This window comes from Alosa pseudoharengus, unplaced genomic scaffold (genome assembly GCF_046254945.1).
Source record: "Alosa pseudoharengus isolate Yale_2024_CS ecotype anadromous, Long Island Sound unplaced genomic scaffold, YU_APseudo_1.1 YU_APseudo_1.1_scf_18, whole genome shotgun sequence".
Classification (NCBI taxonomy): domain Eukaryota; kingdom Metazoa; phylum Chordata; class Actinopteri; order Clupeiformes; family Clupeidae; genus Alosa; species Alosa pseudoharengus.
The window spans coordinates 24266446-24380861 of record NW_027468650.1 but is presented as its reverse complement, the minus strand read 5'-3'; the positions used below and the strand labels follow the sequence as shown (position 1 = coordinate 24380861).

At 43.1% G+C, this 114416-nt stretch overlaps 4 protein-coding genes across 6 annotated transcripts; 1 reads left to right on the top strand and 3 right to left on the bottom strand.

The window, feature by feature from the left end:
* Positions 1 to 15927: 15927 nt before the first annotated feature.
* abcf2b (ATP-binding cassette, sub-family F (GCN20), member 2b) lies at positions 15928 to 35342 on the bottom strand. Of its 2 annotated transcripts, none has more exons than XM_076290680.1 (15): positions 35266 to 35342; positions 34113 to 34270; positions 33584 to 33796; positions 32974 to 33156; positions 31834 to 32005; positions 31320 to 31415; positions 31009 to 31111; positions 30129 to 30224; positions 28311 to 28430; positions 18731 to 18820; positions 18521 to 18631; positions 18336 to 18398; positions 17127 to 17255; positions 16667 to 16870; positions 15928 to 16462 (listed from the first exon to the last, which is right to left on the bottom strand). In XM_076290680.1, the coding sequence occupies exons 2-15, from the start codon at positions 34246 to 34248 to the stop codon at positions 16346 to 16348; spliced, it is 1833 nt and encodes a 610-aa protein (XP_076146795.1). In that variant the 5' UTR covers positions 34249 to 34270; positions 35266 to 35342; the 3' UTR covers positions 15928 to 16345. The 2 variants fall into 2 exon arrangements, with proteins under 2 accessions (XP_076146795.1, XP_076146796.1); XM_076290681.1 differs by having other exon boundaries at positions 34113 to 34250; positions 35266 to 35318.
* Positions 35343 to 36002: 660 nt separating this feature from the next.
* Positions 36003 to 46646, top strand: chpf2 (chondroitin polymerizing factor 2). Its single transcript, XM_076290679.1, has 5 exons — positions 36003 to 37202; positions 38860 to 39424; positions 41670 to 41852; positions 44339 to 44797; positions 45146 to 46646. Exons 1-5 carry the CDS (start codon positions 36925 to 36927, stop codon positions 45962 to 45964), a joined length of 2304 nt encoding a protein of 767 aa, XP_076146794.1. The 5' UTR covers positions 36003 to 36924; the 3' UTR covers positions 45965 to 46646.
* A 2499-nt stretch (positions 46647 to 49145) lies between these two features.
* Positions 49146 to 75300, bottom strand: smarcd3b (SWI/SNF related BAF chromatin remodeling complex subunit D3b). 2 transcript variants are annotated; one of them, XM_076290677.1, is made up of 14 exons: positions 75153 to 75300; positions 66525 to 66715; positions 63998 to 64087; positions 61600 to 61642; positions 60127 to 60249; positions 59260 to 59382; positions 57735 to 57830; positions 54873 to 54974; positions 54417 to 54578; positions 53915 to 54012; positions 53561 to 53696; positions 53045 to 53167; positions 52651 to 52752; positions 49146 to 52290 (listed from the first exon to the last, which is right to left on the bottom strand). In XM_076290677.1, the coding sequence occupies exons 1-14, from the start codon at positions 75228 to 75230 to the stop codon at positions 52237 to 52239; spliced, it is 1521 nt and encodes a 506-aa protein (XP_076146792.1). In that variant the 5' UTR covers positions 75231 to 75300; the 3' UTR covers positions 49146 to 52236. The 2 variants fall into 2 exon arrangements, with proteins under 2 accessions (XP_076146792.1, XP_076146793.1); XM_076290678.1 differs by lacking the exon at positions 63998 to 64087.
* Positions 75301 to 91843: 16543 nt separating this feature from the next.
* nfx1 (nuclear transcription factor, X-box binding 1) lies at positions 91844 to 108086 on the bottom strand. The gene is made up of 24 exons (XM_076290676.1): positions 107939 to 108086; positions 106213 to 107274; positions 105606 to 105767; positions 104823 to 104900; positions 103657 to 103762; positions 102921 to 102992; positions 101897 to 102036; positions 101508 to 101607; positions 100229 to 100446; positions 98670 to 98767; positions 98434 to 98464; positions 98227 to 98309; positions 96786 to 96894; positions 96550 to 96669; positions 96166 to 96245; positions 95418 to 95651; positions 94676 to 94749; positions 94437 to 94538; positions 94149 to 94190; positions 93894 to 93989; positions 93674 to 93740; positions 93231 to 93376; positions 92846 to 92950; positions 91844 to 92623 (listed from the first exon to the last, which is right to left on the bottom strand). Exons 1-24 carry the CDS (start codon positions 107958 to 107960, stop codon positions 92548 to 92550), a joined length of 3423 nt encoding a protein of 1140 aa, XP_076146791.1. The 5' UTR covers positions 107961 to 108086; the 3' UTR covers positions 91844 to 92547.
* Positions 108087 to 114416: the final 6330 nt, after the last annotated feature.

Below are 114416 nucleotides of genomic sequence, written 5' to 3'. Positions count from 1 at the left end.
AATTTTTTTTTTTTGTTAGAAATTCTGTATTTGGTTGGCCTTTCCCCTTATTTGTTTTGTCTCTTCAGGCCCTGGACTCCCAACTTGGATGGACATGTAGACTTTTTAGTTAAAACAATAAAAAAGCTTTTCTGTAATTTTCTGCATCTGCTTGCTTAATTTTTAGCTCAAGTCTCTTCTAGTACTTGAAGCATATATGTGTTGTCTTGGTGATAATCCAAATGGAAGAGAAGTGAGCCCAAACTCCCTCAAAATCAAACTTGTCATATTAAAATAAAATGGGTAAATAAAAAATGCACCTGTTCTGAACTAAAAATATTAGTAGAACTATTAGTTAATAGTTGCACAAATGAACATTAACAAATTGCATCAGTAAAACCTGGTCAGCAGCATGCCTTTTTAGTTATCTCTGCATTACACTCTGATTAAACTGAGACACAACTGTCTGTACAAGGGGAAAACCATAAAATATTTGGATCGTCATATCGATTTTTTTTTTTTGTGTGTGTGTGCGTCATTGTTCCCCTATATTGTCATATTGGCTAATGAAATCCTTGACCGTGGTATCCCACATGTGGCTACTCGCTACTGACCACATTTGTACATACCATATTCGAAAGCTAGATACCGCATTGGCCTCCCGAATGTACGTTAATGGCGCCGCCATCTTGGTGGGGGCAATCAATAACTGGAGGACAATGAAGAAGCATGTGACTAACTGGAAATCGGCAAGTGTTGCCCAGACGGTAAAGGTGTTGCCCACAGCAATATTGCGGCCGCGTTTGCCACCTCGAGCCCAATGCGGTATCTAGCTTTCTAATATCTGTTTCATACAAGCTGATCTGACGCTGATGGCCAAAAATGTCATCCATGTGCGTTGGCTGATCCTCCCTACTTGGAAAGTGCTAGAAACATCAACCAATCCACAGAACATTTAATTATGTTATGTGCCAGTTATGTGAATTGACTTGTGGAAATGTGTCCAGAAATGGGAACCTTTTGGATGTCATTGCATTGCATGTAAATGCAATGGACTATTATCGCTGTTCTTCTTAATTATAGTGCATGAAAATGCACTATACTGTTATTCCAAGGCTTCTTCTTATTACAGTGCATGAAAATGCACTGTACTGTTCTTCCTAGGCTTCTTCTTATTAGAGTGCATGAAAATGCACTCTACTGTTCTTCCTAGGCTTCTTCTTCTTATTATTATAGTGCATGAAAATGCACTATATTGTTCTTCCAAGTCTTCTTATTACAGTGCATGAAAATGCACTGTACTGTTCTTCCTAGGCTTCTTCTTCTTCTTCTAACGCAGTTAATGCAGCTTCAACCGTTTAACGTAGAAACTTCATTCAAACTGCGTTGCGTAGGTCTTACTTACGACATGTGGGCTTTGTATTTTTCATCTTTTTAACTTTTATACTTTTTAAACTATTAATTAAAAACTGTTCAAAATTTCCCCATAGACTTAACATGGGCTGATGACATCACAATAGAGCCGTTAAGCAATTAGAATCCTATGGCAGGTGTTCGGGCCACCTGGATCTCAACTGCCAGTCTCAGGCTTTAAGCATACAAACTGGCCCTATTAAGACTACACATCCTGTCCAACTGCTTCCTCTGCCAAAAACTGTTTCAAAATAAAAGTCCTCACTACAATATTTCACTGTTAAACAATTTAACCCTTTAAACTACTGAACTTTTTAACTGTTCAGCCATTGTAACTGTTACTTGTCATCAACTATGACTCTTACCCACTGTAGCTAGTTAGCATGGTTAGCATAGTTAGCATGCTAGCATGTTAGCATACTAGCATGTTGGCATGCTAGTTAGCATTTTTAGCAAAACTGCTAAAAATGATTAGCTAAGTTAGCTAAGTCACATGGTTAGCATAGTTAGCATGCTAGCATGTTAACATGCTAGTTAGCATTTTTAGCAAAACTGCTAAAAATGATTAGCTAAGTTAACTAAGTCACATGGTTAGCATAGTTAGCATGCTAACATGTTAGCATGCTAGTTAGCATTTTTAACAAAACTGCTAAAAATGATTAGCTAAGTTAGCTAAGTCACATGGTTAGCATAGTTAGCATGTTAGCATGCTAGTTAGCATAGTTAGCATAACTGTTAAAATGTTTAGCGAAGTTAACTAAGTCACATGGTTAACATAATTAGCATGTTAGCATGCTAATTAGCATAGTTATCATAACTAATAACAATGATTAGCTAGGTTAGCTAAGTAATATGGTTAGCATAGTTAACATTTTAACATTGTTAGCATGCTAAATAGCATGGTTACTTGGTTAACATTATTATCTTTGTTAACATAGTTAGCATAACTGCTAGCAAACATTGGAGCCATTCCAACTGTTAGTTATTGTCAACTATCTGCCTAAATAATTTAACCATTTCAATTATCAACCTATTTAACTGTTCAGTCATTCCAACTATAGTAAACCTTATCTACCAAGCAAATAATTTAACCATATGAACTCATCATATTTTTGCATTTTCATGCACTGTATTTCCTTCAGGAAATGCTTTTCTAGTTATTCTTCTTCTAACGCAGTTAATGCAGCTTCAACCGTTTAACGTAGAAACTTCATTCAAACTGCGTTGCGTAGGTCTTACTTATGACATGTGGGCTTTGTATTTTTCATCTTTGTAACTTTTATACTTTTTAAACTATTAATTAAAAACTGCTCAAAATTTCCCCATAGACTTAACATGGGCTGATGACATCACAATGGACTAATTAACTTGATTTGCACCTGGTATCATCTTCCAGCTGCTCATCTAAGCCCCATCAAAGAATCAGTTCAACTGATTGCACCTGTATCAACTGCTTTCTACTGAACTAGACCAACTCTCTCTGTCTCTCCATTCTACAAGGAAATAAGACACATTTCCTCCAACTTTCTATCCATTTATCCTCTTCAAACCATTCACTCATCCACCCATTAAACTATCCATCAACATCCATTAAACAATCTGCCTATCAACATCCATTCAACTTTCTGTCTATCAACATCCATTACACTATCTACATTTAACTTTTAAACTATATACTCTGTCTCAGGCTTTAAGCATACAATATGGCTCTATTAAGACTGCCGTTAAGCAATTAGAATCCTAGGCCAGGTGGCCAGGCCACCTGCACCCTATCAGTTTCTCAGGCTAACCGTTTAAACTATCCACCTATTTGACTGTTCAGTCAGTCCAACTATATTAAACCTCATCTACCTAGTTCAGTCATTCCTATATTAAACCTCATCTACCTAGTTCAGTCATTCCAACTATATTAAACCTCATCTACCTAGCAAATAATTTAACCTTTTACACTATCCACCTATTTAACCGTTCAGTCATTCCAACTATATTAAACCTCATCTACCTAGTTCAGTCATTCCTATATTAAACCTCATCTACCTAGTTCAGTCATTCCAACTATATTAAACCTCATCTACCTAGCAAATAATTTAACCATTTGAATCCTATGGCAGGTGTTCGGGCCACCTGCATCAACTGCCAGTCTCAGGCTTTAAGCATACAAACTGGCCCTATTAAGACTACACATCCTGTTCAACTGCTTCCTCTGCCAAAAACTGTTTCAAAATAAAAGTCCTCACTACAATATTTCACTGTTAAACAATTTAACCCTTTAAACTACTGAACTTTTTAACTGTTCAGCCATTGTAACTGTTACTTGTCATCAACTATGACTCCTACCCACTGTAGCTAGTTAGCTAAGTTAGCTAAGTAACTTGGTTAGCAAAGTTAGCATGCTAGCATGTTAGCATGCTAGTTAGCATGCTAGTTAGCATTTTTAGCAAAACTGCTAAAAATAATTAGCTAAGTTAGCTAAGGTACATGGTTAGCATAGTTAGCATGCTAGCATGTTAGCATGCTAGTTAGCATGCTAGTTAACATTTTTAGCAAAACTGCTAAAAATGATTAGCTAAGTTAGCTAAGTCACATGGTTAGCATAGTTAGCATGCTAACATGTTAGCATGCTAGTTAGCATTTTTAGCAAAACTATTAAAAATGATTAGCTAAGTTAGCTAAGTAACATGGTTAACATAGTTAGCATGTTAGCATTGCTAACATGCTAGTTAGCATAACTACTAAAAATGAAAACATTAGCTAAGTTAACTAAGTTAAGTATTATCCACCTATTTAACCGTTCTATCGTTCCAACTATATTAAACCTTATCTACTAAGCAAATCATTTAACCATATAAACTATCCACCTATTTAACTGTTCAGTCACTCCAACTATATTAAACCTCATCTACCTAGCAACCAATATAGTTTGTTTTTACTCTGTATGATATTTTACATCATATTTTTTGCATTTTCATGCACTGTATTTCCTTCAGGAAATGCTTTTCTAGTTCTTCTTCTAACACGTTTAATGCAGCTTCAACCGTTTAACGTAGAAACTTCATTCAAACTATGTTACGTAGGTCTTACTTAGGACATGGGTGCTTTGTATTTTTCAGCTTTGTAGCTTTTATACTTTTTAAACTATTAATTAAAAACTGTTCAAAATTTCCCCATAGACTTAACATGGGCTGATGACATCACAATAGAGCCGTTAAGCAATTAGAATCCTATGGCAGGTGTTCGGGCCACCTGCATCAACTGCCAGTCTCAGGCTTTAAGCATACAAACTGGCCCTATTAAGACTACACATCCTGTTCAACTGCTTCCTCTGCCAAACACTGTTTCAAAATAAAAGTCCTCACTACAATATTTCACTGTTAAACAATTTAACCCTTTAAACCACTGAACTTTTTAACTGTTCAGCCATTGTAACTGTTACTTGTCATCAACTATGACTCCTACCCACTGTAGCTAGTTAGCATGGTTAGCATAGTTAGCATGCTAACATGTTAGCATGCTAGCATGTTAGCATGCTAGTTAGCTTTTTTAGCAAAACTGCTAAAAATGATTAGCTAAGTTAGCTAAGTCACATGGTTAGCATAGTTAGCATGCTAACATGTTAGCATGCTAGTTAGCATTTTTTACAAAACTGCTAAAAATGATTAGCTAAGTTAGCTAAGTCACATGGTTAGCATAGTTAGCATGCTAACATGTTAACATGTTAGTTAGCATTTTTTGCAAAACTACTAAAAATTATTAGCTAAGTCACATGGTTAGCATAGTTAGCATGCTAGCATGTTAGCATGCTAGTTAGCATTATTAGCAAAACTGCTAAAAATGATTAGCTAAGTTAGCTAAGTCACATGGTTAGTAGAGTTAGCATGTTAGCATGCTAATTAGCATAGTTATCATAACTAATAAAAATGATTAGCTAGGTTAGCTAAGTCATATGATTAGCATAGTTAACATTTTAACATTGGTAACATGCTAGTTAGCATAGTAACTTGGTTAACATTATTATCTTTGTTAACATAGTTAGCATAACTACTAGAAAACATTGGAGCCATTCCAACTGTTAGTTATCATCAACTATCTGCCTAAATAATTTAACCATTTCAATTATCAACCTATTTAACTGTTTAGTCATTCCAACTATATTAAACCTTATCTACCAAGCAAATAATTTAACCATATGAACTCATCATATTTTTGCATTTTCATGCACTGTATTTCCTTCAGGAAATGCTTTTCTAGTTCTTCTTCTTCTTCTAACGCATTTAATGCAGCTTCAACCGTTTAACGTAGAAACTTCATTCAAACTTTGTTACGTAGGTCTTACTTGGGATAAGAGTGCTATGTATTTTTCATCTTTGTAACTTTTATACTTTTTAAACTATTAATTAAAAACTATCAAAATTTCCCCATTGACTTAACATTGCCCTTTATGACATCACAGCAATTAGAATCCTGTGGCAGGTGTTCGGGCCACCTGGATCAACTGCCACTTTCAGGCTTTAAGCATACAAACTGGCCCTATTAAGACTACACATCCTGTTCAACTGCTTCCTCTGCCAAAAACTGTTTCAAAATAAAAGTCCTCACTACAATATTTCACTGTTAAACAATTTAAGCCTTTAAACTACTGAACTTTTTAACTGTTCAGCCATTGTAACTGTTACTTGCCATCAACTATGACTCCTACCCACTGTAGCTAGTTAGCTAAGTTAGCTAAGTAACTTGGTTAGCATAGTTAGCATGCTAGCATGCTAGTTAGCATGCTAGTTAGCATTTTTAGCAAAACTGCTAAAAATGATTAGCTAAGTTAGCTAAGTAACTTGGTTAGCATGCTAACATGTTAGCATGCTAGTTATCATTTTTTACAAAACTGCTAAAAATGATTAGCTAAGTTAGCTAAGTCACATGGTTAGCATAGTTAGCATGCTAGCATGTTAGCATGCTAGTTAACATTTTTTGCAAAACTGCTAAAAATGATTAGCTAAGTTAGCTAAGTCACATGGTTAGCATAGTTAGCATGCTAGCATGTTAGCATGCTAGTTAGCATTTTTTGCAAAACTGCTAAAAATGATTAGCTAAGTTAGCTAAGTCACATGGTTAGCATAGTTAGCATGCTAGCATGTTAGCATGCTAGTTAGCATTTTTTGCAAAACTGCTAAAAATGATTAGCTAAGTTAGCTAAGTCACATGGTTAGCATAGTTAGCATGCTAGCATGTAAACATGTTAGTTAGCATAGTTAGCATTACTGTTAAGAATGATTAGCGAAGTTAGCTAAGTCACATGGTTAACATAATTAGCATGTTAGCATGCTAATTAGCATAGTTATCATAACTAATAAAAATGATTAGCTAGGTTAGCTTAGTCATATGGTTAACATAGTTAACATTTTAACATTGTTAGCATGCTAGTTAGCATAGTTACTTGGTTAGCATTATTATCTTTAACATAGTTATCATAACTACTAGCAAACATTGGAGCCATTCCAACTGTTAGTTATCGTCAACTATCTAAATAATTTAATTTATCGTCGCCTAAATAATTTAACCATTTCAATTATCAACCTATTTAACTGTTCAGTCATTCCAACTATAGTAAACCTTATCTACCAAGCAAATAATTTAACCATATGAACTCATCATATTTTTGCATTTTCATGCACTGTATTTCCTTCAGGAAATGCTTTTCTAGTTCTTATTATTTTTCTTCTTCTAACGCAGTTAATGCAGCTTCAACCGTTTAACGTAGAAACTTCATTCAAACTGCGTTGCGTAGGTCTTACTTATGACATGTGGGCTTTGTATTTTTCATCTTTGTAACTTTTATACTTTTTAAACTATTAATTAAAAACTACTCAAAATTTCCCCATAGACTTAACATGGGTTGATGACATCACAATGGACTAATTAACTTGATTTGCACCTGGTATCATCTTCCAGCTGCTCATCTAGGCCCCATCAAAGAATCAGTTCAACTGATTGCACCTGTATCAACTGCTTTCTACTGAACTAGACCAACTCTCTCTCTGTCTCTCCATTCTACAAGGATATAAGACACATTTCCTCCAACTTTCTATCCATTCATCCTCTTCAAACCATTCACTCATCCACCCATTAAACTATCCATCAACATCCATTAAACAATCTGCCTATCAACATCCATTCAACTTTCTGTCTATCAACATCCATTACACTATCTACATTTAACTTTTAAACTATATACTCTGTCTCAGGCTTTAAGCATACAATATGGCTCTATTAAGACTGCCGTTAAGCAATTAGAATCCTATGGCAGGTGTTCGGGCCAGCTGCATCAACTGCCAGTCTCAGGCTTTAAGCATACAAACTGGCCCTATTAAGACTACACATCCTGTCCAACTGCTTCCTCTGCCAAAAACTGTTAAAATAAAAGTCCTCACTACACTATTTCACTGTTAAACAATTTAACCCTTTAAACTACTGAACTTTTTAACTGTTCAGCCATTGTAACTGTTACTTGTCATCAACTAGGACTCCTACCCACTGTAGCTAGTTAGCATGGTTAGCATAGTTTACCATACTAGCATGTTAGCATGCTAACATGTTAGCATGCTAGTTAGCATTTTTAGTAAAACTGCTAAAAATGATTAGCTAAGTTAGCTAAGTCACATGGTTAGCATAGTTAGCATGCTAACATGTTAGCATGCTAGTTAGCATTTTTTGCAAAACTGCTAAACATGATTAGCTAAGTAACGTGGTTAGCATAGTTAGCATGCTAACGTGTTAGCATGCTAGTTAGCATTTTTAGCAAAACTGCTAAAAATTATTAGCTAAGTTAGCTAAGTAACATGGTTAACATAGTTAGCATGTTAGCATTGCTAACATGCTAGTTAGCATAACTACTAAAAATGAAAACATTAGCTAAGTTAACTAAGTTAAGTATTATCCACCTATTTAACCGTTCAATCATTCCAACTATATTAAACCTTATCTACCAAGCAAATCATTTAACCATATAAACTATCCACCTATTTAACTGTTCAGTCACTCCAACTATATTAAACGTCATCTACCTAGCAACCAATATAGTGTTTTTACTCTGTATGATATTTTACATCATATTTTTTGCATTTTCATGCACTGTATTTCCTTCAGGAAATGCTTTTCTAGTTATTGTTATTCTTCTTCCGACCAAATTTGACGTTCAAAGACTCTAAAACCACTGAACCATTCGACGTCATTCAACCACTCCTACAAAGGTCTTGTAACGGAGATTTGTTCTATGTTTTTTCACATTTGTGAACTTTATACTTTTTTAGATATTTATGATAAAAGAGCAAGAAATTCTCATAGAGTTAACATTGACCGCCGTGGCGGCAACTTTTAGCATTATGACGTGACCTGCAGCTGCAGACAATCAACAGCTGAACGCGAGCTACTAGGCCTACTACCACTGGAGCTGTGAATCTTATGAACGTCCTCTCTTCGCCTGCTGTGCCGTGGTCACTTTATTTGCTCGTAAAACTCTCATTCAGAGGCACATTTCTCTAATTACAGACAAGGTAAGTGTTGTGGTTTTTGGTATTGGAGTCATTCATGTCGTCAAATATTATGTTATGTAACGTTAAGTTGTATGAAATGATGGGTCTCAAATAGCTAAACTAACGTTATAATGTTAGGTCACGTTAACATTCACTTTAGTGAAATAGTTAACGTTAGCACCTTGCTACGTTGATGTTATTTAAGGAAACCCACTGTTAATCAACGTAAATATGTCGTCAACTTTACAGTGACCGGTTAGCTGTAGGTTTCAAAAGCTAACGACAATCAAACGTAACGCACTAACGTTACATTTGTTATTAGGCTAACCAGCAGCGTTTTAACTATAACCAGAGCCCATCTGTCTTCTCTGCTAGAACATTAACATAGGCCTACAGATAGGCCTACATGGCTCTGGTTCTATTCAACATCAGGTCACTTTCCACAGGTTTATAGAATCAAGCACCTAGAATAGATTATGAATGCAGACTACATGGTGCTTGATTAGGCTATACTGTGTGAAGGGACCTGATGAAACCCATCATCTGTTTCATTCATGGCATGAATAACGTTACTCATTGTTGATGGTCATAACGTTATAGCTTCTACCGTTCACATTTAGTTAAAGCTAAGAAATATGTTACTGTTTTTATTTTACCAAATTTCTAACGTTGTACACCGCTTGTTTGTGTATCAAATAGGCCATGACTACGTTTTCATTCTATGCTCCTGATTCTTACGTAGCCTAAGTAAACACTATCACGGTATGCTATCATAGTTCGTCTATTGATGGGTTTCATCAGGTCCCTTTCCACAGGTGTATACAATCAAGCACCTAGATTATGAATGCATTTGGTGCTTGATTATACTCCTGTGGAAAGGGACCTTATGAAAGCCATGAATAGGCTACTGTTAGGACAATTGCAGACATTCCTTGTATTGTTTTGGCATAACTGTTAAACTTGTTTGCTTTTGTCTTTTAGGTTCCAGACCAGACCAGTGGTGATGACCATGTATGACATTACGTGTGTGCCTGTCTGTGTGCACACCTGTCAACCATACATCTCTGACAATGTTGCTAGCAACATACTAACATACATTCTTACAAACATGTAACCATATCTGTGCACATACCATTTAACCATACTGAGACTTATCTGAGATCTACACTGAGACATTCTGAGAACTATATTGTGTGAGGACTATACTCACTAACTATATGTTATATATATATATATATATATATATATATATATATATATATATATATATATATATATATATATATATACACACACACAACTGTGATTTTTACTTCAAGCTTACATTGGTAAGTGTTCATTAGTGTATTCTGAGTATCATTCTGCTGTATTAAAACAAAGAATGTTGATCAATATTGAATTGACCATTTATTTTTACTGACTGTCATATACTCTAAGCTAACATCTAACCAAGTAAGTGGTTTTCAAGAATACTGTAGGACTGTGTAATCTGAATCATACTGTAAGTAATATAATGTTATACACAGCAGTTTTTTTGCATTTACATGCAATGGTAATTCCCTGGAATTGCATTTTCTAGTTTTTAAATATGGGGGGTTAACTTGGATGGCACCAACAGCCCTCAGCTGAAGCCAGTTGGTTAAATAAGCACTGAATCAATGAGAGAATAAAAAACACAGCTCTGGTTAATTAAGCAGTGAACCCATGAGCCAATAAAAGTACAATGCTTTAATTTGGCCCTTCAACCCACAGAACCGGTTTCGCTCTGCTGTATTGTCCAGCTTCCTTTTGGTTGGGGTTGGAGGTAAGATGTTTAGTCCGTGAGCCAGGCCCTCAAAATATGGAAACCGTTACCGATAAAGTGGCAAAGGCTACCAAACCTTTTCTGAAAGCCTGGAATCTCAGCTTTTCAATTATGTATGATTGCCATCTAACAAGAGTAGCTGTTTTGAGTTATCACACATAATGTAAACTAAGGTTGAGAAAATAATGCGTATAAATCAAGCAGAACACTGACATAGCTGAAAATCTATATTGGACATATATATTGGAGGGGGACTCTGAGCTTTCATTAAAATCCTTTTGTGAACATTTTAGATAAGTACAGTCAGTCAGTTGAGCTTCCTGCATGGGAGCTTGGTCTAAGGGAGCGCCAAAGATTCTATAGTTAACTTAACTTCTATAGTTAAGTTCTATAGTTAAGCTTTATCAACCGTCTCTGGGAGTGCTGTAGTATCCCCGTGGCTGAAGTATCCCTTTTGGACTTGGGTGGGGCTCATCCTCATCATAATCATCTTCAGGTGCGTAATTACTTGGAGGTTCTTCATTTTGGGTTGAGAGGTCTTTCATAGAAGAATGTGGTGCTCCATACGATCTTCCTAAAACTAATGAAGTCCAATATGTAGGCAAATACCGGCGACCTAGAAAATGAGAAGCTCTACTTTACTTTTTTTATTTAATCAAACTCTTACTTTAAAAGATTACATACCAAACAGATACATACAAAATGGAAAAGACTGACAGCAAACAGCAACCATCAACAAAATGCAAAGAGAAAGCCTGCAGGAACAAAGAAGCTCACATGGATGTATCCTGAATTTAACACACCAGCACTTACCTAAGCATCTTTCCAAATACCACAACAACTTACCTGAACTAGTCCGTGAGCCAGAGGGGTTGGTCGTTACCAAAAAAGTGGCAAAGGCTACCATACCTTTTCTGAAAGCCTGGAATCTCAGATTTTCAATGATGTATGATGGCCATCTGACAATAGTAGCTGTTTTGAGTTATCACACATCATGTAAACTAAGGTTGAGAAAATAATGCGTATAAATCATGCAGAACACTGACATAGCTGAAAATCTATATTGGAATATTTTATTTTGTTATGTTTGGTATCATTTTAAAGGGGACTCTGAGCTTTCATTTTCGTTCCTGATGGGTGTAATTGGTGTCTCTCTTGCTTTTTCAGGCTCCTCTGGATCAGGATTATGTCTCTTTCACAGTATATATTAAATAAAGACTACTTTTTTTAAACATACTTTACTGTTGTGAATTTATCACCTATATTTGGACAACTTCAAATGTGGGCATTGGATCATTGGGAGATGTACTGTGGTAGTTGTGCTCGGCATCTGATGTCTTTCTGAGGTGCTCTGGAGTTGTGGGGTAGGTGCCAGCTAGGTTCTGGAATATTAAAGCTGGTTTAAGTAGTGCATGCTTTCTGGTGTTTTCAATATAAATACTAGTTTAAACATGTGTGTCCAGTATTTATCTGAACTGGATTTGCGTTAACATGCCATTCAAAATTGTAAAAAGACAATGTACTTTTGAGCAAGTGATATGGCTTGAGCCAAGTTGACTGGCCGTGGTTTTTCATAGCTATAGTATTTTCACATTACTATGAATGATTCTTTCTATGGTAAGCTCAAGCCTATCACAATTTAGACAGTAAGAACTCGGTCAAATTTCTATCATGGTCTTTATACTGAGCACTTCAAACACTGTATTGGTTTAGCCCTTTGCATTGTGTGTTCACATATCACAAGTCCTCCGCAAATGCAAACTGAAGTATTGGCATACATACATCAGCATACATACATCAGGGCCCCTAATTTAATAGAGCTAACAGTCTACCTGTAGCAAATTTAATAACTTGACAAAATCTATTTGTCAATTTATTACCGTGAACAAGCCACTGCACTTTTATATTGGGGCCCAAGGACACAATTTACAATTCTTCAGACCTTTATGATTAGATCTAGAAACATTCAGCAAAATGAGTGCACCTAATTACTTATATCAGGCTTTTCCTGGAAGCCTTTTCAGCCAGCTTGTATATTTCCAATCATCAGCAGTGTTGCAGCGGCTATTGTTTTAGTGTACCTGTTTACACGGACCTGATTGGGTGTTGCACCGTGTGAATGAGAATGATGAAGGATTTATGCCTGTGTCAAAGTTGAATAAAGAGTTGCCTTGTTGGTCATGAACAAAATATTTAGTTGTCCCAGTGAACACAAAAGGAGCAGAATATAACAGGTGCTGTTAAAACACAACTGACGCTCCACTGGAAATAATATGAGCTGGGTAGAGAGCTTTCTGTGTCTGTGACAACTGAAAATGATGTCCACTGTTGCAACATTAAAGGACTACATACACCTGCGACTACATGAGTGCGGTGCACTCCGTTTTCGACAACAAATGCCGAACTCTGCGCTGGTGTGCGGGGTTGTATTGAGAACAAATGTTGTCTTATGGCCTCCTTACACCAAACAACCTTGACAAGATTTTGGAAAGATTAATTCTTGAAAGATTGTAGTCTTTTGAGTAAAGCTTGAATGGGGGGCATTAGTTAAGGCTACAATCTTTCAAGAATCTTTCCCGAATCTTGTCAAAGTTGTTTGGTGTAAGGTGGCCATAAGTAATCAAATGTCGAAAGCGGAGTGCGCCATACTCAGGTCAGCGCTGGTGTTTACAGTGCCTAATTCACCGAAGATTACATCAGTTGTAAGTGCAAACAGCCGCCCTCTGGCAATCAACCTACAATTGGTAGCAGCAGTGCAAATGAAGAGGCAGGCCTGGTGCAAAATGCCAAATACAGAGATACAGAGAGGTTGAATGGTTCAGATTGATATGCGTGGGGTGGACGATGACATGAGGTAACCACTGTTTAAACCCTTTATCCTTCTAGTTCTATGTTTTGCATTTTAAAAGTGGCTCTAAAAGCTGTTTATATCATTTTAATATTTTCTTCTCAGGGTTTCACTGATTTGTCTGCTGCTGTTGTTTGGGAGATGGAATTTGCTTCTTTATGGTGAAATTGTCATTCAATTTCTTTGACATTTACACTTCATTTGTAGCTGTGAATGTAATTCAGATTGAATGTATTAATTCTACAAGTTGAGCTACAGCTTTGTTGTTAGTGTTACAAGTTAAGTTACAAAACTGTTTGTTTATTTTCAGGAGCACTTGCAAATCCATACCATCATGAATATGGAAAGTATGAGGATGGGTCTACAGTATATGGAAGTGGCCCTGAACTACATAACCCTGAAAGGTACTCTGGACTTGACCAAAAATTCAAAATCCAGCAATCCAATCTGGCTAGCAACAAACAACACTCCACAAAATTATCCAGTAAAGTAAAGTTCAGGATTTCTCCAAGTCATTATGAGTTAGGACTCCCTGAGCACCATCAAAACCCTGTTAGCAAATCTACAAGCTTAGATGGCCCCTCAATGTTTCAACATCCTTCCAGAAATACTGAAATTGCACAAATCGGCCTGGCCTCTTCCGTGGGAGAGAGAATTCCCCAGGATTCTATTCAAGGTATGAACAATATCTATACCCCTGAACGTTCTCAGAATGCTCGGTTTAGAAGTGCAGCAGGTGGCTTTACCCAAAATGCACCAGGCAGTCTGTATCACGGCAATCCTTCAGAGACCATTGTGCATACCGTCCCTTACTTTTCCATTAGTAGAAAATATCCTACACATGAGCAACTTCAAAATAATAATTTGGCTCAACGGTCAACACATTTCACTGAGCCAGGAAGGTCATATCCTGTCAGTCCCATCAGTAACCTTGGATATCCATCACATTTTGTTGGACGTAAAGACAATACACAGAGCATGACCTATGACCCCTCTTTGCAGGACATCAACATTGACACAAAGTATGTTCCCCCTTCAAGTGTTAAGAGAAGTCTTGCTCCCACATCTTCAAATGCAGGATATAATGAGCGTAATGCTTCAAAGTTGATTCAAGACCAAGATGCCCCTGTCAATGGTAAATGGGCTTTTCAAAGACTTGTGTCCAGTAACGGTGTGCCTATTCAGAGTGTAAGTTCTGATGTTTGGCTCAAGTCACAGATGTTTGGCTCAAGTCACAGACTACCTGCTCACCCTGGTGGAAGTGACTTTGACATGTCTTACCTTCCCCAGAGGGACGAAGCACCAAACCAAAAGATATTCACACAACCTGCTAAAATTAGACCTGCTTCCCACATTAATTCTCCCAGTCAAGTTGATGGCTCAATTGACTTTTTGAAAAACTGGGCAACAACTGATGAAGACCAAGTCAGTGAACTTCATCCATTCACAGAAGATCCAACATCACAGAACTCCCCAGAAGAACCACCTCGAGTTGGCAAGTCTCCCACTGTTGAAACTGAAGATGCATCAAGTGGTAGTGCCAGAGGAGACGCTGACTTGCATCAGTCTTTTGAGGGAAGGCACAAAGCCTTGACTGACCGCAAGCGGTTAATCCAACTCCGACCCCAGACCAGGTATCTTGTGAGGGCCTTTAACCATTATGAGCAGGGCAGGCTCTACCAATCACGTGGTAGGAACAACCCAACAGAAATGGCCTTCCTTCCTGATGGTCCAACACTGCGTCTACGAGTCCAGAGCAATGAAAACCCTAGGAATGGTTACAGGAGGTAATGTGCAGTGTATTTAATGCTTCAACTGCTTCCTTTCTTTTGCTTCTTTTAACATCAGTTCTTATTTGTTTCCTTAACGGACAAATGTGACCAATGATGTACCTGATCTCCGCACCCTCTGGCTCTTTACTGGATATTATCCTATGATTCTGGTTATAATAAAACAAAGCTGACCTGAACTCTGCTTATTTATTGCATAACTGATTACTAAGTATTTCAAATGGCTGTATCCCTTAGGTGTCACTACTGACCATGGAGTTTCCATAAATTAAATGAAGTTTAAGCTTTCAAAGGCTTTCATTTTCAGGCATTTTAATTTCTTTTTCACATAATGTCATTGTCAGACTCATAATTGTGTGCTCTACTTTAGATGTAAAAGCAAGTATCTCCCTCAATTTCTAATATAGAATCTCTAGAAAGGAAATGAGTTGCACAACCCCTTCACCCCACCTTTTGGTTCTGTCACCCATTACTGGTCTTTTACAAATTTGACTAATATCCTGGCTAACTAAATTTCTTGATTCATTTTTAAAGAACATTTGGAACACTGGGCATTTTCACCAAAACTACTAGAAATGCACATATTTATTGTGACGTTACTATTGGCATAAAAATATTAAATAAGACATTCAAGACATCTCATGCCCCGAACGGCGCAAAAAAAGTAAAAATGCTGTGTTGAAGTGTTGCTTTGACATAATGCATGAGATGCTGTGCACATTCTATGACTGATATTGTGAATTATTTGCCGAGAACACCTGGTAATGACAATGGAATGCAGTCCACAATGCATTTTGAAACTTGTCAGGTACGTCCACTAGCACTGGCTCCCTCACTCATGCCTTATGTGCTTTTGTGGGGGAAAAAGATGCGTGTGGGGGTTGAAATGTGCGAGTCCACAAAAGGGGGGAAAGGGGGGGGACACTGAGCATCCTGCATCTGCTGTCTGTAATCCACTACTGTTCTTGTTCTGGACCCCAAAGCTTCAGACGTCATGTGTCTGTTTGTCAATTTTGGATTTTAGGTGCTCCTTGTATGCCAAGATGTCTCTGTTCCATTTGGTGATAGTCTGCTTCTCACACACCCAGATCTCATTAGCCACCTAGAAGAAAAGGATTGGAAGTCAATTAGCCAAAGCGGTTCTAGTTAGCAATACAGATACACATTGAGTCACAAATATCTTATGTGAATTCAGACTAGAACTTAGACTGACAAAGAGAACAGCAGTCATTGACAATTGAAATATGTTAGATAGCCTGTTTTAGTCTTTAACCAGCCAACAGACATCCGACCAAGGCAGCTGTACCTGCTGAATGAGTCGGAAGTCATGGCTGACTAGCATCATGCCGCCCTCAAATTCGTTGATGGCTTCTGCCAGTGCATCGATGGTCTCAATGTCCAGATGATTAGTAGGCTCGTCTAGAAACAGCATATGGGGGTTCTGCCAAGCCAGCCAGGCGAAGCACACACGGCACTTTTGCCCATCCGACAAGTTCCTGATGGGACTCACCTGAAGAGTACGAGGAAGAGAAGGAGGAGATGAAGCTCGAAAATAATAAACGTAAAATGTAGAGTTCCTATATAGACAACATGGATGCGGGTTTATTGGTTATATAATCCCCATTAGATGGGACATTAGTCCCAGCTATTCTTCCTGGGTTCCGACTGTATAACAATATGATATTTAGGTTAAAAGTTCATTACATTAGATTAACAAACATTAGGTTAACAAAAATACATACAGATGACAGGTTCCATCTGCTCACCTGCTGTTTTCCTGTCAGGCCGTAGCGACCGATGATCTTCCTCATCTCTTCCTTCTCTTTGATCTCGGGGTAGCACTTCATCATGTACTCCAGAGGAGTCAGGTCGAGCTCCAGCTGCTCTGTCAGGTGCTGCAGGGGAACACGAGGGTAGAACTATTAGGGCTGTAACGATTTACGATTCGAAACCGAAATCGCTACATTCATATCCACGATACTGTGTCGCGGTGTGAAAAGGCAGAATCGCGACACACCCTTTCTAGTGTTTCACGCAGTGCTTTGCAGCTTATGCGGCCGCAAAAGCAACCCACAACTCCCGCTTTACTTATCGGTAGCCTACGTTGTCCAAAAACAAATAAATAATAATTTCATACCTCTCCTTGCTTTCATTGTAGACTATGTGTGCAACTTTACCAAATAGTATAGAAGTAAACCCCCTCTCCTTGCCCCGCTCTCTCTCGCGCTCCCTCCCTCTCACTCTCCCTCCCTCTCCTGCTCAATGAACACGCGCGACTTAAATAAAACATTCACAATCGTGAAAGCAAGGACGCATAGACGACTAGCTAAATTACTATTAAATCCGCCTAGCATCATTAGCATGCTGCACATATTTGTTTAAAACTCTTGCATTGAAGTTGACTGATCATCTCAATACCAACGTTTCCCAAAAGGGCCTGTCCCAAGGAGAACAAGTATTACCTTGAAACTTAAACACACATGGGGAAACTGAACAGTCAATCAGTAGACTATGATAGGCTAAGCTATATGCTACTTTGTTTACAATATTTCCAGGCTTCAACCAGACAGCTGAATTAAAGAGGTAGAGTTGTAATAAAAAAATAGTAGGCCTAGGCTATAGGCTAATCTGCATAAAGTGTGCCGTCATAAATATCAGTCATTCAGAAAAATATTTTTATATCAGGATATAAAATAATAGATATATTATTGTAATCCTCTGGTGTTCTAAGGGAGGCTATTAAAATGTTATTTAATAAAATGTCTAGCCCCCCCCCCCCAAAAAAAAAAAAAAAAAAAGAAAAATCGAGATTCATATCGAACCGTGGGTCAAAAATCGTGATACAAACCGAATCGTGAGGTTGGTGTATCGTTACAGCCCTAAGAACTATCTCACCTGCCTGCTCAACGTCACTCAGCATTTAGGAGGTTTTTTTTGTTCCTGGAGGACTGTGAGACGCCACAGAAAGGTCTTACCTGGTGATATCTGCCAATCTTTACGTGTGAGTGTTTCCTGATCATACCATCTGTGGGGAGCAACTGGGGAGAAGGAAAAACACACATTAGAAATTAAAGTAAAAAAAGGACAAAGAGTGGTGGAAAAAATAACACCAAAAAGAGGGCTGGATTGGAGTAATCTAATAACATTAACTCAGACCTACCTCTCCCATCAGTAGTTTGAGCAGAGTGGATTTGCCAGCGCCATTTGGACCCACCAGAGCCACTCTGGTGTCCAGATCAATACCAAACTCCAGGGTTTTGTATATACATGGCTGAGAGAGCAATGGAAAAATAATCAGTATTAATTTGAATTAATTTCAAAGCAAAAATTGAAATTTCTGAAGGACGTGTGGATGAGGTAGTGAACTCACCGTGTCCTCTGAGTATCTGAAGCTGACATTCTGGACCATGATGACCGGAGGCGGGATCTTCCCACAGGGAGGAAAGTAGAATGACAGCGTCTGTGGGGTTGGGTGAGGGGACACAACCGGTGAAAATAAGAGAATTATGAGTTTATGAGATGATCTATCTATTAGGGCTGCACGATTATGGCCAAAATGATAATCACGATTATTCTGATCAATATTGAGATCACGATTATTTATCACGATTATTAATTAATTTTAGTGACAAAAATATTGTTTTCCTAAACATCTGGCTCACACAAATTCTTCCCCTCACATTTACTCCCCTAAATTACTGCAAATATAGACTTAACTGCGAATAATAACTAAGGGATAATGTATAGAATGGCGGTCATTATTGGTAAAATAAGTCCCGACAGGGCGAACCGGACCCCGACGCGCAGCGGAGGTCATTATTTTTTTCAGAGGTCCTTTCCCAAGAAATAATGACCGCTAGAACTTTAGGAAATCCCATTCAAGTCAATGGAGCGTTCTACTTGCCTTGTGAAGAGACGTGTAATAAACACAAATAATAATAATAATAATAACGTTTTTTAATTCATTTATAAATGGTGCACTGTCACTTTAATATTCTTTGCCAGCTCCACTCAAATATAGCCTATGGCTAGTGCTGTGCTTTAATGGCTGTTAGCTAGGATGCAATTCATGAAAATTGGGCACTTCTGGATAAGTTTTTGATTTTTGGCGGGGTGTTAGGTATAGGCCTAAGGTTTTCAAAAATCCATGGATACAAGTTGGGGTGGCCCCCCTAGTGGCAGTTATCCATAAAATCCAAAATGGCCCCCGCCGAAAAGAGAAAAGGTTATATCTCAGCTTTCTTTAGTCTTAAATTGTTGTATAATGTATTTTCTCTACTTTGTTTGATACAAGGAATCCAATTTTGATATGTTATTCTTATTTTAAGTCCATTTCCATGTAGTATCATAGTCATATTTAGCTCATAAACTGTCAAAAATTGACAGTGCTGTCACATTGAAATACTCCCCTAGATCCCCTCCCCTAGGTCCCTAGACCCATATTTTTACCTCCAAGGTATGCTTTTCTTTGTTGATTGGACAGGTCACTATCATTATAGTGTCAAAAATCACATGTTGTGACCAAAAGTACCATTGTTGAGGCCTTAAATAAACACAACTTCAGAACTATGCCACAGTGAAAAGTTATTAGGCTTTTCACCATGTTAAGGATCAATATTACATTTTAGTCAAATAACACAAAAAAACAATTCATACTTAAACATCATGTATTTATTCAAAGATTTTTGGTTTCACTCTTCATCATTATTAGTACAGCCTCCCTCACACTTGCACAATGTGTTACAGCAAAGTCCAGCTCGGTGGCAGTTGCCCATACAGGTAAGGTTGCCAACCGTCCTGAATTGTGCGGGACATCCCGTATTTTGGGTGATTTTGATTTTTCCCGTCAGGGACAGCACCACTCCCGATTTTCAATCACAGCTCATCGGCCTTGTTAACTTGTCAATAGTAGGCTACTGTAAACGCACCTGGAACAAAGTGTCCAGTGCCGCCGCAACCACGCGCATCTCGCACTGTGCGCACGGCACCAAGGGACAGAAGGGGCGCCACAATTTAGCCAGAGAAGCTTTACTGCAAACTGCTTTTCACTCTTCTTAGAGAACGATTACAATGTCAAAATGCAGCAACAGCATATTACATAAGGATGATACTTTTTGGGTCCTCTCAGTCTCTCTATTATGCAGTAGATCTAACTTGAACGTTATGCTACTGCAGTGTTTCCCCTACAATGTATTCATCAGCGGTGCAGCGCCGCCCCTGGAATTCAAACGCCACTGCAAAAAAAGTTGCCTAATAAAAAAAAAAATAGACGCAAGTGAACTTCAGGAACAGCTGCCGTTCGTTCAGGTTTCATGTCAACAAATAATAGTAGGCTAACGTTGAAGGCGCAGTCAGGGATTCCACAGGAGATCACGCTTGTTTGTGTTGATGTTTAAGTTTATTAGCAGACGCAATTTTGTGGAAAAAAACGTAGCATACCTTATGTTAACCAAGGAACCAAATTAAAACACGCCAGCGAGATAGCTCGCCCCTACCTTCAGTAACCTATTCCCAGATAAATTCCACGCATTGTTTCGTTTTTGTTTGTGATACAGGCAATGCTTTCAAGCCCTGTGTTGCTAACATACCTAGGCTGTGTAACTAAGGTCTAGCTAGCCTATTAATAATAATAATAATAATCCCAGATAGATTTTCTTCACATTTTTGACCATTTATTTTACCAAATGACATGGGAAACATAATTCATTTCATCCACATATTCTTATGCACCATGCACAACAACGCTACTAAGTTAGCTTAAAGGGACACCAGGCAAGCCTGATGCTTTTTCTCTACGAAACTCCCCCTCACTCGGTCTGAAGCTCTTTTCCTTTTCTTTGCGTCTTCCGTCAAGGGTTTTCGCTGCTTCTTCGCCGGCTCTGCCATTATACACACGTTTGCAACAATCTCTAGCGTTTCGTTAGCCTGCCTCTGTGCTGTAAACTGATCATGCTTCGGTCGGCGGGTAGGATACACCAAACTTGCAAGTGGGATATTCTTTCTACAGGCAGTAGGGGCGGGTGAGAGAGCCTTCATTCGCCCCGTAATGAGTCATTTAACCATATACCGGCTTACGAAGATGATTAATTAACACGAAAACGTTGCCTGGTGTCCCTTTAAAACCGTGATAATCAAGCCAGCGTCACGGGCCGTCACAGCATTAAAGTGACAGGCACTCAATTCGACTTGCACAGCACCAATACAGTGTAATGGCATGAAAGAGAAGTCTATATAGTTTATACAGTGCTGTGCAAAAGTTAAGACACCCATGCTGAAATTGGCTAAAGGGAGGAATAAAAAACATATTTTGCCTTTTGTCTTAATGCCTTAATTAAAAAAAAATAGGACATCAATTATTTTTTAATGCATCATGTATCGTAAATAAATAAATGTTATTATATATAAATGTCTTAACTTATGCACAGCACTGTATCTTCTAAATAGTAATAGTTTGTACAGTGGCCTACAGTGTACAGTTGCTAATACTAATTATTACTAGTGGCTAATGCTAATAATGTAAATGAAAAAGGTGAAAGAAAAACATGAATAATCCTGTTCAAGTACTGCAATAATCATGCTTTGTAAATGCTTGTGTTGATGGTTATGTCATAATTTGTAACTCAATTTTCTTTTCTTTCTTTCACAAAATCCACCAGAAGTCACCATTTAAGGAGTCATTTTTTCAAATTTTTCTCTTTTTTTTTTTTTTTTTTGGGGGGGGTGGGGGGGGGTCTTCCTACGATCAACAGCACCGCTGCTGGAAAAAATTCTAGGGGAAACACTGTACTCGTTTTAATTGGGAACGAGAGGGAGAGAGGGTAGAAGTTTCCAGCTGGCTTGTGATCAAAAGGAAATCATGAGAACAACAAAAACAACGCGAGGAGATTGCGGAATTATCCGGTTCACACTATGCTACTGACCATTTACGAAATGTGAGGGCACTTTGACATAGGCTGCACGCACTGTGATTTGGACTGATAGAATATGAAGAGTGGTCAATTGCCTTTGTGTAATGGAATTGGTGAGTCTAAAAGTCTTCAATAATCCGTTTCCCTTAACCCTTAGAACCCGATTGACGCAAAGTGCGTCAAAAAACACACCCTTTCTTCTCTGTTACATTGCTCCGGAACGGTTCATCGCAGCGAGATGAAACCTTTATTGCACGACAGAGCAGAAGTGGGGCTTTCCAACGAGACTACACACTTGTCTGTACGATCAAGTATGAAAATAAAAAAAAATCATGAAATTAAATCAAATTGCATCATATTTACAGTCTATACTTCTCTGCGTTCACCTGCACACACATTACTCTAGTTTGAATTACTCGCGAACCCGTGATCACATCGATATGGCAAGCATATCAGATGAAAGAGGGGGCACAGGGCTATCCATTGGTACCATGTTTATCAATCCTTCTGGCTTATAAAACCAGACGAAGTGACTGCAAAATAATAACGTCATGTACACAAACCAACGCTGAACACTCATTACTCTCGTTTGAATTACTCGCGGACCCGTGATCGCATAGATATGCCACGCATGTCAGATAAAAGAGGAGACTCAGAGCAATCATTTGATACCAAGTATATCCTTCTGGGTTATAAAACAGACGAAGTGACAGCAAAATAATAACTTCATATAGCTGGACTTACCCCACGTTTTTGTCTGTTCTTGTGGCAAAGCATGTTTATAATCCAATGCTATCATGTGTTTCTCTATGGAAAAGCATGTTCATATTCCGGTTTTGAGATCCTAGCAAATTCCTGCATGGCATCCAATTAAAGGCTCACATTGCATCCCAATTTGTTCAACAAATAAACACCTTTTTTGCCTTTACTTTGTTCATGGCAATGCAGTAAAAAGTTGAGAATTATTATGACTGCATACACACAGGCACGCAGGCTAACACGCAACCTCGGGTCAAGTCAGGTCAGATCAGTTCGTGTCACAGATATGGATCGCAGAAAGGTCATTTTTCATCACTAAATAAAAAAATGGCATTTATTTCCGTAAATCACACAGCAAATATTTCTGTAAATTGCTCAGCCCCAGAGTATCCCTCCAACATGGCAATTATATTGCCCGATTCAGGACAGTCTGCCCTACACACACATGAAATTCGTGTAGAGCTGTGAGCTTGCTGTGGTGAGATACATGTCGAAATATAAGAATTTTTATAATACACTTTTTATATTTAAATTCTTTAAAAATCAAAATAAAATCAATGCTAGTATTAATACATGAAATGATGGCAGATCTGAATAGCCTAGACTCCCCTGAAAAAAACAATATATAATATATGTGTGTGGCACTTACAATGACCAGAATAAATCATTATGAATAAACACTTTCCACTTAGATAGCTAGGTGGCTACCAGATTCATAATTCACTTTTAATTGCAAACAGAAAATATCTAGCTAGCATCATTACATGCTTCTATTTCCACAGGAATGAAGGTTGTTTACACCAACTTAATATACTTATCATTGTGCTATAGGCCTAAATGTGGCACAAACAATGTTAGAGTTTGTGGAATGACCATAGGCTATATTTCCTAGCATGATGCATTACATGATTGTAATGTTCGTAATTTTATGTAATGTCATGTTTATTTTTTGTATTGGTTTGTCTAGTTAAATGTTTTCCCTATTTATTTACGTTATTTTTTTTTTATAGTTTTCATGTTATTCTTAGTCCTTTTTACTGCTTCTAAGTCAGCTGATGTCGTTGACGTTTGTCCATTGGGAGCTTGCTATGGCTAGCTTTTGCCCTAGCTGGGCATCGGACATCCTTCCATCCATCCGTGAGCGGTGCTGCACTTCACTGTCTGGTCGAAGGGATCTCTCGTTCCAGCATTTTTTGTATTTGTTATTTTTTAAATGTATTTGTCATGTCTTGATGTCATGGGCACGCTGGCGACTACGCCGCTCCATCCGGCATCTTTTGTCTTGTTATGTGTCTTGTTTGTGGAGCGCTTTGGGTTGCACTCTGTGCATGTTTAAATGCGCTTTAAAAATAAAACTGACTTGACTTGACTATATTTGAATGGAGCTGGCAAAATATTATGAATACCGTGGAGACAATGCTCTTAAAGTGACAGTACACCATTTGTAATTTTTTTTTTTTTTTTTTTTGGGGGGGGGGGTCCCGCATTTGAAGTGAAGTGTCCCTCATTTGGGGTTGAGGAAGTTGGCAATCCTACATACAGGCAACCACACAGCCACAGTTGAGGAGGAGTGAGCATCACTTGCTGGCATCTTCCAGATCTGTCCAATATGGCACCCAGACTTTGGTTCTGTCATTCCATTCCCAACCCCACTCACTGGGGTCTGGAATCTCTGGAGTTTTGGAGAGGGACTGCTTCCAGACAAAAGCTGCAGTGTGCAGGGCACGCTTTCCATGCTGGAATAAGGCATGATGGGTCGGGGAGATTGAATCCAGGGATTTGATCCTGCACATGCAAGTTCTCAAATGATGGACTGTACTCATGTATAGTAAGAACTGCGGTGTCATGACAGTCAATGAAACCCGGAAGCTTCTTTTCACTCATGGCCTCAAATCCCTGGATTCAATCCCCCCGACCTCTTTGAATAAATACATGATGTTTAAGCAAAGTCCTTTTAGGCAAGTCCCTCCACTTGGCGGCCATATTGCAACGCTTTTTGGGCACTCAAAAGGCATCCATTTCGGCAAAAATGCGCGTGCGCAAGGCTTCACAACACCAATCTTGCTCCAGCGGTGAGATCACAACACATGATTGGCACGATGTATTCACAACACACTACATTATTGGCTCAATGTATTCACAACACAGCACATGATTGGCTCAATGGATTCACATGTCAACATTTTGCCGCGGAAGGGGTGTGATTTGCGTAGACAACTGCCATATTGCCGTTACAAACTAAGCTCATGCATTTCTATGGAGGATTTTTTGAGTAAGTGTCTCCTCATTAGAAAGTCTCTGGTTTAAGTATGAATTGTTTTTTTTGTGTTATTTGACTAAAATGTAATATTGATCCTTAACATGTTGAAAAGCCTAATGTACTGTAACTTTTCACTGTGGCATAGTTCTGAATTTGTGTTTATTTAAGGCCTCAACAATGGTCCTTTTGGTCACAACATGTGATTTTTGACACTATAGTGATAGTGACCTGTCCAATCAACAAAGAAAAAGCATACCTTGGAGGTAAAATATGGGTCTAGGGACCTGAGTAATATTTCAATGTGACTTTTTCAGAGATATTGACAGTTGAGCTAAATATGACCATGATACTAGATTTAACATGGAAATGGACTTAAAATAAGAAGAACATATCAAAATTGGATTCCTTGTATCAAACAAAGTAGAGAAAATACATTATACAACAATTTAAGACTAAAGGAAGCTGAGATATAACCTTTTTTCTTTTTGGCGGGGGCCATTTTGGATTTTATGGATAACTGCCACTAGGGGGGCCACCCCAACTTGTATCCATGGATTTTTGAAAACCTTAGGCCTATACCTAACACCCTGCCAAAAATCAAAAACTTATCCAGAAGTGCCCAATCTTTATGATTCATCGTGCTCTCTCCCTCTTGTGCACGCTCAAATGCGTTCCCAATTAAATGGAGTAACATAACGTAGTTAGATCTGCTGCAATGGAGATATGTATCTCGATGTAACAAGCCGTTTTGACATTGACATTGTAAACGTTCTCTAAGAAGAGTGTGAAGCAGTTTGCAGTAGGGTAGCCTAAAGTTAACCACGTCGTCGTCTATCGCTGGAAAAAAATAGCGATCGGCCTATGATAAACTAATAAATGCTCGGCGGGGACCGGATTAAAGTGCGTGGCGGGCCGCAGTTTGGACATGGTTTAGTCATTCGTTGATATGTAAAACACTGACGTATAGGCTACATTTTCATTATTGTTCACTCGTTTTAAGTAGGCTGTGTCTTGAAACGCTTATGTATTGTAGGTTGCACATGTAGCTTATAAAATACATGAATAAAATTCACGGATCCCGTTGTTAGCTCAACTCTTATTAATTGGCTATATCGAAGGAAGCCATGAGAAACCAAACAAGGACTAAAAGTTAACGTGATTAAAAAAGGCATGTGTGGTTTACGTCATGTGATGTGTTTCATGTAGGTATGAGTTGAGAGCCCTGCTTTGCTTATGTTTTTGGTTAACTTCACTTGCCTGAAATCCGAAGTATTTTCGAACAACGGATGATCCGTATCGAGGGACAAGCTCTGGCCTTCTGCTGTGCCACACATTTGATTTTTGATCGTCATTTTTTGTATAGTCTAACTGGCCTACTAATAGTTAACATAATGCTACTAGTCCACAGTGCATCCAAACTGATCAGTGCATCAGGCTGAGCAGATTGGTAGGCTGCATGCAGGCACATGGTCAGACAGGTTTAAGGAGCACTTGATTTGTTTTGTAGCGGAGCGCTCTATGGGTTGCCAGGTTGGTTCTATGGGTAGAGCACGCATTTTTAATATCGCTCGATCACGCAAATTTGATCGTGGGAAGCCAAAATCGTGATCGTGATTAAAATTCGATTAATTGTGCAGCCCTACTATCTATCTATTTCTTTGTCGATATCATCCCCTGCTTCATTCCTCTTCTTAATAAAAAGGAGACATCAATTATCATCAACAATGACAAGCCAGCTGGAACCTGCCAATCGTTTTCTCTCCCTCTCGTGCGCGCTCAGACGCGTTCATTGTATAGCCTACTTTCTCTAACAAGAGTGAAAAACAGTTTGCAGTACAGCTACTATTTATTGGCTGAATGTTGGTCCCTCCTCTGTCTCTCTTGCCCTATGCACAGTGCGTGATGCGTCTGGTGGTGGTGATCACTGATCAGGCAACTTCTTAAAACTGAAAATTTTCGCTACAAGCTCCTCACGTTCCATCTTCAGCTAACTCCATAGACAATAAAATAAACGATCTTGCTGCTTCAGGTTTTGCGGCCTCCTTACATGACATCAGCCCCCCACAAAGGAAATAGGTAAACAAAATGCGTTAATTGCGTTGCGATTTCGTAACACGTTATGTATTTGTGTTATGTACATGTGTTATGTACTTTTTACTTTACTTTACTGGCTAACTCCCTCCTCTTTCAGTCTATGCTCCCTGCTCTGGCTCCGTTCATTCTTCTAATTCCTTGTGTTTTCTGGTAGACGCTCCGTTCGTGTCCATGGTCTCTCGCGCTGGTTTCACTGCAAACTGCGTGCAGCCAATGGGTGTATGAAACGTCATCACGTAGCATTACGGCACAGTGGTCATGGGAAATGTAGGAAGTACTGCCAGGGGGATATATGACCAAGAACAGAGCCTTTATGTATCATGCATGTAATGCCTCATGCATCACCGGCCAAACTGGCTAGTAAGTTTTTATTAACACCCGCCAAAATGAATTTTAACCCGCATTTGGCGGGTGTTAATTTAGAACCCTGGACACAACATTGAGCATCCTGCAACTGCTATCTGTAATCCATTATGGTTATTGCTCTGGAGTCATATCTCTATAGTTATTTTAGTGAGAAACCACAAACATTTTTGAACTGCTGGTGCCATCTAGAGACAATATGAGAATCTAGTCAGAATGTTCCCTCAGGCTTAAATATATATATTAGGACCTACTGCTGTAAGAGGCTGAGAGCATGTGTACTGTGGCCATGTGCGTCACCATCTAAATGGCAAATATAACTTCATCACAAAACCACTTTTATGAGAGGAGGGCTAAGTCAGTCATGTGTCTCTACAGGACTTTAGCTGTAGTGATAATTCAATTATTATCACTGTTCGGACTTGCATGATATTCTGACGTTATACTCATCTGAAACAACTAGTGGTTAACCGAGCTCTAAGTTGCAGTGGAGGATAAGGAGGAGGAATGTGGAGACATTAGAGTTGTAGAATCACAAACATGCTTGAAAGTGGACAGAGCCTCACCTTGTCATTGACAACTCGCTCAGTCAGGCCAGAGGCGACCATCTTCTGCAGGGTCTTCTCCTTGCTCTGTGCCTGCCTGGCCAGCTTGGCAGAGCCGTGACCAAACCGTGCTATGTAGTTCTACTCAGGACACACAGAAAAAAGAAAATGACTGAAAATGACACTGCCACATGGCTAAAGGCAGAGGTGGGAGTAAGTCACACATGTGCAAGTCACAAGCAAGTCTCAAGTCTTAACCTTCAAGTCTCAAGCAAGTCCAAGTCATTTTTTGTGACAGTCAAGCAAGTCAAGTCAAGTCATAGCTTGGGTCAAGCAAGTCAAGTCAAGTCATAGCCAAATCATACAAATTCATGATGATTTACCCATTTTCCATTTTAAAATATGCTACAATAGGCTAGTTATGAACTGCTGGAGTTTTATTTGTAACAAACAAATAGACATTGCATTCATTCAAGCCACATAGCCTACATCTGAACGAATTATAGAATAAGATGAAATGTATACGAATAAAAATAAATGTATTTCAAGTAGACCTATTATAAAATAGCCAATTATTGTTTCAATATGCCTCAAATATTAGGTAAGCTACATCAAATCATGAAAATATATTCAAACAGTTCAAGTTACACCTGTCCTGACCTGTCACATCTCGAGGGACCCAATAATGTTGAAAAAGTGAACTAATCAATCAATCAAACGCCGCTGCCGCCGATGTCACTGCCAAACTTTGAAAAGCGCGACAGCGCAATGGGTTTTAGGAGGGTTTAGGACCGTCAATGCTATATCATATTATACATAAGCCTAACATGTGAAGTAAGCTACTTTTCTATGCTGATTTCTGGCAGTTAGCTAGGCCTACTTACTGTTGTTAGCCTACTACTAGGCTGTAACGTATGGAACAGGGACGTGTTTAAGAGGGAGGGAGAAAGAGAGGCGCTTACTTTAGGTTACATTGGCAACATTTTCGCTATATATCAAGATTAAACTTAGAATGTTTAGAAATGTTTCACTTTGATATTTCACACATTTTAACATAAGTCTGTCGCGTCACTTGGTAACAATGACAGGTTCGCTCGCGTGACGCATGCAACAGCACCTAAGGAGATTTTCTAAAATCGTAAAGTTAACTCCTTTATATCTATGAAAATTTTTTAAAATCAAGTCATTTCAAGTCATTTGTCTCAAGTCTAAGTCAAGTCTCAAGTCATGAATAGCAAGTCAAAGTCAAGTCGAGTCTTTTATACATGTTGATCAAGCAAGTCTCAAGTCCTAAAAAATGTGACTCGAGTCTGACTCGAGTCAAGTCATGTGACTCGAGTCCCCCTAAAGGTTGGAAGACATTAAAATGTTAAACAAGACTTATTTTTTTTATTTAATGTTTCTCCCACATTGTCTTACAATCTTTTGGCATGTGGCAATGTCATTTTCAGCCACAACAAACTTGGTCAAGAGAAAAAATAAATAAATCAATAAATCAAGAAAAAAACAATAAATCAATATTTGCCAGGGGTATGAATAATTTTTTTCCTAACTGTACAACACTAAATTCATGAAATCAGGTGTGTGACAGGTGTGCTTCTCAGTGTGTCAATGAGATATGGGGGGCAACACCTCGGTGCCTTGTCCAAACGGCTGTATAAGTTGACCAAGTGGTCTACTTGGCATACAGCATGCCGTGTGAATGCCTGCCGACGAGCCAAGGGCTAGTCTTAATCCGTGCCTGGGAACCAGGCCAGGGTGCCAAGTCGACGAGACACGTGTGAAAGGGAAGGGGAAAGGGAGGCTTCTCTGCAGGCGTGCAAGGCTGGGCCGCCTCACCTTCATATGTGAGATCTGGTCCTGCTCCCAGTTGAAGCGCTTCATCTGATTCTCCTCCAGCTCCTCTCTGGTCTTCACATACTGGTCGTAGTTGCCCTGCAATCAGTTAAACATAGGCATGCATGAGACGTCAGCTGACACTGACTGAACATAGCACAGAACTTAGTAACATGTACTTCCCATTTCTTTCCCTTTCTATAATAATCGATACCTAAAGTCTCCTCTGCTTTTTAGCTTGAATGTTATTCCTCATTTTTGTAAATTGCTTTGGTTAAAAGCATATGTCAAATGAATAAATGTAAATGTTAACAAAGTCCCCCAAGCTTGAAGCAGTGCATGTTTGTCTCCATATTCCTTTGTATAAAAGAAATAAGGAGTTAGCCATCATTTAAATTCTAAAGGTTGCCATTATAATCGCTGTTGGTGTTCTAACTCAGTTAATCTTAGACCTGTATCTAGCGCTCTGTCACTTCAAAGACACCAGCAAGGGGACATAATTAGAAACAGCCATAAAGACATCAGATCCTGCCTTCTATGGCTGTGATTAGTGTCCAGTTGGCTTTAGGCCCTAACATCCACTCCTGGTGTATGTCCAGGGGATCTGACAGGAGGGTGCTACCTCAGCTTGCATTAACCCAGCAAGCTTCTGACGCACCAAAACGCATCAGAGAAACTAGACTAGACTAGATACTTGTATGTGTCATGGTCTTAATTGCCTATACAGTGAGTGTTAAAATGAATGATTTTTTTAAGTGTTAATTCTTTTTCTACATGCGTGTCTATGAATGAGAATTTTTTCTCCATTTTATGGAGTATACTTTACTTTTTTTAACTGAGCTATGGTGACCCACATCAGTGAGAATTGGCTGCTCTTTATTACCGTGTAATACTTGAGTTTCCTTTGATGCAGGTGGATGATGTTAGTGCAGACACCGTTCAGGAAGTCTTGTGAGTGTGATATGAGGACCAGGATTCGCTTGAACCTGATAGTTGAAGAAGATGACTTAACACACACCTAACAAACTAAAATGTAAGTATTTTAGAACTATTTAAAAAAAGGTAATAGTTCCTGTTTCTATTTTTGACTACCAACCAAATACATTGGTAACTGCCTTTCAAGACCAGCAAAGAGTTATATGATCATGGAAGAAATGATTCACGTACTCCAAGCAATGAAAGGCAAGTACTCACGACTTGAGCTCTTCCTCAAGCCACACACAGGCATCCAAGTCTAAGTGGTTAGTGGGCTCATCGAGCAGCAACATGAAAGGCTTGATGAACAGAGCTCTAATAGAGACAAAGACAGGGGAGAAGAGAAAATTAACAGGGACAAGAATGCAAGGTTTCACAGCAAATGGTTAATTTAGCCACACACACTAACACACACACACACACACACACATAGCCATATGTAGCCTATCAGTGGTCCAGCATTCTTGGAGTGATAAAATGGCAAAAACATACCAGCTATTGCTACACAGAGAATGCAGGTGGTCCTACTTAGCCTACAGCAATGCACAATGTGGGATACATGAAAACTATGATCACTGTCTTTGCATTCTGTTATACCCTATTTCCAGCTCAAATGTATTTTCTTGCTTCAACTTTGGCAAAAAAAAGTAAATCTGAGGAAAACCGTAAACATATTTTCTGGGCTATATGCATACATCTTAGGCAATATTATAAATCTGGCACAGTCACTCACCGGGCCAGCGCCACGCGCATCCTCCAGCCTCCACTGAAGTCCTTGAGCTTCTTGCGCTGCATGGCCGGGGTGAAGCCCAGGCCGTGCAGGATGCGGGAGGCGCGCACCGCCGCCTTGTCTGCGTCCAGCTCCTCCAGGCGCTCGTACAGCTCCATCAGCTTCTCACACTCAGCTGAGTCACAAACAAGCAGAGGGTATACACAAATATAAGAAACATGATGGTGGGACACTGTTATATCATTGGAAACATGATGGTGGGACACTGTTATATCATTGGAAACATGATGGTGGGACACTGTTATATCATTGGAAACATGATGGTGGGACACTGTTATATCATTGGAAACATGATGGTGGGACACTGTTATATCATTGGAAAGCTTAGGCTCTTTCACGATACTTGCGTGTGAAGTATGGATGTATGTGAAGAATGGACTGGGTGTTTTATTAAAAGGAAACAGAGATGGTTTACTGCACTAAATTGTGCTTTAGTGCTAAGTTGTAAATTATAATGGAACACAGAGCGCCTTTGTGAGCTTAGCTTATACAGAGCTCCCTAGTCTTTACACTGTTCACTGTCTTTTCTTTGATACTCTCCAACATATCTGATTCATAACACATAACTACGATTTGAACGATTGAATGAATGGAACTGGGTTCATAAAAATATAATACAATCATTTCATGCAATTCAACTGCAGAAAATAACAGCAGGGCTAGTTCTTCAGAAACGTTTGTGTGTGTGTGTGTGTGTGTGACGGCCTGTTAGCCCTTCTGCTTGTTGTCTCTTTTGTCTACAGGTGTGTCAGGAGGCCCCAGGAGCTAATGAGCTGATGAGCAGCAACTGTGTGCAGGTGTCCAAATAAAAGGGCTGCTTTCCCTCTCCTTGAGAGGGCCTTTCTTGCTTTGGGTTTTGGACATGCAATACTGCACTCAGACACACTGCAAACATACTCACACTCTTTGTTTGTTTGTTTGTTATTTGGTTAATTTGATTTGGTTAATAAATCCGCAGGTTAGTTAAAATCTAACTTCTCGCTCTTATGTTGTGGCCTTACCCCTATGCCATAACAGTGTGTGTGTGTGTGTGTGTGTGAGAGAGGGAGATCCAGAGAGAAAGTGTGCAGGTGTCCCACTCACCGTCTTCGTGTGCTAGTCGTTCAGCTTCCTTCTCCAGCTTGAGCCTCTCCTCATCCACTTCCATAACACACTGCAGTGCTGTCTTCTCACTGGGCTCCATCTCACGTGTCAGGTGGTAGATGTCAATATGCTCAGGGATGGGGACCTCGCGATGACCAATAGCTGACAACAGCATGGACTTGCCTGTTGGTAAGAAGCCAGAGTGGATTAATGAATAGATGCTGAATAGAGCTGATACATTAAGAAATCATGGTATGTGATGGGAAAGCATTAAAAGAGTAAAATACATCATGCACAAATTCACATGGACTTCTACCATTACAGCTGCAAATGTAAAGGTCAATGGATTATACATTCCAAGTGCTCATTTGCTGAACACAAGCATGAATTGATCTGAAGACCGGCAGCTTCAGGGCTAGACCATTGAACTGTCTAATAACAACTATGTCCATCCATTTCCCCTCATAATAACCACATAAACGTCTATGCCACATACTTCCTGTTAACACTTGGTGTTAAAATGCTTCTTGGGTGGCTGGATCACAAGTGGACAATGCTATCGCTAAATACAAGTGAAGATGCTGTAAGCCACCCAGAGAGGTGTCTGTACCTGTGCCGTTGAGGCCGATGAGTCCATAGCGGCGGCCCGAGTTGAGTTCCAGGCTGGTGTCGCTCAGGAGCTCCTGGCCGTGGAAAGTGAGCGAGAGGCTGCTGATGTGCACATCCGTGCTGTTGGGGTGAGACGCCAGCACCCCAGTCACGGCTCGCGCCTCCATCTTCCGCAGCTCAAACTCATCCAGCTCCTTTGTGAGTGACGCCACGTCTGCAGGAATAAATAAATATAAAGAAAGATTGAAACTGGGGTTGAATGTCAGATGAGCAGCTTCAGGAGACTAAATCATGGGCTGGATTCAAGACAATGTTTGTAAAAGTTAGGTGTGCAGTTGTGGAAAAAATACAAAGTGTTTGTTTTGATTCGAAATTGTACTGCTAGTTTAAACACATATGCAGGCCATCTTACTAGGAAAAAGCTGTATCACAGAGTAATGAAAAAAACTATTCAACTGATTAAAACAAACCCATGTTTCTCAGTGTTTATGCTACAGCTGTATTCAGCATACCGCTGGCATTGTACCCACCTCCATTGACAGTTCCATTTTGCTGGTTCTCTTGATCTCCCTCGCCGTTCACCTCCTCTGTCTTTTTGACACGTTGGCGGGCCTTGGCTGCCTCCTTCTTTTTCGCAGCCTTCTTCTTGGCCAGGTCAGAGGGCATGGCTGCGGAAAAGGACAGCAACCTAAGACAAAATATTGCCCTGTCGGTGACCCCAGAAGTATTGGCTGCTGGCTGCATTATGCAACACTGACTTAGCTTGAATTTATCCTCACACATTTACAGCACGTTATGATGTACATGATTCGTATCAGTAGTAATACATGTGCTCAATTGTGTTCATGTAGGTGACTAAAATGATCACCAACTTTGTTTCAACGTTTCATATTCAACTTACAGATGTCAGGGAAAACTGCAGTTCCGAACAAACATTTGATGAACCAATATGCGATTCTGTCAGCTAAAACAAGACCGGCAAGATGTTATGTAACGCGCTGGGCGCATTGGGAGATTATTCGGAAAAACAGCGCATGGCAGCACTGCGCACTTAGCACAGTGCTTTCGGGACTGTATGCCAAGTCTTGCGACAACTAGGCCGCTAACGTTAGCTATCTGGAATTCGCAAGTTACCATAGGCATAGCGGATAGAGAGCAAGCTAACATTAAATATCATCTGACACTGACAGCCTTAGAGACATGATATGAGATGACTTTCAATTTTAAAAACGCAACTCGGTGACATCTAGCCTTCTGTTTAAGCATGATTACCTGTTCTAACCAAACACCGGTCATTTGCTAACATAGCTATTATTTGCTAATAAGCCAAAGGCAGGTTTAGAAGGTACTAAACAACCTGTAGTAACTTTAGCATTAGCTGACAGGCATAGCCTGCAATGTGTCAATTCTCAATCGCCATGAGTAACGCATTTTCCATTCTGTATTACTGCTGTCGTACTTCTAAGTATTATCACTGCATTAAAATATTAATCGGCTGACATCCACGTTGACTGACATCCACGTTGTGTCCAAGAGCTAGATAAGTTATCTTGTCTTCACACAACATATCCGACAATGTCAGTTTTCCCATGGTCAACATTTGTGGACGATAAATCATTTTAATAACAATGCTAATGCAATTATTTGTAATTATATATACACATGGCTTAGGAGATGTCTTACCTTGGTCACTGTGATCTGGGACACTCTGTACCAAATGTGGCGACAACAACGCGCGTTTCTCTCCTCCACACACCGAGCAGATGATGAGTCGTCATACCATATTTGGTCAAGGGCGGTAAAATTCAGGCTCCGCCCCTCTGGGAGGGCCTAGAAATAGGTCTTGCACCCGTTGGCTTCCCAAAATACTGTAATTTACTTTATTAATTTGTATTTATTTTATTACTTTATACATTTACTTTTTTTTAAATTTATTTTACAGAATAAACAGGCAACACAGAATCATTTAGCACATTTGAGGAGTCATGCAGTTATGCGTCATAATATGTCAAAAACTTTTTTTCAAGGGTCAAACATGATATTTCGAGAGCAAGTTAGTTTACTTGAGTTTACTTCTGATGAAATATGAGGAATTTTCCCTCGTCATCATTTCACAGACATGTCCCTGCTGCGTTGCCCCATTTTCAATCTAGATAACCTACATAAAAAGTCAAACAAATGTAGGCTAAATGATATTAGTTGTACAGTAATCAACTAGAAATACGCAACTATCTCAAAGAGTGTAGTCTAATTTAGGTATTTATATTATGTTTTATTGGTTTTTAACTACAGGGTATGCATCAACATGGGTTATACTAAAATAGGAGCATGCTGTCAACTGGATTTTCTTTACTCCCTTCACGGTTGATGACGTGTCTGCCTTGAGGATCACAGATTGAAAACATCACCAGTTCCAGGACCAGCATTACTGAGTGTGAGCTGTGGACAGGCCGGGCCAGATTGAGGAGTGGAACGTATTTGGTCGTATGTTGTTTCTACGGAGGGCTAGGGTAACAACACATTATTCTTCCTCTTCTCTTTCTGTGTCGTGCTCGGTACCGTTAGGAGCAGGTTAGGAGACTTGGATGGCAATGCGAGGACAATGGGGACCCATAACTTCAGTGTGGGATATATGTTTGGAACAAGACAATTTAACGTTACTTGTTATAACGATGTAACATTGTGTGATATATATCACAAAACTGACCGACGTTAAATGCGGAAAACATCGTCTTGAAAAGCGGGCGACGTTATAAGGAACTGATGGGAACTGTTCATAGCTAACGTTAACTTCACGTTAGCCTTATCAATTCGGTAATGTTCTTCTTAACTGTTAATTTCTGGAACTGCATTCAGGAGGTGATGTCTTCCAAAGAAACTATTTTCGTGGATCCAGCAAGCAAGTGTTTATGAGACTGAAACAAATCAACAAATCGTCTTGTCTTTATTGTTTTGACTGACCTCCCAACAGAGTCAACACATCATTCTGTGGTGTCCTAGCTAATGTTAATAGCGTTAAATATTTCTCCAGGATTTGTAGCAAGCTACGATTTGGCATAGACTAGGAAGATCGCTCCTTATAAGAGAACATTCGTTGTGCTTCGTAAATGTAATGTATGTTAGTGGTGAACACTGTAACGAATTTGATGCGGCAGATCATCTTGTTTTGGGGTGCCTCTGTCACCCCCATTGTTTACCTGGTCGTAGTCCAAATAATAACAAAGGTGAAGTTGGAGTGACGCTGGGAGCTTTGCGTATTTCCCCTCTCTTCAAAAAGGACTTCAAAGCGGTCTTTGATACAGTGCTTTTGACAGAGCGTTGCGAAGCTGACCCAGGTGTGCCATGCGTCTCTCATCTTTCCTCGCCGTATTCCGGCCTGCCCTCCCCCTCATCCTGGGGCTTTCTTTGGGCTGCAGCCTGAGTCTGCTGATGGTGTCATGGACTCAGGGGGACACGGAGGAGACCTGTGGTGATGAGCTTGGGAATGGAGGTTTGTTTGCCGGCGGTCATTTGGGAGAATCTCAGGATAACCTGGCGGGTGGAGCTGGAAACGAAGACTTCCAGCCACGTATTGTGCCCTATCACAAGGACCCCAACAAACCACACAAGAAAGTTCTCAGGTGAGTTATTTGCTAGTAGACTACATTAAACACTAGGCTATCAATTGAAAGGGCAGTGCACTATAGTAGTCCATGAGTGTTATAGATTATAGACTCAGCAAGATATCTTTCATAAAGTATTCTGAAGTTTCAGCACTTTATGAGAACGGAGATAGACCTAAGTGTGAAGGCCCACAGAGACACTACACTACAGTATTCATTGGGCTACACAATCTTATAGTGGATATAATATGCACTGCCTGCAATTGGATGCAGTTTCAGTAGACTTGAATGCCATTTCAACATTATCTCTACAGCTCTGCTGCAGGCTATTGAATATCCACAGTAGATCCTATCAAGAGCTGCTGGTTACTATATACATTTATGCCCACTTATCTAAATAATCTTCTTAAAATAATGTTAGACTGGCAGAATTCTTATGAACCTAATCATTTTATCAACTTAGCCATTCTTTCATTTACTCCCCACAGGTAAAGTTCTAGAATATGTGCAAACATGGACAATTTGGAAGAATTATGACTGGGGTTGACTGGGGTATTCATCATTTCTTTAGAAAGGATGTTTGTTTGGTCATACAGGCCATTCTGACATGTGTGTGTTTTATTATGCTTCCTTTCTGCTTTTATCAAAGTACGCCATCATCTCTTCAGTCTTATGTAGAACATGGCCCTCAGCAAAGCATAGTTAGAAATAAAGAAGCCTTTTCAGGGAAGACAGGAAACAGCCGTTAGGCTGTGTTGAAAATGTCTTGCAACATTAGCAAAACCCAGGAAGCTACAATTTCCCAACAAAAACGGTTGACATGGTCAAATTCTGAAGAGACTCCAGCCTAATGTCCTCTTTACTCTGTCTGGACCGTCTCATTTTAATCTGATTACCACCTCAAAACGGGATGAGCCCCTTTTAGTATGCCTATTGTTGTAATAGTCTTATAGAGTTAAAGAGGACATTATCAACTCCAGGACGAAAACATAAGCTTACATGAAAACTGCATCCCTTTGTCTTATATTTTTCAGTATCCAAAATTTGTAAAGACACCATCAACAAATATTGCACAAAATTGATATTTGTGAGTTTAGACATAAATGTTTAGCTGTTGCAGATGGTCTGTTAGGCACAGAGGTGGAACATCAAGCCCACTGATATGCTTTCAAATAGAACCATTTGGATGCCTGTGGATGAGAAGCCTTTTACAGTTAGGGTCTGCCGCATTGTTTTGAGACTGTCTGCTGCTGTGTTCATTTTCAGAAATTGTTTTTGTAAAAACACGCTTTTATGTGGACTCGAGGGATAAGAATTTTAATGTGTTCCAGGTCAAATGTATAGACTGGATACTAGACAGTAAGAGTAACCCCCAGGGTATTTTGTGTCAGCCATTATCTTTAGAAGAGGTTCTTCCGGCGCTGGATATTTGGGCCAGCTGCATTGTGTTGCTGATCCATTCACCATAAAAAAACACAAGCACATGAAAATGAATGAGAAAATCAATCCAGTGACTTATGAAGTCAAGGAGCACAAAGCAGGACTTAATAACATAATACAGTGTGACTCTGATGTGGAGCTCCCTCAGGCATGACATCAAAGTATTTGATCATAATCACATAAACATGGTTATTAATTCCCCTTGTTTGTATTTTTGCATTCCCTTCCGGATCAGGACGCGCTATATCCACACGGAGCTGGGCATCCGAGAGCGCCTCCTGGTGGGCATCCTGACGTCCCGCGCCACCCTGAACACGCTGGGCGTGGCGGTGAACCGCACAGTGGCGCACCACTTCCACCGCACCTTCTTCTTCACGGGCCTGCGTAGCGCCAAGGCGCCGCACGGCATGTCGGTGGTGACGCACGGCGACGACCGGCCTGTGTGGCTCATGTACGAGACGGTGCGCCACCTGCACCAGCACCACGGCAACGACTACGACTGGTTCTACCTGGCGCAGGACGACACGTACACGCAGGCTGAGCGCGTCATGGAGCTGGCGGGCCACCTGAGCGCCGGCCAGGACCTGTACATGGGCCGTGCCGAGGAGTTCATCGGCGGCGACGAGCGCGCGCGCTATTGTCACGGTGGCTACGGTTACCTGCTCTCGCGCAGCCTGCTGGCCCGCCTGCAGACGCACCTGGACTCCTGCCGCAATGACATCCTCAGCGTCAGGCCTGACGAGTGGCTGGGCCGCTGCATCATCGACTATCTGGGTCTGAGCTGCGTGGAGGTGCACCAGGTGAGGCTTTGGGGATTAGTGGCACTTTAATGTATCTAGTGATTATACAGAATTAGATCTTGTGAGGGTTGGTTCTGGTGTATTATAATTACGTCTAGAAAAAACAATCGAAATGTACTTCTGTCTTCTATCTCAAGACTCTCTTACTATAGCCTTTAGTTTTGATATCTGTGATAATACTTAAAAGTGCATGCAGCGTACTTTGAAGACCATTGTTCTCTCTTCTCAAATAGCTTATTGTCTTCTGGCATCATTTTGCAAAGTTGCCGTCTCTGAACAATTTACTCACCGTCACCGAGTGTGTGTTGGGTTTTTTCCATTTGTTAGACTGAAACTGAAACAGTTGGTCTGAGCCAGCTGGAAGCCCTTTAAGACATATACAAGGCTGTTTCACTGTACTTCACGTCATCTGGTGCTCTGCTCTCTGCTTCTTACTTTCACTTAATGAAAGGCCCTTATGTTGCTTTTGCCTAAAGTTATGAGTTCCTGTACATTCTGAGGTCTTCTGTACCTTGTGTTCTCTAAAGCTGGGATGAGACTTGAGGTTACCCTAATTAGAGAGTCCACTACAGTGACCTCCTGACTCAGACTGCCTCCCGACTTAACCACTACTGCTGTGCACCTGAGATTCATTACCAGATTTCTCTGACATTAAAAACCCAGGGGTGTTTGTTTCTACTTTTCCACCATGGTGGTGATGAAACGTCATAGACATTTTTTATAAGGCTCCCCTGTTAAGGCAGCATGCATATAAACCAGTCTCTGCATCAACCACGTCAGGGTTTGGGGCCGGAAATAAAGCAACACCCATGCTCTTGCATGAGGCACAAGGGTTGTTCCACCACTTCCACTTTCCAGTGTGTCACCAATCCAGGGCTATAGAGTCACACAGCCCTCGTTGTTTTCCCTGTGGATTACCGCTGTCTGGACTAGCCTGTAGTGGGACATTTAGAGAAGGGGTGAGGTAAGGAAGCAGAAAAGATAAATCCACATACGCCAATAATGTGGCTAATACTAATACTATTAATATTGTCTAGTGAGGCAAATAGTATGTATATGCCCTCTCGGAGCATGCATAGATACTGACACTGATGGATAAAGAAAGCCATAAACAACAGCAATGTATTGCTGTATACAGCACTTTGTAAAACTTTTAATGTGACATGAGTAATGTGAAATCTCTCTCAAAATGTACTGTACATTTCCCCAGCACTGCACATATTTTCTAATAAACGGCCCTCATCGGTAGAGACGTACCGAGTGTGTCATTATGGTGTTATAGCTGGTTTATGTGGTAGCTGTGTATTTCCCCTGAGCTCATGAAATGTCGGACTGACACTAGACTTTCCAGTGCTGGAGTGCTTGTTTCTGCGCAGTGCCAGCCAGTACGGCGAGGCTCCGCCGTGTTTACTCTGTCTGCATTCCGTCTGATTCATGGTCCCCTTCCCTCTGAAAGTGCCTGCCTCGCTTCCCTCGTCTGATGAGCCCACGCTGAGCTGGAGCGGTGCAGAACCCCAGGCAGGGCTGACACAGGCCATATTTCAAGCAGGGTTTGCCGTGAGCGGCACTCACCCATCACTGAGAACGCTTTCGCCTCGCCTCTTCTCCCGCTCACTCTCCCTTGTCCACGCTCCATTTGGAGCTGATATCTCTCTCTAGAAAGTCGGTGCGGTGGGGTGCAAGCGGATGTGTTGTCATTTATTTGAAAATATCTGCTCTGCTGCTACAGTTAACTGTCCCATTTTGCAATCATTGTGTTAGATTGATGAGTAGAAGATTAGATGTAGGGAAAAATGATAAAACAGTTTCACAGTGAAATATGCAAGTCAGACAAGATCTTTTGTTAATATAATATTAATATAATATAATATATACCGGTATATAATATTTGTTAATATTTGGAGAAACTGGCTGGGCTACTTCGAAGAGACTAAACCCAGGGATGACCGGAGCACTCAGAGAACTTATAAACTTGTTTTATTATGGTGCACAATCAACTGACGTTTCGACGCACTGCGCCTTCCTCAATATTTGTTAATATTTGTTAATATAAAATAATTTAGCACAAGTTGTATCAATGTAGTGTTAATACATGAGACTACACTTAACTTAGTCAGCAGCAGGATGGCTTGCTTGGGAAAAGTTGAGTGACCAAATATTTTTTACAGCATTGTAGGCTACAGTTGGTAGTCCTTTTGTTCCTAGAAAAGTTCCTTGAGCACTTCTCTTTCTTTTTTTTACACAGGAGATGACGTACCGTTACTTTGAGCTCCGTAAGAACGCCGACCCCGAGCGTGAGGACAGCCCACAGTTCAAGAACGCCTTCACCGTGCACCCAGTGTCCGAGCCAGGCCTGATGTACCGCCTGCACAAGCGTTTCAGCCAGATCGAGCTGGACTGGACCTACGCTCAGATCCAGCAGCTGCAGGTGAGTCACAAGAGTCTCAGGACCATCTCCTCAGTATCTGGACACAAGAGAGGTCTTCCTCAGATGTCAGTATTTTGCCCACATGGTCTATCTAAAGCAGCATTTCACAAAGTGTGGTCTGGGGACCACTGGTGGTCCGCAAGCTATCCCAAGTGGTTTGCGAGCAGACGTGGTAAAATATAATATAGATGAGTTGTTTGCAATATTGAACCAAGTTGTATGTAAATCCAAACAGTTCTGCAACACTGCCTATGTAAGGTATGCCAGTTTAAATTATATGAATCCTCTGACACAATAAGCAAGATGCAAAGACAATAAGCAAGGTGGTTTAGTGAGTAGGCCTGTTGTGTAATATACTGTTGAAGTAAGTCTACTCTTTTTTTTAATCTAGGTGGTCTGTGAGGTTTTTTTTAATTGGTTTAGTGGTCCTTGGTCTGAAAAAGTTTGAGAATTTGAGAGAGTTTGAGAACACTGATCTAAAGCCTCCTCCACTTGAAGTCAACCCCAGCCTCTTCGGTCTCATCTCATCAAGAATACATTGGATTAACTGGATAGAACAGCTGAAATTTGACAGTGTCACCGGTATTCAGGTCTATTCAATGCGGTCAACTCACTAGCTTAAAATTAAACATGAGACATTATATATAATAGGACCTGATCCAGGTATAGTCTTGTTGAAGATTGCTGAGGTTTGCTGAGATTATTGAAATGTGGGACAATCTTGCTGATAGCGGTTCACTTTTTTGTTCAGTCAGCCATGACATTCCATGAGCCTTTGGAATGTTTGCCCTAAGCTGAGATCCTTGAGGGTTTACTGGGGCGGCAGAGTTAGTCTGTGAAAAGCCAGCTCTTCCTCTTCTCCGCTTTCCTGAGCTATGTATGAACATGCTCTGCTGTTTAAATGGAATTAATGAAGGGAAGAAGTATAAGAGTGACTGCATGGGTTAGATAGTAGGTAGCTGTAAAAAGTCTATGTAGGTAAAGCCAATATAAAAAAAATGTCCTATGATGAACAGCAGTTGTTGATTGGATATCTTCATGCTGTGTACAAAGTTGTCCACAGAACTGCATCAGCCTCAATGCACTACCACAATGTTGTTGCAACGTTTACATATGGGTTACATTTAGATTTTGTCAAACCTTAGTCACCCATGAGGCGTCAGCCAAAGTAATGGCTGGCCAGTGGTCACGTTGTGGGACAACAGGGACTTGATTCAGTGTCTCAGTCGTATGCAACACTAAGCATAGTGAAAACATTCTCATGTGTAAAAAAAATAAAAAACATTCTCAACTATACTGTGAGCTTATTGGCTTTAGCAGACACTACGGTGTCCTCCCCTTCAACATGGGAGCCGTCCTGGAGGCCAGCAGTCAGTGGAGCTCCTGCCAGAGTTTATTGGCTGGGCTCGACCCACACAGAGGCTGACACACACACACACACACACACACACTCACACACTCCCTCACTCGGACGCCACTCTGGCTCTCGCGCCAGTGCTCGTTATGGTGTCACCGGGCGGCAGGAAATGAGGGGATGATGTCTCCAGAGGAACGAGTCGTGTTTAATGGTAGGGTCAGCCCCCATGACTGCACTGCGCCGGGCCAGGCGGCCAGCTGGCGTGTCAAACCGGCAGGAGCGGCCTAATAATGTCCCCTCAGTCAGTGCCGACGCCACTCACCAGCAAGGCCCTAAATGTGTGTGTGTGTGTTTGTGTGTGTGTGTATGTGAAAAACAACACATTTTGCTTGCTAATCAACAACACATGACTCAAGACCAACAAAATTATGGTTGTTAAAAAGGTCATAAAATGGGGTCGATTGTTCAAAGTTGTGTTAACGATTATGCAAGTCCACGAGAGCTCTTTCACTGACTGTTTTGCTTTAGTTACGCCTCCTGTTTTCCGTACCATTTTCTGTGCATCTTGATGACTGTACTTATGCAGTGACTATGCAAACAGCTGCAGATTTAAACAGGGCCACAGCACTCTCTTTCATCCTGTACTGTTTACAGACTTCACAGCTGCTCTGCTGCCATGGATTAGTCCTATCTGGCAGCCCACAAAGTACAGTATGTACCTACATAAAGGATACAGTATAGCGCTGTATTTACACATGTTAATGGTGGATAAAGCAGTGGCCCACAACATGTCCAAATTCAATGTGGCACAGTCTTCATTTGTGTTTCACTGGTATGATATTGTTCATACTATAACTAATTGATAAGTGAATTGAAAACCATGAAGCACTACCTCCCACAAAATCCCATGGCTTCTACAAACCGTTACAAAGCAGTACAATTACTTTTGGTACATTTAGTTTTGTTTATCAGTGATAATGATAGTTGTGATAGGATCTCCTTAATATGGGTGTTTTTTTTTGTAATTGGATGCTCAAGCAGGGGCGATGTGTATTTTAATACTTATAGTTACTATTTAGTTACGATATAGTTTAATAAATAGTTTCTGTCTTGTCTCCCTGCTGTCTAGGCTCAGATCAGTAACCTGAGTGAGCTGACCCCCGAGGGCAAGGCTGGTGCCACGTGGCCCGTGGGCATCAACCCGCCCTTCCACCCCAAGACCCGCTTTGAGGTCATCAACTGGGAGTACTTCACCGAGGACCACATCTACTCGTGCGCCGACAGCGCGCCCAAGTGCGAGCTGCGCGGTGCCGACCGCGCCGACGTGAGCGCCGTCCTCGAGACGGCCGTGGAGCGCCTCAACGAGCGCTACCAGCCGCAGCTGCGCTTCCGCAAGCGGCGACTGCTCAACGGCTACCGGCGCTTCGACCCCACGCGGGGCATGGAGTACCAGCTGGACCTGGCGCTCGAGGCCTACACGCAGAAGGGCCACAGCCAGGTGATCGCCAAGCGCGTGGGCCTCCTGCGTCCGCTCAGCGCTGTGGAGATCATCCCCATGCCCTACGTCACGGAGGCCACGCGCGTACAGGTCAGTTCGGGTGCAGGTCACTTCATTTGTAAATGAATTTCATTTGCAGCAAATGTGTCCTCATTCGTAGACACACATTTGGAACAACACAGGCACTTAACACACGTCATTCATCTTTACACGCATTTTACTGGCAAGTCAGTGACACATACTGAAACTACTCAATGGTCTAGTCATTTCTAAATGTTTTAAATAAGAGTAGATAAAATAATGAAATTAATAAATAAAACCACTCCGAACCACTACTTGTACAATGTTGCTATGACTTATTCATCTGTGTTATGTCTGGTGGAACAAAATGTTGTATTATTTTGTTCCATGTTTCATTCTTGTTTTTGTATCATTAAGGTCATCCTGCCGGTGACAGCGCGTGAGCAGGACTACGTGGGCAACTTCCTGGACGCGTACGTGATGAATGCGCTGGACACCCGCGACAACGTGCTACTCGCCTTCCTGTTTGTCTACGACCCGTTCGATGCGCAGCGCGTCAGCCAGACGGACGTGTTCGCCGGCGCCAAGGCCATGATCGGCGAAGTGGAGAAGCGTTACGCCGATGTGAAGATCCCCTGGATCAGCGTCAAGACCGAAGTGCCCTCGCAGGTCAAGCTCATGGACATCATCTCCAAGAAGCACCCGGTGGACACGCTCTTCTATCTGGCCAGCGTGTGGACCGAGGTCAACGCCGACTTCCTCAACCGCTGCCGCATGAACGCCATCAGCAACTGGCAGGTCTTCTTCCCCATCCACTTTCAGGAGTACAGTCCGGCGCTGGTCTACCGCGACCAGCAGCCCTCGGCCTCCTCCTCCTCGTCGCTGGGCTCGGACACGCTCCACGACGGCCACTTCGACCGGCACGTCTTCGAGGAGGCCTGCTTCTACAACGCCGACTACATGGCGGCGCGCACCAAGATGGCCGCCGACATCCTGGACAACGACGAGCTGCTGGAGAGCATGGACGTGTACGACGTCTTCGTGCGCTACTCGGGCCTGCACGTGTTCCGTGCCGTGGAGCCGGCGCTGGTGCAGAAGTACGTGCGGCGCACGTGCAACCCGCGCTTCAGCGAGGACATCTACCACCGCTGCATGCTCAGCAACCTGGAGGGGCTGGCCTCGCGCTCGCACCTGGCCATGGCGCTGTTCGAGCAGGAGCAGGCCAACAGCACCTAAGCTTACCTGGGACACACCTGACCCCCCCCTACCCCCCCTCCCCACTCTCAACTTGAGGGTCAAACTGACTTGCTTGGTGTTTTCCCAGACAATCTGACCTTATTCTGACCTTAACTGGAGAACTTAACTTTTTACGATGCTGGAAGGAGTCACGCGATGCCATGAACACAATTCCCTCCGGCAGACTTGTACGCCGGGGTGGGGATGCGGAACTTGCCAACAGTACAAGTTTTCTGCTGTACTTTAAGCACATATTTCAATGTTGGAATGACCAGGGACGGCCTAAACTAAGTTGTTTCAGGCCATGTCATGATAATGTATGCTCACTGTGCCAGTGAAGGAGCTGCCTTCTCCTGCTGTACTGTGGGGATGGGGGGGGGGTGATCGATGGCCAAGGTCAGCCATGTTTATCAGACCTTCCTTAATGCTGTGAGACAGCCCTGAGCCTTTGGATGTGTCTTTTATGTACCTGATTGTATGAAGTTTGAAATGAAGCCATGTCTTAAAAATGTAATAAAGAAGAACAATTAATCTGAATCTGTGCGATGTGTGACATAGTGAGTCACTAGAGACTTTCATTAGATATTGTTACCATAACTCTTCATATTTTCTGTTACCTCTGTATGGATTCTGTATAAGCTCAGCAGGATGTTTACTTCAGGCAATAATTAAATAATGAATAATTAATTACACTACTGCTACATTTACATTAATTCATTTATCAAAAATTTTCATTTAAATCAAATTAAAATATAGCTATTCATTTTCTTGGTGAAATTGTATGCATATTGGTAGAGTAGACATGAATGAGTCAATTGTACATATCGCAAAGCGCCATACCTTTGGGGATTGGGCCTGTAGGGAGTCACTCCGTCTTGACTGGGGTATGTAGGGAGGGCAGGAGTGACATGCGGGGCCAGGGGCTTTGATAAGTGGTTCTGGCCTCTCTGTTGTCAGACTGCTACTGGAGACGTGCCGTCTCCCTCCCCGGCCGTAATCCTCGGCTCGCGCCCAGGGCCAATTCAATTTCCTGTGTTTGCACAGATGGGGTTCAATGGAAGGGCCGCGTGAAATATTGCTCTCTGCAGCCCCCCCAGCCTCAGAGGTACAGACGCACAGCAACACATGCATTCAAGCTAAATTGAATTCAGCTCATAATTGAAAAAAACATTAGTTATCCGTTAAATGTCTCAGTTTTACTGCATGGAATAATTCACTGATAAGAGAACCATACCTGTGTAGGATAATGGTATGTCACTTCAACCCATAGTACCACTTTGTGACCTCATATAGGACAATCACTTGATAGTAATTCATTTCTCAGCTTGTCAGGTCATCCTTGACATCAAAACTAAGCTGCACATGAGAAGGTTTCATTGCATACCGCTGTGTTAAATTTCTATCACACCTCTGGCTGTGAGCTGTCGGCAGACGTTAGCTGATGGGAGCAGAGAGGAGTGAACTTGTGTGGTTTTCACAGAGTGCATTCCTCAGACTGAGTGCTTCTGCAGATCTGTGTGAGTGTGCAGAGCTGTGTGAGTGTGCCTTGGAAGCGCTGTCTGCACAGTATGCCGTACATAGAGTATCTTACCAGGCCTGCCAGTGACATGTTTACCACTTCTGTATCACACACAAAGTCCTTTTCACAAATGCACACACACACGGTCTATTCCTGGCTGTCTCTCCTATCATCTACTTTCTCTCTGTATTATTTATTGGTAGAACTCAACTCACACTCAAAGTATCTCTTGTAACTCCCTTTTGCCTGCTCAAGTCTCCCTTTCTCTTTCATTTTTCCTCCATCTCCCCCTCTCCTCACCAAGTTCACAGACTCCCTCCTCCCCCGGTCCCTTCATCTCTGTTGCTTGCTCTCACTCTCACTCCCTCTAGGGGAGCGGGGCCTCTCAGCGCCAGGCAGAAATTCAGTGCACATGTGTCTGTGGGGAGATTAGAGTGGAGGCTGCGCAGAACGTCTAGCATCTATAGCCCGAGCAGCCTGCCGGCGCGCTGGCTTGGTTCCAGTTGAGGGAAAAGTGAACCGTTCTCCTACTGCGGTTCTCAATGACTCCCTTCACACATCACCCCCTCTTCTTTCTTTCTCCTCTCTCTTTAAGAGTTTTGAGAGAATGAGTGATTAACAGCAGAGAGCCGAGAACTAGAGGAGAACAAACCCCTCTGTTAAAGACCTCATTCCTCGCCTCTCTGCTGTTATTTGTTGTTGTGGACGGTGGATTTGGACTCGAGTGAGTGTGGCCGGCAAAGCAGGGACAGGGAGCGAGGTGATTGAAAGGGTCTCTGTGTGCGAGGTAGACTGGGGGCGGTGCTGGGGTGTTGGACGGACATGTTTGCCCACCAGAGAGAAGACTTCCACCTGCCTCCTCACAGCAAGAGAGCGGCACACAATACAGAGCCTGTCTGAGCGCAAGGGTATGGCGTGTGTGTGGAGAGGCCTGCCAGAGAGAAGTGGAGCTTTCTCCAGTGGAGGTGCTGCTGTTTATACACATGGGGCAAAAATAAATGAGGGAACATTACGGCAGCCCAATGAGAGAGAATACATTACAGTCTGAATCAGTCAAATAGTCAACAAGTAAGTTTAGATCAATATAATCTCAATATTAGATGTGGATAAATACATATTTTGAATAATTAATTTAGATAATTTAAATATAAAATCAGTTTGTTCAAATACCTTATCTACCAACTTTATAGCAACACGTCAATGATCAGCCGTGGTGGTACTACTTTATCAGACATACTGGTTTATGTTTGTATGTTCAGTGTAGTTTATTAATTCACTTTCACTCTTTGTGAGGCTGGCTGTTTATTGTTAACCCACATAACTCCCTCCCCATCTGAACATGCTGACCTCATCAACCCATAGAGCATTTCAACTGTTGATCAGATGACTTGCCACAAGATGGCAGCACCACACTAAAAAACTGAATTGGGGATTTCAAGTGAAACCAAATTATGTTAAAGGATTGGTATGCTTAGACCGTCAGTTATTCCTATTCCAAGTACCCTGTAATATCACAGCAGTCTGTATTGATAATAAAGAAAAAAACTGTTTGACTTGAAATGTTGGACTATCACCGCAATACAGCACACAACACCCACATCTTTTCCATGATCCGTAGGCCACACACACACTCACAAATAAAGACATCAGACCATACTTATTTCCAGCTTTTTTGCATTTACAAACTTTGGCAAGCGCTTATTTATTGACATCCAAGCTGTCTGACAGTGACAAAAAGTCACAGCTGTTCCTTCACTTGGTTTTCTCTTTGCTGACAGTGGATGAAGGTGATGCTTGAAAGAAAAAAAAGTTTTCAGTGAGACATTCGACTCTGGTAAAAAATTAAGAAAGGCCTTTCTGACACTAGGTAAGGACTAGCGTTCTCCTTTAGCGTGGTAGAACCTCTGCATTTCTTCCCTCTGACAGTAAAATATAATTACACCTGTTTACTGTAGGTCTGGAGGGATCAGTGCACTCACACCTCTGTATTTCTCAAAGACCTGCTTTAACTCACCATGACATCAGGGACTAAGGGTCACTTGACGCTTGTAAAGGAGAAAAGGTTTCAAATGGTGGAGTGGAGTCCAACACGTTGTCAGTGTGTAGAACAGACCATGTGCATGGCAGCTGTTGCAGCTGTCTAGGAAAGCCACCTGAACAGCACCAGCTGAGCTGTGGCACCTGCACTCCAACAGTAGACTCTTGTGGTTTAATGTGTTCATTTGCAACGCTGATAACAATCTAGTGGTGGAGAGACTTCTCTCTGGAGCACTGGTGCCAGGCAGGCCACTATCCACTGTCCAATAGAAAGCTTTAGGGGCAGGTTGTCATAGCAACCACCTCAGAAGTTATCAAAATGGGCAGTGACATATTCTGGATAAATGGTGGGAATCTTTTTTCTTCTTCTTACTAATGAGTGGGATGGCAGGGGATGGTTTTGTTCATGCAGCATGCATTAGTTTTAAACAAATCTTTTAAAAACCTTCCATTTCAATCAGTTCAATCTTATCAGAAGTAAGATCAATGAATGATGAAAGTGCCAACATTAACAACTTAGGGGAATACTCAGGCAACAGTAGAGAATATGGGCACAACTGAAACATCCAATGAGATGCCAAGCTGCTGTCAAGTCATACCCCTTTTCTGCCAGATGAGTATGGAGGCGAGGGCTAGGACCAGGCATGCTAAAAAAAACAACCCAAAAGAAAACTCCACCAGATCAAGAGCGGGTTTAACACGGATGCTATCGTTGTATGTCAGCAAAGAGTGTCCTCTCTCCTCTACTCAACCCCAAACACAAAAAGCGTTCCTTTTAAACTTCAAACTACTTCCCACCCACCCCCTATACCTCCCACCCCTTCACACACAAAACTGTACAGTTGTCATCCTACAGTGTAAAATGTCTATATTTACATATTACATTAAAAAAGAGAAATAACATCCGTCGTGGTTTCATCCAACACTAGGTGTAACAGTGGCTCATGATTGTTCCGTAACTATGCCGGCTTCTGTTCGGATTCCACATCTGGAGTCCATTCCCTTTGGTGACTCCTCTATTTTAACAGAACGAGGAAATTCTGGTGCAGGCTGTTTCTGTTTCTGTGACACAAATCAATCCAATGTCAAGTACAACTAAAAGGCAAACACAAACTTTCTTTGAAAGAAAAAAAAGTCACAAATAGTCAGTCATTTCTAAATGGGGCCTCTGAAATTGGCCATGAAACCCATGTCCAACAACAGGACATATCTGTGGATACATTACATGACTTTTCCATTGTGTCGAGTCATTGACATAAAAGGAGCACATTTGCTTTTTCATGCAGTTGTGTAACTTGTTCTCTGACAAGGTTTTCACCCATGGGAGTGAACCTATGGAATATATACAACACACCCTGACAGTTGCTTATGCGTACATCTTCATTCCACCCTGTTTCACCTGATTGTTCCCCATCACAGTTCCATTCAAAGCATAACAACTATATCCCACTTCACACAACAATCATCCTTACTAGACCTTATAGTGTGCTCCACGCCTTACACGTAACAACAGCAGTGAAACACCATGTGAAGAACGTCTAAGGTAAAGAAAAACAGACTATTTACAGTAAGTAACTAACATTTGCTCCACATGTGGTTTGCATTTTGAGTGTACAATGTACCTTGACTGTAGTTTTACTCCAGAGAAGCAATGCTTAGTCATATCCTTCAGACACACAGCAAGGAGCTTTTGTGCACTAGTTCGGGCACAGCTTTTCTCTATATTTGGTTAGGTAACAAAGAATGGGCTGAAACAGAAGGTGACATGATGTGTCCTTCACCACCTCCATGCTAAATCTCTGGGTATTAATCAATACTGCATCTTATCTCAATATATTAAATATTAGTAACATGACTTCATGATTTTACATTACTTAAGTCAATTTTTTAAAATTACAATCAAATACAATAATACTATGGTTCCCATTTCTATCCCAAGAAGTATTGATACTTAAACAAGAAATTATGTCTACCCATTTTAACAGTTACAGGAGAACCAATGAATAATCCTTCCATTAAAGCTGCCTGATTTCAAATACTTAATTAAGAGATTTTAAATGACTTCATTTTTTTCATTTTTAAAGAACCATGACTATAGAATCATGCTTCTTGGTGTTAAAAAAATACTTGAATAAAAACACACAGAGCTTATGTAAAAAATAACACTCAAATGGCTGGAGCCCAAAACACTTGAAATGTGGGGGCCTCATTTGAACTCCCCACCGGCAATAAAAACAAAGAAGAGATGCTTTCTGGAAGATGAGGCTCCAGTATAGCCAACTGAACAGATGGCTCCATGTTCAGTTCCTTTGTAGGCATCTGCTTGGATCTGTCCTCAAGCATTTGAGACCAGGTGGCCAAAAGCATGCTGTTGGCTTGAGCCGCATCTAACGACTTGAACTAGAGACATGGCACTGGGACCAACTGGACTTAATTGGTTAGGGGTTGGGAGGAAAAGGATGCAGTGTTCTCTTGCAGGCCTGCTGTGGCAACAGTTACAACAGGCAGGCAGGCCTTGTGTGGGCACCAGCCACTGGTCAAAGGTGATCGCAGGTGTATGCACCAGCTGGTGATGTTCCCTCCCACACACGTTAGAACATCAGACAACAGATCCAGGCAGCAGAGGAAACAGATGGCAAACATGAGGGAGGCCTGTGTATTGCAAGGGGGAGGGATGAAAGGTGAAAGGTGGGGAGTTGAGGGTTGAGGGTCAGGCTTAGGTGTTCCTCAAGGCCAGTGCCTGTTCCAGCTCCTGTCTCCGCTGTTGAATCTGTTCATGAAGGAAGAGCAACACCACATTTTATATACATATAGCAGCTATTCTCTCTGGTCTGAGGATTTCTGCTTAAATACATAACAGTACATACATTTTGCAATGTTATTGAACATATACTGTACATCCGCAATATCCCCTATATTATAAAATATTACTACCAGGGCGTAATATTTTATCACAATTTATTGTCACCAATTTATTGTCATCAATAGATTTATTTCTGTTGGACTGTGCTACTCGGACTAAAAAAAGAACATCATATGTTTATTGTTTGAAAAGTTTATATCAGAGAATGAGGGTTCCATGGAAGTATCCCAGTGTGTAGTAACATCTGGGTGTTGGAGCACATCTCACCTTTGAGTAGAAATAGCGGCTAACAGCCTCCTGTGTCCAGGGCTCCTGGTAGAACTCTGCCCTCCTCTCCTCTTCCGGGTTACCCACAACATCAGTCATCAGCTGCAACCAAAGGCACACATTCAGTCAATACAACCCTTTACTCCCCCAGGGTCAATGACCATTCGGCAGTCTCATCCCAGCTCAATCAGGTGTAAGCATAATTAGTGTCTATGAAGAACCTTTTCATGACAAAGAACCTGTGAGTAGAACATTTTCTGGATACTCAGAAGAGAAACACATCTCCTAAATTCTAAACCAAGCCTGTCATGATAATGTTCCCCCATGGTAGGTATTTGCAAGTAGACAAACTGGGAAATACAGCCAGCATTTTGCTCTGTGGAGCCTAATGTACCTTAAGGTCTCTGCTCTGGGACTTGAGCCAGTCCTGGATGTAGCCTTTGGGGTCCCTGGAGAAACTGAGCATGAAGTCCCTCTGGATCTTCAGCTGGTTGATGGACTCAATGGTCTCATGGATCTGAAATATTAGACACATTACTCTCACTCTGTCTTCTGAAATATAGAGACTGAAATATGTTTGCATATAGGTCTGTACATAGTCATGAACAAGCACATTACTACAAGTCAACGGTATATTATTTTTACAGTTCTAAATGCACACGTAAAACAACAATATGATATTCCCTTAAATACGAATGTAGAAAATTGTAGAATCTAGCAAAAACAAACAAAAGTGGGCATGTTGGAGTACCCATGATCCTCCATAAATTTTTACAAAAGTGCTAGTGTGACTCTAATAGGATCATGTTCTGCATTACTGAGGGCGAACGGTATTGATCGCTCTATTGAACAGCCCAATTCTCTAGAGGGATGATTATTGGGTGTTTCCAGATGACCTGCTGACACCTACCTTGTTGTCCAGGGAGGCGATCTCCTGCTGATTAGCTGTGGAGAGGAGGAAGCTGCTCATCTGAGCTTTCAGGGGGTCCTCCACCTCAACATCAATATCGTAACACGCCGTCTTCTTCTGGTCATTAGGGTCCACACTGCAAAAAATATGAAATAATGAATGGTCCCAGACTTGTGCCAGGAATGTTCCAGACTTAATGCTTACACAGCGGTGTGTCTAAAAACTAATGAATACAAGTAACAACAAAACTAATGAATAAAAACTAATCTCTAACTAACTAACTAATTACTAATCGCTCCACAGTAAAACTCGCTGTCCATTCATTAACATTGTGAATGAAAGGATTTGACTGACCTGATGACGTGGTTGATGACTATGGGGTCAGGGGGCAGCAGCAGATTGGTGAGGCGCTGAGGAATCTCTGAGAACTTGAGCCGAGGGCAGTCAAATATCTGACCAGAGAGAACACAGGTTAGCATTGACTCACAAAGTCAGACAAGCAGTCAACCATCACTGTTTAATTACAGCATAGGAGTAGCGAATGCCCCACAGGGCGCAAGGTCATTCTGTCCATGAAGGGAATTGTTGTTTTGAGTCAGTAATACATGCTATCGATAGAGGATAAACCCTTGGTAAAAGTGAGTCACTCTACCTACCACACAACCTAACATAGATCCTGCTTAATAAGGCAACACATTTGACTTCATGTGCTAATACGTTTCAATTCTATTTAAATATCTGATCATTTTGCTGGTTGTAGGTTGAGAGTATACTCAGTTGAGAGCACAAAGTTGACTTATGAGAGCTAAGAACATATCATGGAATGCTACCAAACCCTCTACATGACTGTACACACCTGCTGGAAGTACTTGTCACAGTTGATGTACTCCTTATCGTGGGAGTCCTGGAGCTTGTTGGTCTTCACATACTGCCAGAGGGCCTGGATGATGCAGGACCGGGTCTGCGTGTGGATGCCCAGCAGACGAGCCAGCCGCGGGTCTAGTTTAAACTGGGGAGGCTATGGAGGACAGACACATCAAATGCTATCAATCACATAGCTGCCTGTCTACATGCCTCAATACAAATCAGACAGTGTTGTATTTTTAATATGCAGTGAATGACACACCAACAGACCAGGAATGTCTGTAGATGCCTTTTAGGCTGCATTATATAAAACGCATAGGATCTGCTGTTGCTTAGGACATGTTGCACTGAGGGCTTTTGAAACCCAATGGAGGACTGTTCTTTCTACTGAGTCTGCTGCACATGGGTAATGTCCATGCTGGCTAGCCCCCGGCTCTGGTGTCCTCACCTGGTAGTCCAGCATCAGCAGCAGGGTGCAGCGTACGCTCACGTCCCCCGGCCTCTTCACCTGGAAGCCGTCCGTCTCCTGGGTGGTGGGAGTGCGATGCCACTGTGGGCAAACACAGGTACGTGGTCAGTACCAGGCAGAGACACAGGAGCACAATCACAGACAAGGCTACATAATGCAAATGTGCATTTGGCCCTGAAAAACATTCTAAAACTTATCCTTTATCATCCTAAAACATATGTCTTATTGCTAGTATACTGCAGACATACTCTCTCTCTCTCTCTCTTTCTCTCTCTAACACACACACACACACACACACACACACACACACACAAACAGACACACACACACACACACACACACACACACACACACACACACACACAGGCAGGCGCACATACACACACACACAAACATAGGCAGGCGCGCACACACACACACACACACAGACACACACACACACACATACTTTAATACCATATTGTCACAAAGCCCAGTCTTTCCTGGCAACACTCACCATTCTCAACTAATTGGATGGGCCATAAGGATGGAAACATAGAACAAAAGAAGAGACCAGGATAAGGACTGTGGGGAAGGTGGGTTGATTTGACCTCTGACCTACACATGAAAGTGCTCAAACCCAGGGAGCATAGTGCTCATGGGCCAGTATGCTCCATAGCCAGTCATTAGCCCTGGGCATTGGCGGCAGGGGAATTGCACTTGCCTTCTGATGCTAACTGCTAGCTCATGTGAGCACGTAGGCAATGCAGTGCATGCCAGATTGTAAAGCGGTTGCTGCCTACAAATGAGATGACGAACCATAACTCTATGAAAAGGTGATGACTGAAAATCACGGGAAATGATATGGGTATTCAAATCAAATGGAAAATAAATTACAGAGAGCACCACAGTAGCGTAAACAAGCTCTTCAGAGGCAAGCGTGGCATCTGATTTGTATGCAGAAATGTTCTAAAGACGACACAAGAGGTTTAAATAAATGGTTTCAAAATGTGCCCCCCCCCCCTCCGCCCTCAACCCCACCCCTAGCCCCTCTATGCTCTAAGAACTTAATAGTGTGAAAATGGTATTGAAGCCTTAATCTTACCTGTGCATGGCTGCCCATTAGCTGTAAAGAGAAACACTTGAGGTTCTCCAGCTGAGCATATGAGCACTACGCATACAAACACCTACTGTCTCTACCAACACAGCATTTGAAGCAGCTCCGTGGGCTGAACACTGAACATCTCACAGGGCTACTTTACTGTAAATGCATTCACTCTGTTTCTGTTCCCATGTACATAGTCCTCTGTGGCTAAATCATTTACATCTCTCACCAACATTAAACTTCAATGGAAAAGTCATTATACTCGACTATACGGATCTCTTATCTGAACTGCTAATGTTTTTTTGTTGTTGTTTTTTTAATAAATTCCATTTATAAAATATAAATGGAATTCTACACTCTAAACAAACAAACCTAGACCCACTGAACCCCACACATACAACACAATGATATCAAGCTGAGAGTAACGGAAAGTAATGTCACAACTATACTCATAGTGCTGTGGTATTGTAACATTGCAAATAGACTGAACTTGAAACTTGTTTGCAACTTCCTTTACATCTTTAAATGCAGTCTGTCAATGCCCATTTGGAAACTGAGACAGTGCAAAGAAGAAACCTCAGTACATAAATGTGTGTGTGGGTGTGTGTGTGTGTGTGTGTGTGTGTGTGATAGAGAGAGAGAGAGAGAGAGAGAGAGAGAGAGAGAGAAAGAAAGAGAGAGAGAGAGAGAGAGAGCGAGAGACCAAAGAGAGTGTATATGTGTGGGTGGGTGTGTATTTATATGTCTGTCTGTGTGGGCTGCATACAGTATTTATGTTACTGCAGGTCATACTGTATATTTGTGTTTAAACATCTAAAAGGGATATTCTTGTCAAAGAATGCAATGTAAACCTCTAGTTTTAACAGTTATTTAACAGTTTGTGGTAGAACATTAATTTCACTGAAGTGCATTGTGAATTCAAACGAGTTTATTTAATCTGAAAAAGTGTTTTTCTCCTGAAAAACAACTCACAATAATTATTTTAGAGAAACATTTAACAATCGCATGCTGTGTTTGTACAGGAATCCTAGCTACCTCCTAACACAATGTCAACAGTTAGCAAGAACTCAAAGGCCCTTATGCCAAAACAAAGTGCGAGCAATGTGGCTCTCCTGAACAAACTGTGTCAATTGTACTCCATATTCGATCACACTTTAACAATTGTACTATTGACACACTCTTGTTGTGAGTTTTATGCACAAACACTTGTCATGTCCATGCTTTAAACACTTATGCTGACCTTGTCTCTTTACACTCTAAATGAGACGAAGGGTCAGCTCACACAGATGTTCACAAAGGACGGCACTGACTGAGAGACGCTGAGTCACGCCACGCCCAAGACATACTGGACTTAGCAGCAGAGGCGGCGTGTGAGTCCCCCACCCCCACACGCGTCACTGAGACGATGAGCGAGAGGGGTTGTGGGGAGGTCAGTGGGCTGTGCTGGGTCATGGGGCGAGGCGGCCACAGCGGAGGAGAACGACGAAACGAAGTGACAAGCACGGCCATCAGAAGACGTTTGGATTTATTTATTGCGGCTGCTGTGTTTTGCGGCTAGTAAGGGTCCAGCTGGCCTACATTAGTTCTGGCAAGTCAACTACTTTTAGACAGGTGACGTGCTGAGGGTTGTCTGGCCACAGTCATATAGAGACACTAGACATAGACTTCACTACAGAGATGACTTTGCCTACAGAGGAATACGAGGAAAGGGAGACGTGGGCAGTGTTTTTTTTTAGAGAAGAAGAACCTTTACTCACCTCCACCAGGTGGTTGTCTGGGCCATACAGGTCTTTGTCCAGCTCAATGACCAGGCTTTTAAAGAACGATGAGAACTTCCTCTTCTGTTTCCCAGGCTACGGTTTGAACAGAGATAAGGATGGTTAAACATAACATGCTAAATCATACGTTAATCTGAACTTATATAAATAAATATGCTCCATTTCTAAGCATAGATATTCTGTGGTCTTGGAAATTCATCTTTGCACAGGTTTGCTTACACAACTGCACTTAGCAAAGTCCACATAACTCTGGCATTCTGGAATGTTTCCATTCCAGACTTGACAAACATTCTGAAACCTCCAGCACTACTGTAAAAACACCCATTTCAGAATCAACGCAGAAAACAAAATAGTTGCAAACTTTTCACACATGATGGTGCTCTGTTGAATGATGGTTCTCTGTTGCTAGTAGGTTCTAACAAAGACAATTCTTTGCATTACGACAAGAGTGCCACCAAGAACCACAGGCCCACTTGTGTCTGGCTAGAGGAAACCACATGAGACGCTAATAACTCTCCCTCGCAGGGTCCACTTCCTCCAGAGGCGTCTCCTCACAGTGCCAGCTGCTATGGAAACCTCAACTAGCCGCTGAGCGCAATCTGAGCGGCGGTGGCCTAAACCGTCCGCGCAAGTTGAGTCAAATCGAGCGTAACAGGGAGCGACAATGCACTGCTGCCTCTTTCTGAAGTGCTCTTGGCTGCATGGGTCTATCAAAACAATCAATCACCCCCCTCCGCCACCTCTTCCCTTTTCCTCCTCGGTCCCGGCTAAGTAACTGTGGGCCAACTATAAACACACACTAGAACTAATCATTACCAATGTTTATGTCTCTGCTACGAAATGAGAGAAACAGAGAAAGAGAGGGAGAGACTCAGCTCGGGTCCAGCTGCACTGTGCAATCAAAGAGCTACCAATTTTCATATTTGAACGGTGGGGAAACAGAATGCAACCTCCCGAAGGGGAGGGAGGGGAGATGCAGAAGGGCTGTGGGCAAGAGCCACAAGGGGTATACTTAACTGAAAGCCACATATTTGTCATTGGCAGGATATAAGATCATATGTGTGAGTGGAATGCGTGTATGTGCACGCAGCAGAAGATCTGCAGTGCACGCACATCGCGCATATGAGGACGACACAAGGGTGTTTCAGTCAAGACTTGTTCCGCTGAGAGGGAGTTCAAGGTAGTAAGTATCTTTACGATGGCGGTCCCACGAGGCGGATGGATGTGGAAGGATCGATTTGTTCATAAATTACAAGGAAGGACGAACGTCCACAAATCTTGACTGTCACAGAGAACGAGAGGCTGTCTACGCTGCCCACTGCCATTAAGCAGGGATGAAATATGAGTTGCATCATGCGTACACTGCATCTCAATTCTGCAGTTCAGCCAAAGTCCCCCACCAAGTCCATAACATCTCTACCAAATCAAAGGAGACCAGAGCTAGTGCAATGCTGTCACTTAGAGTTAAGGAATTTGCAATATTTGTTGTAGTTGAGATACTTACGTCATCTAGCAGCTTGCCCTCCACCCTCAGCTCCCATGATGCAATGCTCCCGTCGGAATCTTCGGCATCAGGCTTGGCGGGGTTGAAGGTGTTTGAGATGTAAAGTCGCAGCTTTCTCTTTTGCTGCGTGGGAAAGCGAATCAAAGTGGTCAAAGCACATACCAGCACTTTCCAACAGTTCATTGCACCCCCCACTCTTAAACAGCCTATGCTTTGCTCTCATTCACCATAGGGGGCCCTAAAGGCAAAATCTTTCATATAATGATGCACTTGCACCATCCAATTACTGTGTTTATGTTGTAACATAATGGCTGGGGCAATTGCTTCAGCTCTTGATCACAGCTTAATCTCATAGCTTTCTGCATTACTCCTCGATACTGTCAAAGTAATGGTAATGGCTTCCTGGCAACTGCATAACAAAGTCTCCACAAATGTCTTTACGTTTCAATTAGATGGAGCCTCACATCAGCCTTGTGAGTCACTCTGAGACATGTCTGCCATATTAGTTGATGTGCAGTGCATGCAAATGGACATTCATACAAAGACTTTAGAAAGGGATTTGGGTGCCCACAGCTGCCTTGCTCTGTTCGAAACCACACCAAGTGTTGACCCTGTTCTGCATCTCTTTATTTTTAGCTAGCCTCATTTACCTGAGCGTTGTAGCCTGCGGAAACTTATCCTGCGCTTTTAGACAGGATGGATTTATCTCAGGGACTCGTGGTGTAGGTGTCAAACACTGTTCCCTGAGTGATGCTGCTGTCCTACAGCAGTGCAGTTAGACAATGGTGCCTTGGAGGCTGCTGGGCTGACCAGAATTTACTGGCCTCATAAAAACGCTAATTCAGATCAGCCCATCATTGAGGTTACCTTCATGGGTCTCTTCAGGGCCTCCTGGATATCCACCCTTTTGCGCATGATGGTTTGATCCAGTTTGCGTTCAAAGGCCAGCAGGTCCATATAAGCCTGGGACTCAGGCACCAGCTCCCGGATCTGTTAAAGGACAATCATACAGAAGGGAAGTCATGAGGAAGATATTCACTTTATCATCAGCGGGTAAACCCTGTATAACACCAATAATGAACACATGTTACACATGACTTTGAAATTCACATTCATATGACATGAAAAAAACACATGACAACATATTGATCACAAGCCCCTCTAGCCAGACTTGTTTGCCTTACACATTGTCCCTTAAACTGCCCTCACACTCTTCTATAGCAGCCAAGTTAGGTGTCAACCAGCAAAAGCGTCAAAAATGGCAGCACTGAGCGCAGACAATATGGCTACCCCAGCAGTGTTCCGCAGCGCCACCATCTCATGCCATTCGCGCCCATTCCCAGGGCCACATTTCCATTCCATCTGGCATGCCAACGGGCCAGCATCCAAACCCAGCCCTCGCCCACAGATTCCTCCACTGCACCAAACCCCAGACTCCTGTCCCTTCAGATGTCCATATCTCTCGCGCAATTCAATTCCAAATCAACTCATTCCCTCTCTTTCCGCCACTTTCTCCATCCCTCTCTTTCCGCCACTTTCTCCATCCTTCTTTTTGTGCCCGTTCTCCAGCTCCTATATCTCGTCTAGCGGGGCAGACGCAGACTCAGACGCGGCGCAGACGAGTGCGTGTTGCACCGCTGAGTAATCTGTCTGGCGCCAGGGCCTCGCTCCTATCACTGCCTCTGGCTCTCGCCACTCCGATAAAACGCTGTGAACTGTCTGCCTCACTCCGCAAACATGGCTTTTTGTCCTTTCTTTGTCTCACACTTGCTTTTCCATACACACACGCTCACACACACCACATACTAAACAGTCGTACTTTAAGTATTGTTGAGTTAAATGAAAAGACTAAATCTCAGACACGTGCCAAAGACACCGGTGGCTAACATCCCTGAATGCCTGCTAACACTAGCGCTGCTAGCTGACTCCCGGCAACGGCTGCGTCCCCCTGTGCCTTTCAGCCGATGCCTCCACACCCACCTGTGGCAGTGTAGTGCCCTGGCATGAATAACAAAAAAAGATTGAACTCTCAGAGGTGTATCCCCCCCTGATTTCAAAGGAGCCAATTCCAAGCTCAACTCTCGCCCGCTAGCTGCTCTGTTAGGGGAGGCTGAGTCATCTAACCATCACCCTCCCAAAAAAACACTCCAACCCCTCTACCTCTCCCTGCCTGTATAAACTGCTCTGTGCATAACCTTTAGCTAAACCTGGTTCTTTTCAGAAAAACCCTCACAACTGAAATACAACACTTCCATCTTCCCCCCACAGAGACATACACGTTAGGATCAAACAATATCAAGCGATGGGATATATAAGAGATTAATGCTTGCTCCTGCTTACCCTTTGTGGAAGGATCTTGTCAGCCATTTTCCTCCTCTTGGCGCTAAGACGGAGAGACAGAGATAGAAAGAGAAGGGGGGAGAGATGGAGAAAAACAGACAGAAAGAGGGAGAAAAGAGGTGTTACTATGGTGACTGATAGCGGCGTAGTATACGGGACATCTGCTAAAAATCTGGGAGCCATCCAGCATCCTGGCATCCCAGTGGTGTGTGCGTGTGTGTGCCAGTCCAGACGGGAATGAGGATTGTGAGCTCAGACACCCATTGCACCATATCACGTGAAGATTTGGCACGGGGCTCTTTCAACTCACCACATCACTGACTTGGAAAAGGTCTCTTTATGTGTACTGTGTGTGTGTGTGTGTCTGTTTGCATGTATTTATTTCACCTCCTCTCCAATACCATACCACTGATTTAATTTCACCCTCACACACACACTGGTTTGCATTTCCACATGCACTCTCTCCATGCTTTAATCATATTAGCATCTCTGTCCTTCCCTGGATCTAAGGAAGCAGTCATTCATTTAACCTCCGTTTGCACTTCAATCACACAAAAAACAAACTAAATTTGTTGGTAAAACCCATTGCTGGCACATCTGAATGATTGCGATTGTTTTAGAAGGGCAATAATTATGGTGGCATTACTGAAAGTAAGAACAGAAACTGTGTTGCGATGGTGTTCAGTCTAAACCCCTGGACACTACTCTTCACTTCTGACACTGCTGATGGTTGCTCACAGAAATGGCAAAAACATGTACAATCCTCTGGCTGATGTTATGCACAAGGTCCCTGCAGGACAAAAAATGCAAACTGTGGCACTCACACTCATGCACTTTTTATGTTTGTCACCGTAACAACATTCCAGAGTGCATCATGGGAGAGACATGCTTTGAGGTGGGAGTGGGGATTAAGAGTGTTTGGGTCAGAGGCATCAACATTCCCGCACACTACCACATCAGAGTCGTGTCTGAGGTCTATTTGTTTCATGACGGTCATGCTCGGTGGTTTGAACAGGCCTCTTACAGGGTTCAGAGGGTGTGAAGATGGCCACATATAGCCTAGTACTATATTTACATGTCAAAGCCAAACTGAGGATGTGACCAACAGCCTCTGCTCTACAGGAATTGACACCTGTAAATGGTGAGGTGTGCACTAGGGGTATTATTCTTACTACATGTCTTAAACAAACATCTGCCTGAATGCGAAAGCAACAAATAACACTTCATCGTCCGCTTATAAATGTCAGTTTGCTTGTGCATCAGCACTCTTGATGGAAATGGGAAATAGATTGCTTGCCAATGGAGAATGTGATTGTGACTGTGATTGATGATAGGCCCATACAGATCTGCCTGCAGCTCACACCAAATGAGCTGGATGACCCCCTGGTCTTAGTGGCGATGCTGCCCAGTCCATCCCACACAAAGGGGACACCAACAGCTCTTGGCTCCCACCACCCTAGTTGACAGTTGGAGCCAGAGTAACATTCCCCTAGAAATAAAAAAAACCTTCTGGCGCTTAGAGAAAACTCAGCAGGGTCCCATCAGTACTCTGGGTAGCATATTGTGGCTAATTGCTAGATACTGCAGCATGTTGAGGAGGGAATGGAGAATCCTTGGGGTGACAGTGACAAGGACACTTTGTGTTGTGCACGGTGAAACAGTCAGAGACATTCGACAGACAGACAGAAATCAAACCGGACGCTCACAGTGGAAAGTGTGTCCTCAAACGGCATATCCCACCATGCCATGCAAGCGGCTTAAAGCATGCAGCCGCACGTTCCTTCTCTAGGGGAGGAGGGAGGGGGTCAAAGTGAAGGTCAACCGCTCAGGGGGACATCCTGACTCTCTGGGGCCAAAATGGTCCAAAAAGCTCAAGAAACACTAGGGCATCTAATGTTTACCAATTCATAAAAACACTGCATGTTTGTACTAAATAAGGCTAACTGAATTATTGAAATATTTTGCATTTGTATGAGTATGATTTGGGATGGCTGTTTTGGTTTTGGCTTATTGCAAAAAATAGTCACATCAAAAAATACCAAATTTGAGGAAATAGCAACTTAATTCTACTGATGTAATCTGACAGTGCAGTGACAGTGCAAATAGTACCCTGGGATAAAACTCTTCAAATATGAATAGCAACTAGCATTTATGATGGCTAGTTATAAAATACTGATGAATACAGTACAGGGAAATGTGTGCTTTTTTCAGTGCTGCAGAGCCTTGGGGAACTAAAAACGAGCCTCCTGGAAATAGACGAGTACAGCTGTGGGAGGATACAAGATCTTGTGATGGAACTGGTCTGGAGTGTTGGGGCTGGGCAGGAGGTGAGGAGGGGGAAGAACGCTGGGGGGAGGAGGGGGAAAAAAACTCATCATGCAGCAGAATGAACTCCTACTTTGATCCGAGCGTGGGATCTGATTGGGCATCTCTCATGTCCATCTGCCTCGCTGGCATCTCATTGGCTCCGGGGAATCCCACTGGCTTCCTAGGAGTTGACGGGATTTGAAGGGTCTCTGATTAGAGGGTGTTGGTGACAGAGAGCATGAGGTCTGAAGACAGCCAGTATGTGTGTGTGTGTGTGTGTGTATATGTTTCCCTGTATATGAAGTCTGAAGACAGCCAGAGAATGTGTGTATCTGTGTGTGTGTGTGTGTGTGTGCGCCTGTAAATGTGTTTACCATCTGCAAAAAGTGTGTGTGTATGTGTGTGTGTGTGTGTGTGTGTGAGGGCATGTGAGAAGGACAGTTTGGGCATTTGTGTGTCAACGCATGTACGCATGGATAAACCAGCAGCCGGTTGTTAGAGTAACTCATAGGCCCTGTGGTCTGACCGCACTGCCATGCTTCACAAGTCTGACAACAACAAGGTCACATGTACTGTGACACAGATAAACAACACAGTGATACCTTTGAAAATAAACCAGGGAGTTAAACAAATAAAAACATATCATTTCCTATTTCCTTTATTTCTTTTCATACCAGATGAGCTCTGTTCAGACACTGCGAGCAGTAGCTCAGTGGTCTGTAGTTTGGCAGGGGGCGGTAAGGGGTTGTGCAGCCCCAGTTAGTGTGGGTCAGGAGGGGGACGTTCGCACTGATGGAGGACAGCTGGTCCGCTCCGTTCTCTCACGCTGGGAGCACCTGGCTCACCGGCGCCATCCATCAGCCCGTGACAGAGGTGCCCGTGGAGGGGCGGGCAGGTGGGGCTGGGGGTGGGGCGGTCGAAGGCGGAGGGTGGGCACGGGGGAAAACATTTCCCTGCCGTGTCTGACAAGGTCGGGCGCCCGAGCGTGGATCAATTGCACTGTGGTGAGAGGACGGCTGCGGTGGGGAAAGTGAGAGAGGCAGAGAGGCCCCAAAGAAAGAGAGGAGAGAGAGAGAGAGAGAGAGAGAAAGAAGATGTGTAGACACACAGAGAGATGACAGAGAGAATCTCAGCAAGAGAGGGAAAAAAGCAGGTATGCACCAAAGATAGACAAAGGGAGAGAGAATGTATGTGTGTGTGTGTGTGTGTGTGTGTGTGTGTGTGTGTTCCCCATAATGAGGTCTGAAGGCAGCCAGAGAATGTGTGTATATCTATCACTTACTCTATTGTGTGTATAAGTGAGTGTGTAAGTGTAAGCGTGGGAGTCGTAGGGGGAAAAAAGAAAGGAAAAAAAAAAGCGCCTGTGTTCCGGCTCCCTCGGCTGGCTGCTCCATTGATCAGCTGGCTTTAATTGTGCTACCTGCCCGTCTCGGCGGGGGACCAGAGTGGATGAGAGAGAGAGAGAGAGAGAGAGAGAGAGAGAGAGAGAGAGAGAGAGAGAGAGAGAGCGAGCGCTCAGCCAGTCACTCGACAGTCTATTAACGCACCGTCTCGGGGGCCACGGGGGTCACCGGCAGCCGGGGAGCGGCAAATGAGGGACATTTAGTTACACTGTACCGGCCGCGCTGGAGATGGCAGCTCGTGAGACGAGGTTCGCATGAGGGTACGCAGAGATGCGGACTGACTGCCCGACAAAGTGGCCAGATAAAGCCACTACACACTGGGAGCGTATGGCGCGTCATGTCTGTGTAGTGACCGAGGCCAAGTGTCATAAAAACAAAGGCAGACCAAAGAGAGGGGGTCTGTCACATTATCCACGCTCAGTCTGGACGTGAATACTTATAAACTTACATACTTGTTTATCTTGGCATACTTGTGTGCTTGGCATGCTGGTTTATGTGCTTAAAGTAAGGGAGCAAATTGGCCACGGCTGGGTCTACGAGACACAGACTCACAATATACCATAGAAAAAATAAGCCAGTTAGGTGTGGAGGCACTGAACCAGATTTAGTTAAGCGCAGGGATATGGAGCAGCCCTGGTCAGTGTGTGGCTCTCTCACAGAGTTCTGGAATGTTTTTGTCAGTGCTGAATTTACGTAGGGGCTGGACAGAGGCATATAAAGACAGATAGCCTCGTTCTCTCCTGGCTGGACTGTGGACGGGCCACCCACAGGAAGCAAATAAAAAGGAGACAGAGTGGCAGTATTCATCAGAGATACCGGAGCCTAACAGTAAACAGTCACACACACACACACACACATACCCACACACCCACACACACACACACACACACACAAACACAGACACAAACACTGCACAGATCACTGACGTCAGTAAAACACTGTACATGCCATTGATTAATAGGACAAATAAAGAACTGAGGTGGAGTCTGTGCGTTTGTGAATGAGCGTGTGAAAGGCGAGAGGACATACAAACTCATGGGAATGAGATCCATAAGAGTGTATATGACCTCACACAGACTCACAGAGATTCAAACAAATATACTCACACATACACACACAAACACACACACACAGATGTGCACACACACACACTCACACGCACACACACACACATACACACAGAGAGGAGCTGGCGACACAGTGATCTCCACTCACTTCCTGGTCCTGTTCTGGACGGCAGGCTGCTGCTGGACCTGCTGAGAGGCAGCGGGCCGCTTTCGGCTGGGCTCCATCCCCGGGCTGGGCAGTCCGGGGCGCACGGCGGGGCTGCCCCCGTATGGAGGGCCCGGAGGTCCCATCGGCGCCCCCTGGTGGGGCATCCGTGCTCCAGATGGCATGCCAGGACGCTGGGAGACAAAAGGATTAGGTTAAAAGTGAATGAATGAAATATAGCACATAGATGTTCAGGCATGTGATTGTGCTTGGCTAGGATGTAATCTCAATCAATCATCAATTGTCATCAGTCATCAATCAATCATCAATCAATCATCAATTGTCATCAGTCATCAATCAATCATGGCTTCCTCATCTACTTCCTCTCTACACATCTACTGTCAAAACTGGACTTTGCTTTGATGCTTTACAGCCTACCATCACGTGTTATCGATGCCAAAACCTGGACATCCAATGAGTCGATGGCTTGGACTAATTATGTAAAATCAATACAATGTCAGGCTCAACACGGTCATTGGATACTTCCTCTTGAATTCCTGGAGCTGGAGACATGATGATACTGCATACTGCAATAACTCCTTTCCAAGTACAGACATCAACAAACCAATATGTGCAAATGAGTAGAAGCTGAGGATTTAAAAACACTAAGTGACACATAAATTCATGCTGCACACCAAGACTTATAAGGACTCACTCACACACACACACCTGCAAGATCATTATTTAGTCAAGCTTTTCTTAATAAACAAAATAGCTGTGTGTTTGCAAGCATGGGACACTCTCTGATAAATCACACACTACAGCCCGGAATCTCTGAACCAGGAATATCTCCTCACACACACACACACACACACACACACACACACAGAGACACACACACACACACACACACACACACCACCTGGTGTGGTCACTCCTCCAGAACAGCTGTACAGAGGCTGACACCTGCTCATCAACTGAATAATGTCCTCATTGTATTCAGCGATGAATACAATCCAGACTAGTCCATGTGTATTATATGTGTGTTCTCTGAACTTTGAAAAACTGGGCTGAGCATGACATATTCTGCAGTCTGCTGTCACCCACCCATCCCACACACACACACACACACATGTGCATGCACAAATACACACACACACACACACACACACACACACACACACATACACACGCACACACACACACACACACACAGAGACACACATTAACAAACAAATTTCCATGCTGTTCCATGACAGATATCTGTCCTGATTACTTTGTGCTCACTGGCAGGATATGACGGCTTGCAACCACTTGCGCTCAGCTTTTTTAGGCAATCAGGAGCAAACTTCCCGAGGAGAAAACAAACAGGAGCGCAGATGGCATGCTGAGCGCGGCGTCAGAACGTCGTCTCCGAGCGCGAGGACGTCGGAGCATCGGCCTGGCCAGGACTGATCAGAGACTCCGGTACACTTTTCAACCCACTAAGGGGGGAGACGCACGTCAAAATGACTTCTCCCAAGGGGCGAGTGCAGCATAGGCTGTGTTTGGCAGTCTACATGACTCAACTGCCTTTAATGAGCATCACTGCCGCGTAGACTTTGGAAACAGAGGAACTTTCGCAGTTAAAAGCATCAGATCCAACTTCCCTGAAACCTTCGTCTCTCTCGTTTTTTAACGACCATGGGAGGGAGTGCAAACACACTGGCGAGCCAATTACTTTTTACGAGGTAATACACCGTTAGTCTTAATAAGGCAGTTTTGATACAGCCCTGTTATAAAATGGGCTTCTTTTAACTAGGCAGGAAGTGCTACCCTGGCATCCTCGTGGCTGTGAGATGTAGCACCTGGACGGGAGGATTTCAATCACTGGTGACTTCCTGTGGCGAGCGAGAGGTGAGATGAGTGCGTAAACACTCTCCTGATCCGAGGTTAATGACCGACATTCCCTCAACAACTGTGCTCGACAGGGGGTGGGGGTAGGGGTGAGGATGGGAGACACACACTCATGCAAACACACACACACACACACACACACACACATGCTCCTAGCTGGACTCTACACCGTTGTGAAACAGGCCTCTGCTGGAAGGCATGTTGCAAAATTACAAATGTTACAACTACCACTCAGTGTAGCGCAATGAGAAGAGAAAGCCTAGAAACCCCCACCAATATCTGGGCGTGGACCAGACCTGTCCTCTAGGTTAGACACACAACCGACCGTGTGCACACACACATATGAGCACACAACCATTACATAAATATTAGTCTCATTCATACACACACACTGTCAACCATATGCACACACAAACATGAACCCCTATATACTGTCACATGAACACACACAAAGATGCATAGGCCTACACTTTTATATGGGTATGCATACTACACACACACACACACACACACACACACACACACACACACACACACACACACACACACACACACACAGAGAGAGAGACAGACAGAGTAAGTGAGAGTGTGTGTCTGACTGGTATCAGGCATGAGATGGTCTTATCTAGTTCATTCCTGCAGCAGGGTGCTGTAGTGTGCTGCAGTGGGGAGGCAGATAACCGGGGCCCCAGACCCCGAGCACATCTCTGTTCGCCTCTCCGCTCCTGCAGCATCACTGAACCCGCTGACTCAACAACAAGCCACCAACAGGCCCTCCCAGTTAAACACACGACCGGACTGGCATGGCGGCTATCAGTGCACCCCTGTGCCAGTGCCACACACAAACACACACACACACACACAAAGCAAATGAAATGAGGCAGAGATGTGTTTATGTGCGGTGGGTGAAGTGAAATTAAGATGGGCAAAATGTAAAAGGAGTAAAGAATTTCACAACAACCTAATAAATATGCCTGCCTGATTTAAGCTCCACAACATAGTCATTTCTGACAAGTGAATTTATCCTGTGTAATGACATTCTTTGAATTATAGAGAGCAGGCGATATCTTTACAGAGCCCACAGTCAGAAGTGTTTCAGGTAATACACTGCCTTTTTAATCTGTTTAATTAAGTCATCTTTGTGCCATTTTCCTGATACCTTCCCATTCTCATGTGGTGGGATAGACGGTTCACACCTCATGTAGGTGGCCAGACGGACTATTTCACCGCTGATTAACTGAGCTGACCGGCTGGATACGCAACGCCCTGGACCGACTTCTGACTGTTTGTGAATCTTCATTAAAGGCCAGCTAACACACTGAGAGCACAGAGGGTGGCTTTGTCCTGGGGCGGGCTGGAGCGCTGCCTCCAGCGCGGGCGTGAGGGGTCACCGAGGTTGCAATGGAGCCCGTCCGTCCAGGGAGAGAGGGGGCTCTGGCGCGAGGCTGCTGAGGGGCACAGGTGGTGCTGTCAATCTGGGGTGGGGGTAAAACCAGCGAGCAGCTGTGCGATCGCTCCGGCCTGCCTGGGCATCGTGTTTTTAACACAAGCCACACACATGCACACACACACACACACACACACACGCGCACACACGCACACACACATGGACACAAATACATTCACTCTCTACACACAATATCCCTCTAGAACAAATAAAAATACCTAGGCTTTGTCTCTCTTACCCTTGCCTCTCATACCCGCAAACACAGAGACTTTGTCTTTCACACACACACACACGCACACACACACAAACATACAGAGGCACAGACGCACACACCCCCACACACATACACTCACACAACCATACACTCACACACACATACACTCACACACACACACATACACTCACACACACATACACTCACAAACACACACACATACACTCACACAACCATACACTCACACACACATACACTCACACACACATACACTCACACACACACACATACACTCACAAACACACACACATACACTCACACACACACTCACACACACCCCGACACACAAACTCTGTCTACGTGTGGCTGTGGGCTCTCTGGGCTCCTGGCCAGTGCCTCTTTCACCTCTCCTTGAGCTGCTCACCCGGGCTCTTCCTCTGGTTTCACTCTGCTATCAGAACAAGAGGACACCCACCTCCACTGCTCCCTCTCTCTCCATCTCTCTTTTCTTTCTGTCTGTTTCTTTTATTCTCTCCCTCACACACACACACACACACACACACACATATACGGGCAGGCAACACATGCACACACGCGTGGGCGTGGGGCCAGACCTCTCCGGCGAGGTCGTGTTGGAGGTCCTCTGGCGTGAAAACGAGGGAGTGAGGAGGAGCACAGAAGGAGTGTGTGTGTGTGTGTGTGTGTGTGTGTGTGTATGTGTGTGTGTGTGTGTGTGTGTGTTTGAGTGTGTGTGTGTGCGCGCGCGTTTGTGGTTTCTTGGGGTCAAATGTTTTGGGTGAACCACAACAGTAACATACTGATGGGCAGATCTGAAGACATTATGACACTGTCAGGGGTAGAAGTGCAGTGCACACATTCAAAAGCCTGCATGCCTGCACCACCACACACACACACACACACATAGTACTGACTTCATTCCATCTCCTATGCCTGCTAAAAAAACTAGCCTTTCGGATACTTGGGCCACTGCCCACCTAAAGACTCAAACTGATGTAGGTGTTGATTTGACATTCACCATCTCACAGGTTAGACAGCCAAGTGATGGGAGGAGAAAAAGACAAAATACTGAGGAGAGACAGGAGAGGGAGAGAGCTCTGTGGTAGGTAGACAAGAAACATCATGACCTTCACAGCCCACAGCATGGTGTATGTGTGTGTAGGTGTGGGGTGTGTGTGTGTGTGTGTGTGTTACTGCATGTGTGTGGAGGTCTTGTGCATCTCTCTTATTTTTGTTACTATTCTTGCAAACTCAGAGGTAATGGTGAACCCTTGGAAAGCAGTGTTGACCCTTCAACTGGATGAGGAAAGACAGACATTTCTCAATCCCTCTTGCTGAACAACACTCACACTAGACTGAACCGCCCTGAAGGGAACCACCAATTCTATCAAGAATTAGCTTTAGAGAAGCTAAAGAAGACTTGCTGGCCTGCTCATAACAGGAACCCATTGTAAACCGTGTCTCTAATGTCTTTTCTTCACCTGTAAGCTTGCGCGCTAAGCGCTAACCACTTGTCCTCTGGAAGGACTTTGGAAACGTAAACACGCCTACGCGGCACTGTGCAACGAAATAGCAGAGCGTGTCACAAACAAAAACAATCCTGACAGAAAAGAAAAGAAAAAACTAATTCCGAGCGGAGACGGGCTGGTCTGGAGGAGACATTGGCACTGGGGGCAGAGAGCATTAACATGCAGACGGCTGTTGGCAGAGGTAGCGAACAGCCGGGGCTCCGACGGAAGGTCAGGGAGAAGAAAGAGCATGTGGCATCGGCAGGAACGTCAACGAGGCCGAAGGCACGACTGATTACTCAAGAGAAATCATTACTGAGACCCCTGTACTGCAGCGGCAGAGCTGGGACAATTGAAATCAAGTTCTTTTTGGCTTCAGTCTGCTCCCAAAGATCTTGGGAGTTGTTTGAATGATGCCAAATTGAGAAGGCAAGGTTAGGTCACCCTCCTTACTGTCAGCCTTCTGATGGTTCAGTGAGTGCGCGGCGGAAGAGAGAGAGAGAGAGAGAGAGAGAGAGAGAGAGAGAGAAAGAGAGAGAGAGACAGAGAGAGAGAGAGAGAGAGATGGTCAGACGGACTGAGTTGTGATATGAATTGTAAACGCGGCTCGGGCGCGGTGCTGGCAACCGAGGGCAGCTGCGAGAAGTGGAGCGTGGATACAGTGGTGTCTTTGTGGGAGCGGTCTCGGAAGCACGCCCCTGATGTTTCATGGGGGTCAAAGGTGAACTTGTCTTGTGCCTGGCATCATGTTGCTTTTTTAACAGCAGAGGAGGCAACAGCTGTGAGACCAGGCCTTTTGGTGCTGAGAGGTTTTCTTACTTTGGTTATTTGTCTTCCACAAAACTTATATTGCTAGAGAGAAACTATAATACAGCACCAACATATAAACGGAAGCCACTGCTTTCATATTCAGCAATAGATTAAAGTATGATACATTAAAGATATGATATGATATGACACATTAAGGTACCATGACTACCATCTTAACATATAAATCCATTTCCTAGGTCACCAACCATCAAAATGTGATTTAACATGAATAGATTACATATTATAAATATACAGGTAGAGAATGAACAATGTTAATCACTCTAAGCACTATTCATCCATGGCTATTTCTAAGACCTACCAGCATCCATGTGAATGTAGCAACCATGGTATAAAGGCTTCTTGTATTGTCAGTCAGTGAAAAGCACTGTATATAGTTAGCCACTGAATGGGAGCTAAGGTCTTTCAACCCAGTAGCAATACCACAAACCAGCAGTCACCACACCACCTGACCCCAAGGTCAGCTTTATCTATACAGACATTCACAGCGTAGAAAAAACAACAAAAAGAATCTGTCTCTCATTAACTAGTACAATGTGGGAGGAGGAGTGGAGTTCATGTGTGTGGGGGCGTGTATGTATGTGTACTGTATGTGACTACAGAATGAGAGTGGGAGGGAGAGACAGAAAGGGCACCCAAACATTCAAAGAACATTCAGATACATACAATTACTCTCTGCTCTCCTAACCTTATATACAACACGTACAACCCATTACAGGGGAAACACACTCTGCCTACAGAACTAAATGAAAGAAAAAACTAATAGCATTCAATCTGCCCGTGTCACCCCATAGATGCCAAGACCACTTATTGGCATCACTGTGGCAATGCATGGCGTGAGTAGCATTTTCTCACATCAGTAAAAAAAAACAGATCAGTGTCTTTCATCATCTCAGCCTCCCTGTCACTAAAATACATCTCTATTTCCTCCAGACCAGTGATGTTTTCATACACCATATACAGTCTACTTCAGTCTGAGCTCTGTAAACACATGCAGCGCAAGAGAGCATTGTCTGAAGGGCCATTTCAGCTCTCAGACACATCCTGTTGCAGGCTCTGGCAGGGAGTGTGTGTGTGTGTGTGTGTGTGTGTGTGTGGGGGGGGGTCCTCAAATCAAATGGTGGGAAACATTTAGCTGGGAATAGCGGGAGCTTCGTCAAGGTTAATTAGACCACTGGGACGCACGCCGCTTACTTGAGTCGTTTATCACTGATGCGCTGCTGCTGCTACAGCTACTGCTAAATTCTGCACCCAAACCAGCGGCAGTGGTGTAGGCCAAAAAAAGAGAAACCCATTATGCTCAATCCCACCGCAATGTGATTTATACGCAGCGAGCCGACTTCTAAAAGAGATGTCAGATGTTTGCAATTCCAAATGTCTGTAGCATGTCAATGGGGAAGCCCGCAGAAATGGCGCATTAAAACTTCTGTTTTTGTCGTTTTCTTGAAAAGCGGCCATCCACTGTGAGGGCCGGCATAACTGTCAGCGAAGCACAGAAAATAACTCACTCCACAAAGCCAATTAAGTCATAATGTTGGCACGAGCCTTTCTCCTAATCAAACCAAAAAAGGCATTACGGCGTTGGCCCCAACTCCAGCTGTAAAACACAGGCATCAAATGAGACGAGACAACTAGTCTGCTCTGTGGCTGAGGTCTCTGATGTTGCGGCCCCTTAGTAAGTACCTCTAAACTTGGCTGATTAGTTCTGAAGTGAATGGCCACAGCAAAGTCTTTGGTCTCAAAGTTACCAACGTTCAGCTCTTTGGACAAACAAATGGATCTCGAAGCAGAGCATTGCATAGCTCAATGAAGTGCTACAAACAGTGCAAAGAAATGACAGCTGACCTTTTAGGCAAAACACAAAATTACAAAGTTGTATTTCTTTCTGGTGAGACCACATTGACCTGAAATGACAATGCAGTGAGAGATTTTAAAAAGGCTCACAGCTGTTCCTGCTTGACAAAGCAGGGGTTATCATTAATAAAATATCATATTCTTTCTGAGTTGAGATTGAGAAACAATGCTGCTGCAGTAAGCTCACTCTCCTCTCCTCTCCCCTCGCACTCATTCTATCACTTCCTCTGAAGACGCACGTTCACTCTTTTGAAGTTATTTCGGTGAGTTGCCTCCTCAGCGCAAAAAAAAAATATATATATATATAATATGTCTGAAGAACCGTCAACATTTGCATGGTCTGTCAACAACATAAACGCAGTGGTGGCGTTCCAGATCTTGTGCTTGTTTCTTTGCTAGCAGTGCGATCCACTGTAGTCTGCTAGTGACTCCGGTGCTCTGAATGAAACAGAATTGGCCAGCTCCTCTATCCACGCTCCCAGACAGATCCTGTAGCCAGGAGGTTTGTCTGCTGTCTTTCCTTCCCTTCCCTTTCTCTCTCTCTCTTTCTCTTCCTCTCTTTGTATCGCTCTCTTCCATATACAAACGCACGCCTGTCTGCGTGCCCGACTGACTCCCTCTCTCCTGCCCACCCCCACCGCTATCGCCACCACAGCCCCTCTCCGTCTTTTCTCCAGTGCTGCTTTAAAAAGAAAGGCAGCGTGCGCGAGGCTGGAAATAACCTTCACATGGACGGCTCAGCCTGCTATCGCGTGCACACAGACGGCAGCGGTGGCGGCAAGGCTCTCTCTCTCTCTCTCTCTCTCTCACACACACACACACACACACACACACACACACACACAGAGACACACACATACACTCACCACTCCATGGACGAGGAACTCAAACAGTTTGCTCTTGGTGGCTTTGCGAGCTCCTCCAGCCGACTCCTCAGTGGCCATTTCCCTTGTCCCCCTGCACGCCCCGCTCTTGCTGTCCTCTCTCTCTTTCCCCCTCTCTCTCCCTCCCTCTCTCTCTTTTGTCTTTCCCTCTCCCTCGCCTCTCTCTCTCTATGTCTCTCTCTCCTTTTCACCCTCTGTATAACTCCCCAGCCCCCCTCCCCTGCTCCACTTCACTTCCCTTCCCTTTGTGTTTTCCTCTGACTGCTGTCCCTGCTTTCTCTCCCCCCTTCTCTCTCTCTCTCTCTCTCTCTCCCTTCCCTGTTCTCTCTCTCCCCCTCTCTCTCTCTCTCTCTCTCTCGCTCTCCCTCTCTGTTTTCAGCGTGCTGCCCTGCTGGGTCTCTCACACAGTCTCGCACTCTCGTGTAGTTGAGCTGCCTTTCATGCAGCCGGCAGAGGGGACGAGAGCAAGAGCAAGAGCGAGAGAGAGAGAGAGGGAGAGAGCGAGGGAGAGGGAGAGAGCGAGATAGAGGGGGGTTGGAGAGGAGGAAAGGAGAGGAGGGGGGAGGAGGAGGAGGAGGAGGAAGAGGAGGAGGAGGGGGCGACGTGCGTGGGGGTCTGGCAGGGGGGTTCCGGCCGGCCCACCTCCCTGCTGCCCAGCCCCCTCTCACCGCAAACCGCCACCCCCTGCCCCCTCCTCCACCCTCCCCTGGTGCAGCTGTTACATTCCATTGGTAGATAAGGCCATGCTCACTGACTGGCTGACTGAGCCCTGCGGTGGGTGGGTGAGCTCGCCTCCCCAGTGAGCTAGTCGCCCCAGCCTCAACCACCCTTCCCTCTCTCTCTCTCTCCATCTCTCTCTTTTCCTCTCTCCTTTCCCTCTGCATTCTCCGCTCTGCTGCAGTCCAGTGTGCGGTGGCCCAGGGAGCATGGCTCATTCTCAAAACAGAGCAGAGCCTCTCTTAAAGGGGGTGGCTTCCCTTAAAGGGGCCCGGCTCATTTCTTTTTGTTTTTTTCTCTCGTTTGTTTGTCTTTTCCTTCTCGCGTTCCAGCTCACGCCTTCCATTGGGGGGTTTCCAAACTCCTCCTTGCCTACCTGGCAAACACTAGCGTGGGGCTAGCTGGAGATTCTGACCTCTGCAAACTCACTGTTACCATATCTCACAAGCAAATAGGTTCCCTTTTTTCTACTAATATTAAAGATCAATGTCAATGATTTTCTTGAATAAATAAAAAAACAATTGGACAACTTTACAACCTGAACAAATTAACATTACACATTCCTTACACACGCATGAACGCATACTATACAAAAAGCCTACTTATAAATATAACAAAAAGATATCCCTATATTCAAAATGGTTATAGGTCACCATACATACTAACAAACAACCAGATGCTCCACACATATGCTCCATTAAGGCACATACAAACGTAAGAGGATGGATCCCTCTGTTGTACCTCCCCCACTTTTAGCTCTTCTAAAGGGCATCTATCAGTCAAGGCACTCTCTCACACTTGGAAACAAAATGAAATGTGCAAATAAGGACACACACACACACACACACACAAAGATAGAGTAAATAGTAAATTACATTTAATTCGGTATTTACTATTTCACCATTAACCACCAAGTACATGAAGGCTAATGGACCAACTTTACAATCAGTGCTCAACTATGAAGGTCAGAAATATTTGAAATAGAACAGGGATGATACTGAGGAGCTGCTGTATGGCTGATGCTGCCCTGGTTAGGATAACAACGCTCACACACACACACACACACACACACACACACACACACACACACACACACACACACACACAGATCCCACTACACACAAGTGTACACATACACACGCACTCAGCACAGACATCTTATTCTTCCCTCCATCTGTCAGGGAATCCAGCCCCCTCCTTGTCGGCTCTTTAATTAGCCGCTAATGGGGAAACACCACGAGGGCCTGTTAAAGTGGCCACGGCTGGGTACACAGACACGAGCAGCACCCGCCACCACACACCTACACACGCACGGGCAGAGAGTCGAGACTCTGCAGTCTGACATTAGCCATCTCTGGCCCTGAACTGGCTTTAATCTGGGCTGGATGTGGTACTCCTCTGGAATCAGCTGCTATTAGGACGCACATGACAAAAGAAGGTAAGGACTCCCTCCTCCTCTCTCTCATCCCCTCTTTCTCCTCTTCTTTCTCTTTCCTCACTTCCTTCCCCCCTCTTTTAAGAGCTTCTGAATTATTCATAGGGCAATCTGAATGACAAAGGGACTCCAAGTGAATAGTGTGTGTGTGTGTGTGTGTGTGTTGAAAGAGGGTGGTCGTGCAACAGAGATAGAAGGTGTATGAATGAAACTGTGTGTGTGTCTGTGTGTGTGTGTTGTTTTTTTAGAGCAGACACGAGCCGCTGTCACTCTCCCCACTACGCCCCTAAGCAAAAGTTGACCCCTGGAGGTCAGATAGTCTGCAGGAGGGAGGGTGGGTTAAAGAGGGGTCGGCCTCAAACAGACATGCTCGTAATTTCCTCTTGTTCCAATTGCATAGAACTCAGCAGTGCACAACCCCCTTGAGTAGAATTACCTCAAAAATTCTGTTATTTTTCCTCACTGCAGTTTAACTGATTAGAGGAAGCATGATAGTTAATTGTTACCCTCAGCTTAGCTGTGGTTTTCCATAATGTGATCAACTGGCTGTAAAATTCCACTTAGACACTGCTTGGGAAAAGCCGGTCCATCGGCTTTAGTCCTCAAGTGCAATCCACACATGCTATTATCCCTGCTATTATGCACTTGAGATCTCCCCAGTTCCTCTATGGCTATTGAGGCATAGCTCCAGCTGCTCTGTCACTGTGTAAACTGCAGGTTAAAGGTCATCACCTTTGACTCTGGTGACCCCAATTACAAACCCTTGCTGTGCAACAGAGCCATATATCACCCAGCGCTCTAGGAAACCTTGCAAGACTCTGTGTCCTTGTCCCTGACAAATGGCGAAAAGCCTTTATACTTTATTAAAGCGTCAGTGACAATCCACAGCTGTGTGGCCTCATCTGAAGATAATGAATGGTGCCTGACACACGAGTACTGTCTCAGCTTCAAATACGTGATTTCAAGAACTGTAATGTAAGCAAGAAAAAATGTATATGGCAAAATCAATGGCAACCTGTCAAAGTATAGTGAAAAGCAGAAGATGAAATAACCAAAACACGTACGCACACACACACACACACACAGAGAGAATGACCATAAAAGACAGCATCAGTTCTCGGGCTTCACCTTCTCGCTAAGTTCATTTTGGACTAAAAAGCCCCTCTGATGTTTAGCCAACACTGATTTCACTTGGCAGCCCACTCGCCAATATAAATTCCAACCCTCAGGGTTTACAACCCGAAACTGTACGAGATGTTCTGATATTCTAATGATCACAGCCACAGTCCCAGAGCTATGGCTCCTGTCTCAGAGAAGAAGAGTGAGGAGAGCAATAGAGACATTGAGAGAGAGAGAGAGAGATGAATTGAGTAAACGACTAGAGACTGGATGGCAGGGATGAGGAGTGATAGGAGGGAACCTGTTTACTCTGATATGACTGACAAGAGCGCTAAACGGACTTGTCAGAGGACAGAGCCAGAATGAGCTCCAGATCTGGGCCAGAGGAGATGGAGGCTGGCAGACAGAAATTAACAACATGGAGGCTGATAGGATTGAGGGGTGTAGAGGAATACATTTAAAAAAAAAATGCATTCCAAATGCCAATTCAGCTTTTACTGTAATTAGCCTGGTGTAGCCAGACTCAATTCTAAATATTTCCCGACCTCAAATTTTGTGGGCATGGTTAATGTGAGCTGGCTTCCAGGCTAGCTTTTCATATGACTACTTTCAAAATGTCAACAAAATCAGCATGAATCAAGGGACTGAGTCAGTACAGCGTGTTTCTCCCTGCTTTAAACAGACGTGGAACCTGCAACCTGACGGATTTGCCTCTCTGCCAACCTCAAGGGTGACACCTGCTGGTGAGACATAAGAACTCCTTATTTCCTGGCCAGCCTCCACTATTGAGGGGTATGCTGTGAAATTCAAGCTTTTCTCTTGGCTGCTCACCTCTTTGCCAGTGCAGCACTTCTCAGAAACCCAGTATGTGTATAATAAATATATAGTTAAATCGAATTTCACAGTGGTCTTATATAAAGCAGAATCACTTCCTCAATGGCTTATTCCATGCACTGTTTACCCACATATCAAATGTAATACAACATGACATATAAAACATCCCAGGAAAAAGACATTATGCGTCTTCAGCAAATGTCAGCTGCCAAACTAGCCGTAAATATCGTCGACCCACGTGGGGAGCAGACTACTTGATTGGTCCAGAAAAGACCCCCTGCGTGCGTCCACGTACCCCCTGCTGGACCCCCTCCCTCATCCTCCAGTGCCAGTCTCAACAAATGGTCAAGTCCCACTGACTGATCCGAGAAGGGGGCAGGGGGCTTACAGAGCAGGGGGCAGGGGGGTGAGGTAGGGCGCGGTGGGGTGGTGGGGGGTGGGTTGGCACACAAGCTCAGAGGAGACAGCAGTATTCCGTCTAGCCAGTAGAGGAAGCTCATTGATTGGCGTCTTATTGATTCCTGTCGAGACTATCTAATTAACGCCAATCAGAGCAGAGACTGACTGTCTAGTGCTGTGTGCACACTGGCTGAACACCTAAACACTACAGACAGTGGTGTAGTAGAAAACGTCAGGTCCAGTGCTCCCAAAACAATTACAATGTTCATGTTTCAAAATGTAGAACATACAGTTAAAACATTCACTTTGAATTGCTGGGCTGACATACTGTATATCTTGCTTGTTCAGCTTCACAATACTGGCTCAAATACTAGAGTGACTTCGATATGCACATTTACTTGACTTGCAGATCTGAATATCTCCTTACCAGTGGCTTTGCCTTATCGTAACATCAGCAACGATGCATTAGCTTCGAGGAAATACACTCAATACATCAACTGTGCCACAGTTTGCCACAGATAAAAGCACAAGATAAATGTTTATTTAGCAAGTCATGATGGGCTCACGGTCCTTGCTGACTTTCCCCTTCTGACCACAAGGGAGCATCTGTGAGGTCTGTGATGTGTGTGTGTGTATGTGTGTGTGTGTGTGTGTGTGTGTGTGTGTCTCAACGCACTCTATTCAGCCCTTTCCGCCCCTATCTTTCCAGCCGGTCACACACGGTCACCAACAGGCAGAGAATCGAAAATCCTAAAATGTCATTTCCTCCTAGAAAACAACCGCTGATGAATTATGATGAATCGCCCGCCTTCCTGGCTCACACACACACACAGCCCTTGCCCAACTCATTTAGGGGCAGATTGGTTTCCTTAATTAGCACAAGGCTCTTAATAAGCACTGAGTTGAGCTGGCGTGCAGGACCCCCCCAAGGACAGACACATTCCCCCCCCCCCCCTCCTTTTTTCCTTCGTCTTGGTGATTTATTTATTTTTTAGGGAAACCTGATTTGAGATCCCCCGCAGTGAGGGATTCTCCTCTGGCTGCCTGACTCCGTGCTCTTACACAACACAACGCAACACAACAGCGCTCCACTAGGCAATTCAATCTGAGAGGGAGAGGAGAGGAGGAGAGTGGAGTGGAGCAGCCACAGCAGCAGCAGCATATAAAATGGTGATATAGCCCACAGTATTCTACAAACAAAATGGCTGCTACAAAGCAGCTAGGGGGACAATGGTGGTTTCATTTTGGCCCCAATAGTCATGTTGGCAACATTCATATATAATTCTAACCCTCGTTCTGTAAGCAAAAACAGGCAAACTGACTCACACTAGAGCAGTCGGTGAGCAAGAATTGAATTCTGACCAACAAACTCTATTAGTCTGCAACTTAAACAATGTCACAGTGGATAAATCAATGTCAGGCATGAACAAAAGACCTGCAGAGTGGCTGGATTCCGTTTGGGATTAAAGGGTTCACTGTTCCTTTAAGAGCTGATGCAAGGCTTGCGAATGGAATTATATGGAAATGAGAGACGATGTAAACTGCAGAGTTTTGCAGCAGCCAGACCCCGCCGGCGGCCCTCTCTAGCAGTGGAGGGGAGTGGAGGGGTAGTCACGCAGAGTGGTGTGCACGACCATGTCTGTACAACGATGGCCTAAAGCTACCAACACACAGAGTGTGCATGTGGTGTGTGTGTGTGTGTGTGCATGCTCAAGTATGTGTGTATTAATGTATGTGTTTGTGAGAAATAGAGGGAGAGAGAAAAAGAGACAGAAAAATGGGGGGTGCACGACGTAACCAAGCCTGACAGTTTTGGAAAAATGAAGTCCAATGTGTGCGCTCACTCTCTCCCTCTCGCTCTCTCTTTCACACACACACACACACACACACGCACACACACACACATTTGTGCACAAACGAATACCACCCACATCAGGTATAGAAGATGTAATAAGTCATTATTGGCGTGGCAGGGAGGGATGTCGGTGTGGTCTACACAGGAAACGCAGCAGGAGTAACGGTGCTCAGTACGCCAGCCAACACTCCCTCAAAACCAGAGGCCTTCTCTCTCTGTCTGACTACACTGAGTCTAGAGCCTGCCAGAGCCAAAACCAAGCCCCGATCCCATTTCTTACTCTCCCAACTCTTAAAGCAGGTGCTGCTGTTTTTTTACAACAGTTGCATTTGAGACGAACCAATGATGAGCTGAGCATGATGTGTGTTGCCATGGCAACAAGGGGCCAATGAGATGAAGGAAAAGCTTATAGCGTTGTCTGTTGCATGGCATGGTGCACCTCAGTTAATACTGTAGCAGTCTATGATGAGTCTGTGCTGTCTGTGTGTCTGAATGCTGACTTTGTGATTTCCTCTAATGGAGCAGGTCTGAAGTACATACAATTCTGATTCAATTAGCATGTTGAAGAAATAACACAAGACCTAAATGTACTACACTACTACTTAGTCAGTGTCAAGGAAAATATTCATCAACAGATTCATTACAACTCATAAGTGTACCCATCAGGAACAACTGTGAATCATAAATCAAATGCAACGATCAGAGACATTTACAGTAGAATGCCTGTGGAAAAACACTTGTCTTTACTCATGGCGTTTATTACAACCCCACGGAGAGGGAGTCGGACGTTTCCAGGTGCAGAAATGTCAGGGCTTTAACTGGGTGGCACGATTACATCCCTTCCTCCCCAGAGAGCTGCAGCCAGAGTGACAGGAGTGCCACGGCAATTACGGGCTTATGAGACGGGCCCTGGCTGGGCCGCACAAAGCATCTTTATCCACTGGCTTCCTGCTCCAGCTTCTTGGCAGGGCTCTTTGTTGCTCTGTCTGTCTCTCTGCTACTTTCTCTCTCTCTCTCTCTCTCTCTCTCTCGATCGGTTATATACTGCCACTCTGACTCTCAAACTCTCACAAACTAGCTCGCTCTAAGATTTGGACTCTATTTCTGACTCCATATTCCAAACGTTCACACACTCTATCACATGCTTCTTTTCTCTCAAATATACTCCCACCTTTGCAGCTCTTTCTCCCCCTCTCTCTTTCTCTCGTGCTCTGTTTCCTTATTTTGTGTGCTTCTCCCAAAAGAAAGCATTGCTGGGGTGCATAGTGCCTGCCCTGCCTCACAATTAGCCCAAATGCACCAATAGACTGGCAATAAACACACCTCTGAGATTTCTGAGATTCACTGGCTGCCAAAAGAGAAAGAGTCCATTCTTGCCAGGAAAACAGACCACCCACACTTGGCGCCAAGGTCCACTAACTTTAATATCAACTGTAAATACTTTGTGAATATTCATCTGCTCCATCTGCTTTTCTAAAGGACTTGCATATGCAGTAACGGATATTTGTGTTGAGTGTTGCAGCTCTCGCACTGGATAAACTGTGGAGACATGAACATGCCCACAGAGGGATAGGCATGGTTAGCATTTTACTGCACACAGTGGATGCACTGCATTCAAGTGGACCAATCAGACTCAGGCTCTGGGTGTTATCATCACTCTCAGAGCGGTCATGCTCAGGGTCAGATCAGTGGTCGATATATCGAGAAGTGCTGTGTCATGGAATCATTTCTGAACATGCGGCAGCTATGACCAGATCCTGCTGTATCTGATTGGTATTTACTCAACAACCTCAGCACTGCATAAACCAACGCTAAATGATCTGACACCAGACACCACTATCAATATATTCCTATTTATACATGTACAAAAGTACAGAGCAGTTTGCCATACACAGATAGATGTAAGTGGTAGTTGGCAGCCACCCCTCCATCTTTCCCTCTCTGGTCCATGATGTGTAACTGGGGTGGCCAAGCAGAGAGCAACCAGGGCAGGGGAAGACAGACAGGAGTTTATTCAGTACGCAGACAGAAAATGGGTTCTTGGACTGGTTCTGTCCAGAATTCTTTGAACTTTGGTCCTATCTAGTGAACCAGCCCGCATTTCCACCAGTGTTGAACAGAACCAAGGATGCGTCATTAACAGAGGGTGTTGTGTGCATAACTAAGCTGTGGAATGACACGCCCACTCTGGTTCACAGGACAAATTCATTTAACTTTTAACTTAAAGGCAAAGTCAGGGATTTTGAAAGAAGTCGTGTTTGTTTCTGTTTCTATTTACATTTATTAGCAGACGCTTTTGTGCAAAAAACATACATTATATTTTAACCAAAGACCATATGAAACATGCAAGAGAGGTAGCTCACCCCTACCTTCAGAAATTACACGCATACTTTCATTTTTGTTTGGGGGCAGGCTCCCCCCACTTTGTTTGTTTCCAGTTGTCAGAGCCTGGGCTACTTATAGAGACCGGGTTCTTTTAGCGCTTGTGAGGAGATGACAAAAAATGTTATGGGCTTCAGATCGCGTAAAATCCCTGACGGCACCTTTAACTTAAAAATGAATTTTTGGTTCTACCTCGGAACCAAGTTCTTAGGTTCCGAACCGATCTATTTTTGGTTGAAATGCTTTGAATGGTTCAACATCTGGAGCATGAATCAGAATGGAGTCGGTTCTGTCAGTGGAAATGGCCTATCACTGTTCCGCCACTAGACTAGTAGGTACTTAACTGCATAGTTGAAAAATAACATAATGTATGCTTTGGTTATCAAATGATTTTCACCTTTTTCTAAGGGCATAATAAAAATGGGATTACAGACAAAACCTTGTGGAAAAAGGGGAAATGAAGGCCAAAGAAAAAAGTTGGAAAGAATATCAAAGCTATGTGATGATGAAATCAAAGTGTCAGTCATCTGACAACAACTGAGAGAAATTGAAAACACAGTATAGAGCACCGTTTCCCAACCTTGGGGCTTGGGCCCCATGTGGGGTCACCTGAAATTGGGCAAATGGGGCTGCTGAGATACTGAGTACAGGTATCTCACAATTGATGAGTACATTACATTAAAATATACATACATTAAATAAAAAATATTAAAAACCCCATGATATCCAAGTTAAGCAACTTATCGGATCCTTCATTACAATTTGGCTGCATAAAAATAAACTTAGACAGTCCGCATGAGATGTTTGATTGACGTAATCATGCCTCATCAACATTCCAAACAAAGTAGCAAAACAACCACACACACAAAGATAGCCAAAAGAATTAGCTTGCTAGAACATTTGGGGAAAAGCAATCTTGATCGGATATTACAACAGAGATGTTGTGAATGATTGGGGTCACCAACGTTTTGTGACATCAACATAGGGTCACCTGCCAAAAAAGAGTTGGGAACTCCTGGTATAGAGTGATAATAGAGTATGGAACAGTACATTATTATTGTTATTACTACTACTACTAGCAGTTGTGTAGTAGTGTGTTAGTAGTAAAAGTAAGAGTTGCTTAACATTTTTTTTGTTTCTAGCTGGCTATGCATTACTAAGTACATGGATTTAATTGAATGGAAAGTTCACTATTGCTGAGGCATGAAACTAAGGAAGCAGGCCATCATGTTTGCATTTGGGGATGTTGTGACTCTGTGCATGTATAGAAGGGTGGGTGTTGGAGAGGGGAACTATGAGTTGCTCTGTGCTTAAATTCAGTTAAGCACTGATCCCATTGCTGGAGAGCATTAAAAGCCCCTTATGCAAGAGACTCAGATGATTTCACAGCACAGGGTGTGCTTGTCCTATACCACGGACATGTCCAGGGCCGTGAGGCAACTACCAGTACATATTAGCCCTATTCATTCACCAACCGTCTGGACTTAGGCCACCTTATAAGTACTGTATATTCACAAAGCTTTAATCTCTTCTTTTAGCTAAAGCCTTTTGCTATAGCTCAAATTCTGCATGAACACATAAATCCATGGACAGCTTCACAAAAGAAATGCCCATATATAGATGTACGTACATTTACACTCACTCAGAGCCTGATATGCACATCTCTGACAGACCCACAGAAGCACAGAAAGAGAGAGAAAGGGAAAGAGATGAAGGAGAGAGAGAGAAAGAGCTGGAGCCCATGTTATTTGCCTTTAAACCGCACTCATGTATGGATTACCGATAACAAGCCCCTTAGCAACCCTGCTCTCAGTCTGCGGCAGTGGGCTGTACACAGGAGGGCATGCAGGGATATCGAGCCTTTGCCTGTAAAATGGGTCAGCTCGCGTACAGCCAGACAGTACCCTTCCACTGCAGACGACTTGAGTCTGACCATACTAGACAGCCGTGCGGGAAGGAGGAGAGAGCAAGAGACGAAAGAGAGAGAGAGAGAAAAAAAGAAAGAGCAATATAGCATTCAAAGAGCTCAGAAAAAACGGAATGCTGACTGGAACCCCTGCTGCTGCACAATGACGCTGGTATCAAAGGAAAGCTCTTTGGCTTATTTTTTCTGAAAAAAAAAAGAAAGGATGGGAAAGAAATGACGGAGGCCAGTGAAAATTGCTAAATGAATACTGTGTGGCGCTAAGGGGTGAATTGAGGCCTTTGCGTTTCCCTTTCGCAAAGATAACAGCTTTTCAAAGGAAGCGTGTGTAATTACACAGCAAATTGGGTCATTGCCATCTGTAGTTATGCTGTAGAATTACACAAATCACTTTGAAATAAATCTGCACTGGTGGTGAAGGCTAAATTACCTTCTACCCGCCTATTTACAGGGAGCTGGGCTGCTTGTTTCCTGAGAACTTCAACAGGGTAGCCTATAGCTGGCTGGAAACTCCAAGCAAGGCATATTTACATGCTCATAAAAAACAGACAAAACAGATTTGAGAACAACATCTCGATTTTGTCCTTAACAAGACCAGACCTCCACAGGTTCACAATAGTATACTATATGAAATCTTATTTTTCTTTGTAGTAGTTCTGATATGAAACAGCAATATTCCAGTATGCATAATATTCCATTAAGAGCTGTTTTGTTCATACCAGTAAAAATGTGATTGTTCTTTAGAGCCTGCAGGTGTAGCGGATGAGTGGGAGGTGAGGAAAATTTAATGACACTTCTGACTCGACTGGATAGGTGTCAGGACAGTCAGATAAGACAGATGGCCCTTAGGGCATCCCCAGCTATCATCATGACACAGCAGGGAGTGGCTCCACAATCAGAGTCTCAGATATTATAGTGTTTATGTTAATAAACAGTCCACTACACTCATGGTTGGCTCGACCCAATGTCTGTCCCATATAAAGTTTCCTGGCTAACAAAGCCTAGGTTTTCTTTCACGCGGACCCTGCATTCCTGGCCAACCAAAAAAGGAAGTGCTCCCATTGTCTAATGCGCGCTGCAAGGAATCTTGAACACAAAGGCCTAAAGCTAGGGCAGATCTAATAAGTGCGATGAGGAGGGCTGCATTTTGGTGGCATCAATTAAAAAACCCTGAACGGACTTCTTCAAAGACAGACGCAGGATGCAAGTTGCAAATAAAGCATAGATTCAAACAACCTTTGTCCATCCTGAACACAATGTACCACATTTACCTGCTAGGTCAAAGCAAGGATTTCCTGCTGCGAGACCTTGTTACTAAGGGTAGATCAAAAGCACAACGTGACTATGCTTGTTCTAGCCAGGCTCTTGTTCTAACACACACACACACACACACACACACACACACACACACACACACACACACACACACACACACAAGGAAAGGGTCCTGGAAGAGTGCCAAAAGGAGCCATTTATCATTACCATTCAGTCTCAGTCCCTTTCACCATTCATGGACAGGGGCCTTTATCTGAGAAATGTAATAAAAAGTAAGACTGTGGAAAGGAGAGAGCAGAGAAGATGAGAGAATGTGTGCATTTCTCTCTCTTTTCTCTCTCTCACTCTGTGTAAGTCTTTCTCAGCTCCCACAGCTGCTGAAAGAGCCTCTGCTCTCTGAAGCTCTCGAGCTGTGACAAGGAGAAGTAATGGGTCCTTGAATACTAATGGGACTCTCTCTTTCTTCTGTCTTTCCCTCCTTCTCTCTCTCTCTCTCTCTTTCTTTCTTTCTCGGCCTTCGCCACCGCTGCTGCCACTAACAGACGGGATTTGAGGAGCAGTGAAGCGAGCCGCCATGATCCCTTTCAGGTGGCCAGGGTCCCCTGAGAGACTATTCTCTTGTGTTGGGAACACCAGTTCCCTCCCCGGAGGGGGACTGCTCAACACCTGTGCCCAGAGGTGACAAACGCACACCGCTGCTGCTACCGCTGCTACTGCCGTTGCGGACTGCTTGTTCTCAGTTCAGGACTGTGCCCCCTGATAGAATGGGAATTAGTGCCGAGGGGATGGGTGCCTTGCCAAGCCACACTGACAAAGGAAATAATTGCCCAGAGAATAAAGTGATTCCAGACACAAGGGAGGCACTGTTCAGGGGCAGTGAGAATTCCCTCTCCCGAATCTCCCCACTCTACACTGGACTCCTGGGACCTGCCGGATTTGCAGTGGAGCGACCTGAAAATATTTCAAAAGGCCAAACCCTGTCTGTAACTGTTAAATGAGTATTGACACCACAGATCCTGTTTTATCTTTAGACACTCGGAAGCATTAATTTATGGTCTAGCTATAGGAAATATACTGGGACAGGACACACATAGGCCTGTTCCAACCATTACTCTGAAATCAATACGACCTTTCACAAGCCTCTTTATAGAAAAGAATGAAGATGGGAATTCGGGGAAAGTGCTCACTGTGCCAGCTCGATTGGATTTTGACAAGGGGGCCAAACATTGGCTTTATTTGCACACGTATATTGCGAGGTAGCGGAGCCTGCCTTCCCCCCCTTGTGTATGGGATAGTGTGGAGGCTCTGCATTCCAACCGGGTTATTGCATGGAAATCAAATGTTTTCCTAAGTCTGGTCAGAATCGAAGCACAAGATGGAATGGAATGGCATGCATACAGATCATAAATGAATCTCTGGTACATTTTGCTTTTGGTCGAGAGCATTCAAATGGATTAGAGGGTGGTAGGGTATATGGCTTTTTCTCTACTTAAAATAAACAGTGACCTCACACAAACATTTCAGACATTTTTTGGAAACCTGGCTTGGTCGACTGAAATACTATGAGTAGCATTTAATGAAAACAAGATCTTGCGTGAGTTTGCATGACACTGGTGATGGATTTCCCTGTGTGTGAGTATTGTGTGTGTGTGTGTGTGAGTGTGAGTTACATTTATAACTAGTGGAAACTCGCTCACTTGCTCTCTTAGGCTAGGCACATGACTCAGATATAGCTCTTGTGGAAGGTAAGTGGTGTTCAGACCTCAGTCCCTTTATGCGACATGACATTATGGAGCCATCCTATTTTAAGGTACCTTTTTTGAGCCGATATGGGACTGAGCTAAAACCGAGCTGAGCTAATGAAGACTTGGTGGCAGAGGGTGGCGGACAGTGAGTGCTATATCAGATAATGAAGTCTGGCCCGGAGTTTCCGAGCCAGACCCCCCGGCCTGGAGTTCCTCCCATGCATCCATGCAGAAGAGAGGCTTCCATTACGGGGCATTCCACACATCCTTGCCTCTGGAAACACCCGAGTGTCGCGGTGCAAACTCGGATCTAAAGGCCTTTGGGGAAAACAACAACTCCCTCTCCCTCCTGGCCACCACTGGCATTAAACAGAGTTCTCATGAGTAGGTGGAGATAAGGTGGATATATCCTCTGTCCACTTCAGGATGGGTAGGACACAACATAGGGCTTGCTGATTTCAATCTCTAATTCCCTGCCCTGTATAATTACATAATCAATCAATATGCTCTCTTCTCCTAAGACTATAACCCATTTCAAGGAAATCAAATTAATGACTTCATGACAGTCGTCCTCAATGACTGGAGAAAACCTGATAACAGAAGGCAACACCCTGACACTGCTGGGATGGTGAGAGTAATATGAGTATGCAAGGGTGTCACACAGAAAATCCAGTCAACATTTTCTAACGGTCTCCTTGCCTCTCCTCTTGTTCATGATGCTGGTCATGATGGGGTGTAGGTCTAATATAAGTAGGCTATATGACATAATATAGGGCAGTGGTTTACAGGTAGTTCCATCCAAATAGAGTAAAAAGGGGGGGAAGAGGCAAGTCTACTGAACAATACAGAGTGATATAAAATAGCTTTGGGTGGAATAAAATATTTGAGTGTGATAGTCTTATAGTGTGTGAATAGAATTAAACTTTATAAATTGATGTTATAAAATGTCTTTAGAGGCAATTCCGTTTCCCCCCCTGAAGCAGCGGCCAGGATTCACCTGTTTATACCTTGTGTTCCCTTGGCAATTAGACTGTCCAGACGGTCAAAAGCTGTCTACGCATTTCCAGTCTCGACACACCGTGCGCAACAGAGACACGAGCAGTGAGAGCGGTAAGTGTCGGGCTCCGGGGGTGGGGGGCGGCTACTGTCTACGCTTCATGTTCCTGTTATTACTCTTCAAGTGTCTATCTCTCGCAGTCAAGGTTAACAAGCCACCCGTGCCCGCAGTGTCTGAGTGCTTGGATGGAGGGAGGGCGGGAGGAGGAGCGGTTAGGGCGGGTGAGAGTGCGACTACTGTATGTACTGTAATTATGCAGAGCACAGCATAGCACAGAATTTCTCTCTCAAGCATACACAGCAGTAGGCTAACGTCATTATTTCCTAACCTTTGCACAGTTATGTTCAATTCATTTGAGTTATTGGCAAAGGGTGAACTGAAGACCTATTTAGGCAAGGTAAAGAGTCGTAAAAAATACTCAACATACTAGTAGGCTACAGTTTCTAGAGCTTTTGCCGTTGAGTAAAACCGGCACCAAAACTAGACACAGCTTATAAAACATTGCCCTGCGAGCTGACGCGCAAATGCACCTAGGGGTACCAAAGTGGGCTGGGCAGCGCAGCGTGGTGTGAATGAAGCGCAGCCTACAAAATAATTCGCATCGTGGAGGCGAAAATGTCAAGAACAAATAACTATCTTGCCGTTGACGCAAAGAGATGCTACTGTCGCATAACTCCTACCTTTCTCTCCATCGGTGCAATGCAGTCTGTGGTCTCGACTCGACAGCAAGAATAATATGAACAGAGGGTGTCTACCCGTTGCTCTGGCAATGAAGTTCCTCGCAGATTCCTCGCAACGGTTCTTCCTCACTCCCGCTTCTTTCACGCAGTGATAAATGAACGGCTAGCGGTTCAGGAGAGGCAGAGCGTGAGGGATGGTGCCGGGTCTGGCGAAACCAAGTGCGGTTGGAAGTGAGGCGCAGGCGCGAGCACCGCTGGAGACGGGTTAAAATGAAATTAAGGCTCAAGAGGGAGCGTCATCAAATTACACCCCGTTTTGTAGTTTTCCATCCCCAAAAATATTTAAATGGGACAATACCAGATCCGTGGCTGAAAACTCAGTAAATATCAGCAGCATAAGCTACAAATAAATAACACAACAACCCAGTATACAGATATTGGGTGACTCCTTGTGCAGGGAGCAAGATGATAGGCTAAAGAAGCAAAACTGAGTTAGGGGATGTGTGTAAAGAGTGGAATGAGATGTTTTTTGGGTGTTTGGGACTGGGAGTAGGTCAGTCATAAAAAAAAAAGCACTCTGGCAAATGCAGGTGTTTAGAGAAGCTGCTGGTGTTCATCAACACTAAACTCAAGCTAAAATAGCTTTACACCTAATAACTCTGCTTAAAAGTACCTACATCTATTTAAATACCCACTGCAAAAATAAACTTTGAAACCCTTTTTAAACATGTCCGCTTGGGGTTTAAATGTGTTACAAGACATATCACACAGTATGTCAGTAATCACCATGGCTTAGTATTTCTGGTATAGATGAGCAGTGCTCTAGGTCTAGATGTTTGAGAAGGAATAGTACCTCATTGTTCCATGAAAATGGATGGTACCCACTGGTGTTCTCTTGCACATCTAGCTTTACAAGACATGTCAGGACAATGTAAATTAATGGTAGCCCACACATAACTTCCCTTTGGGGATGAATAAAGTAATCTATCTACCTAAACATTCCATCTGTCTATGTTAAGTCTTTAGTATACTAAGGGGAGGTGACTGAATGCTGTGTGGGCGGGGTGGGGGGATTTCATGCTTAAGCATATTTCTTAAATCACCTAAAGGACTAAAGACCACAATAGTAGGCCTAGAGAAAGGCATATTAAGGCACAATTTCTCTACACTAAGTAGCTCATACACATATCCTGATAACTACTTAAACATGCAGTTTGAGACTATACAAAAAATGCAGATGAACACATACAACACTTTCAAGAATTGCTTTTATATGTAGTTTACAGATGTAACTCATTTACAGCAGGGAACACTCGTTGCATCTCCTTACCACCATCTAGTGGTCACTCTTGGCAAAACCTTTGATTACTCACCAGAGAAGCCCTCCACGGGTAATTGCATAATAATTAGACATGCGGCAACATTCAGGAGCTTAATAACTAGGTCCCTCGAGACTTTCTTCGTTTACAGAGTGAAAACATAGCATGAGGCTTTGTGTTAAGTGAATGAAATGTAGCCTTTCTGTGATTGTTTGCTGATTATTTACTGTGATTCTAAGGGGATGGTCATTTGATTAAGTTTCCACTACACTGCACCAACTAATAAAGGACCACATGAATGCCCTTGCATTCTCAACTGACAAAGTTTTCAGTCAAAAAAAGAAAGAGTGGATAAAAACCTCTACTGGAATCCATGTCAGACCTAGCAATCTCAGAGCACACTTTCACTAAATTCAGAAATGAGAGGAGTCAATCAATCAATGAATCAAACGGGTTAGTTCGCTGACGGAGCTCCTAATACAAAGGGTGTTGAGAGGATTAGGGAGTATAGTATCTGCTGGTGTGCCAGTATCGTAGAAGTGACCATGACCAGAGCAGGCAGTGGATTGGTGCACGTTGACTTTCCTGGTTTCTTCCGAGTAGCCGTCACTTTGGCTGGCCAGTTCTGGCTTCCGGTCAGTCCTGGACATCAAAGTAATCGATGGCAGGCTCTTCTTTTGTTGGTTTAAGCCAGCTAATGCTAGTCTCATTCCTATCACACATACACAGACACAGTTTTTAAAAGAGCATGTTGAAATTATACCAACACCTGTGGGAAATTATGAAGTTATTAAAGAGCTCCCACTGAGGCACTAAACATCTCCATTCTTCTAAACAATGTTTTAACACTCCAATCCAACAACCAAAGGTTGAGTTATACAATAACTTGTGTTCTGTCTGAGCCGGACTGGCTGATTGCGGAGTGCTCTCTTACTTGCTGCCGTGCTGCTTGATGTGGGCGATGGGGGGAGGGGCCCTGCCACTGGTCTCCCTCTCGATCAACGCGGTCAGGGTGGAGTTCGGGCAGGCAGACTTCCCCCTACAGACGACAATCCCCAAGTTAAAAGCCGAGTTGAGGAAACGTGGCAATGAACCCTCGTGCAGCAGATGACGCATCATCAAGAACAAGAACTTCAGAACGTATTAGGGTTAAATTAAGCTGCTGCAATGAATAATCCTACATGCCTGGCACAGAGGAAGCAATCAGCAATGACGTCAAAACAAATTTAAAATGACTGACTTAACTCAACTAATCACAAATTCAAGTAATATATGGCAAAAGAATAGACATATTTGGACTGTGTTGCAGAGGTTCCCACCTGATGGCAGTGATGACCACGTTGCGTTTGGGTTCACTGTCGTAGCTGACACTCTCTACGGCATACACCTCGGCCAACTCGTGAACAATGCGCCGGTGTTCCCTACTCATGGGCGGGAAACAGTGGCTCCGCTTGGGCTGCTTGCCCTGCAGTCCGTTAGATCATCAGTATTCAATGAACTCAATGTTTTAATATTTCATGATAGGACAGTACCCCTCAATCCCACCCCACTGGCAATGGCCTTGAACTTATGAAAGTGCACGTAAACACATGAGAATGGCCTTACTCAAGAGGAGGCGTACTCTCTTTCTAGGCATACAATTTTAATGTTTTTTCATGATTTTGGCCATACAAAACAAGCTGTTAATGCTTTACATACCACACAGAGCGTGAAAAATTCACATTTTCATGAATTTATCAAAAATAAAGAAATGTGCCCTTACCTTGCTTGCCAGTTCAACTAGGTTTTTGATTTCCCGTTCAACTTCACTGACGAACTTGAATTCTTTTCTGTGTAACAGACACAATACAGATATATAGTGTTTTTGTGTTAACCGATGACATGCTATAAAGCAATACTGATAATCTCTTCACATCGAAGCACTTTACATAATGCTCCAGGACTCCAGATACAGAGTGGTTATAGATAAACTAGGAAATAACCTGGCGTCGTCCTTGAGAGAATCGCTATACTTGGAAGTGGATCTAGTGTTAAAAGGATCAACCGACTGGTCGATCTGCAGGGCTTCAGCCAATCGCCTGTAAACAGAGATGAGAACAACAAACTCAATGGCCTTCAAGCCTTTAGGTTTATGACTACTAATACAGCAACACACATACTCACACACAAATTCACATACAGGAATCGGCGCACATAACGGGACAAACTGAAGAGTAGCAAAGGTCCGTAGAACTTACTTGTTCCTTTCCTGCGTGGCACACTCCTCATCACATTCCAACCTGAAAAATACACGACACACGAGAGTTAACTCACACACTCAAGGCTTTAATTTCACTCATTTAGTCTTTCATTGGTCATAGCTCTGCTCACCGGTACTACACAATGGAAACCTATTGTGGTGAATGTAGTGGAGTTCTGTATGGTAGGTTTGTGTAAGTCTGTAATATCTGTAGAAAATCTACTCATCGGGCAGTTTATTCATCTGCGTTTGGGTGTACTAAGACTAGAAGGGTGGGGTGCGCTACCTGGCCTGTTTGGACTCTTTCTTGGGGATAAGCTGCCCAATATCCACTGATTCTCCCAGCTGCATGTCTGACAACTTGCTTGCCATTGCAATAGCAGCATACCTGTGGTGCAGGCAGACACAGACACAAAGTCTTAACTCAATGGTATAGATGAGGAAGCACTGAAAACATATCTAGTCAAAATAATGAGAAGAACAGTTGAAAAGTTGAAAACACTCTCAAGTCAGCTGTTGACTGACCTCTGGTAAGAGCTGGCTGCCTCTGTGCATGAGACGGTCTCCTTCTTTCGCCCGCAGTCACACTGCACTGTTACCTGCAGGTCAATATCACATGTGAAAATCACCATCTCCCAACCAGTCCTGACTTCCCATAGCCAAAATGTCAACTCTTAAAGGTTCTCTAAGCATGGCTGGTTGATGTCTTCTCTGTTGACGTTTGAGGGGTTTTAGGGGCAGCTGTGGCCTACTGGAGGGGCAGTCGTGGCCTACTGGAGGGGCAGCCGTGGCCTACAGGAGGGGCAGCCGTGGCCTACTGGAGGGGCAGCCGTGGCCTACTGGAGGGGCAGCCGTGGCCTACTGGTTAGCGCTTCAGACTTGTAACCGGAGGGTTGCCGGTTCGAACCCCGACCAGTAGGAACGGCTGAAGTGCCCTTGAGCAAGGCACCTAACCCTCACTGCTCCCCGAGCGCCGCTGTAGCAGGCAGCTCACTGCGTCGGGATTAGTGTGTGCTTCACCTGTGTGCTGAGTGTGTTTCACTAATTCACGGATTGGGATAAATGCAGAGACCAAATTTCCCTCACAGGAAAAGAGTACCGGTATATATACTGAAGTATTATCAAACAAAACAGAGAGCTAGCTCGCCCCTCCCTCTTGTGCTTCCTGAAACTGTCATTAACGCACTCACCAAGAACCCCCCAAATTTCCCAAAAAGTTGGCGTGTTCCTGTAATTACAATCAGAGAACACAGGTACCACGACAAACCTTGGTGGTGCAGGTGTTGCGCGGGCAGGGCTTGCCATGGTGACAGGGCGCGGTGCAGGGGTGCTGGCACTCAGGCCGGGGGATGACGCAGGGCTGGCGACACGCCTCGCCCTCGGCATGACACTCGCCGCGGTGGCAAATGCGCTTGCAGTGGTGGGAGCCGCAGGGCAGCAGCTTGTTGCAGGGAAGGCCACAGGAGATTTCCTGCAGGTGGCACGGGATGTTGCTCCTTTGCTGAGAGGAAGAGGAGAGAGAGAAAGAGTGGGTGAGGAAGAGTTGGGAGGACAAAGAGGAGGGCACACAAGTGAGACCGATCGAGAGAGAGAACGCTAGAACAATAGCAGAGAAAGACAGACCTAGCACAAAAATGGAGACAGGTGGAAAGAGAAAAATAGACCTAAATAGAGACCTAAAATAGAGACATGTGGAAAGAGAAAGTTAGGCCTAGAACAAGAGCGGAGACATGTGGAAAGTGGGAGAAGAAAGAGTGTTCAGAGAGAGCATGCAGAGGGAGATGCAAAAAACACAGAATCACATTACATCACTTAATGGAAACAACGACAATTCGTAAAGTGCTTTGTGGAATTTCGACAAATATCACTTTTATTTTGCACAAAGCTGTAATGGAAAAAACAGCTATAGAAAGGAGACAGAGTGACAAACAAAAATGTATAATACCAAACAGACTTCACAAAAAATGGAAAAGGATGTGCACACAATGAGCGGGGAAACACATTGAGAGCCAGACCTCATGCATGCCCATACACCACTTCTTCATGAGGTAGGTGCAGGGCGGGCACTTCTCCTCACTGTGGCAGTTGTGGAAAACTGAAGAAGAAGAAGAAAAAAAACATAAGAGGAAAAGGCTTTTCTAAAAATAGTCACAATGTTCAATACACTTGATTTTGCACAGATTGTTTTTCAGTGAAACTTCCCGTAAATGCACACAAATTGCATAAGACGCAGAATGTATAAATACAGTCACTGTTGGTAGAGACAACTGTAAATTGTAAACTGTAAATTGCACTGTAAATCACTGTATACAATTAACAATTATCACTGTCAGTACTTTGGCAGTAACATTTCTGAAGCTTGTTGGAATCAGATGGGTAGTAGTGTGATCATTAGGTACCTTGGTGGTCACAGTCATGCCGCCGGGCACAGGGGTTCTTGCACTCCGGTGGTTTGGTGCCACAGGGGATGGGCGGGTACAGGACAGTCTCTCCACAATGGCACGTCAGCTCATCGAAACCTGGCATGCGCACACACGCAAGCATAAACACAAAAGATACACTGCAGCGTCACACAAAGTTTTCTCCAGTTGGGCAGCTTTAGTTGAGCCGTGCTGGACTGGGTGGTGGAACTCACTAGTTTGCCAGCAGGGTTGGCAGTTGCCACGGTGACAGGGCTCCTGGCAGCGATGCAGACCACAGTTGAGTTTATAGCCGCAGATGAGAGAACACTTATGTTCTATGTCCTACACACACACACACACACACACACACACACACACACACACACACACACACACACACAGACACAAAATAAACAAATCCAAAGAATGTGGCAATAACAAACTTAAGGGTTTCAACTGACACAAGATTTACCATTGATACCGTCACCATAATAATTTCCTCTTGGACATATGCTTTCATTTAGTATTGGAATGGCTCCTTTGTGTTTGCAGCGTGAAATATATGGAGACCACTCAGCTTGAGAGTGTGGGAGTGTGGGAATCAACAGAAGCTACAATACTGTCCCATTTAAAATAAAGGACCAAGGGCCAGTCAGAGAAGAGAAGCCCAACAGATTGTATAGCTTCAATGAGGCAAAGTTACTATGCTTGCTATCTATTTGTAAATGTTGCAAAATATACAGGTTCTGTAAAGACATGCAATGTTCATCAAGGAATTTAACACACTTAATTAGCACTTAAGCTTCTGAACCTATGGCTACAACCCAATTGTATTCACTTGACAAAGTCAAAGACATGCAAAATCTCTAATTGTATAGTACATCCCCTTTCCATTACAATAGTGGTGACACCCATTTATTACGTAATGGATAGCGGCCACCTAGGTGTCCTGATATATGGAATTAATGGACGAGGGCGAGGGGCAAAGAACTCCCCGACGCGCATAACAGGACACCTCGAAGGCCGTTATGCTGCTTATCACCCGTGTCATGTTTTGCATTTTAATATTTTCCTTTCATGCAATTCGCATTGGGTTACATTTGTGGTAAGACTAATGTACCTTCTTTGTTATTATGACTCTTAATATAGAAACGATTTTGAGAGACTTTTATTTTGACAATTCATTCGAATAGGGAGTTGTCAGAAGCCTAGTTACGGAAGTTAGTTTGACCTTGCCTGCAGTGGAGACAGCTGCCTTGTCTTCCACTCCTCATTTGCTACAGTTTGTTTCCATGTTTGTTCAAGCAACGTCTTTTCACTGTCTTGGATAGCCAACTCTTAGCGAGGCCAAGACAACCCGGTTGCCACTAAAGTCAAGTCATGCATTTACAGCATGCAAAGGGAAACAAGCAGTTCCGTTAAAAAAGAAGATGACTTGTTCAGTTTATTGTACAACTTTCTTTGGCCCTAACAGCGATAGCATGGACAGTTGTTATAGTTACCATTCATAAACATTGATATGGAATGGTGATTAAACTTTTTTTTTACCAGATCTACTTCATAGGTGTCCCATTATTCAGAATGAATAACCACCCCACCAGCCAATCAGAAAAGAGTATTTCTTCTCTCCAGGGTGATAACAATATTTAACCCGAGTCAACCGTAGCCACTCACCACACAGCACAATTCCCCACACTTGTGTCTGCCACAGGAGCGCTTCTTGTTGCACTTTTTATCACAGGCAAAACTCATATCATCTGAAAGAAAGCACCACGAGACAACCATTAACTTACAATCATGAAAACAATAAACAGAAATGTGTTTTTTGTTGTGATTGTACATCAGTACAGTAAATGATTTAAAAACAAAAAGCACACACACCTTCTGTTTGGATACTTGAGCAGGGGACCTCCTGAAAAAAGAACCGGGAGACCACAGAATGAAACATTTCTGAGCTGATTGATTAGAGGAGCCTAATATTGCAATGAAGTCAAAGGCAGGTGACAAAGGGACTAGGCTCCAACTGCTCCAACAGTAAGTAGAGTGGGCCTGCTATGGCCACACTGGGACTACGGGAGCATGGTGAGGTCAGGGCAGCGAGTGGAGGAGAGGCTCACCTTGGCCTTGGAGCTGCAGCGGCATTTGATGCTGGAAGTGAGGGAGCAAGGCCCACATGCGCCCTCGTGGCACAGCTTCTCACACATGTGAATGATGTCTGAGGAGCAAGAAAGAGCCACACACAGATATTCACTAACAACACTCACTCATGGTGTTCTACATGGAGGTTTGGGACCAACAGCATCAGACTTTTTCAGGTAGCTTATTCCCAGCCTTCTTTTTCAAGCTGTGGCATTTTGCTTGAACACTTGCTTTCTCCCTTCGTTAGGAACAGCAGAGTTGTATGCATGGATTCTGCATGCCTTCTGTCTGCTCAGTAGCTTCCTGCCCATTGCCTGCAAAGCACTTCATGACCCTGGCGAAAGAGCTCACCAAACATACTTTCTGCTTGCCTCTCGGTGAGCAAAATAGCATGTGTCGAAATACTAAAAATAGACCAGCGCACAATGAATCATGGCATTGACCGGACAAGACGGGTAGCATCAGGTAGCTTACATTATAAGGAGTTAATGGTAGGCCCTGCATTTTGCACCTAGGTGCAGCCTAAAACAAGCACACCACTGAAGCACTCAATTTGCTGCAATAATTAGCTTCCACTTTAAACAGTGGAACTGGCTACACCTGATGTTGTGGTGGCACATACACGCAAACAAATTAGACCGGTCTACTAAAACTATTTTTACTCTGCGCAAACAGAACCCTTCATACCCTGTATACGCCTATGGAGTAGTGTCCAAGAGCTAATACCACTGAAACTGGGCAGTGCTATGGAATGTGCACCGACTTAGTAATAGTGCTCCCATCAAATCATGGGAAAAAACTTTAAGTGACAGTTAAAAGCATAACAATGACAACAAAAAAAAACTGTTTCAATGCTGTTTTCAGTAGCCATCATAGGATACTATCTGCGTTAGGCAGTTAGTTTTGTTTACTCATGACAAAGGTAGCTAAGGAAACGTGCTGTCAACCCACCATGCCATGTGGTTCACATTATTGAAGATTGAATCATGACAAGGCTTAGCATGAAAGCAGTGCATCAGGTTTGGAGCACTCAATGTAAATTCAAATCACAAACTCTAAATAGAGTTGAGACATTCTTTTTATACTCCACCAGTGCACTACTCCACATCTCTATGCTGTTGCAAGTGTCTTTCCACATGAAATTGTCCGGCTGCTTTTTGGAACACTTTATGGCCTCCACAGTCCCCAGATCTAAATCCTAGTCAATATGGACTGAAATCTCAGAGGAATGTTCCAAGTACCTTGGTGAATCTCAGCCGCCAAGTATTAGGGTAGTTCTGACGACAAAAGGGGGTCCAAACAGGTGCTAACAAGGTGTACCTACTAAAGGTGTACCTAAAAAAAGTGTCCAGTGAGTGTGTAATGCATGGGCTCTGTCCTGGTCACACTTTCTCTCACACATCAACTCAAACACAATAATGTCTTTCACATAACATACTGACACAATAAGAGCCTATTAAAGGAAACAGCTTTAGCTCTACACTTCCTTTCCTTTACACTCTGTCAGTGACGAACACACAAACACACACAGTCTCACCGGTGGAGCCGCAGGGCAGGGGTTTCCCACAGGTCTTGCCACAGGAAGGTATGGGGTCCTCACAGCAGCGCCTCTCTGCGTAGCCCAGCTCCAGCAGCTTGCTGAGCGGCGTCTGGCCGCAGGGGCAGGTGCGCACCAGGCGGGGCGAGAGCGGGCATGACTGGCACGGCCCAGTGTGGCACGTCTGCTGGCACCGGTGCCTCTGGCAGTCCAACATCCTGACCACAGAGAACAGAAGAGAACAGATGTGGGGCACTACGCCAAATGCTATGTGTGAGTTCAAGTTGTACTCAATCTACAGGGATTTCATGAAGGGCTGGAAGGAGATAGAGAGGAAAGGACTGGGTAACAGGATTTTATGTGGGTATGTATTTGAAAAGTTTGGTTTCAAAACCCTATATCTCTATGTTATTTAATTGTGTATTTCAGGTAATATCAATCAAATTGCTGTTTTGTTGTTTTGATTGAGTAAAGATAAATAAAATAACATGATTTATAAAAATTCATTAAATTGGTGGATATAGCGTTTTGGAACCAAACTCTTCATTTAGATTAGATTAGATTAGAATAGATTTATTGTCATTGTGCAGAGTACAAGTATAGAGACAACAAAATGCAGTTTGCTTCTAACCAGAAGTGCAACAAAAAGCAGAAAGGTGCAATGTGATATACAAAGTATAGGCAGGTGGTGTATAGACAGGACAATAAATATAGTTCAGTGTAGACAGTAGTATAGAGTTGATTTACAGAAGGTAGTTTAGAGTAGTATAAATTACCAGTAAATATAAATATGTGCAGTGTATTAGCAGTTACCTTATAAGAGCAGAATAAATATAAACAATGTATGAACAACATGTGCAATGTAGTAGCAGTTACATTACAATAGTATTAAGACTAATATAGATATATGCAGTGTATTAACAGAATATAAAATAAGAAAACAGAATAAATACGGATAGTATGAAAATATAGACATATATGTACAGAATGTACTACAGCTACAGTACTGCAGTGTGGCAACAGTACCATTGTAGTGCAGGAACAGTAACATTATAAGAGTAGTAAGAATAAGTGTATGTGCAGGATGAATAGTAATAAGAGCAGTAGGAAATGGCCTAAGTGTTATTACAGTACATTTGTAAATAAATAGATTACTGCATTTGCTAATACAAACAAGACCATAGTTGTATGTACAGAGAGGAATAAAAATGAAGAAAAGAAACCTCTTTTTCACTACGTGCTTTACATTAAAAAAGTGTGTTGAGCTGAAGTCACTCACTTTCCACAGGGCTTCTGACAAGAGAAGTGTCCAGAACCGTCAAAGTGTTCCTTATCGGTCCCGCAGGGAACCTCTCTCAACACCACACCACAGTAGCACACTGTAAACACAGGCAGAGAGCAACACTGGTAAGAGGAGAACAGTGGGAAAGGCCACAGGAAACAAACAACAAAGATCCTATTTATTAAAGCATTAAGCGTTTATCTGCAGTTTTGACAAAAACCTAAACAGACAAAACATACAAAACAAACTAGTGTTACAGCTTAATGCAAGCCAGCTGCAGCACAGATCTCACAACTGATACCCACTGAGCTAGGAGATCCATCTGATGGCAGGAAGGAATGAATCGGAGTGTGAAGGCAGACAGTGGGAGTATTCTATTTGCTCACCTTGCTGGACCCGGAGCTGGCAGGGTTGACAGGGCCCGCTGTGACACACCTGGGCGCAAGTGTGCTCAGTGCAGTTCAGCGCAGCACTGCACACCTCCTCGCAGCGAATGGCCACCGTCTGGCTACAACGTACCAGCTGGCTACATACAATCAACCAGACAAACAAACCAAAAACAAAGTACGGTTGAGCCTGGAAGCAGGCTACGCAACAATGGAATCAACTGTAAACAAGCTAACTGCCAACCGTTATCACAGTCAGGAGCAAAGAAAGTAGTACAACAAACTGTTGCCAGCTTCTTTTTTAACTGAACCGCTTGTTTCCTTTGCATGCTATAAAGGCATGACTATTGCCTACAGTGGCAACCGAGTGATGAGCGGGATAACAGCCTTCGAGTTGTCCAGTTATATGGAATTAATAGACTTGTTGGAGGCATCTGCCTCGTCCATTAATTCCATTTATAATACGGCTCTTCACAATGCTAGTAGAACGCTCCATTGACTTGAATGGGATTTCCCAACGTTCTACGGTAAAATATTTTCATGTAATTACCGCTGCAAACATATAATTACCGCTGTCAATGGCAACGGGTTTTGTGCTGCTGATTTAAGTTTTTCATATCACTCCGCAAGTAGACCGGTCACTTCTTGCATTGGAACTTCATTCAAAAGTGAAAGCAGACGGTTGATCAGCTGTGTTCTAAAGAATGTTTGATTCAAGTTCAGCGTGCGTTGCGAACTATTTGTTTCTCAGCAAAAGCCACGACGAAACGGTAACAAATAAGTGTAAAGAGACATAGAGGAGTTTTTTTTTTCCGTTTTGGCAAGTAGCCGTATAATAAGCGGAAAATAAGTCCCTTCAGGGCGAAGCAAGACCCCTCCGCTGGCGCGTTGGGGTCCGGTTCGCCCTGTCGGGACATATTTTCCCAATAATGACCGGCGTTCTATACATTATCCCTCACATAACGGGATACTTCTACGACCATTATCCCTTACTTAATAAGCCTTGCAGTAATGTGGTTGTTACCTGGTTTTCCCACATGTGCATGACTTGGACACGACGGCTGGGCATTGTGGACAGGGTCCTGGATGGCAGAGGCTGTTGACAAGACAGACATAGGCTAAGACCTGTGTAGCAGCTATGGTATAACTATCACACAACTAGCTAGTATGTTTTTTGGCATTTATCTTTTCTATAGATTAGCATGCAATCTAAAATGCAATCTTAATGTTACTATGGAAACAGAATGTGATGTGAGGAGAGAAGTCAGTCAAGGCAAAGGGGAAAGTCAAGTGTGCATTAGTTCATACAACCAGTGTGACCCCCGCCACAAAAAAAAAACATTCACACCCACATCATTAGAATGGATGATATCTTTCTTTTCTTCTTAAGAAAGCTCTGATGTCTCAGTTTAAGTAATAACAGAGGGACAGTAATGCTATGACAACGAGACACACGTCTCAACCTCACTCAGTGAGTTGCTGTTCTGATATAGTGCAAAAATAAGTATACTCTTTTGATCCCGTGAGGGAAATTTGGTCTCTGCATTTATCCCAATCCGTGAATTAGTGAAACACACTCAGCACACAGTTAACACACAGTGAGGTGAAGCACACACTAATCCCGACGCAGTGAGCTGCCTGCTACAGCGGCGCTCGGGGAGCAGTGAGGGGTTAGGTGCCTTGCTCAAGCGCACTTCAGCCGTTCCTACCAGTAGGCCCCAGCTGCCCCGAAAAGTGCAGCTCTGTTTGGAGGGGCTTACATGTTGCAGGGATGATTGCAGTTTGCTCCACTCCTCTTCTTTCCACACATATCACCACAGCTGTGCGGGATCTCACTGCGCTGCCATTCCGGGTTGGTCACTTTGCCTGACAACAGGGAAGTGATGATCTGGCTTATGAATACATACAGTTGAAACCAGAAGTTTACATACATGGTACATACACAAGTTGACTAAAAAGAGGAATAAAAAAATCATTATTTCATTAATCCAGGATACTATATGCATCCTAATAAAGTTCCCCTGGCCTTTGGAATTAAAATAACCCCACATCATGACATACCCTTCAACATATCTCTCGATTGGCATGGAGGGGTACTATCCATCATCTCTAAATGCAAATCAAACCATGTTTTAGGCTAACTGAAATAAAACCATGCCAATCTCTTGGTATGATCAAGGGTATCTGATGTGGGACTATTTTAATTCCAAAGGCTAAGGGAACTTTATCAGGATGCATAGTATCCTGGATCCATGAAATAACTGGCATTTAAAAATAAAAATCTGCCTGCCTCTATGGGAATTTAGGGTAATGGGGTATGTATACTTATGAGCCCCTGTATTTTAAGGAAGAATATTTATTTATTTATGATGCATTATTTTTTCACAAAGAAAATTGGTGTCCTTAAAGGTTGGATTTTTCCTCATTTTTAAAAAAAGTAAGGCATTAAGATCAATTCCCAAAAGATTAATTTTTTTATTCCTCTTTTTAGTCAACTTTAGCATGTGTATGTACAGGGTATGTAAACTTCTGGTTTCAACTGTATAATATGCTTTTATCTTAACTTGAGCCTAAACCATAAGACCACCTAAATGCCAAAGTCAAAATCTTTAAATCAAGGCATCACAAAAGTCATTTTAACTATTGCAATAGACACTGTCCACATAACAAATAGGGTTGTCATTTTGAAGGAATACATCAGTCTTACAACCCAATTGGACACAATATTGTATACTACTTTCATTACAACCCCAAGAGTACTTACTTTCATTACTACTCCAAGACATCTGGTGACAAAATCGATTTAATTTTTTTGTTGATGCTGTATTTATACTAAAACATCAGGAGATTACTTTGAAACATAAGCATATATGCCTCACTCATGCAAAGCCATGATGTTCCTGTTACAGGTGCACCGAGTTCTCACCACAGAAGCATGTGTAGGAGTTCGGAGCTCGGAATGCCACGTGCTGGCATGCAGGACACCTCCATCCCTCACTTCCATCTGTGGAATAATGAATAGCACAGTTTATGGAATCTATACGCACTGTGAGGAACATCAACCACACTCTTCAAAAAGTCTTGCACAACCATCACTAGTAGTGCACAGAAGTCAGCCCAGTGCAAAATTTCTCACTAACGGTACAAGACTTATCACTCATTTTTTTCTCAATGATACTATGGGTTAAGGCAGGGGTGGGCAAACTTTTTGGCTCAAGGGCCACATTGGGTTTTGAAAATTGGTCGGCGGGCCGCATGTTCACGTTAGATCTGCTGCAAAGGAGATAACTAAGAGTTAACTTAGAGATAACATCATGTAAAACTATTTAACATGATGTTTTGACATTGACATTGTAAACGTTATCTAAGGAGAGTGAAAAGCAGTTTGCAGTAAAGCTAACCAACGTCGTCTCTATCGCAGGAAAAAAATAGCGAGCAGCCTGATAACTAAATGAAATGCTCGGCGGGCCGGATGAAAGTGCTTGGCGGGCCGGATCCGGCACGCGGGCCGCAGTTTGCCCACCCCTGGGTTAAGGCATTAACTGACTGATAGGTTGTGTCTCTCTAAATTCAACGTAACCACTTTTTAACCACCATTTGGATCATTTTTTTTTTTTAAATCTGACAAGGTATACATGTAAGGGATTGCTGAATCACTCCAACTGATTCCCTGACCGGCCAGGACTGTTGCATGGCTTTGTGGATTTACCGTCACCCTGTGAGGCAGGCGAGCGAGCCCACTTCTTAATGCAGTTGAGGTGGAAGACATGGAAGCAGTTCTGGCAGCTCCAGACGGGGGCCATGACGCGGATCACCTCGCAGCACACCATGCACTCATACTTCTCCTCAGTCAGCTGCTCGATCAGACAGCCTGACCAAAGGGAGCAAAACAACAACACTCAGTTCAGAGAAATTTCTAAATGCCCAGTCATGACAAAAAGGACATAGCTCTCTCCCTGCAAATAATAAAGTAATATGCATGTTTGACATTAGGCTATGGTGGTGAACTAGCACGATAACATCGTTATAGTTACAGTTATCATTATAGGCCTAGTTAGTTATCGTTTTTGGTATGAATGGCCCTTAACACTGAAAAAAATCTTTCAAAAAATCTTTCATTAAAAAGCGCACAAAGGACACCATTGATCAAATTTGATCTAAAACTTAATTTAAACCATACATATATGTGTAAATAAGTGATACTGTGAGGGAATGGGACATTCCTTTAATATTCTCTTAATCCCCCTCTCTCTCTCTCTCTCTCAATCACTCACTTTGTTTTTCACATTTGTGGCCACTCATTCTTACTCTCTCACCTGTCTGAGTCTCTTTGCTCTTGGGCACATGATCCATACGCCTCCTGTGACCAGCTCTAGGGTTCGGTCCCCCTGTGTGCCTCTGGCCCCTGTCCTGCAGTGGTGTTCGCCTGCCCTGAGCTCTCCCTGTTCCAGCCCTCCAGCTGGGCTCCTCTGGATTAGGGAGGGGGCTCCTAGGGGGTGAGGCCAGTCTCGGGCCTTTGTCTTCTCTCCGCGTCTCCCTGTCTGCTGGGTGATGCTCCCTCCAGTTGTCCCTAGAGTGGCGGAGGTCTGCAGGCTTCCTCCTGGTCTCCCCTGGGGGATTCCTGTTGGGGGCTCTCCAACTCTTGTGGTTCCGAGACTCGGAATCTTCGTCCGAGTTGGGTCTTGGTTCTGGAGGCTCTGCCGGGGACCAGCTCCTTCCAGAGTCACAGTTCTCCTGGTTCTCGTTCCGTTCTCTTGGAAGGGGTCCTCTCGCACCTTTCTCTGCACGACCTCTCCTGGGTTCTTGGTTGAACTTCCGAGGCTTTTTTGGACGTGTGTCGCGGAGCTCCTCGCTTCTCATCCCTGTGTTGTTAGGGACCACTGAAGGCTTCTGCCAGCGTGGTTCTTCTATGCCAGACTGAACATTAGGAGGCATTTCTGGCATAAAGGCTGGGATGTCACCCTGATTCCGATTGAAGTGTCCTCTACCATTCCCTGGCTTGTGCCATCTTGGATTTTGGCCCCTTGCACGTCCTCGACCAGTGTGGTTGCCTTCACTCTCACCTACATTTCCATAACCGTTTCCTCTGCCTCCTCCTCCACCTCTGCCTCTACCTGGTCTTCCTCTCCCTCTCCTGCCGTCATCTCCTTGGGGAGAGTGATAGCTATCAGAAGGTCTTGTCCAGTCTTCTTGTACAGGAGGCTTTCCACCTTCATGATTAGCGTTAAAGGAGAAGGCTTGTTGAAAGTGCTGGCCTGTATGATGATCGCTACGATTCCGCACGGCGTCTGAACGTGGCCGACCTCTCTTGGACCGATGCTGGATCTGTGCCGCACGTGGAACAAACTCCGGTGTGTCTGGATTAAGTTCCAGAGTGTCTGCACATAAAGGACAGAACCAATGTTATGCCCCCGGATGACCACAGTAGCCTACGCATATTTTTCAGCTAGAAACTACAAGTTAGTTAACGTAGTATGGTTCTACAAGATAGTAGTAACAACAATACCGTATTGGTGTTACCAAGGCCAAACTTGAACTTCGTAACATTAGATAGCCTGATTAGACTTTGACTTTTGTTGTGAAAACTTGACCATATCATTGCAGAGTACACACTCTTCATGTATTATATTAGAAGCCATGGTTTCGGTAACAGACAATTTAACGTACGTTTATCTATAATTTATTTATCATAACGTTAGTGAGCTAAAACATGGGACAACCTGCAAATATATTGTTTAATGTTAAACAGGCAGCTAACTTAGCTAACTTTGCTATCCCAACTAAACTTCCTTTAAGCTGGCGAGCAAATTTGCTACTTTAACTAGTTAAAAAAAAAAACATGACGCAATGAACACATTCTGGGATGATTGTACTGTACACACGAACCCTATGAGGTTACGCATCTGGCAAACTGTCCAAAAGTAACATATCAGCTGTCATGGCTAGCTGGGGTGGTGAATAAACCTGTGAACTAGCAGGCTATGTTAGCTAGCAAGCTAAATAACTTAGCCGGGGACCAACTAAAACTAGAAGCAACTTTACCAGTAACAGAACCTTCGGCCATTCAGTCACGCTGTCCTGCAGCCCTGCCCCAACTCAGCAGAGCCCCACTCTCTTGATCTATTAGTTTAACTGGTTAAGTCTAAAAATACAGCAGTACTTCTCACTCGTGGTTTGAAAGCTGGACAACTTCCTTATACACAATTTACTTTTTACGTACCGTCCAATGACAAGCCCTGGATTTTTGACGACAGGACATGTGATTCTTACGTCACACAGGATCGCAAGGCTGTTTCTACTGTATTTGGTAAGCAAGGACAATCAGAGAATGTCTAATAAGGGCTCTGGGACAATGCTGTCGGATTGAGGTTTTTGTTTGTTTGTTTGTTTGTTATATTTCTTTATGTTTTTAATATAAGAATAAGATTGCACATGTTTTAAGGCCAACCTGCAGTTTCTTAGATATAGTAGCAGTGCTTGCTTTCTGATAGAAATTCATCACAGTTTTACCCCAAGCAAATGTCTGTAGAAATAAGCTTATGTATGCCTAGTAGTATGTTTTCAAATTCAAATTAATAAAATATAGCATTTACGTTTTTTTTATGTCTTGTAGCTTGCTCTACAATAACCTACAATAACTTGCTCCCTTTGTGACCACCAGGTGATGCTCAACTTCACCGATTCAATGAAGCAACAGTCTCAAAGAATGTTGTGCCTATGGCTCAAGGGCGTAGGTTTGGTCTCAGCTCTGGTGGGGACACATCCCCAACTCCTGTTGTTACGATACCAGCATTATAGTTTCAATACCAATACTAAGTGAAGAATCTCGATTACGATACTTTTGAGATTTTTTAAAATTTGATTTGGTTTGTGTGTTTTGTGAGATCATTCACATCAGTGGCAATCATAGAATTTGATTGACCCTCCACACACACACACACACACACACACACACACACATATACACACATAGAAAGTGATGGTTGTCATATTTTGGAATTCATATAGCCTAAACTTTATATTGTTAATTAGCCTACTTATGATCTGCATAATTACTAATAGATAAACATATGTAGTAATTTGAATACATCACATTGATATTTAATTTATTGAACTTATTGAATTTATTGAAGACTCTTTAATATCATCACATTTGTGTAGGCTAAATCTAATTGAGTGCCTGTCACATTAGAACGTGAACGCAATTAGTTTCAGTCTCACGGTTTTAGGCTAGTGAAAAATAGTTTTCGCAAGATATGTGGATTCAATTCATCATGTTTGCTATGTCATTAGATAAAATAAATGTTCAAAAAACGTCAAAGAAAATCTTTCCGGGATCAGATCATAGAAGAGATATCTGGTGTCTCGCAATGTTCATTTCTATGAGTATAGAAATGCACCACAGTTTATCTTTTATTTCTTTGCCTTGTGCAGGCTACATTTACAAATACATTAGCCTACAAAAACTGAATATAGGAACAGGAAAATGTCTCGGATCCATATTGCGACTGCAAGATTGGCAGCCCAATTAACACTCAGTGTGACTTCTATTCTGTGCTAGCCTATATGCGACTGTCCGTGCGGCACACCCTTATTCAACATGACTCCTAACTTTGCTTGAAAGATTACAGAAGCTAGGTTTAGCGGTGACAATATCCTGGGTATAATATCTTAACAGCTAATGTGATTTTTACACAATAAAATCCGCATATGAAAGCCTGGTCACCAGTTGCCAGTTTGTATGGATAGTTATTTTGCCTATAGACTCTGCATAATGAAGAAGCTTTGTATGTCCCCTTTCTTCTTCTTGGGTGGCATAGCTGATCTACAAACCACAAAAAGGGGCAAACATGTACATGCTAAAGGACAAAAAGGGAATATCAACATGTTTTACTTTGGCCTTTTATGGGGTATGTATTGGCAGACAGCCGTGGTAACCTACCGTTGTCGTTGACACACCCGCTCGCTTGACTGCCAGTGCAAAGTAGCCTGTGCTTTGACACTCTCCGTGCGTGTAAAGTGCGTGTCAGATACCCTTTCCCCCTCCCTCCCCCTCGGTTTTTCAGCAAATCAAATGACGACGTTTCTTGTACTGTCGTGCTGGCTGTCGGAATGATCAGCAGCACAAATAAGTTCGCTAAAATATTGGTGGGGACAATTTTGTCATGTTAAAATTTTGATTAGGACTAGTCCTTAGCGTCCCACCCTAAATCTACGCCCATGCTAGACCATACGCGTAGATTACGGGGGACGGGGCTAGACTAATCCATCTGATCTAGCCTAAAGTCTGAAACCAGAGCACCAGTGCTTAGGTAGATTACTTCTAGGTCTTAGCACCATATGATATATCAATGTGCTGCTCAGTGCTCACCATCTTTCAGTGCAGCTGTAAGCATTAAAAACAACAAGGCTTGCTGTTTGATTTCAGGACACCTGTTAGGCCTACATTGCTGTTGTAGCCTAATTAAATCTGTCAAAGTTAAAACACATATTTACTATCTATTCTGTTTCACATGATTGTCTAGCTGCAGCCATTCAGTCCTCAATTACGTAAGCTAAATAATGCATGCAGGTATTGTCTTGTTTTTTGGTGATTAGATGTGAAATAAAAAAAAAGGTTTACACACCACCAGCACCTTATGGATTGCAGGATTTGTGCACTGACTTAAATGTTTCAGTCTACATCCCCCTGAACTAGGTGGGAAATAACCCTCAATTTCTATAATGCAGATTTTTTCAAGAACAATGGAAATGTATTGGATGCATATCTATAACCAGCTCAGAGGATTTTGGAGAGCTCAAACTGGTTGCCTTGAAAATGTGTCAATTCACACAGATGCAGATACTGACAGTAGGCTACGCTGATAAAAAGTCTCAGTTGTCTGCTTGTGAAGATGTTGTTGTTTCTCCAAATGGTCATCCTTTCTAAGCATTGTATACAGGGTGCGATTTGTAGGGGGGGATGGTGAGGATTTCCCCCCCTCTGGTTTTCCTATCCCTACCTCTGCTAAATTATTTTTATCCCCGGTGGGGACAACATTTATCCCCCTCTGCCCCTCATATTGATTAATGCTACTTCATATAAGTAAAGCGCTGCAACGTGAGAACAGTCTAGTAGGATAGCCTACATAATAATCTCACATCAGAAACGCACCGTCACCGTCAGCACTCATGCTGCTGACACAGTGGCTGCGTGATAACTTAATTTGGCCTTGATCGTGCAGGACATTTCAGAATATTGAGTGTGTAATCCATCATAAATGGCTAGTTTCAATGGAAAAGTTAGCTGGACAAATGAAAGAAAACGAGAAGGATTCAGTGAAGCATAATAATGTTTTAGAACCTTCAAAATTAGAAACCTGATTCAACTGAGATGGAGGACAACTGCATGTAGAGTAGAACGTAGGCCTATTGTCCGAAGGAACTTACATTAAATGAGGAGATATTTGCTGAATGTCACAAAAAGTGTTACAGAAATTGCTTGGCATCGCTTATTCAATGGCTCTCTACCGAAACACCTATGTGAGCAACTGCTTATCCTGAACTAAAGTTTCAGGATAAGCAGTTGCTCACATACAATTATATATTATACTATATAATGGAATCACTAAATGTTTTTTACAAAGGTGTTAATCTGGCAAATTAGTTCAATAAAGAAGTGCTGTGTTCTTTTCATCACTTAATTTTTCTTGTCCTTTTTATGTTGTCTACATAGTTGTCATTGTCCTCTCTGTTTCCATGTGTAACACTACAGAGTGTGCTTATTCTCAAATTGCTGTGGCCCTTTGTGTTATCAGATGAAGCTGTCAAACGTTGGAGTTACAAATGCAATTTTACTCACCATAAATAATGGTGTTTAATTTTCGTGATGTGTTTATGTTCCTTTTCCATTAAGGACCAAGCTTTGCTTTAAACAAATTTCCTGAGGGATAAAAAGCGCTCAAAATTTCCTTACTGGTTTCTTGTGGCAGAGTAGTAATTTTACGTAACTGGGTGCAGTTTGTGTTTTTCTTCACTGTACCTATGTTTTTATTTAGTGGGGAAACACAGTATATCTTGCTCAAGTCAATGTGTAAATAATAGTGACAAAACATTTTTTATTTATGAGGCTAAGAAGTCTTGTCTATTTCTGCATTAAGTGTATGTGTAAACACATTTCTCAAGGATTAGGAGATATTTGAAGTTAATGAAATGTGTGTGAAATCATTGTGTCTGTGTTTGGGACTGTGTTTGCGTTAAGGTTGATTAATACAGATTATACTGTGTCTACATATCCATACAGTGACATCATGCATGTTTTTTTTGTAAGCATATGGAATAAGCTGACACCACACTGACTGATAGCGCAGTGCACTGACTCCAGTAAACCTGATGTAAAAGCATGATCTTTATTCACAATTAATTTCATTGAAATATGAGCAGACATAGGCCGCTACTGGGTCAGGCTTGTATAGACTTCCTTGCTGATTAAGGTGTTCTTGGAATTCCAATATGAGGCTTAGCGATATGTTTATCTCCAGAATATACTGTACGTTCTAGTTTCTTTGGTGTGTATCAGGAATAAAATGTAACAGTATTATTTCTTAGTCAATATTAGTCTAGATGTCTAATAAAGGTACAAAGGTGTGTGTGTGTGTGTGGCTATTTTGGGTTAGGGAAATCTATTTACCACAGGTTACATTTAAAAAACAAGGAAAGCGTAAATTTGTGACCAAATACTCACATCCTCACTTTGCCTGTCCTCTTGAAGCAGTGTTAACCCCTGCTGATTGCCCGCCTCTGTCATCAGCTGATGATTCACATATCCCTTTCCCTGTATGTTTATCAACCTGTTGATTTTTATCTGGGCTTGTGTTAATCAGCAGTTTACAGAATGGCAGAAAGTGTGTCTGTGTGTTTAGAGCAGAGACTAAACACACATGATTGTAATGGAGAGAGTGTGTGACAAATCTGTGTGAGATGTATCTCAGACATCTGACAAAAAAATAGGTCAGGTCGACCTGAGGAGAGAAGGAAGAGAGCACTTGTATGGCCTATTATCCCTTTTAATACTTTCCCTTCACTTTCTACACACTCAGAAACACACACACACACACACACACACAGAGATAGAGGGCGTAAAAGATCAAATTAGATCAAAAGTGTTTCGTTTCAATGACTAAGCTGATTATTGGCTTCTATTTTTTGGGTCGTTGGGCTTTTCTGGATGTGTTTTGAATATGTGCTTTGCACCTTTGTGTGTACATAAGTGAGTGTGTGTGGAAGTATAACTGATATCTTCTCTGTCAGGCTTGGTACAAGGCTCTTCCCTGTGTGAAATTGGCCTCAATTATCTCAGTAAAACTTTAAATCCTTCCTAAATCCTCCCTGAAATGAGTCCATGTTCACAAACACACACCTACCCCTACACACCCACACATACACTCTCTCTCTCTCTCTCTCTCTCACACACACACATCTGTGTGCCTACATACAGTCAGGATTTATAGCTTCTTTCACAGCTTGGCGCAATGTATTACTCTAGGTTTGCAGAGTTCATTTTCACCAATCTTTACTGTACAGAAAGAACACTACAGTCCCTCTGTATGATGTTAGTCAGATCAATTAAAGTATGATAGAGAGGGCCATTGTAAAGCTAATTACATTCATAAATTAAACATATTTTATAAGTAAATTAGTAAATAATTTATGCTTGTGGTAGACATACAGTTAAACACAGTTTTACACATTTTTACAAACACAAATCACATTTGTACAAATATGATTAAAGTCCATTACAGTATTATTACAGTTTTTCTCAATTGTTTACACACAATTACTGGTACTTGAGACACAATGACCACAACATGTAACTCGTGCACCAACCCCCTGAACCAATTCTGCTAAACTACAAGCACAATTCCTGCTTTACACTCAAATTGCAGTTCTAAAGCACACTTTTTTCAAAACACTACACACAATTCTCTGCATTTGGCACAATTTTCATGAAGAAAATCTCTTGTTTTCACACACTGCCATTCAAATTCTAAAGTTAATTGCCCTACTATGCACACTGACTCATCACATGGGCAAACACCAGTCACACAGTTTTACAATTAGCAATTTGTACTTAAAGAGTTTTAGTATAATGCTTGTGATGTGGATGAGGTACTGTGGCCAGACCGAAACAGAAGAGAGGATGCAGCATAGTTGTTTTTTTTTACTGTGACTATACAGTAAATTCTTCTGTTGTTATGTAGACCACTGTATGTGCAACTTTGTGTTGTTTGGGATGTACACTGTGGGCCAGATGTACGTACATTTGCGAACGTAGCATTATCAGCGTCATGGACACACCGCAGATTGCGAACGCTGTCAGACCCAAGTTTCCGTCATATTTATCAATCGTTCAATCCTTAGTGTAAACTGTGCCTTTCTCCGCCCATAAACACAATTTACGAATGTCCACAACTGAATGGTAGCGCCTACATACAAGCGCAGTTGAATGAAGTTAACTGATGACAACATTAAAAAGAATCAA

What these genes read in the sequence shown, in the direction of transcription:
- abcf2b (XM_076290680.1), bottom strand. Translation starts at nt 34,248, where the DNA reads ATGCCCTCTGACCTGGCCAAGAAGAAGGCTGCGAAAAAGAAGGAGGCA. An exon ending in AAATGGAACTGTCAATGGAG is followed by an intron (nt 33,797 to 34,112) that starts GTGGGTACAATG and finishes TTATTCCTGCAG; the next exon opens with ACGTGGCGTCACTCACAAAG. An exon ending in AGATTGGCAGATATCACCAG is followed by an intron (nt 17,256 to 18,335) that starts GTAAGACCTTTC and finishes GTTCCCCTGCAG; the next exon opens with CACCTGACAGAGCAGCTGGA.
- chpf2 (XM_076290679.1), top strand. Translation starts at nt 36,925, where the DNA reads ATGCGTCTCTCATCTTTCCTCGCCGTATTCCGGCCTGCCCTCCCCCTC. An exon ending in CCACACAAGAAAGTTCTCAG is followed by an intron (nt 37,203 to 38,859) that starts GTGAGTTATTTG and finishes CTTCCGGATCAG; the next exon opens with GACGCGCTATATCCACACGG. An exon ending in CTCAGATCCAGCAGCTGCAG is followed by an intron (nt 41,853 to 44,338) that starts GTGAGTCACAAG and finishes CCTGCTGTCTAG; the next exon opens with GCTCAGATCAGTAACCTGAG.
- smarcd3b (XM_076290677.1), bottom strand. Translation starts at nt 75,230, where the DNA reads ATGGCCACTGAGGAGTCGGCTGGAGGAGCTCGCAAAGCCACCAAGAGC. An exon ending in CAGACAACCACCTGGTGGAG is followed by an intron (nt 54,975 to 57,734) that starts GTGAGTAAAGGT and finishes GTTTGCCCACAG; the next exon opens with TGGCATCGCACTCCCACCAC. An exon ending in GTCATCAACCACGTCATCAG is followed by an intron (nt 53,697 to 53,914) that starts GTCAGTCAAATC and finishes TATTTTTTGCAG; the next exon opens with TGTGGACCCTAATGACCAGA.
- nfx1 (XM_076290676.1), bottom strand. Translation starts at nt 107,960, where the DNA reads ATGGCCGAAGGTTCTGTTACTG. An exon ending in GGCCGAAGGTTCTGTTACTG is followed by an intron (nt 107,275 to 107,938) that starts GTAAAGTTGCTT and finishes CTTTATGTGCAG; the next exon opens with ACACTCTGGAACTTAATCCA. An exon ending in GCATGACTGTGACCACCAAG is followed by an intron (nt 96,246 to 96,549) that starts GTACCTAATGAT and finishes CTTCTTCTTCAG; the next exon opens with TTTTCCACAACTGCCACAGT.